General features: G+C 42.8%; 1 protein-coding gene across 1 annotated transcript; it reads left to right on the top strand.

Annotated features, from left to right (window-relative positions):
- The first annotated feature begins 58,528 nt into the window (after window positions 1-58,528).
- Window positions 58,529-126,762, top strand: Tmem260 (transmembrane protein 260). The gene is made up of 16 exons (XM_059273720.1): window positions 58,529-58,694; window positions 63,246-63,277; window positions 63,991-64,142; window positions 85,322-85,499; window positions 86,971-87,084; window positions 90,143-90,322; window positions 92,435-92,475; window positions 95,754-95,837; window positions 97,522-97,636; window positions 99,502-99,671; window positions 109,675-109,846; window positions 113,655-113,803; window positions 116,905-117,081; window positions 119,092-119,145; window positions 121,640-121,730; window positions 124,533-126,762. The coding sequence occupies exons 1-16, from the start codon at window positions 58,544-58,546 to the stop codon at window positions 124,785-124,787; spliced, it is 2,115 nt and encodes a 704-aa protein (XP_059129703.1). The 5' UTR covers window positions 58,529-58,543; the 3' UTR covers window positions 124,788-126,762.
- Window positions 126,763-144,179: the final 17,417 nt, after the last annotated feature.

The raw sequence follows: 144,179 nt of genomic DNA, 5'->3' as shown, positions 1-144,179 counted from the left end.
AAGGCCTGCCCCCCAGGGACGGACTTCCTCCAGCAAGGCTACACCTTCCCAAACAGCATCACCAACTGGAGACTAAATGCTCAAATAGCTAAGCCTAAAAAGAACATTTCTTTTTTGGAAAAAAAAAAAGGTTTTTTTTATACAATATATTTTAATCATGTTTTTCCCCTCTCCCAATTCCCAGGTTCTCTGCACTTTCCTACCCACCCAATTTTATGTTCTCTCTCTCTCTCTCTCTCTCTCTCTCTCTGAAAAAAAAGAGACAAAAACAAAATAATGAACAAAACCCCAAAGAAATACACACACAAACAGATACTCCACAAAAATGAGAATCAAAATAAACAAGCAAAAGACCAAAAGACAAAAAAAAATGCCCAAATCCAAATGAGAAAAAGTGTCTACAAAAATACCATTAAGTTCATTTTTATTGGTCAACTACACCTGGAGATGGAGCCTTCCCTGAAGTGTGGTTATTATACCCAGTGAGCTTTCATTGGAGAAAACTGATTTTTCCTTTGCCAGCAGCAATCAGTTGGAAATAGCATTTTGGTTAAGCAAGAGCCAGTGTCCACTACCTCCTCTTAGTGCTGGAACCTCCTCAGGCTTGAGCCTGTGTGTGCCTTGTGTGTGCTGCCCAGTCTCTCTGAGGTCATATGTATGTCAGTACTGTTGTGTCTGGAAGACAGCATTTCTTGGAGTCATCCACCATACTGGCTCACACCGCCTTTCTGCCTTCTCTTCTGTACAGATCCCTGAACCTTGAGAAGAGGGTTTGATGAAGACATCCAACGTAAGCTCTCAGCTACTGCTCCAGCACCCTGCCTGCCTGCCTGCTGCCATGCTTCCTTCTGTGATGGTCATGGACTTCACTACCCTCTGGAACTGCGAGCCCTAAATTAAATGCTTTCTTTTATAAGTTGTTTTGGTCATGGTATCTCTTCATAACAATAAAAAAGTAACTAAGATAAGGACTGGTTATTCCACCATTTCTCAGTCTCTGCACATTGTTCAGTTGTGGGTCTCTGTATTAGTTTCCATCTACTGGAAGAAAAAGCTTCTCTGGTAAATGCTGAATGAGGCACTGATATATGGGTACAGCGAGATAGCATTAAGAGATATTTTATTGCTATATTCCTCTAGCAGAATAATAGCATTAGGTTTTCTTCCTAGGCCCATGACCTGCCTAGTCTTAGAATCTTGGCCACTTTAGTAGTGTCAAGTATGGGTTCCATCTCACAGAGTGGCCCTTAAACACAATCAGAAAGCATTGGTGACTCCCGTAACATTTGTACCACTATTGCACCAGTACATCTTGCAGGCAATCACTGTTGTAGATCCCAGGGTTTGTAGCTGGGAGATATTGGTGATTATCTTTCTTCTCCAGCAGTGTTCAGAGTACCTTTCAGCACCTTGAGCGCAAGTCAGTGTGTTCAAGTGAAGCTTCTAACTAAGCACCAGCTTTACTTCTCCACGTTCAATGGCACATGTAAGCATTGTCTTCAGCAGTAGGTCCTTAACCTACAGGTTATGAAGAGCAATCCATAGCCTTGGCAATAATGGCCTGCGGCATTTTTTATTCAAACCATCATGTCCTGCTTCAGAAACATGGTGGAAGGAAAGAAATGATCCCTAAAAAGTTGTCCTCTAACCTCCATGTGGATACCAGCACACACACAAGCAAAAATAAATAAATAAATAAATAAATAAATAAATAAATAAATAAATAAATAAATAAATAAAACAAATGCAAATATTTTTTGAAAAGAGGAAGAAACATATGCTAGCATGGAGGCCATTATGTTAAGTGAAATAAGTCAGGCGTAGAGCAACCAATACGGTATGTTCTCACTTATAAGTAATATAGACAGGTTGATCTCTGAGATACAGAGAAGTGTGGCTGCCGTAGCTTGGGAAGCATGGAGGGAGAAGGGCTGATGAGCACAGATGGCAGCTGAGCAGAGGAATGCCTTCTTCTGCTCTGTAGTACAGTAGGATAGTGATGCTTGACAAAATATGCACAGTATATTCCAAAATAGATAGTGTGTGTGTGGGTGGGGGTGGTCTTGACCTCTTCTAGCCCTGGATAAATGAGAAATGTACCCACTGGTCCAAAGAAATGGACCCACTGGTTCTTCATGTGACCATAACACAGTATATATGTGTGCTGAAATATTAATTGTGCCCCATAAACATGCACAATTATTGTGTGTGTGCATACATGTGTATATGTGTGAAGTGTGACCATGAAAATAATTAAGGAAACATGACAGAGTGTTGCCTACATTGTGACTGGCTTACAATAACCTGAGCCTAGCCCATGCCCCCTTCCATCTGGAGAACATTTTGCCTGGGGGTGCAGGGCTGATAAGAGCCTGGCATTAGGACCAGGCCTCTTTATGCCATGATGTTTTAATTAAGTAATATGTAAGCTATGAAATGTGAGCTCACAAAGGCAGTGGCTGTTCCTAGGAAAATTTAGTCAGATACCTTAATCAGGTTTGAAAGTGATCCTTAAAGAGACACAGTAGAGGTACTAGGCATAAAGGACAGTTAGAGCCAGTGGAAGGGGGAAGAGAGCTTGGGGGTGGGAAGGGTATCGGGAAAATCAAACAAGGATTCTGAGCTCAGAGCACTTTACAGGCATGTTCAGATTTTCACTCCATCCCAAAGAAACTGAACTAGAAGTCATGGGTAGAGGTGGCTAGAAGCTTCTGGAACGTCATACTCAGCAACAAGGCCCTGGCGCACTGCCTAGAGGCACTGGGTGTAATAACCTTCATCTAGCTTTCAAGAGGAATAATTTTTCTGGTGGCACTAGCTTATCAGAGGGGCTACTCAGGTGCCACACTGAGAAGTACCCCTTGGGCCCACCTGCACCGGGTGAACTGGAGTCCAGAACTAGTGATGTTTTCCAGAGTGCCATATCGCCACTGTGACAACCCAGGAAAACGTAGTCACACACAAATGAGAAACCAAACATTTTAACCCTGCCAACTCTAAACCCACTTTGTCTGTTACTCTTGTAGTGTCTCCCGTGTTCCCATCCTAAAGCCATGTCCTTTGCCTTGTGGAGGAGTGGGCCAGCTTACTGCAGGGCTCCCCACTGAAGAAACACTCAAGCCCCGAATCATCTTTCTGAGGAAATATCAGCCGCTGATAGTTGTGTTGGATTTCTCTTGAGGAGCCCATGCTTGGGGGCTAGCTAGCTTCTGTTTTCTCCCAGCCTGAAGAAAAGGCTAAGTGCTTTTGAACAGTGCATCACTGATTGACACCTTGTCGTTGTAGGCGATGATAGTGTAGGATTATTTCCTTAGTGCTGATCCAGCTCATCATCCTGACAGCCCCTAATGTAGACACTGCATCGTGTTCCAGGCCCAGGAGACAAAGAGGTACAGAGTCTTGTTCTAAGTCTCAGTCTTTCGTGTATTTAACAGTGTGGTATACACCGGCTGGGGGTTGGGAGTCACTCACTACAAGAAACAATGCCACCTGGGTTGTAGAAGAAGGAGAGGGAAAAGGACGGGGCGAGGAGGAAGAAGAAGTAGAAAGAAGAGGAGGAGGAAACAATAAAGCAATCGGATAAATACCAGCACCGCTCTGTCGGACCTAAAGCTCAGCTCCGAACTTGTTTTCTGTCAAGCTGCTAGATAAGGAACAGATGCTCTCCCATTCACCAATACCAAGAAAGAAAATGATACAAATCATTTTTCATTTAGAAAGTTTAGACATCGTTGTAAATAAAATGTAGACTATAAGAGAATTGCCTTTTTTTTTTTTGCCTTCTGAGTGCTTGAATTTTTTTTTTATAATCTTAGGAAACATCTTTTTTTGCTGATAAAAGGAAATGTTCTTTAGAATGCAAAGGAGGTAGTTATATTAGTTACTTTTTTATTTTAAACATAATTTTATTGGTGTTTTGGGAATTTTACATCATGCACCCCAATCCCATCCATCTCCTAGTCCTCCCATATCCACCATTCACCCTTGTAACCTCCCTGCAAAAGAAAAATAAAAAAATAAAATTATAATTAAAAAATACAAATAAGAATATTAAAACAAACAAACAAGCAAAAAACTCCACTTCGCTCCTCTGTCTTTCCTGCCTATCCATCACCTCTTCACTCATCTTAGTGGCATTGGGAACTGTGGTATATGTGGTGATACTGTGTTCCCCAAAATATTGTGTACCTTAATAAACTTATCTGGGGTCAGAGAACAGAATAGCCACTAGATATAGAGGCCAGAAAATGGTGGCACACACGCCTTTAATTCTACCACTTGGGAGGCAGAGATCCATCTGGATCTCTGTGAGTTTAAAGCCACACTGGAAACATCCAGGCATGGTAGTGACTCATGCCTTTAATCCCAGGAAGTGATGGCAGGAGGCAGAAAGGTATTTAAGGCGTGACGACGAGGAACTAGAGTCTGGTTAAGCTTTTAGGCTTTTGAGCAGCAGTTCAGCTGAGAGCCATTTGGATGAGGACACAGAGGCTTCCAGTCTAAGGAAACAGGATCAGCTGAGGAATTGGTGAGGTGAGGTGGCTGTGGCTTGTTCTGCTTCTCTGACCTTTCAGTGTTCACCCCAATACCCAGCTCCAGTTTGTTTTTATTAATAAGACCATTTAAGATTCATGCTACAGGTATAACATGCAGTATACTCTTGTCCAAATAGCTTTACTTGCAAATGTTCACTGTGTAGTGTGCTGTTGGTCAGGTTCAAGGCCTCTGCCTTCTGGTACCCATCAATACTGGACCCTCACTGAAATTCCTCTTGGATATCCTGCTGTTGCCCTGAGTCACGGGGATCCTGCAGCTATGGCTCCACAGGACCAGTCCCTTTAAGCACTCCAGCAGGTCATAGAAGGGGTAGATGTTGGGGAGTGCCAATTCAAAGCCCTAGATGCGTGCCTGGGTAGTAGCTCAGTCTGGCCTGCTGGGACCACCCATCTCAGGTAAGGGGTGGTGCCCAATTTCCCAAGCATGGCAGGCCAGCTCTCTCTACGAGGGGCGGGGCCTGCAGGGGGTGAGGGTGGCTCTCCAGTAAGGAGGAGCCGGCTCTCTCTGGGCTAGTGAGGAGTAGGACCAGCTCAGCACAGCCCTCAACACATGGTTCTCATGGGCCCCTGTGGTAACACAGGCAGCAGACATCAACACAGACCCCAGCTGCATCAGGACCATAGACCCAGACATGGCCAGCAGCAGCAGTTTGGGCCTAATGGTCACCATGGCCCTGGATGGCAGTGCAGGTCTCTCAGATAGAAATGGCCCCACCAGTGGCGTGGTCCCCAGACTCCAGATGGTCCCAGGTGGTAGCCCAGACTGTGAAGTTGCATGGCTTTTGATGCTAACAGGAGCTATGGATATCAACACAGACCCTGGCTGTGGTAGGACCATGGATCCCTGATGTCACTGTGGCCCTAGGGGGCAGTGCAGGGTACCCTGATCTGTATGGCCCCAGCAACTGCACATACTTCAGATCCCAATCCCTGCGCCGCCCCCCATTCCAACCCCCCGCACATAACAGGAGCTACAGACATCAACACAGATTGTGGGTGTGACAGGGCCATGGGCTAAGACAGAGCCCTTGGCAGCAGCCTGGGCCCTGACATCATCATGGTCCCGGGTGACAAATGAGGCTTCCCACATCAGCCTATTTCTTACCACCCTCTCCTCTTCAGATCTGCCTCTCTCCACAAGACATGAACTATTTTTCCTCTCTCTCTGTCTCACCCCCGCATTATATTGGCTCACTATAATGGTGCCTGACTGCCAGTACCACAAGGCACTGGGCTGGCCCATGGTTTTTCTTCCCTACCGAGGGCAAGAGACCTAGACAGCGGTGTGAGTGTCCTTCATCTGCCGGGGCCTCAGTTACTTTTCTTAAATAGCTGTTATTAAATAACAGAAAGAAGCAGCTAGAGGTAGAAGAGACATATTTGGGCTCACAGTTTGAGGGAATATCAGAGTGCTTGATTATGAGCTGACTTCTTTCTTCCTTCTTTCCTTCCTCTTCCTCCCTTTCTTTCTCCCTCCATCCCTTCTTTTCCTATCCCCTCTTCTCTAAACCACCAAAATACGAAAGCGTCAGAGTTGAATGCACGACTCCCAACCCATGTAAATCTCGAAGCCCTGGTCCTTGAGTTGCTGGCACAGCAGGTGTGCTCTGGGTTGCAGGAGATCACCGTCTGCTGCAGTCTCTGCGACACGAGACATCACATCCTGGCATCGCTCGTGGCCTCTGTCCCCGCTGCACTCCCAGCCAAGGCTACTTTGGGTTTTCTGTTCTGTTGCACCTGCTACCCTCCCCTAAGCAGCTCCGCATTGAGTCCCGAAGGAGCCATCAATACCTAAGTCTTTTATTATTATCATTATTATTCTACTGCTTGAAAATGGTCAGCATAGGGTAACTTCGCTGAAAAGTTGAATGGAAAAGGTGAGCTAACGGCTCTCGGATGTATAATGGCTTTTACTCTTGGCTGAGGGAAAGAGCATTCTAAGCAATAATTTTAAATCCTTTTCTGTGAGTACCTGGAAGCAAATGAAAGAAGTGGGCAAAAACTGAGCTCAGTGGAAAGCGTTAAGCAATTATCATTGGAAATTATTTCAGCTTAAGTAGGAAGAATAATTTATTTTATAAAATCATATGAGGAAGATTCTGCATGGTCAGTTTGCTTTCCTGTGGCACAGTTGAAGAGGTAAGCAAAATGATAAATTCCACACATCTCAACTCCCTGAATAGAGTTGAAGGATGGACTACCTGAAGATGGGGACGAGTCATCACTCCATATAGATGGGCAAATGCAAATAAATTATTTTTAGTGACCCTAAAACCTAATGAAATGAAAACATCACATCTTGCATGGGCAATGACCCCCCCCTCCCACCACACAAGGAGCACTTTCCAACATTTGTAGAGGTCCCCTAGAGCATCGTGCTTAAGAACCTGAATCCTACAGTCAGACCCCAGGGTGAATTACTGCTGTTTCTTTCGGTTGTACATCCTTGAGGGAGTTAACAAGGCTCTCTGTGACTTATTTCCTCATCTGCAACATAGGACAGTGGGTGGACTGATATTGTGAGTGCTCCGAACAGCCCCTCACACATGGGGAACACAGGATAAGGCTGCCTTCTTTACTTGATGCTTGGCTGTATCTTTGAGACCATGAGATCTGGAGGAATGACATTCATCAGCTCCCCAGAGGCAACATTCCTTGCAATGGGGTGCTTCTTGTGGTAAATTGTGCACATTTATGCTGGGGGAGGCACTGATGGCTCATCTCACCTATCCTGCTTGCCATGTTCCTGCACATTGGTGGACTGGGGCCACACCTGCCTCTGGAACCCAGTCCTTGGACCAACCCTTGGCAAGGCACTTTTAACCTTGAGATGTCAGACTTTACTGCTCTAGGGACCATGGTGAGACACTGTGAGAAAAGCAAATAGGGACAGTCATGGAACAGCAGCAAACCCAAGGAATGCATTTCCTGGAATTTGGGGAAGAGGGGTCAGGAGACTTTATCCAGAAGGTGACATATTTCATTGGATGATGAAGAGATGGTGTAGTTCGCTACATAGACAAGAAGATAAAGGAGAAGTAACAAGGACAGTGTACTGCTGTGGGATGGTCTGTATGTCAAGTGTGTTGCTGATTGGTCAATAAATAAATCACTGATTGGCCATTGGCTAGGCAGGAAGTATAGGCTGGACAAGGAGGAGAATAAAGCTGGGAAGTGGAAGGCTGAGTCAGAGACACTGCCAGCCGCATCGATGACAAACAGCATGTGAAGATGCCTGTAAGCCACGAGCTACGTGGCAAGGTATAGATTTATAGAAATGGATTAATTTAAGCTGTAAGAACAGTTAGCAAGAAGCCTGCCATGGCCATACAGTTTGTAACCAATACAAGTCTCTGTGTTTACTTGGTTGGGTTTGAATGGCTGTGGGACTGGCAGGTGAGGGAGATTTGTCCTGACTGTGGGCCAGGCAGGAAAACTCTAGCTACAGTGTACAGCATGTCACTAGTTTGGGAGGATTAAGTCATGGTCTGTGGATTGCACTTTGGTTTGGAATTAGCCCTCAGTCAAGGCTATGGCTGCTCCTTACGATTCCTCCATGCTTAAGAAGACAGAGTATAAGCCTGAGGCATGGTGCCCAGGCTGGGCCAGCTCTGCTGACAGCCAGCCTGGGCAACACATGATTGGGCTATGCACTCGGGCTCCACCAATGCCGTCAAGGCAAGGGCAGGGGCTCTGTGTGACTCCCCCTTCTCTCTCCTCTCTGGGACAGTGTCTCAAGTTAAGATTCCCAGACAACGTGTATCCGAATCTTGTTGTGGACATGCCCATTGCCACACAGCTTCACTAACTCCGGAGTGCTGGGAGGAGTGTTAGAAATGTTGGTTTTTAATTAGAAATGTGTCTGGGATAGAAACACACTACGGAAAACGTATTCCCCAGGCAATTGTGATGCATATCCTGATAGTAGACTCAAGGGCATCTTATAGGTGCTTGATAAAACTTAATGAATGGAAGAACATGTGCATGCCTTTGGGGGGGACAATGACAGACAGGGCAGGACAGAGGAAAGGAGAGGTCTTGAAGCAGAACATGCGGCAGCTACAGCCACAGAAGAAGAGCAAATGTCCTGATGTAGGAAGGTGCCAGGTGGGGTAACGGGACCATTCTGAGTCACCTGTTTTCTTGACAGGCTCTGGGTGGGATCCATGGCTCAGTCCTCTTCTTCCTGTGTACCCTAACTTCCTTTCTCTATCTTTACCCACTATAGGGGAGCTTTTCTCTGATGGCTTCTACAGAGCACGGCCAGTCACATACTCATCTTTGTCATCCCAGTGAGCAAATAACACATCTGTGGGTAGATGTAGTTAGCTGCAGTCCAATTGCTAGTGCTCCTCCCAACTCCTTTAACAAAAAGAAAAATAAGAAAAAAATCTCTTTTCTTCAGAACCCTGAAGATCAGCAGGCAAAGGAATCATGACTCTCTCTCTCTCTCTTTCTCTGGTTGTTTTATTTTTTATTGATTGATTGATTGATTGATTGATTGATTGATTTTTCGGGACAGGGTTTCTCTGTAGCTTTGGAGCCTATCCTGGACTAGCTCTGTAGACCAGGCTGGCATTGAACTCACAGAGATCCACCTGCCTCTGCCTTCTGAATGCTGGGATTACAGGCATGCGCCACCACCGCCCAGCTGGTTGTTTTATTTTTTTAATTGACAAATAGTAACTGTATGGAGTGCAGTCTTGATGTTCTGATACAGCTGTATAGGGTGGTATGATCAAACTAGGCTAATTAACATATTTTTCATCCTCAAATACTTAGCATTCATTGTGATGTATTTATAATCTTTTTAAGAAATATTTTTTGAAATAATTCAACCATAATTTTAGTAGACACTAGTATGGACATATTATAGACTCAGGGTAATCATGTGATAGTCAAGCAGAATCCTTTCAAAGCCATGGGTCTCCAGCTTAGCTATGAGCTGGAACCACGCAGAGACCACTCTGAGGGAAGGAGCTCAGAACTGCCCCAGTTCTGCTCTCCATCCCCAAGTACCAGCATACTGGTCTGGGGCACAGCTGGGCATGGGACCCCTTGACAAGCTCAGGCTTGAGAAGACTGTTCTAGAGACAGCAACATCTGAGAAATCCTGGTGCCACTCTTCTCATCTGACAAATGAGTCCATGGGAGACTGGTTACAGGTAGCAAGGCATACCACCCCAGCCCTGAGTGGAATTAGAACGTGCCTCAACAAAATAACTGTGAAGACCCTGTTAAATCACTTACAGAAATGTCAGGAGACATTCAATGGTCTAAGCTATCATCCTTGGGCCAATTAAGTCATCTACAAAAGTGTGAGGGAACAGAGAAAGCTACTCTGGCTAGAGCAGCAGTTCTCAACCTGAGGATTGTGACCCCTATGGGGGTCAAACGACCCTTTCACAGGGGTCACCCAAGACCATCAAAAAACATAGATATTTACATTACAGTTCATAACAGTAGCAAAATTACAGTTATGAAGTAGCAACGAAAATAATTATGTGGTTGGGGTCACCACAACGTGAGGAATTGCGTTAAAGGGTCGCAGCGTTAGAAGGTTGAGAACCATTGGTCTAGAGCATAGACCAGTTATGTTATGTTCAGGAATAGAAATACAACCAATTGTGTCTCTATACAGTTGAGGATGACCTTGATGTCCGGCATCACCTACATCAGGGTTAAAAGTCAGAGGCCGACTCAGCCATTGTGCTCCTTAGCCTAGTTAGGGTTCTGGAGCACACACCCTTTTTTACAAAAAGAAGGCACCCAGTTACTCTCTACCACAGCCTCCCAAAACAGTGCCACAAGCTAGGGGACAAGTAATTCAAATATTAATATTTTGAGAGGGGGCATTTCATATTCAAACCATAACATTCCTTTAAGGACTTACAATCTAAGGGGAGAAACAGTGCATTTTCCCACATGAAACAATTACATGACAAACTATAGCTCAGAATAGCATACATAGCATAAACCATGTGCTCATATTTTAAGGTAGCCCTCTTGTAACATGCGACAATACCCACAAAGTCGTGCTTAGTAAAATAAGTATAAATTGTTGAAATGCACCTAAGCATGTAGTAACAATTAAAGAAATGTTCTTCATTTTCACCCATTAATCTATGGACTTAAAGATCATCTACCATAGAGCCTTTATGTTTTGTGCACATACATGCATTTGTGTGGGTGTTGGTACCTGTGTGGGTGTAGGTGTGCCTGTGACGGTCAAGGGACAGCTGCATTGTGAGTCCTCAGGCACTTTGCATTTTTTGTTTGAGACAGGGTCTAACTTTGGCCTGGAATGTCACCATGTAGACCAGGCTAGCTGGCCCACAAGCTTCCAAGTATCTACCTGTCTCAGCTCTTACATCACCATTGCTGGGACTACAGATATACGCCCCCATGCCCAGCTTTTTATACGGGTTCTAGGGGGGCCGGACTCAGGTATTCATGTTTGCAAGGCAAACATTTCCTTAACCAAGCCATCTCCCTGGCCTATGTTTTTGTTTGTTGAGACAGGGTTTCACTATGTAGCCCAGGCTAACCTCAAACTCAGACTGCTTCCTCAGCCTCTGTAAACATATACTATCAATTCTTGCAGCAGCTTCATCATAGAGTTAAAGAAACTGAGACCCAGACTGTCAAATGACTTGCCCAGAGTCACACAGCTAGTATAGGGCAGAGCTAATCATAAGAATGAACTGTATTTCTCCTCAGACTTCTCAGAAAGCCATCACTGAGACCCTTCAGTAGTTCAGGATGCCCTCTAAAATGACTGCCCCAGAGCAGCGGCCTGAGGTCATTTAAACGACAAACACAGCGTCCCCACCACACACACACCTAGGTTTAAAGCCCCACTCATCTGGTTTCCGTGGAAGAAGCTGCTAATGGCTCTGCCTTTTCCAGCTGAAGCCGAGAAGGAAAACATTTGCAGTCTGAGAAGTCCCTCCCACTGTTTGTAGATCAAACACAAACAGAAACTGTGGGAGGCTGGGCCATCTCTCACTGAGAGAATCAATATCGATGAAACAGACAAAATCCCCAAATCTCAAAATAACGAAAACAAAGATATCCAAGTCATAAAATCTGCTAGAATCACAAAGACAGCACAACTCCCATCTCAGCTGGCTCAAAGAAAGTGTCCATTAACAAGGGATTAACACAAGGGAAGTACACAACCAGTCAATGGGAAATGAAAACATTTCACACAGCCTGGTCCATTTGAGTCCGCCATAGGTGTAGAGATGGGGGTGTATTGAGATGATGGGGTTTTGACTACAGAAAGGGGTCTCAGAAACCACTGGCCATGTTTCAACTTAAAGGGACACACCGTGGGACTGAAAATTTGGGAATTTCAGCCAAGCAGATAAGAGAAAGTACTGACTAGTGGCCCCTTTTAATCTTGTCCTTGCGTTTTTTTTCAAGGAGGCCCTTTCAGGAAAAGACACGCAGGCTCACTACGGTAGCTTTTTAAGTGTGGAGTTTAGTCAAAATCCTCACATGGCAGAGCGAGCATTGCGGGTGCAGGAAGGGCAACAAACCCCACAAGAATGAGTTAAAAATAAAGTGGTGGAGTGCAGTTTTCCTAGGCTATCACAGAATACATAAAATAGCATTTTCCATGCCCCATAAGAAGACACTGTAGGGGGCTGAAGAATGGCCCAGCAGTTAAGAGTGTGTGCTACTCTTCCAGAAGACTCAGGTTTGGTTCCTAGCACCTCCATTGGGCAGCTTGCAACAGCCCAGAATTCCAGCTCCAGGGATCCAACACTCTTCTCTGGCCTCTACTCACATCCTCGCGCTGCGCCCCCCCCCCCCAACACATGTAGATACTCACATGCAGATACACGCAGAGATGAATAACTTAAAATAATTTTTTAAAAAAAGATATTGATGATGCAATGATCCAAATGCCGTATCCCTCCCAAATTTATGGAGCGCATCTGCCAGGGCATCAGTGTTAAAAATGCAGAGCCTTTTGGAAAGGGAATAAACCATGAGGGCTCTGTGCTGATACATCAGATTCATGTTCTTATAAAACACTTTGGGACCTGGGAGATGGTTCAGCAGGTAAAGACACTCGCTGCCAAGCCTGCCAATGTGAGTTTGATCTCTAGGTCCCATGTGATACAAGGAGAGAACCACCTCGCATTAAGTTGTCCTCTGACCTCTACGCATGCACCGTGGTGTGTACGGATCCCCCTCCCAATAAATAAATGTAAAAAGTATTTAAATAAACAAAGCACTCTGGATAGCCACCTCCCCTTCCCACGTCTTCTGCAATGTGGGGACAGAGAAGTTACCATCTCCATCTCAGAGGCAGAGTCTGAGTCCTCACTACGCCCCAAATCCCAGCCTCTAGAATGCTGAGAAATACATGTCTAAGACATGTTATCTGGCCTAAGGTATTTTAGAATAGTCTTGGAACAAATGGAAGTAGTGGACATTTTTTTTTTCATTTTAAAAATATCTGCTTAGATGAGATCAGAAGCAAATACCAGAATAAATATAGCAGCCCACTAAGTGGAAAAGACTATAATAATTATGATTTTCAATAACTGTGATTTTCTTAGTAGCCAATTAACCTATGGAGTTCAATTACATACATGCCATGTCTACGGTAAAAGTCAAATGTGCCTGTAAGGGTTAACACTTATAAAATGTAAAAATTCCATTTTCCAAAATTTATGTTGCCTAAAAGTTGTAACTATATACATTTGCTGAGTATATCTGTAATCAGATGCAAGGATTGCAAATGAAACCATTTATTTGCTAATCATTATCAACCCCAAGAAGGTTTTGAATTTTAAAGCTGGACCCATGGGCATAGCAACCTGGGGGATTGGACTGTGACTGGACCTGGAATCTCTCTCCCAGACCCACGTTACAAAGAACAGAAAGGAGCAGAATTAATCCTCACTTTTGTCAAATCCAAAAAACCATTTAGATGTTTGGAATAGAAAACAGTCGGCAATGGCTTACAGCTTTAGGGCCATATTTGTACATGGTACACAGGACACGTCACCAAATATCTCATATGCTTTGGGGCAGAATATTGAAGCTGAGACTATCCTCAAAAGTATGACCATCTGCAACAGTTTCCCATAATATGGGTTCTGTCACTGTCTTAGTTAGGGTTTCTATTAGTGGGAAGAGATAACCAGGACCATGGCAACTCATAAAGGAAAAACATTTAATTGGGATGGCTTACAGTTTCAGAGGTTTAGTCCATTATCATCATGGTGTGATTGGTGGCATGCAGGCAGACATGGTGATGGAGCAGGAGCTGGAGCTGAGAGTCCTTACATCTCGACTCACAGGCAACAGGACGTGATCTAAGACACTGGGTATGGCTTGAGCATCTATGAGACCTCAAAGCCTGCCTCCACAGTGTCACACTTCCTCCAACAAGACCACACCTGCTCCAACAAGGCCATGCTTCCTAATAGTGCCGCTCCCTATGGGGGCCATCTTCTTTCCAACCACCACAGACACCATCCTGGGAGAAAGTCATGCTTTAATGGCTGCCCTGGCCATCAAGGGTGCCCTGCATGAACTGTTGGCTTCAGAACTGCTGGTACCCACAGCCTCCATGACCACATAGGTACATATTCAGGCTTGCATACTTGCAGAGTCTACCTGATTTCTGACTGTCAAAATCTTCCTAAGTTCATGAACTACTAGCATCTCGCTTTTCCTAAGGAAAACACTTGATTTTAGTGCAGACACAAAGCTCATAAATCTGCAATTACAGGCAGAAGATTTGATACAAATGGGGAATATAAAACACACGAGTGAAAGCTAATGTAGAGGAAGAGCCAAGGACAATCTGGAGACAGTTTTCCTGTATCTAGCTGGAAGAAGTCTTCTCTTGAAAGGTCTTCAAGCCTTTTAAGATCACCACTTAGCAAAGCAGTAATAAGGCTCAGCCTCTCTGAGCAGAGACTGTTTTCATGTAGTGCCCCGAAGCCACTTGCCTGCGGCAGGTTGGTTGTAAGGTAGTGGATCTCAAAGGAGGCTCTCTGAGCTTCTCTATCGGGTGGGGTTTCAACACAGTGCCTAGACTCAACAAATCTTCCATGGCAACCATGTGACAGACACCAGGCATGTGTATGCCGGAGTCCTCAGGAGCTATGGGACACTTATGGCCTGAGCAAGGATTTTGGGATCAGAGCCACTAAAGTCCAGTCCCATAGTGGTAGATCCTGCTCCAGATGCTGTGATCAGAGGAAAATGCTGATTTGTGCCATTCCCTGCAAACAGGAAGTCATGAGACACACCCCAGCCAATGAGATGCCGAATTGAATTCTGGGAAATTTTGGATTAAGACTGGCAGCCTGTGCTGAGTGGCCCCTTTGCCCCACTGTCTCTCACTTCTTCCTCTTGAGCTGTGGCAGTCCATAGAAATGATGAATTCAAAGACAAGCCATCACATCACAAAGGGCAGAGTGGAAAGATACAAGGAGCCTGGGTTCCCGAGGTCTCTGATCCAGTACATCAAGCTCAGACCGCCTCTCCCAGGTCTTGTGGATTGAGCCCAACTTGCTGTATCATCAGTGGTCAAGTACTGTCGTTTTTACCTCCAAATGCATTTCTGAATGAGAAACCAGCGGTGGGTTTGCGTTTCATTTTGCTCATCCACAAAGCAGGTATCTAACCTCTACCAAGTCTCGGGCTTTGCTGTCAAGACCAGTTGGTGGAGACATGGGTCCTGGTCCAACATCTGGCTCTGAGTAACAGCATCCTTCCAGCTGTTGCCCAGAGCCAAGTATCTTTTTCTGTGGGAGACCTTGAAGGAAGGAGCAGAGCTTTCCCTGAGGAAACCACTGCTTGGGGAAGTTCTGTTTTATAAAGACCTTCACCTGTGTCCCTCTACTTTCCTGCAAGAAATCCCTGCTTTACTAACCTGCACTGGTTATTACTAACACTTGGAGAGAGCCTGTGCTCTGTTTTTGTGTAGCTAAATCCCTTGCCTGCATTTCATGCTGAGCATCAGCCATGCCAGCTTCTACTAGAGCATGTCAATAAACTCAGACATACAGTCCTTGGATACACGAGCTTTGTCCCCAGACAGTGGGTCCCACCATCTATGTTTTCATTCTTGGTTGTTGTTGTTTTCTGAGTACACAGAAGAATCAGAATCCTGATTAATTTTATGTGATGTACAATAGTCCTTCGATTCTGTGGACAACCCAATCAGTTGTTGTTCATTTTTTAAACCTATAATTAGCTTTAGTTGAAGTCTCCATATTTCGGTCAAGGGAAAGCAAAGAATATGGGCTGAAACACATATTCTGTGTAATGATTGAGAGCCTCCGCTACCACAAACAGCACACGATCTTAGAGTGCTGCCCCAGCTCAGGCCCTCTTCCTACTTGTCTCTAACTCAGCTCCACAAAGAGAAAGTGGCCTGTGCACACAATGGAGCTGTATTCAGCCATACGTGAATTGACTCCTAGCTGCTGCAAGTGGCACATACTTGTAATCCCAGCACTTGGGATAGGGAGTCAGGAGGGTCAGAAGTTGAAGGTCATCCACAGCTACATGGTGAGTTCAAGGCCACCTTGGGCTACCAGAGACCCTGGGGGTGGGGAGAAAGAAAGAAGAAAAATCTTGTCATTTACAGCATCCTAGATGAACCTGGAGGGTGTTGTGCTAAGTGAGGAATAAAGTGATAAATACCACTCCATGGTCTCATTCACACATGGAGACTAAATCCTAAAGGCAGTAATGCTTATCAGAGCCTGGTAAGGGAGGGGACAGAGAAGTTATCTAATGTGTAGAAAACTGCAGTTAGATGAAAGAACTAAGCCCTAGTGTTCTATAGCACCGAGAGTTAGTAATTTGTTACATACTTAAAATAACTGGAGGGGGGACTGGAGAGATGGCTCAGCAGTTCAGAACCCTTGCTGCTCTTGCAGAAGACTTGGGTTCAGTTCCCAAACATCCGTGCAACAGCTGTCTGTAACTCCAGTTCCCAGGGATCCAATACTCCTGATTTGACAGGTACCACACACAGAGTACACCTATGTACATGTACACACATGTGTAACATAAACAAATCTTAAAAAAAAAAACTAGAAGAGAGAATTTGTTCTTGACACAAATATGAAAGTATGCTAATTACCTTGGCTTACTCATTATGGATGCATACATTGCATACCACCCTGTCCCTCATAGACATGCACAATTATTACCAACTGTAAAAGAAACACAATCTAGGAGAGATCTAGGGCCACATTAATAACAGTGAAATTTCCTTCTCTAAACGTCTGTTAAGCAAATTTACTAGTAAATGAAAACAAAGTTTCAGTCAGCGGCAGCAGGAGGTAGGGGATTGTGGGGAGGTGTTGTGGGGGCTGTTGAGGCTCATCTCCCCAGACCCTTCTCTAGTTACTTTAAATATATAATAAATCACCAACCCACTTGCTATAGAACACTAAGGCTTCTTCCTCCCATCTAACTGTATTGAATAAGGATGCTGGCCACTGAGCCTGACAGCTGCTGTTCAGTCTTGAGACCCACAGGGTGAAAGGAGACGAGAACTTGCTCTCTGACCTCCCCACTCATGAGTCGTGTGTGTGTGTGTGTGTGTGTGTGTGTGTGTGTGTGTGTGTGCGTGTGTACAGTAAATAAATGATTTTTAAAGAATACACCTGTCAGGGGCCCATCTAAGCAGTGATAATCAGAATAAATGGCTAAAAATGTACCTCTTTGTGCAAGTAGATGCTTTTGTTGTTGGATTCTTACTACAAAGACTTCCATCAATTCTTCCTTTGTGTTTTGCCATTCCCAGGTTTTTGGAGGACGAAGGCCTATACCAGTGTCGTCCAACAGAAACAGAAGGTGAACTACAAATATGAATCTTACACATTACTTTAACTTTTCTTGCAGTGACTTTTAAAATATGCCTTTCTTTTGCTTTTTCTTGACAGGGTCTTATGTACCCAGCCTATCCTCAGACTCACTATGTAGGCAAGGATGAGTATGAACTTCTGATCCACCTGCCTTTACATTGTGAGTACTGGAATTGCAGGGGTACGCTGGCCACCACATCCAGTTATGCAGTGCTAGGGCTGGCTCCAGTCAGTGTTTTGTGCGTGGTAGACAAGCACTCTAAGAACTAAGCTGCATCCCCTGCACTAGCGACATTTTTTAAAATCTAAAAAGACAAAGGTAAAATTAAGTTCAGTAAGATATTTTTCTTATCCCCAAAATGTATCCAAAATATAGTCAACTTAAAAATTAATGAAATGCTTTTACATTCTCTTTTCATACTAAGTCCATAATTCTGCTTTACATTTAGTTGTTGTGATATTTTTGTACACTGTGAAGATGTGTCTTTTGCCAAGGTGCCTTCTGATTGGTTTAATAAAGAGCTGAATGGCCAGTAGCTAGGCAGGAGGTACAGGTGGGACTTCCAGGCACAGAGAGGACTCGGAGAAGCAGAGAGGCAGAGAAGAGAGCCAGACATGGAAGGAAACAGGAGATGTAAGATGAAAGAGAGTTAAAAGCCACATGGTAGAATGTAGATTAATTTTAAAAAATGGATTGATTTAAATTATAAGAGCTAGTGAGACAAACTTAAGCTATGACTGAGCTTTCATATTTAATAAGTATCTGTGTCATTATTTGGGAGCTAGCTGGCCGGACAGAGAAAGGCTCATTACAGTTAGTATTTACAACATATCTTGGTTCAGTATTTTGTACATTTCATGACATGTTCGATAACTACATGTGGTCGGGGGTGATACATTACACAACTTGCTTACAAGGCCTAACATGGAATTTCATGGTCAGCCTTGGCATGTGTGATGGTTAAAAGTGATGCATTTGTGTGTCAAATCGATGAGAGATGACTCATAATGTGTAATCTTCACTGTCAACTTGACTGGATTTGTGAGGGTGTTTCCAGAAAAGCCACAGCAGAAGAGCTACCCAGAACAGAGGTGGTATCATCTCCCGGGGTAGGGTCTTAGACTGAATGGGGGAATGGGATGGCGCAGAAAGTGAGCTGAGTGCCAGCATTTATCACTCTCCACTTCCTGACTGCAGACACAATGTGACCAACCACTTCCGATTCCTCCTTCCTCTAAGCCTTTCTCGCCATAGTGGACTGTTCCACAGAACCGTGAACCAAAATTAAACTCCCAATTCCGTGTAGGCTTTGTCGGGCATTTTTGTCACAGCAGTGAAAATATGTAATCAATAAAGCGGCTTTAGACTTCAGAAGCCCCCAAAGCCTGACTATGAGAACTCGGATCCGCGCCCCATCCAGCTAGCGCCCCCTACTGCCAGGCCCATCACTCTCCTCTCGAGTCTCACCTACTGCTGCCAGCCTGTGGGATAATTCAGCTACACCAACCATTCATTCCCTCCTGTGAGGATCAGAAGCCGTTTCACTCTCTTGCTCCGACAAAGTCAGCCTGCCATAGGTCACTTGGCCCAAGTGCCACTGTCATATAGTTCTGCATGACGGGCGATGTCCCCCGTCCCCAGTGTATACCTATGAGTCCGTGGTCAATCTCGTCCATGGAACGCCCTGAATGCTGTACGTATCCAGTCTTCCTCTAGGATGGGACTCCTTTCCCATCTGCAGGGTAAAAAGACAAACAAGACCCTAGTGTGGTCTATATTTGATTTTGAGTTTCCAAATCAAAGTTTCCAAAAGATCTGGAAAAATTTGGTCTCGTCTCTTGTTGTTCCTACATGTAACGCTGTTGGAGAGTCCGGCAGTAGCCCCGTCAGTGACTCATTTTCTTATTTTGTTGGGGTTCTTAGTCTTCCGCGATGTTTATTTTTTGGCACAGCTTTGTAGCTGACCGGTTCACTGGACGTTCTCGTTCATTTGGGGATGGTTTTAAAGTTACAGACCCCTGAGACGGCCAGAGACCTCTGTACCTCTCACCAAGTCTTACCAAGCACTGTGCCTTTGTCTCCGGAGAGGTGGCCAGCCACAGTCCCTTGAGATATGAGCATCTCAGACAAGACAGAGACAGGTTTCACTCATCCAAGATGCATCTTCACAAATCCAGGGACAAGATTAAAGAGGAACGTCCCCTCTCCCACCACCAAAAACATGGATCTTGAGAGTATTTATCTGAATCAATAATAAATAATTTCTTTAAAGATAGAGAAGTTAGGTTGTTAGCTAGTTAAGTGAGTGACTACTTAATTAAAAGCACTAAAGCAAACTTCTGCTTCCCGGGTACTCGTCTGCACATTCCTTAGGTGAAGCTCTTCGGTGAGGCCCCCAACCCCGCCGAGTTCATCTACGAGCCATGTAATCAACCCTTTAAGTCGGATGCACGAGCAGCCATAAGTCTGTACAAGCCAGAGGCAGCCCTGACTCCACAGCCACCCCAGCAGCTGGATTTGTGGGATCTGCTTAACAATGTAAGACACTACAAGGAAAGGTTTACAAAAACACAGTGAAATCCGAACTGGATTTAACTTCATGTAGTTCTGAGGCTGAGCTGTGTGGGAAGGGAGGGGGGGGAAAGAATCCCACTGTTGGTTAATGGCCTGTGTGAAAAGTGAGAACTAGAATAAAATGGCTGTAATGAACCTCTTGACTTGTTCACATAAAAGATGAAAATATTGGCCATAGTTTAACACAAAACATTTAATATAAAAATACAATTAATATAAAACTTTTCCAGGTGTGTTTGACCCCAGTACTCTAGAGGAAAAGGCAGAGTCTCTGAGTTAGAAGTCAGCTTGGTCTACAGAGCAAGCTCCAGGCCAGCCTAGTCTACGTAGTGAGACCCTGTCTCAGCAACAACAATAACAAAATATATCTTTACAGTTTATATGAAACAACCTTAGATATTAATTATTAGATACTAACCATTGGACAGGCATCATGCTAGTTGCTGGGTGTGGATAATTTGTCCGTGCTAATCTCAAGGTAAGGTTATAAGTATGAAAATGGTCATTTCTACCTCACAGAGAAAAACAGCAACTCCATGTGTAATTAGACCAAGATCAGCTCATTGCTTACTTTCACTCCAGCTGGAGCTAAACATGGAGGCCACATGGTTCTGTGTGTCTGTGTGTTGATTTTCTCACACCGTGGTACCTCACAGGATGAAAAAATCTGCATGGGAGACATCACTGTGTTCTGTTATCCTTAATATGGCCAGCTCTCCTTGGACCTAGCACTAATAGTAAATGATCAGTAAATGTTTATAGTTCCTAACAGTGGAGAAAGGCCAGAGGAAGGTAGGTCTAGAGTATTAATGCATTGCAAACTGAGCAAGAAAGGGAAGCAGAAAGAGAAACGTGACTATCCTTCATAATTCACAGTGATGCCACGTGCCACTCTGCGCCATTCTTGATGGCTACATTTAATGATACCCATACGTGATTTACATGGCCAGAAATAAAGTCAGCAGCAGCGACCATCATTTCGTGAGCCTGGCTGGACTCTTCATACCTGCTGGTTTCCATTAAATGCCGCTTAGAAAAATAATTGTATGACTGGACCCTGTTGGCATTAAACATCAATCATTGGTCTGCCTGATAAAATACATCGTTCAAGGTGTGCAGAGAGACAAGCAGCCTTTCCTTTCTTCTTCATCTTTTTTTTTCTTTCCTTCCAAGATACTTTAAGTGAAGACAGGAGAAGCTGATGGTCCCCACTGCAATTGGCAACCCGTGAGCAACCGCTCTGTGGGTGATGCCAAGCCATCCATGTCACAGAGACGTCAGTCACAGATTCTGGCTGCAAGGGGCGGCCCAGTTTAATCTCATTTTTGAATGAATTAATATTATTAGTTTTGACGAATTAATGGTATTAAACGTTTGAGGTTAGTATGAATTATGCCCACATCTACCTATTACTAAATTGCCTCATTTGTGGGTAAGAAAGCCTGTTGAATCAGTCCTGGGAAAGGCCACCAGCTCTTAAGTTTTCTAAAGTGTTGGGCTGATGTACCTGTGGACAAGGAATTTTTATATACAAATTGGGACTGAGGTCTACACTGAAAGTGACTATAATTTGGTGGCCAGACAGAGGAAACGCTCACTTTGTGGTGGTTTTAAACTGTGATCACAGTTTGATCCATCCAAGAATAGCTTTCTGGAAAGCCTGGAGTCTTGCACTCTTCTTTCTCCTTCCCAATACCTATTAGAGAGAGAGAGAATCCTGTACTTACATGTATGTTTTTCAATCGGAAGTCCCTTTTGCCTAAGTTCTATTATTAGAATCATGTGACAAAATTCATATCTGCAGTTCAAATTTTAGAGGAAATGATAGTCAAATGGGAATGGGTACAAGGATTTTTTTTCTGAATGATGCTTTGCATATTTAAAGCTGTGAACATATATAACAAATATATCTTATTCATATTGTTACTAGCTTTGTGCTTAACACTGGGGTAAGGGGTGAAAACTTCATCCTTCTCCTTGTATTTCATCAGCCAAAATTTGGTCCTTGATCATAGCAAAGGATATTGAATTATCTCACAAATTTGGGAGTAAGAGTCTTTTCTTAAAATTAGGGCACCTCAGTCTTATGACCAAACAAAATCTAAGTTGTTTAATCAGCTAATAGAGGTGCATCAATCATTCTGTGCCACAGTGTCTAAGTTCAAGTTCCATTTCCTTTGCTACAACAAAGTACCTGAGGCTGGGAACTTTATAAAGCAAAGAGGTTTATTTAGCTCACAGATCTGGAAGTTGATCATCTAAATGGCATGGTACTGGCTCTGCTGAGGACCTCATAGAGGATGGCTTCATGGAGGGAGCACAGGAGGGAAAATCATGGTGAGATGGTCAGACCAGCTGAGGAAGGACCACGCTCACTTCTTGGAGGGCTCACAGTAGCTCATGAGAATGTCTTCCAAGGTGAGAGCTCTCAGTGATCTAATGACTTACAACCAGGCCCCACTTCTTAAGGGTTCTACCACAGCTTACATCTTTGTATTGGGGACCAAGCTTCCACCATAATCTCTTGACAGACACACTCAAACTACATATAAACTGGAGCCGTGTCCAGTATAATTTCATTTCAGCACATAATCAGTATTTAGAAATTGCTGTGGTATTTGACCTTATCATTATTAAACCTCCATCTTAGTATGTGTTTTGTGCCTACAGAGTATCTCAATCTGAATGGCCATTACTAACCAGCCTCACTAACTTCTTCCCACTATTATGGCTCATCCTAGATGATTAATTTCGTATCATACTATTTTAAGATGTGTGATTTCTACTGCTTACAAAATTCCTGCTCAGTTGGCCTTTCTATTTGCCGAGGAGTCATGATTTGGTGTCTATTAAGAAAGGAAGGAGGCGTTTCCTGCCTTTGAGCCATCTATGGAGGGAGGGCCATGGTCAGAACCACAGAGCCTTTTCTGTCACATAGCATCCTCCTGCTATGCACCTCTTTTGTGGCTGTTGTTAGCTCCTTGTGTGCAGGGAATGGCTAAGGAGATGGCCCAGCTTCCACTTATAGAGGGGATTTTGACTGTGTACTCATGATAACTAGGGTTTTTATATCACAGAGGTTTGGATTGGAAGGGACTTCAGATGGGGGAGTGATGGTTGATTTTATGTGTCAACTTCACTGGGTCACAGGATACCCAGATACTTGGTCAAACATTATTCTGAGTGTTTCTGTGAGGAAGGTTTTAGATAGGATTAACATTTAAATAAGTAGACTGAGTGAAAAGCAGAGTCCCCTCCAGAATGCAGACGGTCCTCATCTAAACACCTGACTAGAACAAAAGGGCTTACCGTTCTGCAAAAGAGAGAATTCTTCTTTCCAGAGAGGATTATTTTAACTGTTAACTTGACACAATCTAAAGTCATCAATCAACTTGACAAGGGACTGTCTGGATCAAAGTGGCTGAAGGATATGTCTGCGAGAGATTATCTTGATTAACTGGTGTGAGAAAACCTGACCACTGTAAGAGAGACCATTCTCTGGGCTGGTGGTTCCCAGGCAGGATAAGTGTAGTGAAGGGACTGAGCACTAGTAAGCATGCATGCATTCATTCTCTCTCTGCCCTTGACTGCATGTGACCAGCTGCTTCCTATCGCCCTGCCCTTCAGGCTATGGTGGACATAACCTGAAATTAGGAGCTAGAACTACTCTTTTTCCCTTAAATTGTTTTTGCCAGAGTGTTTTCTCACACAACAGGAAATGAAACCAATACCCTGAGACATGCTTCTTCCTGCCTGTAGAGTTGAGTGGAAACATCAGCTCTTCCTGAGTTTGGAACACCTTCCCCCCCCCTTTTAAGGCTGAAGCCACAGCATCAGCTATCTGAGTCTCAAACTTGCCAGTACGCCTGCAGACTTTGGGACTTGCCAGCAAGACTTAATCTGTGGGGCCCACAGAGGCTCCCTGGTAAGGCCTTACTCAAGGTCCGAGAATCTGAGCTTGCTTTACCCAGCAGGGCTGCATAATAGTATGATTTGGCCAGGGGCATGGTTACCAGGTGTTTTGAAGGGTCTACACTTGGTACTTTATGTAGCTAGAGTTTTCCTGCCTGGCCCACAGTCAGGACAAATCTCTCTCACCTGCCAGTCCCACAGCCACTCAGAACCCGACCAAGTAAACACAGAGACTTATATTGGTTACAAACTGTATGGCCGTGGCAGGCTTCTTGCTAACTGTTCTTACAGCTTAAATTAATCCATTTCCATTAATCTATACCTTGCCACATGGCTCGTGGCTTACCGGCATCTTCACATGCTGTTTGTCATCGTGGCGGCTGGCAGTGTCTCTCTCACTCAGCCTTCCACTTCCCAGCTTTATTCTCCTCCTTGTCCAGCCTACACTTCCTGCCTAGCCAATGGCCAATCAGTGTTTTATTTATTGACTAATCAGCAACACATTTGCCATACAGACCATCCCACAGCAACTTTATACCTCGACCTTGAAAGGGGGAGGTCTTTTGTTCCTCCCCTTGCTGATGTATAAAATGCCCATCATGATTAAAGTTGAGGCCACTGGACCCTCCCAAAGCTATTCTGTGTTTCTGTCTTTCTCATCATTGTCTTGGTCTATATTTCTATCTAATGCTTCCTCATTCCTCTCTCCTTCCCCCAAGAACCCTTAGACCAGTTGGAGTTGGACTCTTACATTAATCCCAATCTATACACACATATCTTTACACACACATAACAGGTAGATAGATAGACAGATGGATGGAAAGATAGATAGATAGATGCTGTGGATATCGTTCTGTATAAATAAAATACTGATTGGCCAGTGACCAGGCAGGCAGTAGGCGGGACAAGGAGAGGAGAATTCTGGGAAGTGGAAGGCAGAGTGAGGGAGACACTGCCAGCCGCCACCATGACAAGCAGCATGTGAAGATGCCGGTAAGCCATGAGCCATTTATAAAAATGGATTAATTTAAGATATAAGAACAGTTAGCAAGAAGCCTGCCATGGACATACAGTTTGTAAATAATATAAGCATCTGTGTGTTTATTTTATAAGTGGGCTGTCGCATTGCCAGGGCTCAGCGGGACCCAGAGAGAAGCTCTCCAGCTACAAATGGCATCCAACGTGTTGGCAAGAGTTTCCACCTAAAACCTGAGTAAAAAGATTCTAAAACGGAGCTAAAAACAGTTCCTAGTTGTCTCTTTCAAGCTAGCGGCAACATGCATGTTTGAGCTACTATACTATCTACTATGGCAGGTTCCTGGCGTGTGCGCTTGACCTGCAGTATGGCGGGAATGAGGCCTCTGCAAGTAGCACATTAAACTACGTGGTGGATTTAGCCCTTGCTAGTACCAAAAAAAAAAAGAGGTTTCTGGGCTACACACTGCTTTGATAGAAGCATAGACCCACTATTTCTGAGAGTTGATGGCTCCCAGAGCTGGCGGAAAACGTACCACTGCCATGTTGGGAAGCTGAAGTGGGTGGAGCCAGCAGCCACAGCGCCAGCGCCATTTCAGTCTTGGAATGCTGCAGTTTAAAGCAATAGGCTCAAGGTAATATAAAAAATAAGCCACGTAAAGATGGCTACCACACAGAGAACCTGGATTATGTTCTTTTTGATATTCGTAACTGAAGAAAAACATTTGCTCGTAAAAGCTGTTGAGTTAAACCAATATGGATATTTTAAAGGTACCTTGACTTCAAAATTTGGGTGTAAGGATGTGTTGCTTTGGAAAGGAGGCTCTGCTTTTGTTTCCACAGAAAGCCAGAGGCTATGGATTTGTTCCAGATTAAGATACATCAGGTTTGACCAGCCAAGACCACCTGAAAGGCCTCCGATGACACCAAGGCCCAGATGATCCAACATCCAGAACCATTTCAAGGCAACTGGCTCAGACGATACACCCTCATGGACTACTCCATGATCCTAAAATTTTCTTTCTGTCCCCATGAGATACAGAACCCCCCTCCAGCAGGAAGTAGTAAGAGAAGCTACGCCCAAATTCCCAAATATACCAAGCTGGCTTTGGAGATGTGTAAAAGTTAAAACCTTCCTTTTTTAAAAAAATGAAAGAAAGAAAAGGGGAAGTGCTGTGGATATCATTCTGTATAAATAAAACACTTATTGGCCAGTGGCCAGGCAGGAAGTAGGCAGGACAAGGAGAGGAGAATTCTGGGAAGTGGAAGGCAGAGTGAGGGAGACACTGTCAGCTGCCGCCATGACAAGTAGCATGTGAAGATGCCAGTAAGACATGAGCCACGTGGCAAGGTATAGATTTATAGAAATGGATTAATTTAAGATGTAAGAACTAGATAGCTAGAAGCCTGAGCCATTAGGCCAAACAGTTTAAACAATATAAGTCTCTGTGTTTACTTGGTTGGGTCTGAGTGGCTGTGGGACTGGCAGGTGACAGAGATTTGTCCTGACTGTGGGCCAGGCAGGAAAACTCTAGTTATAGACAGATAGATAGATAGATAGATAGATAGATAGATAGATAGATAGATAGATAGATAGATATAGATGAGAGAAAGAGAGAGAGAGAGAAAGAGAGATAGAGAGAGATCTCAATAGGCAGCTAAAGCAGGGCTGCAGATAGTTGTGAATGTAGCTGGGGTCTTGACTCAATAGCAAGCTCTGACAAATACAGTATTAGTTACTTTTCTAAATACCTGATAAGAAGCAACTGGAGGCAGGGAGGTTATTTCCAACTCCACTTTGAGGAGGCACGAGATACCATGGTGCATCATGGTAGGGAAGTCTGGGGCAGGAGTTTGAGGCCCCTGACTACACTGCATCTGTAGTTCAAAAGCAGAGAAGGAGGAGTGTTTATGCTCAGCTCTCTTCCTCTCTTTTGTGCAGCCTAGAACCCCAGCCCACCACACATACTGGGATGGGGTTTCCCACCTCAACTAGCCCGATTGAGAAACTCCCTCATAGACATGTCCAGAGATCTGTCTCCTAAATGACTTTAGATACCATCAAGTGGACAAGATGAGCCATCACAGAGACTTTTCATCCAACTGTCCTCATGTCCCTAAGCATGAGCAGGACATTGGTTATAGGACAGTCCACCCTCCTGTCCTCGTGGATACCCAAGCCTTAGAAAGGTCATATCCCTTCCATACAGTGGTATAGAATTTGCATATAACCTATGTAACCAACCCATAAAATTTAATACTCACTATAATGTCAATGTTATATAAATGATCATTATGCCATATAGTTTAAAGATTAATGAAAAAAAGTCTGTACATGTTTCAGTAAAGACGCAGGGTTTTTTCCTTTGAATAGATTTAATCTGTTTGTTTGGATCTATGGAACCCTCGAATATGGAGAGCCATCTATATTCCTGGAAGTGACATGAATATGGAGTACGGAAGGTTTTGACTAGAGAGCCACCGATGCCATAGTTTGCTTTAGCAATAGTCCAGCAAAAACTGTTTGTCACAACGGATCTGAGACTGTAATTCCAGGCTCAGCTCTGGCACCAGCAACCCCTGTGAGCTGGCCTGCTTATTCTCAGAAGGAGAACAACAAGGTTTAGACCCTTTAGTTTTCTTACCAATGTAATGAGGACGCTGTGGGCAGGGTCTCTGAGGAATGGCTCTGTGCCCTGGGCACTGTCCCTAGTGTGGACTGCTCGAAGCGACTGTGTCTGAAGGGAGTCCTCCCTTTCACCATTGTCCACGGTTCCATGGGACGAAGTAGTGAAGGTGGACCTTCAGGGCTGGGGACGCAGCTCAGCGGCAGAGCATTTGCCTTGCATGTACAAAGCCCTAGTTTTAATCCCTAACTGTACCGTAACAACAACAGCAACAACAGCAAAAGTTGCATCTGAATAATATTCAGAAAAGGCAAAGGATGTGATTCCTCTCACTGCCTCCCAAAGTCTCAGCACAAGACTCAGGAGTGGATGCCCCAGGACCAATGTGAGACACTTCGGGCAAAGGAAGGCTCTGCTAGTGTGAATGTTTCCCTCAGCATAGCACACTCATTCATGTTTTCAATTGCTCTTGACATACTCCCCCCACCAAGCAGAGCTGCCATCACCTCTATATTTTGATGCATTTGCCCCATTAATGTGGAAGCCCCTTTGGGCTTTACTTAGATCTATCCCCCAGTTCCATCTAACTCAACCTGCCCCTTTCAGTATAATTCACCTCCGAATGTACCTTCTGAAGCAGCTGGACTCCAGCCTGCCTCTCTATTCCCTTGATCTGGGGCCTTGGGTGGAACCGCTCGGCCATCCCTAGGAATGAGCATTTCTTCATAATGCCGTCCCAATTCCAGAAACCAAAACCAAAACAAACAAACAAACAAAAAACCCTTTTCAGATAGCTCCTCCAAAAAACAGATTCCACAGTGAATACCACAGCAAATACAGGCAGCTGATCTGTGTGTGTGTGTGTGTGTGTGTGTGTGTGTGTGTGTCTCTGTCTCTCCCTCTGTGTCTCAAAACATCTTTTCCAACACTGCAATTCTTTTTTAAAAATTTGTTTTTATTTTTATTTCTGTGTACGAGTGTGAGTCTGTGCATGCATGCTTGCAGAGGCTGGAAGAGGGCGTTGGATCTCCTGGAGCTAGAGTTACAGGTGTGTAGGCCACCTGATGTGGGTGATAGGCACCGAACTCTGATCCTCTGGAAGAACAGCAAACACTCTTAAGTGCTGGGCCATCTCTCCCGCTCTCTAGTGATGCAATTCTTACACATCTTTTCCTGTCCTTCCCCAGAGACCCTGAGAGTTCTTTTTGTACCGATGTATTTTGTACCACTCCTACCAACTGCCAAGTAGTCTCTAATCTCCCACAGTAATTAGCCCTAACCAATGTTTAAGTGCTTAATTTTTTTCAAGTTCTGTTTGTTTTGCCCATGACACTAATTTATGGTTAGGTTATAGTGACGGCAACCACCATCATTTAAATTTCTAAGAAATGCGTAAGCTTCTAGGGACCTTATTTTGGGGAGGGGGAAAACCTTAAGGTGTTGTTTATTTTTTGTATTATTATTATTACTTTAAAATGGTCCCAGGATTCTTCTTTCTACGCTTTACTTCATTCTAGGGTCCTTAGGAATAAGCAGCAGTGAGCCTGTGTGCGTCAAACGGCCCTGAGCTATTCGTTAAGTTAATTATCACTTCTTTTGGTGCTGTGAATGCCTGTTCAGTGACACTGTCAGCAAGTGGAAGGAACCAAATTACTTTAATTATGGAGTAATTGCACAGAGTGATGGTAATTAAATCTTGATCAGTTTAAGTGAGTGAATTAATTGCTCTAACTTGGAATGCACACCACCACAAGAGGAGTTGTTTTGTCGTTTAATTAACACCATCCACTAAAGTCTTATCATATTGAAAATGTAGGCAATTAATGAGTCTGATATCACTCTCACCTTCACAGGAACCAGGGGAGGATGTACTGACAGAGGTGGTGTGCTCAGTACTCAGTACTCAGTACTCCCGCCACTTCTGTAGACGCGCTGCTTGTAATCTGTACTTCGCCTTGCGGAGAAATGTGCAAATAGAAATATTTCCATATATTAGCCTCTGGCCCCATCTCATTTCAATATCCCCGGATCTAGGCAACACATATATTTAATTTTTTTAATGTTTTAAATTCTACAGCTTCAGTTTTGTTGAGAATCTGAACATTGTTTACTTCCTTTGTATTTGGGAGAGGTTGGTGCCTGTACAGACACTCTAGGGCTTCATAAACCGTGATCAATTATCAGTCATTAGTTATTGAAATAGCTTTTCTATCTCTTTTTATTAGCCATTTTTCGTGTTGAGAAATATTTTGTGTTTTTAAAGCAAGTAAAATCCTTCCTGGACCTAGACCACCAGTGTTTGCCCTTTACTATGAAAACTTTTGAAAATTGTCAGTGCCCAAGTCCTGTGCAGAATTTAGAGGGGTGAGAAACAAGCATAGATACGTTTTCATACTCCTTAGGTGATTCTACTATATACCACAGGCTGAAGACAACTGATCTAGAAAGTTCCAATAAAGAAAAGGTGACCTTCACTGAGCTGAGCTGTTAATGTGTGTGCAATGGGGTTCACAGGCATCCCTTTAAGCATCAGTGGGGAGTAACGGCTGGTATAATTTTTAGATGGCATTTGCTAACTCAGCCTGATGTGGGTAATAAGCAAGCTTCTTCAGACCAGGCATCGCCAAATCCAGAACTGGAACTCATCTACAATTTCCACCCACAGATGTTGAACCTCTGCATAGGCTCCAGCCAGAGCTACTACAAGGCACAGGAGATTGAACCAAGACAACATGTAGGCTCTTAGAAGTTTTTACATATGACTTGACATGAAAGTTAGGTTTGGGATATTATGGCCAGGGGAAGTTCCCTCAAGCCAGTGATACTTGTCTGCTAAAGGGTATGTTCGGGTTATTGCGCACAGCATTGCTGTGTATGATTAGAGCACACATTGTGGAAGGTAGAAATACATTGAAGCAAATGGTCCAGCACCAGTGATAATCACTCCTAAGCTGGATAGATAAATGTATTCAGCGTATTGCTGGAAGAGTCCGCGAAGAGCAGGTATACAGAACAGTTCAGTGTCAGGGAGCTGGGAGGCAGGACCAGGGCTGTTGCTGGGTGGTCCTAGGGAGGTCTAAGTAAGCACAAATCCATTCTGGGTTAAATGCAAACAAGAACAGGGGTGATTTTACAATTGGAAGTTCAGTCATTGGATGGAGGGGCTGAGAGGATGAAGGGCAGGCTAGCTGGGCCAGGAGTAAAGTTTTTTGTTCTGTTTTAGTTAGAAAAGGGGGCTAGCCTCGTTATTTCTGTCTGCAGACCCTTTTGTCTTTGCTTGAACATGGTTCATAGTCAGGAAGGACTATCCCAAGTTAGCTGCCAACCACACTCTGCTTTCTCAAGGGACAGGCTCTTGACCACCACTTTAAGGAAGCAGGACTTAAATATTGAAGACTTTTAAGGAGTGGAATAACATAGTAAAGTTTCCATTTTGAAAAGCTCCTTGGGTGCCTGTGTGGAGGATAGTCTCGAATATGGCAAAAATGGATAGAGATGATTCTACAGGGGCAGAGGAGAGCTCCGGGCAGTGAGGATAGGGAGGAGTGAGACGGATGGGGTGAGAGGGTGTGATGGAGAAGACAGGAAGGACGGGGTGGACAAAGATGGTGGATGAGGAGGGACTAGAAAGGGTAGAGAGGATGGGGGAAATGGTGGGGGGGAAAGTGGGAGAGGAGAAAATGGGGGGAGAGAGTGGGAGGAAAAGGGGGAAAGAGGGTGGAGGGAGAGGGTGGGAGGAAAGGGTGGGGGACAGAGTAGGAAGGAGAGCATGTGGGACAGGATGGGAGGGAGAGGAAGAAACACACTTTTGAAGCGCATGGTCCATCTCCATCATTTAACTGGGGGAAACAGTTTGACATTACAGATTTTCTTTTTCCCAGAAAAGGAAAAATCCAATGTTTAAAGTTGCCCCCTGGACAAATATAACTCTCTCGGGGCATCTGAAGCACGAAGCCCTTCTGTTTCAGCTCCGGGGACACCCTTCAGTAGCCTTGTCTCACTTCAGATGGAAAGAGCTCGCAGTGTTCATGAGGTTATGGTTCAAAGTGGTCACCCTGGAACGGACCTCGCTGGCTCTTGATTCTCTGGAGAGAAGGGTTGCCTGCCGGCCCAGGTCTGTGAGTCACAGACAGCAAGGCCAGATGGTGGAAAGTGACAGGGAACCCTCCTGAAGCTCAGTTCTCTAAGGCTAACTCATCCCAGTCGGTCCAGAAGGAAGTGTAAGTGGGCAATGCTGAAACACGAAACTACCAGAGAGCAACAAAACCCTGGAAACCAGGAGGGAAATAAGAAACTCCCTTTGGTGTTAAGTAAGATGTTACAGTAACCGAGCACAAAAGATGGTTGATTGTCCAGTTTTTAAAAACTAAGGTGATAATCATATTCCTCTCTGGACTGCAGTGTGTGTGTGTATGTGTGTGTGTGCAGGGAGGGGGTGCATGTCTGTGTGTGCAGAAGCCACAGGAGGACATCAGGTGTCCTCCATCACTCTCTGTCTTATTCCCTGGGATAGGGTCTCTCAGTGAGGCTCACTGGCCAGCAAGCCTCAGCAATTCTTCTGCCTCCCCCTACTTGGATCCCCAAGGGCCAGCATTACAGGCACTTGTCACCCCGCTTGGCTTTTTATATGGATGCTGGATACGAACTCAGTGAGGCTTAGCACGTGCTTTTACCCTCTAAACCAGAGGTTCTCAACCTCTGGACTGTGAGCCCATTTGGAATCGAACGACCTTTTCACAGGGGTCGTATATCAGATATCCTGTGTATCAGATATTTACATTATGATTCATAACAGTACAAAATTACAGTTATAAGGTAGCAATGAAAATAATTTATGGCATGTAGGGGGGCACATCACAACATGAGGAACTGTATTAAAGGGTAGCAGCATTAGGAAGGCTCTAAGCCATCTATCCTGACTCCTGGACTTTTTTTTTTTTCCTTAATCCATGAAATGGTGATTCACTGCTATGAAAAACAGATGGATAGCAGAAACTCATGATAGAGGATGAGACGATAAACTGAGCAATGAAATCAGTGGCAGAAACTCCCATAGGTTTGCAGTTACTAATGATTACAAGGTTGACATTGTAATCCTCTGGGGTGGGGAGAAGACATGAAAAGGTCTGAACATCTCTTTCCTTTTAATCTCTTCTTGGGGGTGGGGATTGCCTCAAATAGCTTAATTTTAATCAGTGACAGGGCGGTTACGTAAGTGGCTTGAAGCAGAGTGCTTCTTAACGTTTGCCGCTGTTCCATTTCCCACAGATGCTCTGAGGAGCCCATGCACGGGTTTGATGCGTTTCGTAAGAATTCGGATGACTTGTTTACCTAGTACTTCTACAGGCCTACTCTTCAGATTACCGAAACCCTCAGAAAAATGAGGATTCTGTTAGTTCATGACCTTGTGTTTTAGTTGGGGGAAAGTGGCTTTGCAAGCCATAAAATGTGTTAATGTGGGGATAAAAATCTTTATCCTTCTACGTATACTCAGTCCAATCAACAGGAAGGATTAGGTCCTAAATAATCTGACATTAGTATTAAAACAAACATTTACAAACATGTGTGCCCATTACCGGCTATTATGTATGGGGCTTTAGTTCTTTATCCCCCAACCTTTTACTAGGAGGCGTCACTGTATGTGACACTAGGTAGGGAATGCTAATTAAGACTTAGGTCACTTTTTCATTTAGTAGCAGAGGAAAAACCTGATGGCCATTTGAGAAACGACAGGCAAACAGTGTGTCACACAAGAGGGGCCCTGAGGCCAGCTTTGCTTTGCCCTCTTTGCTTCTGAGTCCTGAGGTGCTGAAGGGCATCTGAGGTGAGTGCATCACGCATCTGTATACTGAGTTCCCAACTGAGCAAGATCATAGTTCCATGCCCAGCCAGTTGAAAGTGGCACAGCAAACAGCCGTAGCTGTCCTGTGGACTAGTTACTTCTGTCACTGCTCTAATCAGATACTGACAGACCCAACTTAAGGGTTTTGTTTTGTGTGCAGTTTGAAAGGCATGGTCCATCTTGCCGGGATAGTTATGGAGCTTCACTATGAAGTGGCTGGTCACATTGCCTCTGCAGTCAGGAGGCAGAGAGCTATGAATGTAGGTAGATTTCTTTGTTTTAACCAGTTGCTGACTCCGGCCCTTGAGATAGTACCTCTCACATTTGGGTGGCTCTTCCTAGCTAAATGAAACCTCATAGACACACCCAAAGGTGTGTTTCCATTATGACTCAAGATTACAGATTGAACTGGCAATCCAGATTAATTATCACACCTTGCTATGCCCCTGAGAACTTGTTCCAGGGTCCCCATTACCTGACCATCCATTACCACAGACGCACACAGCAAAATCCTTGGATGCTCAAATTTCTTCTATAAAATGACAAAGTATTTGCATATGATAGATGTGCATCACCCCATATACCTCAACTAAACCATCTCCAGCTTACTTATACATCATGCATGGTAGATGCCCTGTAAATGGTTATTTTGGATCACTAGAGAATATTGACAAGGAAAAACTCTGTGTGATTAGTATAGATGGAGATTTGTTTTTAATATTTTCAATTCCTAGTTGTTGATTGACTAAAGATGTGGGACTTGTGAATGCAGAGGGCAGACTGCAGATGATTTATTTCATTTTAATTACTTTTGAAAATAAGAATTTACTTATTAAAAACGTGTCTTTCATTTTTCATTCAGTTGAATACAGATTTTTTTTAAGTATCTGTTATTAACTCATTTTTTGAGCCTTTACATTAACATCTGCCGTTTGTTTTCATTCTAACAAAAACAGTCACCACACAGAAGTGTAGTCCCTGCACCTGCCCTCCTGAAGCTTGGAGTCTGCAGGACTCCTCACAGGTTAAATGGTGGTAGGTGAAAAACGCGACACTACCAGGGTTTAACCAGGGTTTAACCAGGGTTTAACCAGGGTTTAACCAGGGTATGTTGCCCAGGTGCCAAATGAATGGAATCACTTCCTCGAGTTCTTCTGGCAGGCGGGAAATCACCCCTAGATGGATGTAATCTGTTGAAGTTTTAACAGACCACAGGCATTAAGTCGGTTCATGAAAGATGAGTAAGGCCGGTGGTATGCTGGCAAAAAAACCCTGTTGGAATGGAGACATTGCTTAGTTGTTACTATTTGTCGATTTCCACGCATACCCCGACTGTGGCTGGTTTGAAACTAGAAAGCTAACGTCCTGAATTCAAAGCAGGAAAATTGCTCACAACTGATCTCCTCAGCTAGTGCATACTGTCCTGAAAATAGGTGACCAGGAGCCTGGCAAGCATAGAGGAGTCATCTGCTTCAACAAGAAAGGGCGATGTAATTTTCCGTTCTTCTAAGAAGTAAAGTTATCACTTGGCCTGTTAACCCTGCCTCCCCAGTTCCTAACTCAAGCATGGGTCCAATTATCAAGTGAATACCTTTGAACACTGGGGGCTTTTCCTGCTAACAGTGACGGTGTTGTCCTGGTGCCAACAATGCTTTGAGATGCTGCTCCCAGGGCCAGTCGAGGTCCAGGAGGAATGGTCTTACCTCAGCTTATTTCTCAGCATCTCTTATGAGCACATGTTTCCAAAGGTCAGGACTTGGATACACAGGCTGCAGTCCCAGAACTGATCACAGTTTATACAAGCGGAGTTAGACTGGGTAGAACTTGCCTGGTTTGCTTTCTTGGCTACGTGTTTCTAAGTGCTCCGTGGGGACACCAAGTCCAAATCTCATTGTCAAGGAAATGTTAAAACGGCTCTGGTGAGTCTGACTTTAATTCCGTGACTGCCAAAACAGTGGCTTTGGGATCAATGTAGAAGTGACTCCCATCATCGGCAGCGGCTTTAAACACATTTGCGTCTAATGAAATTAGCATGACTTGAGTGTTTCTAGCAACTGGCTAGGTGCAAATCCCTGTCTGAGGAGGGAGATGGGAGGTTGCTCACTGACTCACTCGATTCTTAAAGAATTAAATAGGTCTTGGTTGTTCTAACTTCCACTCTTGCATATTCTCCCCTCTTCTCTCGCCTCTGCCCTTCCCTGTTCCTCGGCATGAGCCTTGATCAGCAAACACCCCACAAGCTTACAGAAGCAGCCTTGAAAGAACAGTTGTGCCAATTGCTGAGAGGCAACTGTTGCAGCGACCTCAAGCACGAGGCATAAAGACCCCAAGCTATTTACTGCTGCTCCAGAGGTAAATTCTGCAGCAGCTGGAGACCAGTAGCCAACAGCCTAGACACCGACCGTCTTTTTTTTTGTGGAGGACCCTGATCCTGCTTCATCCAGGTCTTCAGATTCAGGGCCACCTCAGGAGAATAAAGACTTTAAACTCTACATGAATCATTTGGACTATTCTCTTTTACTTGGCACAACAAACATTCCTCATTGGATTCCCTAGCCAGGTGCTAATCCTCAAATGGTCAATGAAGAGAACAAAGGCTCCTACCCTCTGGAGTCCGTGCTCCATCCACCCACTAAACCAGGGACTGCCTGACTTTGTTTGGGACTGTAGGTTATATAAGGGACCACAAGAGGGAAGGCTGAAGGAGTCATTCTGGGGCTCTATCATTCTAGACTCATTCCCCAAAAGAGTGTGTGTGCCCATAGTCTTCTTTGTGACTTCCCATATTCATTCTAAATTGGAACAAGGATTCAACTTCTCAGAAGCATGCTTTCCAGAAAGGACTCCCAGAAAGCACAAGACTCTCAGCATTGTGATTGGAATATGAAGTGCTCCGCCCCCTCACCAAAGGTCATGTATTAAATGCTTGTCCTCCTGTCGGTGGTGGTATCTGAAAGGTGCGGAAAGCTTTGGGAAGACAGGCCTAGCTGGAAGAAGTAGGCCTCTGGGAGTTAAGTCCTTGGACGTATCTTGTTCCTGGCCTCTTCCTTGCCTGTCCCTGTGCTTCCTGTCTGCCATGAAGTGGAGAAGCCTCTGCCACAGGCTCCTGCCACCGTTATCCCCTGCCACACCACGAAGTGTGAAGCGACAGGAGCAAATCTTCATTGTCGTGACAGAGCAATGGGAGTTCAAGCACTTAGGACAAAAAGATGGCTGACCTGTCCGTGCACCTGTAAAGGGCTGAGCTCACACTGAAGCAGCAGTAGATCACAGTGCTAACAGGACAGTCTTGTGAGTTCTAGAGCTGTGCGTGGTGAGAATAAACAGTGCCCCACCTTTTGCCCGGTCACCTTCACTTTGCCAGTGCCCCAATGTGACCTTTGCCATGTTTCTCTCATGTAGGACCCTTGCGCCTTTCTTGAAGAAATTTTCTTAGATCTATGTCACGTGGAATGTCTTCTTAGACTTTTCTTTTTTTTCAAGACAGGGATTCTCTGTGTAGTCCTGGATATCTGGCTGTCCTAGAACTTGTTCTGTAGATCAGGCTAGCCTCCAGCTCAGAGATCCTCTTGCCTCTGCCTCCCAAGTGCTGGGATTAAAGGTATGTGGCACCGAGCCTTGCTTCAAGCTGTTTCTTATATGGTCTTTTATTGCCATTATACCCCATAGTTCTGAATTAGTCCTTATTTAAATGTCAAGCTATTTCTCACCTACCAAATGACAGTAATTACTCATCATTAGTAGTGAAAGATGACACCTGTAACAGATCACTGGCCCTTAAAGACCCAGCTCCCTTGTGGTTGGCAAGCACCTCAATGGTCCATGTAGGGCCCAGATTGAATTCCTTGAAGAGGCTCCTGTATCTAGCAATGTCTGATGATGCTGTGCAGCTGGTCCCCCTGAGTCCTCCCAGGGAGGATATGGAGAGTAAGCCGGGAAACATGGTCTGGAAGCCACATGTTAGGAATAAGGGGCAGAATAGTTCTAGTATAAAGTTGGGACTTATTCTTGGGTCAGTGGAAGGAAAGGGAAAGAGCGGACTTAGTGAGATGCTAGAGCTCCCAAGAGCACTGCCTGGGGTCTCAATGCCTTTGTACAGATCTCTGTGCTGCTCCTGCCACATGATCTGCAGACAACGACGTGAGCAGCAACAAGCAGTCCAACATGGAACCCAACCTGTAAGGGAGCAGCCAGAGAGGCTAGCGAGGGTAGCACCTGGCCAGGAGGACCACACACTGCAGGGGCCACCTACTGATCCCAAAGCCCGGCTACTGATCAAACATGCCTGGTAAGGTACACTGAGTTAATGGACTCTTTTATTTACTAGCCACTGTCCCTCGGCAGACTTTGGTTTAACAGATGCAATGTGATAGATCGAGCAAGGGGAGCCGCTAACCAGATTTGCTCAAGAATGCACAAGAAAGCCAGCTGCGCTGGGTGTTGGGGTCCACAGAGGTTTCCTAGTGAGATCTGAGCTGGCTTTACCCAGCAGGGCTGCATAAGGGGATGAACTGACCACGTGCGTGGTTACCAGGTGATTGGAGGGTCTGCACTTGGCTGTGCTAGGGGGAGGTCTTTTGCTCCAGCCTTTGGCATTTCTATAAAGAGCCCTTTAGCAGAGACAGAAGGGGCCGGGGGATTACAATCCAGGCTCCCCCGAGGTTACTCTGCGTTTCTTTTTTTTTTTTTTTTAATTTTTATTTTGCAATACAATTCAGTTCTACATATCAGCCACAGATTCCCTTGTTCTCCCCCCTCCCGCCCCCCTCACCTTCCCCCCAGCCCGCCCCCCATTCCCATCTCCTCCAGGGCAAAGCCTTCCCCACAGACTGAGATCAACCTGGTAGACTCAGTCCAGGTAGGTCCAGTCCCCTCCTCCCAGGCCGAGCCAAGGGACCCTGCATAGGCCCCAGGTTTCAAACAGCTGACTCATGCAATGAGCACAGGACCCGGTCCCACTGCCTGGATGCCTCCCAAACAGATCAGGCCAATCAACTGTCTCACCCACTCAGAGGGCCTTACTCTGCGTTTCTATCTGTCTCTCTCCTCTATATTTTTATCTAAATATTTCCCACTTCTCCCTGCTCTAGAGTACCCTGCGGGGCATAGTGGGAGCAGGTCCCCCACAGTAGGGGGATGAGCCCATGCCTGTAAAGCCAGCATTTGAGGAGCTGAGAGGGAAGGATTGATTGTAAGCTCCAGGCCAGTCTATGTTACAGTGCATGGCGCTACACCTCCTAAAAACAGAGAGAAAATAGAAAACCCATATGAGATACATCTCAGTAAGACCAAATATACTTGGGGTGAGTTCTTGGGGGCTCAACATCTATGACGTTTTCTAGAGTTTTTTTTTTTCATTGTGACTGTTTTATTTATGAAAGTTCATTTAATTTCACAGATTGGTGAAACCCTGAAAAAAAATGTGGATGAGAACAATAAAATAATCATACTGGATTATGGAGAATGGATGTGACTAAACATGAATCACAACTAAAACAAAAGGCCCACTCAAATACCTGGAAGTATGTGGCTGTGGTCTAGAGAGAAAGACTGGCCAGCACCAGCTGCTGGAGATTATTGTCCCCTCCAGGGTGAGAAGAGAGAAGACAAGCCTTGGGGATGCTGAAGACATGCTTCTTACCATCCTCCTGCATCCCTACTGCCCCTGTCTAATTAGCCACCAAAATAGATGTCCACTAATGGAAAGACATTACTGTGATTGCTCACTTAGTTACAGTTAGACGGGGCCTTCTCAACCTGAGCTGCAGGCCTGGGGCTTTCTAAGTGATGATCTTCGCTTGCCTTGCTCAGACATTCATTCGTGAGTCAAGGGTATGCCCTGGAGAAGACAGGGCTTTTTGAAAGTGCCCCAGGTCATTCCAGTGCACCACTAACGGCTAAGGTGAGAAGTCCTGGCTAGAGCAAACACAGATGAGAGTGAGCGCCCATCACTCACTGAGCTGCTACCATGCTTCACAGGGATGCTTCCTCCCTCCTGTGATACCAGGACTTGAACCTGGGACCTTGTGCATGCTGGAAAGTGCCCTGCCACTGGACTATATCAGCCTTTTTATTTCAGAACAGAGTCTGCTAATTCGCCCAGCCTGCCTTGAACTCACTCCATAGCCCAGGCAGGACTGCACCTTGCGATTCTCTTGTGTCAGCCCCTGATTGGCTAGAATTACAAGCTTACATCACCAGGCTTATCCTTTCTAATCCTTTAGATCCACTCCCAGGTAGGACTGTTCATTTTTTTAAGGCTGAATTAAGGTCACAGAGGGCCCTCCCACTGCGAATCCAGTCTTTCCTGCCACACCTGCTGCCTCTCCTGGGAGATGGCAGGGGACAGCACAGAGGGATACAGAGGCAGGAGGAGGCCAGGGATTGTATTCTCAAAATGAAACTGACCGTCAAGTCATGAACGAGGTTCTAGGACACGTTTTTCTGCCCAAACTGAATCGCTACCCTGGAAGCGAAGTCTCCCTTCTGGTACTTACACAGCCAACACCTCTGCAAAGAGTCTCCTGTTAGCACGGTTCTTGCCATGCTGTGCCAGGAGCGTAGGGACCCACCAAGGGAACACACTGTACGACGCTTGTCTCCAAGAAAATCTCTTCCTGAGCTGAGTAGCAGGTGTAACTGTGACGGGCAAATTGATGGAAAGACAATGAATTGCTCCAGTCCCTGTTTTGGCTGCACCCACACCACATGGGAGCTTGTTAGAAATGCAGAATCCCAGGCCCCACCCCTGAGCTGGAATCTGCATCTTCAGTGAACTCCCTCGGGATGAATTTGTACACTTCGGTTGAGAAGCCGAAGTCGCGAGCAGTTGCAGCAAGCCTCACATCCCCTTTTGTAGCTTTAGGAACAGCTGTTTTCTCCTTTCTTTTCCACGAGAGTTCCTGCCATGCACACCCTTTTTGCTTTGCACAGAGCCTGGTTGCAGCCTTCCCTGACTTCTTAAATCAGAGGAAACCCAGAGAAGCAGAGAGCTGGGATCCTGTTCATCACCGAGTCCCTTGAAAGGCTTCTTTCTATAGCCCCAGGTGACCTGGCGCAGCTGCTGGTATTTAGTTACGTTCTGCACCAGCAGTTCCAGCATTTGGGAAGTGAAATTCATTTTTTTTTTCTCATTGGATTATGAAAGCCCAGGGCAAAGGAGGCAAAGAAAGCAGCAGTCAGAGGAAATCAGAATTGGAAGCATCAGGTGGAGCGAGGAGGTCAGAACTGTTCTGTTTTCAGTTATGGCGTTGGATTTCAGCCTTGGCAGTCTTCTCCGTGAATGGGAACGGAACGGCAGAGTTGCTTTCATAAAGACGGGAACAAAGGTTTACAGTTCTAGAGAGCTCAACATCAGACTCACAAGTCCTTATATTGGGTTGCACCCCAAACAGAGGCTTTCTCTCTATTCAGAATAATTACTTTCAGAAACAGTCAATGAAGTCCTCTTGACCACGATCTTAAGACACATGTAATATGAACTTAATCGAACCATTTAATAAGGGAACCACAGTCCCATTTAACTTTACACCAGGGCGTGCTCTTTATTTTATTAATAAAGCCAAATGCTTTCTTGGGGTATAGATCTCCTTTGCAATAAACCTGTTCGGTTCCTTGTTTTAGTATTAATAATAAAGGCCCACCTTTGCCAATGAACATTGTCCAAAGGAAAAGCTACTCAAAAGGAGGAAGGAATTTGTACATAGAGGTGAACTCTTCGGAGTTTAAAGCGTGCGGGTGACCTTGAAGCAAATTGGGCTTATTCTTGCAAAATTATGCTACATAATGTTTGCATTTGGAGAAATTAATTATGATCCCAAGTCATAGGTTAGAAATATAATTAAACTGATTAGTGTCATAGGACAAAAATGAAAAGGCCCGTCACAGCTTCCCAACTCTCCCACCCCCAGAAAGGCTCTTAAGAGAACATTTAAAACACAAGCTTTTGTTCCCTCAAGCTCTGGAGCTTGGGTCAGGTGGACCCTGCAGTGTGGCTGAAATGTCTCAAAGAGTCACTCCCGAATGTGTCATTTGACCTGCTGTTCTTCCAAAGAGGTGTGAAAAATGTGTTTCTTGCTGAGATAACTTGAAATCAAATAAACATAATCTCTTTAATTTGTCCTAAATAGTTCTGTATTTTAAGTCTAAACACAATAGTACACAAAGCAGCTGGCTTAAGAGAGTCTCTTTTCTTTCTTAGGTGTGTAGTGGAGGTGTGCAGTGAATTTTCTTCTTCCAGTTTATGTGAGTTCGATTTTAAGAATAGAATTTACATTTAAAACGAAGGGCACATATCCCTTCAGTTTGGAGAGACACACACAAGATGACAATGTTGTTGCCTGGTTAAATGTTTGGATGTGATTTTCTAAGGGCGCTATCACTAAGCAAAAACAAACATTCTTATTTATAATTAACTATCACTCCACAGACCAGAGGAGACTTCAGCAAAGCTGGCAACAAATTGAACAGGATCTCCTTATGTAAAATTGGTTCTGGTCCATTGTTTTTATTTATCTAAAATAATGGTACTCACTCAAGTCTGTAATAACAGTCATGGCTGAAGGGAGTTTGCTTTCTGTATTACACCTCCTATCTGCTCCCTCTCCCTTCAAAGCATTTCCAAGGAGGAAAGCTGAATGGAGCTTGGATTTAAGAGGAAAAGCAGAAGAGGAGCTTTTCTGAAACATCACTACATAGGATGCCATTTTAGATTGTCGAAAGATATTTAATAATTCTATTTGTTTGCTCTTGGCATTGAACAAAGGGTAGGAGCGGATTTGCCTCATTCTTTAAGGACTGTGAGGCTTGGGGATCCTTATTCTGAGGTGGGGAGTTGTCTCGAGATGGTCTATTAGCACTCTTTTTTTTTTTTTAAACAAGCCCTCCTGACCTCTGCCCACCAGGAGTCTATCCTTGCTAGGACTCCCCAGCAGTGAAGGAGGGGTGCAGTTTGGGGGATACTGCTTTTCCTGGCCACCACTAGAGTATGCTGTAGTGCTGCAAGATCACAGGGTCTCTCTCACAGTGGGCAAGGTGAGTGGGTGAAATGCCTAGAAAAGAGTCCGTCCCTCTAATTACAGACGTGTCTTTTAATGATCTTGGTTAGACTGGATTATACACATTGATTGGTTATAGCAGAACTGAAAGGCTTTTGCCTCAGCAGTCACACGTGACAATATTATCAGCAACTTCATGTTTTGGTTATTGAATTAGCTTCACTTAGCTCTAGCAGGGTGGAAGGGGGTATTATTTCTCTCCGTCTACAAACTACAATTTCAGGCACCAAGTCTTTACTTTTATAATGGTTTTACACTCACAGGAGTGCCAGCATGTGGATGTAGAGTTACGTGGACAGAACTGGCTGCTTTGGAGAGTGAGGACTCTGCAAGGAAGACCGCAGCTACCATTTTTGTTGGCATCATCTTTTTGTCATTTTTTATCTCAACCACGCATTCCTTCTCAGTCTTTTGGTCCTTCTCAGCCACCATCTGAGGAGCTGAGATTTCCCAATGCCAACACATTGTTCAGAAGGAAAAAGTTTGGCTTAAGTATCTTCTGTCCTTGTCCCCAGTTCCTGGGAGGAGACCTTCACTGAATCTTCAGTGGTAACAGTATAGTCCTAGCATGCTCAGTGGACATGTTGGGGTAGCACTATGCTTAGCTACATGGTTCCAGAAGCATCTTCCCCTGCACTCTTCTTGGAGAACACAACATCAGCTTTCACCTTTCTCCTTCCAGGATTATACAGGTCAAGAAGCTTCCTCAAGCCCTATGGCCCCTCAGTTCCCCTTTTATCTCCAGGGATGTGTAGTCCTTTTAATCCTAGACCTTTGAAAGCTTCACATCCCTAAACATCTTTCTCCTCCAGAGTGCCAGTCATATCTGCTTTTATAGTATGTTCCCAAACATGGTTCTTGCATCTGGGATCATTTGTCTCTGTGGATGTCCAAGTCTTTCCACTCAGGGTTGAGTGATCACCGCCTCTGAGGCTCACATTCGCTTTCTCACCAGAAGGCTGCTCAGGTTCCACTTTCACAAAAGTGTGTCACTGGTTCTGCCTGGACAGTGGAGGTCTAGTTCAGAAGCCAGCTCTATGAGTTATTCTGACACAGATTAGCCCTGGACATCTCACAGAAGACACTCAGCTGGAGTGGCCAAGTGCGCTGGGTTTCCTTTGCCATTGATGGGTCTGATCCCCAAAGGTGTCTACCATGTGTGTTTTACTTGATTCTCTGCTATTCCCAGCAACCTTGAGTTTGATTTAGAAGATGCTGAGGCAGTTGTGGGGCATACCTGTAATCCCAGCAACTGGGAGGCAGAGGTAGGGGGACTCTGACATTGAAGCCAGTCTGGGCTACACAGTGATCACAGACAGTATACTCTGGTCAGCTGTGGGTGATAGTAGCCAATGCTCCTCAGTTGAAGGTTTCTCTTTTATAATGGAGCCTTAGAGAACTAGCCTAGGACATCTAAACCCCCTTGAATAATCTCCACCAGCCCTTTCAAAGGAACACCAAGTAAAAACAGAATGGAAATCAAAGTACACTTGTTAAGTAGGTAGGACTTTAAGCCAAATCATGAACTACCCTTGTGAGTCAAGACACAAGACACAAGTTCAGCATATGCTAATTGGTGAGTATAGCATGACAAATAAAAAGACAAGGACAGAGATCACATGACCATTTATTTCAATCAATATAGGAAAGCCTTTAACAAAGTTCAACATGTTTTCGTAGTAAAAGCCCTAGGGGGGGAAACTGAGACTAAAAGTGGCATTCCTCAACGTGATAAGACTGTACACAAAGAGCCTGGAGTCAACAACCCTCAGTACAATAAGGCCATACATGACGAGCCTAGAGTCAACATTATACTAATTGGAGAAAAGAGAGTATTTTCCCTAAAGTCTGGAAGGAGAGAAGCATCTTACCCTTACCACTATTGTTTAATATAGTGTTTGAAGCGTTAGCTATAGCAATAAAACAAGAGAAAGATTTAAAAGAGACATAAATAGGAAGAAATCAAATTATCCTTATTTTCAGACAACATGATCCTAAAGTGCTTCTCTTGTTTGTTTGCTTGGTTGGTTTTTTTGTTTTTGTTTTTGTTTTTTCGAGACTGGGTTTCTCTGTGTAGTTTTGGAGTCTGTCCTGGATCTCGCTCTGTAGACCAGGCTGGCCTTGAACTCACAGAGATCTGCCTGGCTCTGCCTCCCAAGTGCTGGGATTAAAGGTATGTACCACCACAGCCTGGCCTCCTAAATTGCTTCTTATCAAAGCACTTTTAGCAGTGTTGAAAGATGCAAGACCATTGCACAGGATCAATAACTTTCCTATATACCAATTATTAACTCACTTTGGGAGAATTCAAGGGAGAAAAATCCTATTCACAGTAACTTCTACCCCCAAAATACTTAGGTATAAATCTCACCAAGGAGGTAAAGTCTATATAATGAAAACTTTGAAATACTGAAGGAAAAAACTCCAGAAAACACTAGAAGATGGGAAGACCTCTCAGGCACAACTAATACTGTGAAAATGGCAAAATTACAGAAAAGTATCTCAAAGTTTCATGCGGTGACATTCCATAGATCTGGTAAAACATCCTAAAATTCATGTGGAAGAACAAAAGACCCTGAATAACCAAAGCAACTTCAACAGAAAGAACAGTGCTGGAGCTAGCATGATGCCTGATCTCAAATTATATCACTGAGCCATGGTGACAGAACCTCATGGTGACAGCATATGACAGACATGTAGATCAATGGAATAGAACAGAGGACTGAGAAATAAACCCGGCAGCCTTAGCCCACTAAGTCTGACACGGCAGTTAAACACACCGGAGGAAAGGCAGCCTATTTAACAATCAGTGCTGAGAAAACAGGTCTCCACATGCAGAAGAATGGAATGTAGTTCATAGCTCTCATCCTTCACAAAAACCCACTCAAGGTAGACCAAAGACCTTGAAAGCCCTGAAGAGTGGAAGCTTCTAGAGGAAAACACAGGTAAAAAAAAAAAATGCTTCAGTATATGGCATAAACAAAGACTTTCTGAAAAGACTCCAAAAGCACAAGGAAAAACTCTAAGAATTAACAAATGAGATTACAAGACATTAAGATTTCCTACATGGCAAAGGAAACCATCGCCAGAAGGAAGAGGCAGCCTGAAGAATAAGGAAAAAAAAACTTTGCCAATTACACATCAAATGGGGATTCCTATATAAGATATATAAAGAACTGTGAAATTTGCCGGGCGGTGGTGGCGCACGCCTTTAATCCCAGCACTCGGGAGGCAGAGCCAGGTGGATCTCTGTGAGTTCGAGGCCAGCCTGGTCTACAAAGTGAGTTCCAGGAAAGGCGCAAAGCTACACAGAGAAACCCTGTCTCAAAAAAAAAACCAAAAAAAAAAAAAAAAAAAAAAAAAAGAACTGTGAAATTTAAACACCAAGAAACAAAATCACCCAATCAATAAACGAGTTAAAGAACTGAATAAATAGATGGTTCTCAAAGAAGTTTGGGTAGCTGATAGACACAAAGAGGAGTTTACCATCCACAGGCAGCAGGGTAACATGAATTCACACTACTGTGAGGTCTATCACACCCCAGTGACAGGGCTGTCATTGAGAAAACAAAGGACAACAGATGCTGGCAAGGATGTGGAGGAAGAGGGGCCCTTATTCAGGGCTGGTGAGAAAGTAAACTTGTGCAGCCACTGTGGAAATCAGTGTGGAGCTTCCTCAGAAATGAGGAGAACTGCCATATAATCAGCTATACTGCACTCCTGGGTATGCATACAAAAGACTGGAGTCAATATGCCACAGAAATACTGACTTAAAGATGTGTGGGTGCCGGCTTGGATATACTGGTACATCCATGTGTATTGCTGCACTATTCATGTATACATGGATATACGTATTCTCTCTCTCTCTCTCTCTCTCTCTCTCTCTCTCTCTCTCTCTCTCTCTCTCTCTTTCTCTCTCTCTCTCTCTCTGTGTGTGTGTGTGTGTGTGTGTGTGTGTGTGTGTGTGTGTGTGTATCTTGGCCATGAATCTAGAACGGAGATTATTAGTGGAGAGGAAGAAATTTTAAGGAAAGTTGGGAAAAGGGAAGAGTAAGGTAATACATGTGACATGAAAACAGGAAACTATTTTGGAGGAGGAAGAAACTATCCAGGGGCGGCAGGGGGCATGAGGGAGGACAATGAGAGAGGGGATGTGTTGGAACAAAATGTAGCACGAATCTGGCCAACTTCTCAGCTGGTTTTGTTTCCTCAGACTGGAGGCCTCGGAGTCTTCATCCAGAATGAATCTCAGCTGAACTGTGCTGCTCCAAAGCCTGAAAGCTTAACCAGCCAAATGCTTAACCAGTCCAAATGCTTCTAGTTTCTGGTCCTCACGCCTTATATATCTTTCTGCTTTCTGCCTCACTCCCTGGGATTAAAGGCTTGCTTTCTGGGATTAAAGGCGTGATGAGTCACCATGCCTGTCTGTATCCTTGAACACATGGGTTTCTGCCTCTGGAATGCTAGGATTAAAGGCGTGTGCTACCACTGCCTATCCTTTATGTTTAATATTGTGGCTGTTCTCTGTCTCTGACCCCAGATAAGTTTATTAGCATGCACAGTATTTGGGGGAATATAATACCACAACAAAATATCATGACAGATGCATATCAAACCATCAGAAAGACCCATTAGTTAGAGTAGTATGAAAATTGATTTATAAAAAATAAATAACATGTGAAACAGGGTAAATCCTGGAATAATTATGCTAGATGAAAGCCGCACTTGAAAACAGTGATAAGGTAACAGTTCAGCCACGGAAGGCAGACGGTTGCACCTACCTGCAGTGTGAAGATACGGTGCATCTGGGGATGGGAAGAAAGGATCACCAAGGAACACAACCAAAATCAATAGTTGAGATGGTAAACTTTGTATGTATCTTGTCACCATTAGGAATAAAAACAGAGCCTTGAGATACGCCTTAGCTGCTAGCTGCTCTTGCAGAGGACCCTGGTTAGGTTCCCAGAAGCTTACAACTGTCTGTAACTCCAGTTCCGGGATCTCTGATGCCCTCTTCCCACCTTTGTGGACACCACAGCGTACATACATACATGCAGGCACTCTGCATCTTTAAATCTATCTTTAAAATAATATAAAAATGAAAGCAATCATTTAAAAGGTGAAAAAATGCAGCTGGTTGTGTACACTATCCCCAGATTTATCAGACGCTCTAGCCAGGAGCCTGTCTATAACTGAAAACTCAGACTATATCTCAAAACATAATTCAGAGAGATAAGACATGTAAAATAATGAAGAGAATGGAAGCAGGGAGAAGCCCTGAGAGCCTCCAGGAGAAAATGGAGGGTAACAGAGAAGTAGTCTGGGAAGGTGACGGATCGGCATCTTCTGAAACTGAAAGACGGGAGTTTTCAAACAAGAAACAAATGCCATGGAGGAAGAAACCTACGCATTGCAGAAAATTTTAAACAAAGAAAAAATAATCCTAAAAGGTTCAAGAGGGAAAATGCAAATAATTTAAAGGAATGGTACATTACGTGATAACAGATTTCTTATCAGCAGAGAGAAACAGAGGTTCCCAGGCAGAAAACGGTGAATCCAGAAAATAATTTTTAATGTATTTATTTACTGGTTGTTTGAAACAGGGTAGCTCAGGCTGGCCTCAAGCTCATTGAGTTGCCAAGGGTAACCCTGAACTCCTAATCTCCTGCCTCTACCTCCCAAATGCTGGGACTACAAGGTGTGCCCCAGCACACCAGGACCGAATCTAAAAAGTTGTATCCAGACAAATCATTGTTCAGAATCAGAGTGAGGAAGATTCAAGTTCAGACATCCATAGATTCAGAAATGACTAACTGCTCTATATAAAAGGGTCTTTCGGGGGAAAAAATAAGCTACTTAGGAGGAAATAACCGTTTAAAGTCCCAAAAGGGGGGCGAGGCATTTGGTCATCTCAGATAGTCTGAAAAAAAAAAAAACCAGCATTTTTAAATGAGTGTCATAACACATTAATCCAGGTTCCTGACCTCTCTACCACGCAAGTCAGCTCTGCCTACATTACCCCGGTGGCTACTCCCAACCACCTTCCCTACCTCCAGCTCTTCTTCTCCACTCTACAAAGTAAACATTTAAAATGTGGCTCGCAGCCCTTGGAAACTGTCCCAGTGTCAAGATAAAGGCTATGGGATCCAGCACAGCAAGATGAGACATAGTTGAGTTGTAACTTTGCTGTTACATGTGTTTTCCTTCCCCCAATTCAAAAAGGTAACTAGGTTCTTGTTATTATTACACTTAACCTTTAAACAATTCTTTAAATCGCATGTATGTGTATGGGGTGGGGACTACGGCCACCTGTGTGCAGGTACCAACAGAGGCCAGAAGAGGGCGTCAAGTCTGCTGGAACTGGAGTCCCAGGTAGGTAGTCATGAGGGTGCAGGGAACTTGGGTCCCCTGCAAAAGCAGTACATGATCTTAATCAAGGAGGCATCCCTCCAGCCACTTCACTGTATCTTGAGTTCAAATTTATGTGGGTGGCACTATTCTCTTGTCATGTTTCAGATAAGCAATAAGACGACTGGAGAATTTAACCATCCTGTCCAAGAGCTGGGGTGCTTAGAGTGCTTGGCTAGCATGTGAGGCCTTGGCTTCCATCCCTGGTCCCTCCAACATGAAAAAAAAAAAAAAAAAAAAAAGGAAAGGACAAAGAAATGTGTTCAAGATCACAAAGATAATGAGCAGAAACAGAATTTGAACACGGGTCATTCTTTGAACTACTATAAAAATGTGAGTATTTTACAAGTTCTACAGTTACCTTCCAAACTCGTACACTCACATGACTCTGACATTTCTTTTGTCATTTGTCATCTCTCTAGGCTTTAGATGTGTGTTAGGTGCTGTCTTCCTTAGGGTGAGAGGCTCAGATACAACCTTCCCCGAAAACAGCAAGGTCGGATGTGCTTTCCACATCCTTTCAGCCATCAGGTAACTGTTGAGAACTTACATTCTGGATCCACAGCCCTGGTATTCAACATGCATTTTCCATATGATAGGTCATTTTGTCATCTTCTTACAGACTTTTTAAATGTCTCTCAATGTGACCTCGAATAACAGGTTCTTGAAATACCATATTTTAACAATCTAATTAATTATTCAAGAATAAATTCGCTGATGTTTTGCAAAAGCAGTGCCTTACTGTATATCACAAGACTCTTTCTTCTCTGATAGCCAGACAAACCATGCTAATGCACGTGGTAACATCCAATAGGCTGGGATCTAGATGGACAACAGGAGGAGGGAGCCAGCCAGCATGCACGGTTGCTTCTTCCTAAGGGGGCGCAACTATTGCTGCTGTCATCACCTGTGGACACTGGACCCCAGCTGCGTCAGCCCCTCAATCCAGACTCACAGCCACGGCTCTTTAGGAAGCTTCCAGTTCTTTAGCTTTGGACTGGGGCTGCATCATTGTTCTTCTGTTATGGGGTTTACAGTTTCTTCAGCTGAGCAGATAGCCACACAAGTAAGCCAATATAAGTTGGGCCAGGTAGGTAGATTGCTCTGTGGGTGAAGGTACTAGCTGCCCATGCCTGACAATCCAAGTTCGACCCCTGGAACCCATGTAAAAAGCCAGAGGTGGTAGTGTACCTGTAATCCCAACACTCCTATGGCAAGACAGAGGCAGAGACAGGAGAATGACCAAGAAGCTTTCGGGCTAGCTAGCGTGGAGTGTGCAGAAGAGCAACGGGAATGAGAGAGATGTTCAGCAAGGGAAGAAGGTGAGAACCAAAGTCTCAAAAGTTGTGTTTTGACCTCCACATAAGCACCAGGGCACACACAGCCACATACAAACGTGAAATGAGTAAATAACTTTAAACTTTCTTATAATCCCTTTTATAATCCTCTTATGTGATTATGCATGCATACATGTAAGCGTGTGTGTCCCTGTGCCTGCACCCACTCGTGCCTGCACCCACTCGTGCCCACACACCTTATTGGTTCTGTTCCTAAAAAGGACCTTGGCCAACACAGTAGGCAGGCATTCCAGAATCTTTATTCTTGTCTACTTTTCTCAGAATGTACCCTATCATCAACAGATGGATTCATAAAAGCATTTATAAATGGTTTAAAGAATAATTTCAGGGCTGATGAGACACTCTGCAGATGGAAGTGCTTGCTGCCAAGGCTGCTGATCCGAGTTTGGTCCCTAGAACCCACGTGTCGAAGGTGAGAACCAACACTGTCCAGGTGTCCTCTGACTTCCACACGTATGCTGTGGTTCCTGCATTACCCCCATAAACACACACAAATAAATACATGTATGTAAAAATTTCAAAGGATGTACCCATATAGCTGTAGCCTAAGTCAAGAACACACACTGGCAGTGTCCTAAGGCCCGCATGGACCCTCTCCATCACAGCTCCACTGTCCTGTCTGAAGCAACTATGGCTCTCTCACCATCTAGGGTCGTTATTTTCTTGTGTTCTCTACAGTTTTAATCAACCATGGAGAGGGCTGGAGAGACAGCCGGTTCAGCAGTTAATGCATTTAGACATGAGTTTGGTTCCCAGCACTCATTTTGGGTTGCTCATAACTGCCTGTAACCTAAGCTCCAGGGGATCCACACCTCTGGCTTCTGTGTGCACCTGCACTCATGTGAACATAATCACACAACACACACACAATTAAAATGAACAAAAATACACTCTTTAAACAATACAGATGTATGTCTGGATCATTACCTTTTAGTGTTTTGAAAACTAGAATCATTCTATGTTTTTTATAACTTTTTCCCTTTGCAGAATATTTTGTTTCTTATAGTTATCTGTAATACTCCACTAGTTTGGCTTGTGGGTTTTTCTGTTGTATACCATTGCACTGTGTATTCTATATAAGAATGTATATAAGACTAGCGGTTTGGGGTTGTTCCTGTTCGGTATCTATGAGCAGCAATGCTATAGATATTTGTGTCTGTCTCCTGTCTTCTCTAGCTAGAAGCCTCACCTGTCATGTCTAGACTGTAGGTTTTGTGCAGCTTCATCTCTGTCAGAAAAAAAAAAGTCTGTTTTCTCAAGTGCTTGCAACAATTCACATCTCTAGTATCTATTGTTCCTACACTTACCAACATTATATCTTTTCAGACTTTGATTTTTGCAAACCCAGCAGGTACACAGTATGCCACTGTCGTTTTTAATTTGCATTTCTCTGATCACCATTTTTGTATGCTCACTGACAGTTCTAGATAAAATTACATTATTGTCTTGACAGATTTTGATAAGCATAGTTAAGTTGATCTCTTAAACGTTATACCAGTTTTCTTTATTTCTTATACTTTACAGATACTTTAAATATCTCTGAGAATTAGAAAGGTGAAAACTAGGCTTTATTTTTCCAATTCTTTGTTTGAATTTTAAATATTTTTCTTAAGGCAATTGACAGGGATGCTTGTGTCTCTTGAGTTATTCTATTGTAGAAGGTTTATGCAAGAATATTCCAGATCTCTAATTTCCAATCTAAAGCTTTTAATACAAAGTATCGCCATGTTAGGGAGATAAAGACATATCTTACTTTGTATCAGTTGGGGTTGGGAATGATCAGACTGGATTTTTTATTGAATTTCAGTGCGTTAACATCTGCAAAACTGCTCTTTAAAAAAAAAAAGAAATGTGTGTGTGTGTGTGTTTGTGTGTGTGTGTGTGTGTGTGTGTGTGTGAGAGAGAGAGAGAGAGAGAGAGAGAGAGAGAGAGAGAGAGAGAGAGAGAGAGAGAGAGAGAGAGAGATCATATGCGCATGCATTCCTTGTGTGGTACACGTATGGAGGTCAGAGGACAGCATTTGTAAGTCATTTTCTCCCTCTGTTTGTTTGTTTGTTTGTTTTTCCAGAGAAGGTCTTGGTTGTTTCTTGCTGCTGTGCTGTGTACTCCAGGGAAAGTGGTCCCCTGCCTCTGTCTCCACCTTTATGTAGAAGTGCTCGGGCTCCGGATGCGATTCACCACATCACTGTACCTGCTTGTGCAGTGGGCTTGTGGGTGTGAACGCCTGCTGTCCGGCTTGTGTGACAAACATCTTTACCTGCTGAGAGCCATCTCTCTAGCCCCTGCAAAGCGACTCCTTAATGCTTGGAGAGAATGAAAGGAAGGGAAGCGACTTCTGCTTCCAGACAGGAGACAAGCATGCCATTTCCTTGGTTCCTCTTGCTGGGTACAAGTAAATGCCTGACACTGAAATGTGAGATGGACAAAATGCACAGAGAGCGGACAGCTTTGCGCTCGGAAGAATGACACAGTAGTGAGATCCTGGGGAGGTTTTTGGTTTGTTTTTTGCCTTATTTTCCCCCAGACTGGTGGCTAGAGGGGTTGGCAACCCACAGATGCCAGTAGGCACAGATAAAAGCAAGCAAACAACCAATGAACCAATCAAAGGCTACTCTTTAATCAATGGACCAAGGAAGTGAAGGAAATAAAAAAGACACATTTAGAAAACTTCTCCACTGTAACCTAAAAGCACAGTGAAAGCTAGGACAAGAGCTGAGTGAGGAGTCAGTTTAGACCTTTGCCATCTCCAAGGACCCCAATATAACCAACAGAATGGTACCAAAGAGGGATGAGGAAGGAGCCAGTCGTGTTCTCCTTAGGTAATAAATGAGGCCCTTATTTTCCATGGCATCATTGAAGACCATTTCCTAGACGTCTGTCCCCACACAGCAGTGATGGAGTGCCTCTCTCCCTCCCTGATGGATAGAGTCAGAGAAGCCTAGAGAACCATCCCATAGAAAAAGAGGCCCCCTCCTCTTGTGCCTCACTCACACTGTGTTGCCAGTGGATGTCACAAGAAAACAGGAGGGGGCCATTTTTACCCCTCCCAGCTAGAGATGGAGCAGCAGAAGCCGAAGGGGCCATGGGAGGCCCAACAGGAATAAGTAGCAGAAACCCCCTTGTGTTTTCATAGTTTATGTAAGTACCAAGGGAAAAGTCTTTCCCTGGGGATTTGAGTCAGTTCATATGACCTGTTTGGCTTTCAAGACACTCGGGGTCACATTTGGGACACCAAAGAAGCTTAGTGCTATGTACAAGTTAAACACCCGAAAGTCCAAATTCTGAAATGCTCTAAAACCAGAAAACATTGTATGCCAACAAGATGCTCAAAAATGTTTGGATTTTGGCTGCTGGGAATAGTGGAGAATGTTTTTAATCTCAGAGTTCAGGATGCTGAGGCAAGAGGGTTACAGGTTTGAGGTCAAGTTAGGCTACATAGATTCTGTTTAAAAAAAAAAAGTCTTTGGATTTTAGAGCATTTTTAGATTTTTATATTAGGGATACGCAACTAATGGAGTCTATATAAATATTCTAAAAAGTGGGGAAAAAAACCTCTGAAATATTAAATACTTCCGATCTTAAGCAATTTTTTTTGCAGGCTTTAAAATAAAATATTTTCTTTTTAAGTATGTGTATGTCTTTGCCTGTGTGTGGGTATGTGTAGGTGAATGCAGATGCCCATGCAGGCCAGGGAGGAGTTCCTGCCCCCCACCCCACCCCTGGGAGCTGGAGTTACAGGCAGTTGTGAGCTGCCTGATGTGGGTGCTGGGAACTCATCACAGGTCCTCTACAAGCGTGGCAAGTACATGCTGGGAGCTAACTAGCAAGCCCTTATAATTCAATTTGATGACCTGTGCATATCTGACCCTTGGATGGTCAAGGGTTCAGTTTCAGTAGAGTGGTAGATATGGAAACCAGGTACCAGTGGGTTAAAAAATAGAAGATTGAAAATAGAATACATTTGTAAGAAGCCACCTCTCCAGAATCCCTGGCCTTAAGCATTTTAAATAAAGGATAGTTACTTGGAAGTGACTTTCCCTCAGCCTGATGCTGTTTCTAACTCACATGTCCCATGACCTCAGTGGTGTTATTGGATATGACAGCTTGGCTCTAGCTATGACCCCCACATTTAGGTTGAACAGCAGGCTTCCACTTAACCCTGGGTCCAGCCTGCATTCTCCGATGGCCTTTCCTATGGGTTCCACACCTGCTTAGTCAGCTCCTACAGTCACATCAGACAATGATTTGGAAAAAATAAATAAATAAAACACCTCACAATATACATGTCCTAGTAACGCCGCTCCTTTGTTCTATCCTGTGATTTGCATGTTTTTCTCTTTTGTAGTTTTTATTGTAGTGGTCTCCAACTACCGTGGGATGAAGTAGAGCATGAACAATAATGTCCTTCCATATCTTGTGGTCTACCCCAGAATCAAGCCCAGCTGTCATGTGTAAGCTAGAGTGCTATCTAAGAGCTCTGGCTGTCCTGGAACTTGTTTTGTAGACCAGGTTGGCCTCGAACTCACAGAGATCTGCCTGCCTCTGCCTCCCACGCTCTGGGATTAAAGGCGTGTGCCACCATAGCTCGGCTTGAAAGTGCTCTGTTGTCCCTTCCTCCCCTCCTAACTTCAACCCTTTTCTGTTTTCCCTGACTTCATCCCTAACAGCCCCCCTTTTCCAGATACTCCTTTAAACTACAAGACAAAACAAAATGAACCTCTCCTGACACTTCAGTGAATTTCCATGCTTCTTCCTTTCTCTTTAAACTTCTTACAAATGTATTCTATTTTCAATCTTCTACTTTTTAACCCACTGGTACCTGGTTTCCATATCTACAACTCTACTGAAACTGAACCCTTGACCATCCAAGGGTCAGATATGCACAGGTCATCAAATTGAATTATAAGGGCTTCCTAGTTAGCTCCCAGCATGTACTCTCCCTTTACTCAGTATAAGAGAATCCTGAGTGTAGCGGTTTGAATGAGAATGGTCTTCATAGGCTCAAATATTTGCATACTTGGTCCCCAGTTCAGGAACTGCTGAAGGATTAGGGGGGTGTGTCCTTGCTGGAGGAGGTATGTCCTTGTCCAAAGAGGTGTGTCACTGGGCGTGGGCTTTTGCCAGGTCCCGTGTCTCACTCTCTTTGCCTGTCTGCTGTGGATGAGGATTTAATGCTCTCAGCCACTGGTCCAGCACCTGCGTTCCTGCAACCACGCTCCCCCACCATGGTGATAATGGACAACCCTTCTGGAACTGCAAGCAAGCCCCTAAATAAATGTTTTCTTTTATAAACGCTGCTGTGGTCACGGCGTCTCTTCACAGCAGTAGCACAAAAAACCAACAAAACCCCAAACCAGCCAACAAACAAACAAAAAAACCCAAGGTGGACAGCCATAGTGGAAGACATTGACCTCTAGTCTCCACATGCACAGACATGGACACACACACACACACACACACACACACACACACACACACACAGAGAGAGAGAGAGAGAGAGAGAGAGAGAGAGAGAGAGAGAGAGAGAGAGAGAGACAGACAGAGACAGAGACAGAGACAGAGACAGAGACAGATCTGGACAAGCTGCCTGTTGAAAGGTATATTTCCCAGCATCTTTTGCTTCTAGGAAAGGCATGCTACTCACTCAATCGAGGTGAAAGAAATATAGAAGACTCATGCAATGCCATTTCCAGAACACTCTTTTGGAGGAGTGAAGGATGGGATGATAGAGCTCGCTCAGTGGTTAGAAGCTTTTTTGTAGGGGACTTTTGTAGAGTTCCTGGCACTCATCTGTTGGCTCACAACTACCTCTAATTCCAGATCCAGGGGAATCTCAGGCCTTCTTCTGAACTCCATGGGCACTAGACATGTATGTGGGGCACATACATACACACAAGCAAAAACACTCATACACATAAAATATTAACTGCTGAAACAACAATTGACTCATGCTCTTTTCTTCCTGCCCTTTTTTCTTTATTTTCTGCAGCTTTTGGAGATCCTTCACTCTCTTCTACTGCTCTCAGTTTGTCATTCCCTACATTAATACATAGGTTAGCATTCATATATATATATACATATATATGTATGTATATACATATGTATATATATATAATTGTATTCTCCTCACACTATCCCTTTGTCACATCATTCCTATCATTCTTATATGAGCAAAATTCACATTTATAGTCCTAGCATTGATCTCTGCCACCCAAACACAGGAGAATAATCATTCCCTTTTGAAACAATATGTCATTTTATAAAAGCAAAAAGATAAAATGGATAAAGGAGAAAGAAGTGTGTCCTTGGATCTGAATTATTCATTGACATGCTCTTTCAGAAAAGAAGCAGAAGTCTTTCTGAAGCTCAAAGCTCCAATATCCACTGCCTCACACCTTCCACTGGACAGTAATCAGGATGATTATTAGTTGGGTCCTGGGCTTCAAGGGCTTTCACAGGCTGCCGTGAAGGTCTCCGTGAGTTGTACTTACTGTGAGGCTAACATCAGGGAAAGATCCACTTTTTAACTCCTTCCTATGGAATTAGCTGCATTCAGTTCTTTGAAGTTTACCAAGAGCCTCAGTTTCTCCCTGGCTGATGGCTGGAGGGGCCTCATTCTTTCACCGGTAGACCTTTCCAAAGAGCAGTTCACAATGCAGTAGTTGGCTTTGTTGGAAAGAACAAGATGAGAAGTATTGGAGTGAGAGCAGGCTAAACACAGTCTTTCATGATCTAATCTCAAAAGAGGATGACCATCGCTTTCTGTTATTCTGTTGACAGGGTTCTTAAGGTGCCACCCTGTACCTACGCAAGCAGCCAGTACTAGGATACAGGGATGCTGAGAGCCATTTTCCAAGCAGCATGTCCCAGATAGTGGCTTAAATGAGATGTCCCCACAGCCTCAGCATTTGGAGACATGGTCTCCAGTTGGTGGTGCTTTCAGAGGAGGTTTAGAAAAGGAGGCCTTGGAGGAGGGCTTGGAAAGTTCAAAGTCTCACGCCACTTTGAGTTTGCTCTGTTTCCTGCTTGGAATTGAAACTTAAATTGCCGTATGCTGTACTTAATATGCAGAGCCAGGGATCCAGAAATGAGCCCTCTGTTTCCTGCTCTGGCCTCCATGCTGCTTGCTTGTTGCCATGCCGACCTGCCATGACAAACTCATCCCTCTTGAGCTGTAACTCCAAATAAACTGTTTCTTCTATAGGTTTCCTTGGCCACAGTGTTTTCTCACAGCAATAGGAAAGCACATCACCCAACTCCAGTGTTCCAGGAGCTTGGGTGGCAGAGCATTCTATAAACACCAGGAAAAGACTAAGACAGGTGGGCACAGTTACTGCCAATCAGTTCTACAGCTGGGACACTTTGTCCTTGTCAGAGTGGATGTAGCACATATGAGAACGTTGTTCATTTTTCCTGTCTTTTGAAATACATTCTATGGAGGTTGCCCCCTCCCTTCCCAGTCTGAATAATTGCTATACTAAAGCAAACTGTAAGCTTAAAATGTTTACTAAGGGCTGGGAAGACAGCTCAGTGGCAGCGTGTGAGGCTCTAGGTTCAATTCCCAGCAGTGTGCTGCGAGGTTGTCCAGTAGCTCCCGTCTCTTTTTGCATTTCATTTGCATTATTTACGTGATGTCTCCATTTCATTTCCCACTTTCAGAGCAAGTCTCCACCAAAACATTCCTCTTTATTTAAGAAAGAGACACTTTTATCGCGAAGAATTTTTTTCTTAGGGCCCAGAACTCAAGCATTCCAACTTACCTTCCACGTTCTCATGTTATAAGAAAACAAGACAAACTAGTACATTTTAATATCTTAAGATTAGTGAACTAATAGTTATCACATGGATTTACGCTAATTTTAGTGAGGCGAATCGTTATACATAGCCGTGATCAATGTGTTCCAATGAAAAATATAACAGCAACTAGGTAGTTCTTGGACAACTAAAGGGTTTTTTGTGCAGTTCCACTCCAGGCCGTAGGGGGCAGAGCGGCGCTTTCTGGCTCGCCATTTTCGTCTCCGCTTCCTTCTCTGTTGGAACCAACCAAGTCAGAGCGGGAGGGGGGGACAGTACTGCATAGGGTCAGTAGGCCTGTCGCAGGCTTGCTGTAGTCAGGAATTATGCACCCTTGTGATTCATTACTTCAAAACACACTGAGGCAAGCACACTGCCCCGCGTGGTGTCTCCAAGAGAACTCCTAGGCCGTGCGGGGGCGCACCCACCATTTCCTCCTCCCCCGCCGGACGGGCGAAGGTGTGGTCCGCTCCGCCTTGCTAGACCGGAAGCCGCCGCAGGCTGCGCGCGCCTCTCGGCCGGGCAGGTCCGTGCCGCGGCGAGTGTGCGCTGTCGGCGGGGCTGGCGCGCGTCCGGGCCCATGGGTCTCCATGGCGACGGCGGCGGGGGCCCGGCAGCCCGAGCGGGGCCGTGGCATTCCGGGGGCCTCCGCGGCAGCGTGGCCGTGTTCGCCGCCGTGGCTGCCGTGTTCACCCTCACGCTGCCCCGCTCGCTGCCGGGGGGAGACTCGGGTAAAGTACTCGCAGGCCGCCCTCCTCCCAGGCCCCCTGTCCCCGGGTGCGGCTCCCGCGCCCGCGTCCCATCGCCGGAGCTCAGCGCAGGGGTCCTGAGTTCCAGAACTAGTCCTCCTTCCGTTTCTGGATCTCTGGCCTCTGTGTTCTCGAAGCTGTCCAGCTTCGGTGGCTTTCGGCTGATGAAATTTAACCACCTGTCCGCTTACCCCTCATCAGTTTTACTTTCCCTACCGTTTTGGTCCATAAATATCACCCATCGAGCCCTTAGAGTGGTACAGGCGAAAAGATTGGCAGTAGTGAACAAAATAGCTAGAGCGTTCTGGTGTGCTTAAACACGACACAACAAGTCACTAAGTTACGTTTTAAGTGGTGGTAGATTACGGAGGCACTAAGAGAAATGTGGTTGGGAATGGGAGTCGTTCAGAAGATCAGGAAGGGCTTCGCAGGCAGTGATAATAGTTAGAACCTGAGTATTAAGAGGGAAACTCTTAAAAGGGGGGTGGGGTGTGGGAGGTGGTGCAGCTTAAAGCACTCTGTGGGAAAAGAAAAGCATGTCTCACCTAGATGAAGACGGGGGCATAATTGTTACATATTTGAATCCAGAAACAAATTTCCTGGTGTGTTTTACAGCCAGATCAAGTGACTAATAATACCTCAAAATAACCAGCAGTGTTTCAGAATGGTGCTGTAACAACATAATGAACCTATTTCCTGAAGAATCCATGAGCTGTTTGTCATTTCACTACCTGATAAATTCACCCGGATTTGGTGGCTGAAGCAGGGAACGTTTGTCATCGCCCGGTCTGTGGATCAGTAGCTCTCGGTGCAGTTTAGCTGGGTCACTGAGGTGTGGGCTGGAGTTGCAGACCTCTCAGCCCTATTTGGGGAGCATCTACTTCAAACTCAGTGTAGTTCTCTGCTGTGTGACTCTTTCCAGAGATAGCTGACTCCTGTCAAAAGAAAGAGATAGAGCATTCTGTGTGACATTCTGTCTGTCACTTTTGAAACCTAATCCTGGAAGTGATATGCCACTGCCCTGTTTTATTCGAGGGAGTCAGGAAATCTAGACCAGTTCAAAGGGGAGAGGATTACACGCCAAGACAGCCAGGAGATGGGGATTACCAGGACTGGCGTCAGGATTGCCTGACAGGTGAAGAATCCTTGATGCTCCATTTTCAGGTCATCTCCTCTTTCCGGATCCCCTGAGCAGTTCCTGGGGGTGATGTTTGGGGATGGAGTTACCCACTTTCCAAGATTAATATTAAATAATGAAGTAGTTTTGGGGTGGCAAGAGGTTTGATATTGGAGAGTGTTATTTAGAGGTTAGGTAGCTCTGTACCCGTTAAAAGATGTCTACAATTTATGATTGGTAGAGCCACAAATGTGGGGTTAGAAGCATAATAACACTGCATTTACTATATCCCACTCATTGTCCTAAGTGCCTTTTATGGATTTTTGCCCTTCCAGCTGCCCTAAGAGGTAGGTGCTATTCTCTTCTTTTGCAGATGAGTAAAATAAGGCTAACTAGAGTCACAGCGAGTGAGGGACACCCAAAAAGAACTTAAGCAGATTGACTTTAGAACACTCTTCTTAATGCCTACTCAAAAGAATTTGGGGACATTATTAAATTCTCCATCACCCATAGTGATAGTCTTTTTAAACTGTTGCTTTCCTTCTTCTCTGGTACTGTATTTCATGTGTTACCAAAAGAATAAAATTGTGTATTCATCTGAATTACCAGACTTCTTACATGTTCTGATTTGTTTGGTTGGTTGCTTGCTTGCTTCTGATATTTTATGATCATTTTTGGGAATCATCAAGAGCTATTTTCAACTACATGCCAATGTGGAAATTTTGTTTAAGCTTACCTTTGATCATGTTGTTTTTGTGTTGAATGTACTTGAATGTTTATGAAATAATGTATTCTGTCAATAAACAGAACACATCTCAAAACCAAATAAAGCATTAGTCGAAAGTTTTACTCAAAAGATCTACCACATTGTGTGGCATTGCCTTTTTTTTTTTTTCCACTACTAGACATGCGTATTCGTTCATGGACAGTTCTCACGATCCTTAGAGAAAGAATTCACTTATTGGTGGATTAATATATGTTAAATGTGGTGACTTTAATGGACGGTACATGGGTGTGTGTTCATTTGAAACAACTACAGGCAGCTCTTCTGGGCTTGCTCCGAGTTTGTATCTGGGACAACCAAGTTGTGTGTGTCAAACCTGAATCTACTTCAGAATTGCCCAGCAAGTTTGAGTGCCAATGTCAGAAGACCTTCAGGAAGTTTTGTTCTGATACAAGTAGCCCTTCAATGTAGCTGAGAAAACCCCGCTGACGGGCTGGGAGAAAGCAAGAACTCGGGAGGCACTGAGTTTAGTGTTTCCTTTTGTCTTCCTCTTTCACATTCCCTTTAAGAGCATTCCCTTTGCTCTTGACCATGGAGACATTAGAGATTTTGAACAGCGGCATATTTTTCTTTAGATTGAACGTTGCCAAAAATTGATAGGATTTTGTCAAATTCCAGATTTGTCTTTATAGCAACAGAATTACAGGGGTAAAAATACAGCTTATTTATTTTGGCAAAAAGCAGTTAGAGGGATGGTATTAAAGTGTGGTTTGAATACAGTCTGAATGGAAGAGATGGTGACCTTGAAAGCTGGAACTTATGGTATACTTTGTCCCACAAATAAAAGCAAAAATAGATCAAAACTGAGCTAAATCATGGAGTAAAGTTGTAAGATCCTGTTTTGGAGTAGTTACATAGGAAATAGTTACATGCATTTTTTTAGGGTATAAACAAATTCTCTAAAAGAGGTGTTCAAGATATGAAAAATACTTCAGATTCTGAGATGTCAATATCAGTAATTGACCTAAGTAAGCATTATGTTAACTGGTTGTCCTTCAGGGGCTTCTGTGAATTAGTCACTCACTGGAGGAAAGTTTCTAAGTGGTAAGGATGACAATGTGATATGTCTTCACCACCCTCTGCAGAGGACTGGTGGTTGATTCTTTGTGGGTGGCCAGAGAGGGAACGGGTGGTGTTTTCTTGGCAGGATTCTGAAATGACTCCGATGATGTTCTCAGACTTAGTGAGAGAGAGAAATGAAAACAACCAGCTAGAATAGAATCCTGTATTGGAAAGTGCTGAATAGTTGGAGGCATGCTCTGTGGAGGAGAGGAAATGATTAACTGATAGAGGATGCTGGGCCTGCCTGTGTAAGGAAAGGTGTTATTCCCAAGTGGCAATTGAACTGGGCCTTGGCAGATTTGGGGAAGAAAGGTGGAGTATTCCAGGGTGAGAAGATGAGTGATGGAGCTTTGAAAACAGGCCACCCCAGTGGAAGGCTGGTGTTCAGATTTGGGGCACATAGGTAGTGTGGGAACAAGGCTGCCAAGGGACCTTGAAGCCATTAGACCTGACTGGAGAAGCCCTTATTCTTGCTAAGCTATCTGAATTTAGTTAGTAACAATAGCCATTGAAAAATTATAGACTAGGGATAGGCTCCAGCTTCTTGATTTTATATAAATTGGGGAAGGGTGTTGCAGTCAAGAATAGTTTCAGAACATTAAAGTAGGTTAGTTAAGTCTTGCTATAGTCCAGGCCAGGGAAGGTGGAGGTAGTTACTTTTGTAACTAGGACAGTAGGGAGTTGATACCTGTCGAGGACCAGAACATGGACACTAGTGCCTTTCCTAATAAGCAGAAGTGACCACAAGTCACTGTTCCAGACTGTCTCACAGTGCTGCTGTGTCGAGCCACGAGTTAGACGTGCTCTAGTTACAGGAACAGACATTGGATTACTTCCTGTGCTGTAAACTTAGAAAGAATCACTAGCACTGAGGAGCTATGGGTAAAGAATAGAGTGATGTAGTGAGTGCTGTAAAAAGACATATTCTGGGAGAGCTTACCAAAACAATGCAGATTGTTTAAAGATACGTAACTTAATGTAGACAAGGTATCCAAAGGCCAGCATTTGGGTAGCATGGCACCTTTGACAATGTCCAAACCTCAAACCTCTGCTCATTTTTTATGTCAGACAGCTGCATCTTTTTTGTTGTAGGAGGGGCAGTCTCACTAGGTTTCCTAGGCTGGCCTTGGACTTACGGTAATCCTCCTGCCTCTGCCTCCCAAGTACTAAGATAACAGGCCCAAACTATTGCCACCCCTCTTTACAATTGCACCTTTATAAGTCATGCTACGTTCTTGAGAGAACACAGCATATCACATTCATGCTCTGTTAGTGTGTTTATATATTTGCAAGTAAATACAGCTTTCAGGAAAGAAAAACTATTTTTTCAAATGAGAATTCACTTGTATTTCCACTGACCAGTTACTTAAAACTATGGGAGATAGTTTGTTAATAAGACCTAAGGGAGAAAGTACTCTTAGACTATTTCATGCTGTTAAATCTCCCCAGATTTACAGTTTTATCCAGTCAAATTAATGCAAAACCCCAATGCAAGCATCCGGATTTTGAAAACTTTGGAGGAGTGTCATTCTGTAATAGTAATTATTGGTTTTACATTATTTTTTCACAGGGGAACTGATCACAGCCGCACATGAGCTTGGGGTAAGTATTAGTTTTATTGTTTAATCAATGCTCTCATTAGCAGTTTTAGGAATTAAGAAAGTTTAATTAAGCATGGAATAAAGTAGATTAATTTATTTTCAAGCCCTAGTTTTTAGTAACTTATAAGTACAGTACATGACAATTTACTTTAAGTTTTAAATCCAATTAACTGAAATTATAAAGCAAAGCCTTTACTATATATACAGTAGCTGGCTTATTATCATCCCAAATTTTGTATAAGCTGTGGAGAATAAATCGGGTTAACAATTTTAATAAGTTTATTATTTAATAAACTTTATTATAGTGTGTGATCCCTTTAGTCAAGACCTTACGACTGTCAGCATGGTGGTAATCCGGTAGCAGTGTGGTCTTTCAACTCTTACCAAGACGATGTTTCAGGACCTGCCTGCTTTCAGTAACCTTTGAAATGACCCGAATGTACTGTAAACCTAGAGCACAAACTGCTTAAGGACTGACAGTGGACTATGTCACCCTGTCTGTAGGTGACGTCCCATATGATAGACACAGCAGATCCACTAGAGAAAATAGCCATATTGACACAGAAGATTACAGTAGGAAGCTGCTATTCAGACAGTTAGTCATCAAGGCACAGTCCTCATGCTTGCCTGAGAAAAGGGCTTCTTGTCAGTGAAAGCCAGTGAGACACATCTTCCCAGATGAGCGCGTCTGACCGTTGCCTCTTTTTCCCGTAGGTTGCCCACCCTCCCGGCTACCCTTTGTTCACACTGGTGGCTGGCCTGGCCATCACACTCCTTCCGTTTGGTCCCGTTGCCTACCGAGTCAATCTTCTCTGTGGCTTGTTTGGAGCGGTTGCTGCTTCCCTCCTTTTCTTCACCGTTTACAGGTAGAGTGGTTGATCAGTTAACTCTGAGAATCTTTTGTTGCTGAAGTGGCTTCCCTGAGTCACATGATCTCACTTTCTTAGGGGAATTTCATAGCCCCTCATATGCTCACACAGTTGCTCTGCTTTGTACAGTGGGATGAAGGTGTCACCCGTCCGTTATCACAGTTCTCTGGTCAGGCAGGACTAATGAGGACTGTCATTTTACAAAGATGAGGGTGGGCTGACTGAGCGACACAAAGCTTGTCTTTTGTAGATGGTAAATTCACTTAATTACTCACCATGCTGCAGATGGGCAGCTGCCTCTCAGGCTGGGCCTGAGAGCTGATTCTATTATAAATATGAGCATACTGCGTGCTTGTGGAAAGGAGGCCGTCACATTTGGGGTGTGGTTTGAGAGCTGATTATATTATAAATATGAACATAACCTGTCACATTTGGGGTGTGATTTGAGAGCTGATTATATTATAAATATGAACATAACCTGTCACATTTGGGGTGTGGTTTGAGAGCTGATTATATTATAAATATGAACATAACTGTATGCTTGTGGAAACCAGGCTGTCACGTTTGGAGTGTGGTTTTAGTGAGGATTCACATTGTCCCACTGTAGCCCTAGGCAAGGGAGACACAATAGACCCCACTGACCTCAGGGATCGAGGTGTTCGTAGTTGAAAGCTACTGTGCTTTTAATAGATTGGCCACTAGTTTAGGACGTTAGTGACTTCTTTGCCTCTGATGTTTCTGTCTCCATTCTTAACTTAGTCTAAACCTGTTTCCTAAGAGGATGACACCAAAAAATACAAGTTGGACTTTGTGGACAAATGGGAAAAAACAAAGTCCTGCATCCAAAAACTCTTGTAAGCTTTTCTTAAGTTAAAAAAAAAAAAAGAATGTAAATATAGTATAATTTAAGTAGATTCAATTTCCAATGTTAATATTGCCAACTAGCATTTTTAATGTAATAGTCATAGTATTGCCCTTTAAATTCCACGTTTCTTTTGCGTTACTTATAGAAGTGAAAAAGCTAACATAATAACTCTAAAGTTTACTTTTAAACCTATTTGCAGAAAGGATTCAGAATCAACTATTATAGTTTTGACAGTTTACTAAATTTTATCCATATCACTTGATGTATTTCTATATAATCTTATATATTTTCATTGATAGTCCTCTAATAGTCAGTGTTTAAAATAAGGTCCTTGCCTGGGTTGCTTAGTGTTATGGATATTTTTTTCTAAAAAGTTGGAAAAGGTTCTTTCTTCTGGATCTTCTGACTAAGCTCCTGCCAGTTTCCATTAAGAGAAAAATTGATTTTTTATTTTTAAATATCTAGGTTGAAATTTGGAACTTAACATGTTCAATATTAAAAACATGAGTTATTAATTTTCACAAGAAACTTTAAGATAGACACTTATGAATTGTGTGTCTGAGTGTGTGTGTGTATGTGCGTGTGTGCGCGCATGTGCACACACGTGTGCTCTGAAGAAAGTAAGGCAATTGGTACTCGATAACTTTTCATATTTCTCACATATTGTTGATGGCATTCCACAGAGAGTTACTATTTTTAAAAATCATACAAAAACTTCTTCCAAGTCCAAATAGTTTTAGACAATAATTTTCCTTTAGTTGTCCAGTTTAAAAATAGATTTTATTGCTTATTGTGTTTGATTATATGAGTTTAAGATGAGCATGTGACTCCTTGATTTAATATACACCACTGTGGATGAATCATTACACTTGCTGACATTTTGAATCAGAGCTCTAATACTACTAAAATGGCTATGTGAGTGGTTTGCTAATACAGTACTTCAGAAAAGTTGTTTTTTTTCCCTGAAAAGGAAGCTAACAACACTATTGCTCACATGCACTTTAATATGAAAATATTTCATTATTTTGAATACAAATAACTGACAAGGTACACGTCCTTTGGGAATAACCCAGTTCAAGTGGCAAATCTGTTTTGTCAAACAATAGACATCCTTCAGAAAGGAGAAGCCATCTCTATGGTAATAGGACTAACAGTAGCCTATTGATTGAGTGGAAGAAGACATTATACAATGTCAGCTGGCTTGTTACAATTTCATTTGTTGTATGACCTGAACTTGACCTCTGGAACCTTTCTTCTGTGGATGTAAACCCAGCAGCAGGAGAGGTTTTGTGCAGCCTTACAGCGGTGGCTTTCTTCAGCCCTGGCATACAGTGAATATATTCTGTTCCAGGTTGCCTCCTTGCTCAGAATTTGTTTAGGAGACATTTCAGTGCTTTGTTCATTTACAGACCAAACCATCTTTCCGTTTCGTTGATGACTGTTGAAGGGCTTTGGTCCAGGAAGCAGTTTGTTTCTTTCTTTCTCCCATCACTTAAGAGTGCATTACTGTACATGTAGGGTTAGAGCTGACTGGTGTGCAGTAAATTAATTCTTTTTCAGGTAATTGTTCACATAGCTTTCACTATATTTAGCTCTTGGGGTGGACATAAAGACCTTCTGTACCTTTTAAACAAAGATTGTGTTTCAAAAGCAAATTTCTGTTTAAATGTGTTGATGTAAAAAGCTCCATTTTTTTCCCCAGTAAACATGACTTAGATTGAAAGAACAATTTGTTCGTTGTTTCCAATTACTATGTAATTTTTGCTTTTCTTGTATCCTTCTCTTGCTTTTAAAAGCCATAAGATGTCATTAACACTGCATTTTTTGTCAGTCTTTCTTAATGGTTGGCAGGAACTCAGTTTTATTTGATTTGCTCTAATGTGGAAAGCATAGGAGTAAAATAGCACACGGAAAGCAGTGTGTGTCATTGTAGCTCATTGAACTAAAGTGGTAAGAGTGTGGTAAGAGTGTGGCTCTTCTGAAATAGGGTTCCCTTTGGGGCATTTGAAAGCCGGCATCTTGTTAGAGGAATTTAATCTTTCATTTCTATGATATACACAATTCAGCCCTATATCTTTATATTAAGGCTATGTGATTAAGTTAGTGTTTTAAAAGAACAATGATTCTTTTAGGTCACTGAAGTAAATCATTTTTAAATTTGATAATATGTAATTTAAAGTATTCTATTTATAATTCATAGATGCTATATATAAAATTTTAAAAAGTTACAGGTAATTTAAATCATAAATATGAATGCCATCTAATTTTGCTTACTATTTAAATTTCAAAGTTATTTTTCCAGGAAACATCAAACTAGATCCTATTGTAGTGAATCAGGAAGAATGCTAAGTCACAATCAAACATCTACGTCAAACACATTTCCTATGTGCTGCTAGCACTAACAGAGGAAAATGTCCTGACAGAGTCGTATTAAAATGCTGTCCCTCAGGAAGGCTTAACTGTTTACAGTCTCTGGTGAGGGCACATCTTAGAGCATTTGTGTGAGGAGGTACAAGGTAAGAAATACATTCTCAACAGCCTTGAAGTCAGCAAATGAGGATGAGGATGAGGATTTCCAACTGTTAGTGGCCAAATGGAACCACAGAAAAATCTGTGCCAGGTGAAATGAAAGTAAAATGCTTCTAGTTTTTATTTAAAAAAAAAAAAAATCACTTTAAAGAAAGATAAACCATCCACTAACTAAGTAGATTTTCAGGGATTCCTAAAGTCTCTGTTCTGGAAATTTATAAAAACAGTAAGACCATTAGCACTGTATGATAAGAAACCAGATCTCTCAGTGTCAAATATGTTATGTAGACTCTGTGTGTATCAATAATCAGTGGTATGTTGGAACTACAAAGAAATTGCCATCAATTGCAGCAATAATAATTGAATATCTTCTGACAGGTTATTTTGTGTCCATGTTTTATGCATGGAATTTTGTCATTTTTTTTATATTATGTGTTTCTAAACATCAATTCACTGCTAAAATTAATTTGATTATAGTTTTGGAAAGTGCTCGATTCTGAGCAGTGTGTCTGCTATTCTTACAGCTTCCATTAAGATTCCACTCAATAAAGAATAGAAAATTAAAATGCCATACCTTGGAGAATGCGGAATCTCCTGCTTAAGGGACATTTGGATTTTCCAGCTCAAAAGAGTGTTTTAGATTATTGCCATAGAGAATAATGTGAAGCGCTTCCTAATTTCCGAAGTAACTATGCCTAAGTAACAAATCGTCACCAAGCTTTCATACTTGGAGAAGAATGGGAGGTACCAGAGCATTCAGTCCCATTCAGGGGAATATCTGTCTTGATCCCTGGTTAATTGATCATATATTTTTCTCATACTTGTATTAAAATTGCATTGACTCAGGCTGGTTAAGCATATTAAGAGCCTAGTTCATTTGCATTTTCTTCTAAGTTGAGGGACATATTAGGCTCAAATAGCAGTGCTTCATTTTGAAGGGAGAAAAGCAGGGCAAAACTCTTTTAAGACTGTAGAGTCTTTTCTGACAGCTAGTCAGAGTTAGAATTAGTTCAAGGAGATGTTAATAATGCACTGCCTGGCCTAATCCCTTTGATATCACCAGGTACCCTCCTGTTCATGGGTTAATTGCTTTAAAAGCGAAGGCAATATTCTGAGCGGTGGGCCGCTTCACCTTTTCACAGCTGTTACCATTGAGTGACAACTAAATCCCATGTGTAAGATGAGGAAGAGCTCAATCTCCAATTGGGAGAAAATTTATGTAAACCGCAATCCCTTCAGAATGTGCGGAAGTCATAGACTTTCTTGATTTACTCTGCTTTTCCCAGAAAGCTCTATTGTTCACTTTCCTAAGTCCCATCAACCCTTTGTAGCAGAATATCACAGCGGCAGCAGATAGCTTGAAATATATAAATGCTATCATAGCTCTGATTAATAGCAGTGCTTATGAGTCAAGCCTGATAACAGTGCGGCTCTCCACTCAATTTCAGATACTGCTAATGGAATCTGTCTTCTCCAATTGTAATATGAGAAGGCCTAATTTGCCATGGAGCTTGGAGCTGTCACCAGTAGGGGATTGTGGGGTCAGATGGGAGCTGCCAGGTTTTTGCCCTGCAGCTTGTATCTCCCACTTTGAATAGAGCAGCCCCCTGCCTGCCAGTTAGCTGATAGGCCGCCGTGGGGCTTATGCCACTATGTACAATAGGAAAGGGCTACATAGGCTGACTTTATAATTGTGAAGCTAGCTCATATTTCCACAGCTACTGTGCTGCATAATTTCTAATAAGTGGTTTTAACAAATGTCAGATTATGAAAAGTTTCCTCAATTACAAAAACTTATAAAACATTTAAATTGCTAAATCTGTTTCCTGCCGAGATTCTTGCCACTGGAACTAGTCATCAGTTATTACTGCTTGGCTAATAAATGTACATAGTTCTTAAAATTATAAATAAAATGATAACTTCTAACTCACACAGACTTGCAGCTTTTCAAACTCATAAAGATGGATGACGACCTTAACGAATTGAATATAAAATGCACTTCACAACTTTGGGTAATTCAGCTACTTCATATTCAGTTTTTTGTTTTTCATGTTTGGTGGTGGTGCTGTAGCTTAGTACCCTCATTTTGTTGATTTTAATTATTTGGATGTTTTGTGTTTACTTTCTACACTTGTAAAGTCTTTTTTGTTTGTTTGTTTGTTTTTGGTTTTTTGAGACAGGGTTTCTCTGTGTAGCTTTGCGCCTTTCCTGGAACTCACTTGGTAGCCCAGGCTGGCCTCGAACTCACAGAGATCCGCCTGGCTCTGCCTCCCGAGTGCTGGGGTTAAAGGTGTGCGCCACCACCGCCTGGCTTACACTTGTAAAGTCTTAACGGTGTGGAAATGAGGCCACATCTTCTACGTTTTCAGTTAAAATGACCTTGGGCCGGGCGGTGGTGGCGCACGCCTTTAATCCCAGCACTTGGGAGGCAGAGCCAGGCGGATCTCTGTGAGTTCGAGGCCAGCTTGGGCTACCAAGTGAGTTCCAGGAAAGGCGCAAAGCTACACAGAGAAACCCTGTCTCGAAAAACCAAAAAAAAAAAAAAAAGGACCTTGGGTGTCGAGTTAGATACCTAAGATAGGTGCCTTGGCCTGTGCCTTTGACAGTGATGGGCTGGAACAGACTTGGAGCCAGTTTCCTTCCTGCTCCTGAATGCCAAGTACACTGTCGAGACTGAGCAGCAAGCTGATTTCAAGGTCTTACACGTTTGTACATACCGCAAACAAAACCAGCTGTGATTTAACTGGGCCACTGTTTGGAACGAGGCGGCCCCTCAGCAGGTGCTGGCCTCTCTTTGTGCAAGTTAGTGGACATAGTAGAACAGTGGGAACATGAAAGCCTAGCAAAGCTCTTTCTTCTAGATAATTCAGGTATGAGATAGTGAAGTACAAAAAAAAGATTATTTCAGATTTTATTTTAGAGCTTTGTTGTATAGCTTTATTTTAGTTAATTGTTTCTGAAAAACAAAACATTTTGTGGGGGTTGAGGAGGCATGCACATGCCTCAGCGCACCTATGGAGGTCCAAGAACAGCTTGAGGGAATTGGTTCTCTCCCTTCGCCACACAGGTCCTGAGGCTCAAACCCAGGTTTTCAGGCTTGGTCACAAGTCCCTTTACCTGCTGAACCCTCTTGCTGGCCTGTAAATCTCAATTCTCATGGAAATTGATTGGTTACATTTATTTATGGAAGCGGTTCATAACCTTATTCCTTCCATTTAGTTTAGTTTTTCCTTTTCGAAGGCTTTAGAAATCCCTCTATTTTATACAGTTTTAAATCATGAGAAGATGTGGCAGTTTTCCTTTCAGAGCGTCTGTAGTTAGCGCAGGCCGAAACGATAGTCTAGACCAACTCTCGTGAAGAGAAAGTAACCTTCGTTTGGTGTTCTCAGGAGTGACAACACAATTATAGAATGTGGAAGAAGGACTTACTTGCACATTCATTAAACATGGGGGGATTATAACTCTTGAGGCCCAGTGGTGCTGGCTAAAGAGCTACAACTTGATATACCATGTCATCAGTTACTGGTTTTTGTTCATGAGGTCTGAACTTGGAAATGAGAAGGCTTAGCTCCCCCCATCAGACTCCTGAGTAGAACTTGACACGTTAGATGCCCCGAGCATATTTGCTGCAAGAATGTTGAGTGACACCAAAAGAACGAAGTGTAACAGTACTAGGTGTTTGGTTGCCAGAATCGTAGTTTGACCATTCTTGTAGCCTGGAGAGATGAAAAACGTGATGTTGATTATGTGAACGAGCCGGAGAGATAAGAAATGGAAGGATGAGAATGGTTCATGTGCAGTTGATGGTATCCGGCTTTAGCATATTTCCTTCCTCTAATCCATTGTGCCTTCTTAGTTATCAGTAAGGAGTGACACTAATAGTAATTTAGTTACCACTAATGTCCATCTGCTGCTGCATGGCCTGTCTGCTTCCAGTTGGACTTACTTCAAGTAGGAGAGCTCAGTATAGGTGAAAGCTAGTATACTCCCCCAGTGGGGTTCTTTGTATGCAAGTAACACTGAAGTCAAACACATTCATGAATTTTATGAGGCACATCGAATGTGTGTTTGGAATGAATTTCCGGTTTCTGTTATTTGCCTTCTGATTGAGGGTTAGACAAATATGTGACAATACATGAAAATCCATGTAGTGGAAAGAAAAATGCACATTATCATTGGTAGCAAACCTGTGTCAGTGGTATAAATTAGAACCTCCTGATTTATCCATCATGTCAGCAGATGAATACTTTTCTATCAGTCTCATGGACCAAAGGAAGGCAGTTATGTTTTAACCAAAGACTTGACGCTTACACTTATTAGGACGGACTTTCTTAGCACCATTACAGTCGCTGTACCTCAGTGGAGCATTTCTGCCATTTGCATTACTCAGTGAAACTGAAAAGACTTGAGCATCCTTCTCATATTGTCTTTGCATGTCTGTCTGTGCTGTACTGTACCACTGTGTTCTCCTGAAATGTGAACCACATGATTTTTAGTAATAACCTAAGCCAAAAAAAAAAAATCAAGATTCACATATTACAAATATATCACATATTTATAAAAATAAAACAAACTGAGCCTGACAGTGCAGGCCTATAATCTGCTACTCAGGAGGATAGGGTAGGAATACAGTAAGTCCAAGACTTGTCTGGGATATAAAGTAAGTTCAAGGCCTGTCTGGGAACTTAAAGAGACCTCATTCCGAAAATAAAAACTTACAGAGGCCTGGGTATGTAGCTCAGTATATGCAAGACCTTGAGTTCAATCCCCAGTAAAGACACACACACACACACACACAAACACACACACACACACACAGAGAGAGAGAGAGAGAGAGAGAGACAGAGACAGAGACAGAGACAGAGACAGAGAGAGATACAGAGATACACACGCATGCAGTAAATAAAGCAATGGTTCACATTACACAGGCTGGCTGCCTGTGTAACTTAGTGGTGGTTCACTTGTTTACTGTGTCTATAACCCTGTGTTCAACCCCTAGTACTATAAGAATAAAACAAAATGTACTTCCATGACTTGAATCCAATATGTTAAATCATCTTTATCTTTGTTTTTCTTTAGTTAGTGTGAGATCTTAGAATTAAGTGTACCTCTTCAGCAGTATAAAAACTTGGTTTTGGTTATTGCTATTTGGCTACCCTTTACAACATAGTGGTTGTATTTAAATGATCACAGCAGTGGTGTTCACAGTGTGTAACTTCAACATAGCTCATAAGGTTTACCTTTCTGTAAGTCAGAGTAAATTCTAAGAATGTATAGTTCATTAGAAGCAATACTTTCTTTGACTTCACATTATTAAAAAAAAACTGAATTAAGAATGGGAAACAGGCTGGGCAGTGGTAGTGCACGCCTTTAATCCCAGCACTTGGGCAGCAGAGCCAGGCGGATCTCTGTGAGTTCGAGGCCAGCCTGGGCTACCGAGTGAGTTCCAGGAAAGGCGCCAAAGCTACACAGAGAAACCCTGTCTCGGAAAAAAAAAAAAAAAAAAAAAAATGGGAAACAGTTTTTTTCATACTATAGTTAACTCATCAGAAAATGTTCTTAAGTTAAAATGGAAAATAGTGTCTGTAGACTGTTTAAATATTTTAGCTCGTTTACAACCTCACTTTAACGCCCGTCCCTCCTGTTTACAATTAGTGGGATCAAGTATCATAAATCATTCACACATTTTTGTATGTCTTAATTTTTACTAAATTTTAATTTTAAGATTCTACCAAGATTATTAACTGTTTGCTTTTTGGAAAGATTACTTATACAGATTTGTTCAAGAAAATAAAAGAAATTTTGAGATAGGATTCATGGATTGCCAAGTGCAAACACAATGGAGCTTTTGAGTGTGTGTGTGTGTGTGTGTGTGTGTGTGTGTGTGTGTGTGTGTGTGTGATTATAATGTGTTTGGGTGCTTTTCCTGCATGTATGTCTGTGTACCACATGCATGCAGTACCTGTGGAGGCCAGAAGAGAGTGTTGGGTGACCTGGAACTGGGAGTTAAAGTTGTTAGCTCCCAGATGGGTGCTGAGAATCAAACTTATGTCCTTTGGAAGAACAGCCAGTGCTCTTTAGCTACTGAGCCATCTCTCCAGCCCCACAGTGGGGCTTTTGGTTAAGTAATTTTTATTATTTTTTTCAATCATCATACTTTGTCTATGGATTGGTGACAATTGTTTTGTCTTTATCTAGGAAAATAGTCCTAGTTTATGTGCTATATAGACCTTATGGATAGTACATGACAGCTTGTTTTATGGGCTTAGATCAATAATTTCATTTAAAAGTCATTCAAATATTAATATCAGATTAGACATCCTCTCTCCTTTCTTTTTTGCTTTGTTTTTTTGAGAGAAGGTCTTCTTGTTATGTAGCTCAGACAGACTTTGAACTCACTTTTCTCCTGCCTCCCAAGTGCTAGAATTACAAAAGTACACCATTGTGCCCAGTTTCCGCCCATTTATATTTGAAAGGAAGACTCCTTAGCAAGACATTAGGACTGTTAATTCATTAAGCAGTTATTATATATAGAAACATTTATTAATGATATTTTATTCTACTTACATAACAACTCAACTGAAAAAAATTATATGTTATAGCTTTGTAGGGCAGAGGGCATATATAGAGTGTGTTCTGATTCAAGTTTCTTTCTGAAAGAGATTTCAGCTAACTCACCTAATTACTCACAAGACACTTCCTCATTGTGAGCAGTGACAATTACAGGGCTCAATAATCAAGCAGGACAGTGAATTCATTGGAGACTTGAGGGATTCCATAGACTCCTAGAAAGCCCTTTCACACTCAGAAGCAGATTCTCAGTCACTTTCCTTGTAAAGCACATTTAACAGCACACCCGCTTTCAGAAAGTTGTACTATTAAGAGTTTTGTGGCATCACCTAGAAAACCCTTCTGCACACTTAATATTCTTCAATCTCTACTGTGCTGGGCCTTTTTGATGTGGAGTGTTCACTGATATTTGATTCAGTAAAACAGACAATGGAAAAACTGTTGAACTTTGTCCAAACATTGGGAAAATGTAAGGAACTTTTTCCCACATCTGTATGTGAAAAACAGTGTAACTGTGACCTTCTGTATTTATTATTCCCTTGGAAGTAAAGAGTAAATTAAGTAATGTGAAAGCCAAAGTTCTCTTACATAAATTATTTCAGTAGTCTTTCCAAAAGAATAAAGATTAAAGTACAGAATGATGAAATGAGTGAGTATTCCTTAGTTTCTAGAAAATGGATCTATATGTACATCATATTAATTTTTAAAAATTAATGTAACAAAAAATGAATCCTTTAATTTTCCACTTGTTGCCAAGATATCATTTTTATAGTTGTAGAAGACAAATGCATCGTTCTTTTTAAGTTTTTAGAATTATTTTATTTTACATGTATGAGTGTTTTGCCTGAACGTATGTATGTGTACCACATGCATGCCTGGTTCCTACCAAGTTCCCACAAATAGGGCATTGGATCCCCAGGAACTGGATTCAGAGTGGTTGTGAGCCTCCTTGTGGGTTCTGGGAACTGAACCCAGGTCCTCAGCAAGATCAACAAATGCTCTTAGCTACTGAGCTGTCTCTCCAGCCCCCAAGGGCATGATTCCTAAAAGAACAAAATTTACCCCAAACCTAAAATACCTCTTGTGTGCATGCATGTGTGCATGCGTAAGGATGTCCTGGTGTACTTTACATGTGGAAGTCAGAAGACAACTTGAGGGACTTAGTTCTCTTTCTACCGTTTAGGCTACAGGAATCAAACTTAGCTCATCAGTCTTGGTGCCAAGCTTAACCACTGAGCCATCTCACCAGACCAAGACTTCTTTCTAAATAATGGAATAATTACAAGCTTGATTTGAAAGATATTTTGATGGGAGTATAGCTCAATGGTAGAGAATTTGCCTAGCATATGCAGAGTCCTGGGTTCAATCCCCAATAGTAAGAGAAGGAAAAAAAAGAATGAAAGAAAAATTGCTGGACTTACGTTGAGGTAATTAGAACCATTGCTCTTTGGAGCCCATTGGAAGTTTAATATTGTGTATTAAATATAAAATACACAAACATTTATCTTCAAAAAATTAAGTAGCTTTTCTCCAAACATATACTTACTAGAGATGTATGCGATGTATTATGTTGACATGATTATCTAATGTTATCAGTAGTACAACATTTCTTTGGCTTTGTAATACATTGTATAGAGGATTCTAAGTTAGCCAACTCTGGTTTTCTTTCTTTCTTTTTTTTTTTTTTTTTTTAAAGATTTATTTATTTATTATGTATACAGTATTCTGCCTGCATGTGTCCCTGCAGGCCAGAAGAGGGCACCAGATCTCATTACAGGTGGTTGTGAGCCACCATGTGGTTGCTGGGAATTGAACTCAGGACCTCTGGAAGAGCAGTCAGTGCTCTTAACCGCTGAGCCATCTCTCCAGCCCCCAACTCTGGTTTTCTTATCTTTTGATTGTTTACAGTAAAAGTTTATATTCCTAAGAATCATTTATTTTTAGAAGTATTAAAAACTCTGTACTTAATATATTTTAATTATTGACCTCCTGGAGGAAGGGCAGCTACCCTACACTAGTCTCAGTAAGAGTACTTTAGGAAAACGTAAAAAATAAATAAAATATAGCCAAGTGAAGGCCAGCTGTGCTTCAGAGAAAGAGACACTGAAGAAACCCAGACTTGGGGAAACAGTCTGTCTTATGATTTGACTCTAAAATGCTGCCTAGTTGTTCATGTGGTGAAGGCCAGCTGATGGACTTTAATTATTTTTAATTAATTTGCTGTTTGATAATTTCCTCCATTTATGTAATGTATTTTGCTCCTATCCATGCTCCTGCATCACCTTCTCTTATGTCCTTCCCTCCCCGCTCCAAACCCTTTCTTTCCCACTAGTCCTGATGGAAAGACTCTGACATCATCTGTGCCTTATTCCATTGATGGATTCATCGTTGGATGGCATTATCTGTAGCTGATGGGAACCAGGTGAGCCCTGGTAGGAGGAAGTAGGTCACTAGACACACGCCTTTGGAGGGTCTGTCTCCTTCTGGCCTCTTCTGGTCTTGCTGCTCCCTGGCTACCACGATAGCAGCACCTTTCCATTTCCATGTCCGTCTGCAGGATGTCCTGTTTCAGCTTAGCCAGAAACAGTGGGAAGTGGGGCGGGCAGGGGAAGGGAGCAGAAAGAAGGAAGAGAAGAGAAGGAAGAGGGAAAGAAGGAAGAAGATGCGTATAGATTGACACCAAATCATTATAGCGTTCAACTATGGTCATGAACTTATATTATGGTTGTGATGGAAGAGGAGCCATTTAAGGGTTAGGTGCCAGCAGATGCACGTTGAATTTGTTCTGAACCCTTCTCTCAGGTGGTGATGGTGGGGTGGTTTAAGTTCAGGATGATTACTAACAGCTGGAATAGGGCTGTAATGGTATAGATGGAGGGAGATAAGTTTAATAGTGATGGCGGGGGTGTGGCTAAAGAGATTACTCAGCAGTTAAGAGTGCTTGCTGCTCTTGCAGATGGCCCAGGTTCACTTCTCATACATGGCAGCTCACAGCTGTCAGTAACTCTAGTTCCAGGCATCTGACGTCCTCTTCTGGCCTCCATGGGTACTATATGTACTTGGTTACATATATGCATGGCAAACATCATACATGCAAAATAAAAATAAATAGTTTGAAAGTGGTTAGGACATAAAATTGGCAAGTTGTGAAATGTTCGTGAAGGAGAGAGGAAGAGGAAACATTGACCCTCATTTATCTTACACAACTAAAGTAAATAATGACAGTCTTGAAGATAGACAATGAAATAGCAGGAGTTGTGGTTGGCAGAGAGGATGAAAGATTCATTTTGTTTAGGTTGGCATTGACTGACTGCAACATCGGATTTGGGGCAACACAGCAGTCAGTTGGTTGTACAGGGATGAAATATGGTAGGGTATTTTTTCCAGTCCATAGTTGTTAGTTGAAATCAAGGTAGCAAACAAAACCAGTCCAACTATATAAAGTGAGAAGAGGAATCACCTAAGTAGCCGGACAGCAGCGGTGCACACGTTTAATCGCAGCACTTGGGAGGCAGATCCAGGCGGATCTCTGTGAGTTTGAGACCAATCTGGTCTACAGAGCAAGATCCAGGATAGGCACTAAAACTACACAAACCCTGTCTCAAAACAGCAACAAAAACAGAAAACAAAAAAACCCACAAGAAATCACCTAGGCATGAAGAGAATGGAATTATGGCAAATATCAGTGTTGAGTTCATGGGAAAACTAGAAACACTGAGATAAAACACCAAGGGAGGATCCAAAACTATACAAGGGAGCAGAGCAGTGTGGGATCCCAGAAATCAGCCTGACAGAGTGTGCCTGGAAGGGTTATTGTAGCAACGACAGCACTGGAGAGGTCCAGAAAGCTAATGCCGTTGGGGTTGTGGGTGGGAGCCGTTTGCAGTGATGTACTGAGTGTGGAAGAAGAACAGGCGGGTGTGCGAGTGGGAGACCACTGCTGAGCCCAGTCGTGGCCCTGCAGTGACTCCTGAATGCATCCGGAGGTCAGCGTGCTTTTCAGGGGCTTCTCTCTGTTGTCCTGGGGTGAGATGAAGCACTTCAGGAAGTGTAATGAGCCGGCTGCCCTGCAGAAGCAGTGAAGGAGTCCATCTCCGAAGCCTGGGGAGAGCCCTGTCCTTCACTTGACTGGCTGGCCAGCAGAGCTCTGACTCCACTTGCCTCGTGCTGGAGAAAGCCCATCTCTTTCACAGGCACGTGAACCTTGGCTTTCAGGACAAATGTTAATGTTAATGAAATCTTAGAAATGTGAGAATTCCTTGTTAGACTCTTTTCTATCCTGGATGCCTTCAGCAAGAACCCAGTTTTTAATAACTGGCCTACCCCGCCCGCCTGGCCTCTGACAATCAGATAGCTTCTTTTGCAGCAGGACTGTGCTTCCTAGCATACTTTAGCTTTCAGTTGGCCCGTTTCTCTCATGCCCCCCAGCCCTCAGCCCTTTGCTCTCGTGACTGCCTTTACCTCCTCCCCTCACCAAACAGGTTTCCATCTCCTCCCGTCTCTACTTGAACTCTGTCCTTGTCCATCTGCTCTTCCTTTCCAGTGCTCCTACTCCATAGGCACAGGCTCAGTAGTCTCCAAACTCAGCTGCTGTTCACCTCGTCACTGTGGACAAAGCCTGTGTTCAGCTGGGAATGGAGCTTCCCAACACTGAGAGTGTATATGTGTGAGCAGGGGGTGGGGGGGAGTCCTGTATGTATCACTCCTGAGTGCTGACATTTCTCACAGCAGGTATGTCAAATTACCCCCTTTTCTCAATCTACCGTTTCATGCATGCTGCAAAATTATGCAGTCAGTAATGCTGATTCTGAATCTTAGCATTAAAAACAGTGTTAAAGTATGTGCATTTTAGGGGAAATTCAGAATTTGATTCATAAAATGTTATTGAAATCAAAGAAATGCATATAATATGGTTCAGCTTACATAGATTATTTTATGAAAAATGAAATTAATAGTCAATGATAAGTCCTCCAAAATGGTTACTATTCTACGCTTTTCCCCTTTGATTTTTTTTTTGAGATGTGGCCTTGCTGTGCAGCTCCAGCTGGTCTGGAACTAATATAGAGCCCAGCTGGCCTCTTAAGTTGTGACTCTCTTGCCTCTGCTTCCTGAGTGCTGGGATTACAGGCCTGTTCCATCATGTGTGGCATATTCTGTGTTAGAATATGTATAGAAATAATTAAAGAGACTTTAAAAGCTAGATGTGGTTGTATACATAATCCCAGCACTTAGGAATCTGAGGCAGGAAAGTCACAGATTCAAAGGCCAACGTGAGCTACATGACAGCCTATTTCGAAAAGAAAAAGAGAATCCAATAGTTTATGGCTATACATATGACTTCCTGCCCTTCAACGTGCACTTCCTGTCTCTGCTTTCCACAGTTTTCTCACAGTTGCACGGAAAACAGTGGCAATTGTTAAAAAAAAAGGGGTGGGGGTGGGGGTGGGGGAGGCATGTCTTGTTGAGATTCTTGGTTGTAAGCAATTGACTGACTGTATTTAGTAGAAAAGAAATGTATTCTTAAAAAGTCAGGGTCAGACAAGATGAAGCATACCTTCAATCTTAGCACTTGGAAGGCAGAGGCAAGTGGATCTCTGTGAGTTCAAGGCCAGCTTGGTACACACAGAGAAAGTTTTGGGCCAGGGCTCTATAGTAAAACCCTGTCTAAAACAATGGAAGAAGCCGGGCGGTGGTGGCGCACGCCTTTAATCCCAGCACTTGGGAGGCAGAGCCAGGCGGATCTCTGTGAGTTCGAGGCCAGCCTGGGCTACCAAGTGAGTTCCAGGAAAAGGCGCAAAGCTACACAGAGAAACCCTGTCTCGAAAAAACAAAAACAAAAACAAAACAAAACAAACAAACAAAAAAAACAATGGAAGAAGCTGAGAAGAACTCTACAGTTTGGTGTAAAAAGGCAAATAACCCAGTGTTAAGAGTTGCGACAGGGCCAATAAGACGGCACAGAGTAGAAGTATGCACATGGTAGACAAGCACAGAACAGGATGCATGACATCATTAGTCCTTGGAGATATACAAATCAAAACCTCACTACTTCACAGTATCTAGACTGGCTAGAATTACAAAATGAATGAGAAAGCTGAGCATCATGGCACACACCTTTAATCCCAGCATTAAGGAGGCAGAGGCAGGTGATCTCTGAGATCAGGCCAGCCTGGTCTACAGAGCAAGTTCCAGGACAGCCAGAGCTGCACAGAGAAACCCTGTCTCAAAACAACAGAAGTTGGATGATAGGCGTTCACACTCTGCTGCTGAGAAACAGGCTAACTCAAGGCCCGTAGCCCTTCCGTTTTCAGCGACTTCAGAGCTACAGCCCCAATCCACTAGGATGAGTTCTGAGCAAGGTCCTTGGATGCTAAAGATGAAGATTATAGATCTGATTTCTGTCACTGTTTTTATAGCAAGTACTTACTTGTTGGTATATAACTTTACCCAATAGTTTCATACATTATTTCTCTAACACCGAGGAAAATTCAGAATAAGAGTATACAGTTCATTGTAAAACCACTCTGGTCTGAGGTTGGGAGTACTCAGATTTTGCTGGCATGTGGTTAATCTTGAATAAAAGCTAATATTCCCAACCATGCCTAAGTCTTAAGGTGACTAGATACATTTTCTTAATGAAGTCAATCATTTTACTTTGTTCAGTATTTTAATCTTATGAAATATTTGAAAAAGCAGCTAGCACAGTGTACAATTCTAATATTGATGTCAGCAGTTCCAGTATGTTGGACATCTCCTTGACCATAACAGCATAGGTTTAAAATGATTGAACATTAGGGAATCTTTGGCTTTCTTCCTGAGGGTCTGCTGATATCAATACTTTCTTTTTTATTCTATTTAATTATGCATCTAGTGGTTTTCAACTTTGACAAACTTTCCTTTAAGAAAAAGTAGACTGAAACCTGTCAACAGAGATTTGGAATATGTTTAGTCTTTCTTAATAGTATGGGTTTTTTTTATGTAATGTGGAAACAAACACAATTCTATTAACTATCAAAACTTCATTCTAGTTCATTCCTCATTCCAGAAGGTACACATTTAATCAAAGTACAGTTTGTCATTAGTTCAGAATTAATTATTTAGTACTAAACCCAAACACCCGTCTTTGAATCCACACCATAACAGCATTAGGCTGCTCTGCTATGATGTTAACCCTGGTCCAGCCATCAGTTACCACAAGACTTTAGAAAATAACCTAACCTGTGGGCCCCAATTTCTCTGTGTGAAAAGGGAAATTATAGAACTTTAAGCACATTGTATTTATGGCACAAAATGATGGACTTCATAGTGACAGTTGCCCACAGGTAGAGTGTCTATTTTGGTCTTATTGACCCTTCCTCATTGCGCTCTTCTGCTCCCCACCCAGCTTTCATGTAGTCCCCCTCTAGTGCCAACTCTTTTTTTTTTTTTAAATAAGTAATTTGTTTTTTCGAGATGGGGTTTCTCTTTGTAGCCCTGGCTGTCCTGGAATTTGCTTTGTAGACTAGACTGGTCTTGAACTCAGAGATCTGCTTGCTTTTGCCTCCTGAGTGCTGGGATTAAAATACTGGGCATGTGTACCATCGTGCCCAGCTGTCTTTTATTTTTTAAGTCTAAAATTCTATGTAAAAAAAAAAAATGTGCTATTTATATTTATGGGCTTGACTTATTTTTGTATAACATAGTGACCTTAGTGCCAACATTTTTTCTGCAAGAACATGATTTCATTCTTGTTTATGTTTGATAAATACTCATTGTGTACATAAGCCATATTTTCATCACTCATATAGTGATAGTTATAGGCCCACTCCATAGCTTAGGTGTTGTGCAGGGGTCTCAGACTTGGACTTCTGTGCTAGTTCTAGTTTGAGGTTTTGAGGAATGTCTGTACATTTTCTATAATGACTACAAATTTACATTCATATTTACATATAGAGACCCTCCTTCATCCTCCAGTGTCTGTTGTTATTATAGTGTATAGAGACCCTCCTCCTTCATCTTCCAGTGTCTGTTGTTGTTATTATAATATATAGAGACCCTCCTCCTTCATCCTCCAGTGTCTGTTGTTGTTATTATAATATATAGAGACCCTCCTCATTCATCCTCCAGTGTCTGTTGTTATTATAGTATATAGAGACCCTCCTCCTTCATCCTCCAGTGTCTGTTGTTATTGTAGTATATAGAGACCCTCCTCCTTCATCCTCCAGTGTCTGTTGTTATTATAGTATATAGAGACCTTCCTCCTTCATCCTCCAGTGTCTGTTGTTGTTATTATAGTATATAGAGACCTTCCTCCTTCATCTTCCAGTGTCTGTTGTTGTTATAGTATATAGAGGACCCTCCTCCTTCATCCTCCAGTGTCTGTTGTTCTTTTTATTATAGGCACAACGACCAGGTGAGATGAAATCTCAATTTAATCTTGATCTATACTTTGCAACTGGCAAAAAATGGTGAACTTTTTCATAATTTATTGACATTTGTACTTCTTCATTTAGGGATCTTTCATTCATTTGCCCACTTATTGATTGGTATCTAGAATATACAAAGAACTTTTAAGAAATGAATTTGTTTCACACTCATTCTATTCTTTGAATCTGTCATTTCTCTCAGGATGCTAATTTATATCTTAAGTCAAGGAAGGATGCTATGTCTTATGACAACTTTCCAAAATTGAATTGATAGATGATACTAAGTTCCATTAAAATGCTAGAAATAAAGCCAGCTGTAGTGATGCACATCTATAATCCCAGCAGTCAGGAGATGGAGGCAGGAGGATTTTAGTGAGTTTGAGATTAGCCTGGGCTACATTGTGAGACCCTGTTTCAAAAAACAAAACCCAGAAATACTTTTAAGGCTAATTCACTCTCTCCTTGTTTCCTGTGTGTGCTTGGACCGGGGTGCTTCTAATATCAATGCAGACAGTTAGAGATAGAGGTAGTCAGAGATGGACCAGAAACCTGAGAACTGAAGAGAAGTTTGGGGAAAGAGAGGATATGAATGTAGAGGAAGGAGATGGAGGACATTGTATTTACAGGTATAACATGAGCCCCAATGTGTGCTGGGAATGGAATGTCACGTTAGGGAGTTTTGAGGCACACCTAAGTCAGCAGAGATCATAATGCTGGTGTTAGCCAAAGGCTAGGATCCAGTTTATTGGAAGAATGGATACAGGCTGGTTCGTTTCTGACAACATACAGACAACGAAGAGTTTGGAAGTTGGGTTCTGGTAGTCATGAAGGGTATGTTTCTAAGGAAATTTAATATAATAAGTTGCAGAATAGATTGGAAAACAGACGACAAGCTAGGGAAGTATTAAATGATTGGGTCTGAAACAGTAGAAATTCAATCCAAAAGTAGAGAACAGATAGGAAACTCGTTGAAAAGGAAGAAGTAACTTTGTGTGTTGAATCAGGACCTCTGCGAACGTGAGAAACTCTAAACAACATGGGAAGTTCTCTCTCTCTCTCTTTTAAATTTTTTTTCGAAAAAGGGTTTCTCTGTGTAGCTCTGGCTGTCCTGGAACTCACTCTGTAGACCAGGCTGGCCTTGAACTCACAGAGATCCACTTGTCTCTGCCTCCTGAGTACTGGGATTAAAGTGCCTGATGGAATTCTGATTTTTATAAGAGAAAGAACAGAAATCAATCACAAATAGAAATTAGAAAATAAGTTTGATGAGAGTAGATTTTATTTCTTATTTTTGGTTCTATGTGTCAAATTTGGGGCTTTGTGCAGACTAAGAATGTGTTCTATCACTGAACTAAATCCCAGGCCCCTATGATATTGACATTTTTAAAAAGATTGATTTATTATTTATGTTTTATGTATATGAATGTTTTGCCTGCATGTGTGTTAGTACACCATGTACATGCAGTGCCTGAGGAGGCCAGAAGAGGGCATTGTGTACCCTGCATCTGATCCCTTGGAACTGGAGTTGAGATGGTTGTGAGCAGCCATGTGAATGCTGGGAACTGAACTCAGGTCCTCTGGAAGAACAGTAAGCACTCTTAACCACTGAGCCATCTTTCCAGCTCCAATGGCGAAAATTTTATTTAGCTATTTTTCTAAAGTGGTTCATTAAAATTACTTCATTTTTTTAAATATATTTTTTCAAGACAGGGTTTCTCTATGTAGCCTAGGCTGTCTTGGAATTTACTCTGTAGACCAGGCTGGCCTTGAACTCAGAGATCCACCTGTCTCTGCCTCCTTGAGTGCTGGGATTAAAGGCTTGTGCCACTTCATAATTTTTGTATAAAACAAGATATCTGAAAACTAATGGCTTAGAGGAATTGCTACCATGTAATTGTTAGGCCTAGTAATGGTTACTGGATTTCCTAGTACAATTGAAATACTCAGTAATGGTTAATGGATTACCTAATATTGTTGAAAAACTCAATTACTGGATTTCCAAAACTCCTGAAATATTCAGTAGTTGTTTTAATCTTTGTAGTTGTAGATTTCTAGCAATGTGGGAATTGTTCTGGCCTGATATGCTCTGGTGTGTTGGGTCATATTACTGATCACAAGTCATATCCCTGAGTTAGGATGCAGAGTGTCCATGGAGTCGCTGCGTGGCTCTTGTTGGCATTTAGCGAGCAGTGTCCAAGTGTATCATTTCATTCCTTATGTTTCTTGAAATTGACATTCCCGTTTACCTCTTGAGAAAAATAGAATTTATCTTCAACTCTGTCTAAAGCACAAAACAGTTCGAAATTAAGAACATAGCTGTGTAAGATCTTAAGACCATCAAGTACTTTGACCAAGACCTCCTTGGTCTCACACTGGGAGGTAAGGTAGAAGGCCCCAGGATCTAACATCCATGAGATATGCGAATTGAAGGTTCCCAGATAGGTGTCTTGCCATTTCATTAGCTTCACAGTTAAGTGCATTTCAGTTTCAGCTATGCTGTCTGTCTTTGTAGATGTTCAGGAAAATGGCAGGTTTATCTGTAGCTATCTCTTCAGGTTTTCTGACCTGGGTCCAGTCCTAGAGTTTGATCTGAGAACTAAACCTCGTTCTGTCTATAGGCTTGTCGATTTGGTAACATGTGGGCCTCCTAACTAAAATCTATTGGAATTATATGAAGACTGTGTTGGTTATAGTTGTTGGGAGAGGGCTGGGTAATTGTCATAATTTCTGCTGGTAGAGTTTCTGAAAGAAAAATCAAGTCAGCTCCTTTTGTTGGGAAAGAGATTTCATGTTATCTGTGTTTGCAGGCTTTCTGGCTCACATGCTGGAGGAATCCTTGCTGCGGGGGTGTTTTCATTTTCTCGCCTAACATGGCAGTGGTCCATTGCAGCCGAGGTTTTTAGCTTAAACAATCTGTTTGTGGGGCTGCTCATGGCGCTTACTGTGCGTTTTGAGGAGGCGGCAGCCGCAAAGGAAAGATCAAAGGTAAGCTATTTTGATCAAAGTGAAATCAGTTTTGTTTCAATTTTTAGACAGAAATGTATTTCTTTTTAACTTTGGTTTAGACGCATTTATCTATTCTGATCCCTATAGGCTGGTCTGGGCAGGTGGGGAGACTGACCTCGGTCCTTTGTTAGGAGTGGAGGCATGGTGGCTCTCAAGCATGTCTCGTCCCCCTCTGGAGTTCAGAAGGTTTGGGAGAATGGGAATTAGGACATTTTTAGTGCGTCCTGAAAGAGGGATGGGATTGGTTCATACATGTACAGTGTGTGTGTGTGTGTGTGTGTGTGTGTGTGTGTGTGTGTAGTAGGTCAAGCTGTGAGTGAACTTCCTTAAGATATATACTATGGTAGTACATTGATTTCTCACTAATCACAGGGAAGATCACAGTTGTAAATTATTTTTAGGCAGAAGAAGAGCATTAAATGTAAAAACCCAAGTTGTTCAAGTTGTTCAGAGGAGGTCACTGCCACAGTCATCTCAAGTGTGAAAGAGCCTTGTCTTCTAAGCTCTTAGCCTCTACGCCTCGGAGGGGTTACATCTTCCTAGTCCAGGCCGCCTTGTTGTTTGAGTTCAGAAACCAAAGAGACCATGGTTTATTTGTGGTTCCCATAAATCTCCAATGCTATTAGAGTGTTTTTTTTTTTAAACGGCCTTCTTTTCTGGTTATGTCAAAGAAAAGAAAAAAAAAAAAACCATGATATATACGTGTCGTGTCCTTGTTAAGGGACATAAGCAGACTTTCTTGGATTCAGTCATATAGGGACCATGGTAGCAGACTGAACTCCAAATATAAAGAAAAGTAGAAATTTCTAACCAAGGAGCCAGCAGGAAAACAGTGAAAGATTACTGCCTGGACACATAAGGATAAAGGGGGATTTGGGCCAAACCAAATGCGCGAGATTCTTGGGAGGGAGCAGGCCCTTGATGAGATGTGGAGCTGTGATGGGATGTGTAGGTGTGGAGCTCAGTATATGCAGAGCGGGTGGACAATGGAGAAGAGATTGAAGGAGCCTGACTGCAGTGTGGTCAAGGAGAGAACCAGTTATGAAACAACCACATGTTCAGTAACAACTAAAAGCCCCCTAAGAGATAACCAGAGTTCTAAATAAAATTGTATTTAATTAGTAGGGGAAAAGTAAAGCAGAATTGCTGAACTTCAATGACAGATTTCAGTTAGGAATTATACAGTACCCCATCGTTGTAAGGGGCTTCCCAGGAGTCAGTTTGAAGACAGTCTTAAGGTCAAACTGTAGGGTTTTATGAGAATGGGGAAAAATTACCCAGAACTACTGCTGATAAACATTAGTGACTATTAATGTGGCTGTTTGCATCTTAGGACTTGGTGTTAATCGGGCCTGGCATGCCAAACCTTCATAGGTGCATTGGGGGCTTTTTACTGGTATGTTTAGCGTTTTAGGGGAAGTTTTGATTAGTGCTTCTTTTTGCTTTCCAGATAGCAGTCATTGGTGCTTTCTGCTGTGGCCTTAGCTTGTGTAATCAGCACACAATAGTACTCTATGTTTTATGCATAATACCCTGGATTCTCTTCCGGCTTCTGAAAGAAAAGGTAGGGTTTTTTTAATTATAAAAATTAAAATTCATACTATTTCTTATAGGTTCAATTCAGCATTTGTGTTATCTGAAAAAAATAGGGCTTTAATGTTTCTTGAGTTTTATGTAAAGCATAAATGACCTGAGGCTTTAATGATATTGACTTTAAAAAGAGGATTTACAGAATTATGCAATATTGATTGTGGTGGCATCTGGCCGACTTCATAATTTTCCTCGTGATTCTTGACAGTACCTCAGTGGGAAGAGGCAGAAGGGACTGAGAGCCGCAATATCAAGTCTCCTAAATGTTTTTCTTGCATGTCCTAAGATTCAAGGCAGTCAAGCACCACTGCTTTATTCCTTCATTCAAGTGCTGAGTGTTGTCTGTGCTCCCTCCAGGTGCTGGAGACTATCCCAACAGACACATCACTGTTGATGTGAACTCCGTGAAGTTAGAAATGATAGTCCTGTTTCCTCAGAATCCATAGAATTCCTCCTACTTGAAAACTGCTCACTTCCCTTTTATCTTTCTCTGGGAGAAAACAGTAATGTTAATTAAAATGACAGAGAAAAGCAATACAGAATTTTCTTTGTTAGACACTGGGAGAGTCAGGTAGGAAAAGGCAGAAGCGAGTGAGTTAGTCATGAACTGTGGGAGATAAATGTCCTTAATTCTGTCTAAGTTCTTCAGAGCTGTAGCTTCTTTGTAAAGCAGTACTGGGTGGTCACTTTATTTATTGGTTCTTTGTTAACAAACTCAGTGATATTTATTTCTCATTATTTGTTAATTATGCTCAACTACAATTGGAATTATACTAGAAAACAACATAAAGCATATAATAAAATTATTAGGAAATAAGAAAATAATTATACTAAAGCTTTAAATAATTGTATTTACTATGCTTTATCACGTCTTGGTAACAAAGCAAAAAAAAGGGTAATGTGGAGATTATAAAATTCTTATTATGTGATTATAAAAAAGAAACAATAGTTGACAAAGAACAACTTTTTCTTAGAATTTAGTTCAGTGACGTCAATCATATAAGTCCTTACATGGGGGACATTAAACAGCTTAACCAGCAGCTTGTTTTTAGATTGTTATTTACTGATGTTTGGTTCTTTGACCTAAGGTCTCTGTGCTTAAAAGTGGTTTAATAGAGTATGCAGAAAGTTCTTTATGTAAGTCTTGGATGATAGATGAGAACATAACTAGATGGGATGGTGCATGCTTGTAATCCCAACATTCAGGAGTCTGAGCGGAAGGTTGGAGAGTCTGAGGCCAGTCTAAGCTACACAGAGAGTTTGAAGACAGCCAGGTTTATATCCCAAAATATATGAATTTAAGACCAAGAGTTAACATTAAAAAGTCTAATTCACCAAAGGCTTTTGTATGGGATATAAAACTGAGGTAGCACACATGCTTTTCCTGACTCAGTGGGTACCTGGATGGGGTAGACAGGCAGCCCAGCCTGTTCTAGTTTCCGACTTCTGACCTCAGCAGAGTCAGGTTTATTTTATGGAAAGCACCTGCTGGTTGATTTGAAGACAAGCCATATAATTTGTGTAAAATGTTCAGGACTCAAGAGTTAATACTATAGAGCCTGGGCTAAGGACTATTGCTCTGTCCTGGAGTAGGTTACAGACAAGTGCTCGGATTTGGGCAAATGTGACTCTTCAATGTAGCTCTTTCATTTCCATTAAATAGGGAACATGGACAGTAATTGTGTGTGTGTGTGTGTGTGTGTGTGTGTGTGTGTGTGTGTGTGTTTCTATATGTATACGTAGGCATATGTATATATGTGTATTTATATTGAAACTCAATTCTACCACCAAGCCATTCTATGTTTGCAGGGGCAAAATTCCTGTCAGGTGACCACAGCATCCAGCTAGGACAGGAAAGCTCTGCCCCATCCATCTGGAACAGTCCTCATGGAATTGTCCCTGCTTACTTCTTATACAAAAGGAGAACAATATAGTAACTGTTTCTTTCCATCCAAATTCAACTTTATTATGTGCAGTACCTCCAAAACTGTAAGCGCCGACTTCCCTAGACCCACTTTTAAGAACAGCAGCTGCCTGTTGTCAGATTAGATAGTTCTGCATGCTTTCATGCCATCACTTTTATGCATATTGTTTCTGCTGTAGAAATCACAAATGAGATCAGTGCTTAAGAAAACACTTCATTTTCAATTAAGAATGTTTGTTTGAAAATGCAAAGAGAAGTCGGCTGCTTGTTCTACTTCTGCCGAATGAGTCCTGGCTCTTATATTCATTCTCACAGATAAATTTCTCATTTTCGTCAGGGAAAAAGTTGGCAGTTGCCAGTTATAATGTTTGTAAGAGATCCCTTTTCCCAGTTATTAGAGCAAACAAGGCTTGGCTATTTCTAGAATGCCAGAATTCACATTGTTGGGACTTAGTCTTTGTAATTATTCTCATATTGTTTTGTTTTAGACACGTACAGGTAAGGAATTCCTCCAGGGAGAGCATATGAAACAACATATGTTTGTTGCACATAACAGCAAATTCCTTTTGTATTCCATTAAACATAGAGGAGAGAAATGTGGATGCACCTGGGGGTCTATAAAAGATAGCTTTGTTTACGCCAAACACTTCCATGAAATGTCCAAAGCTCTTGGAAAGAATTACATCATCACTGTGTAATTGTAAGGAAATATACAGTTAAAGCCACTTATGATGGTGATGAAGTGAATTAGCATTAAAATAGTATTAGGGGCCAAATAACATGCAGTCACTTCCAAGTGGGTCATCTCAGCAGTGCAATGCTGCATGTCGTGACATGGTTTAAATGTAAAAGATGCAGCACATTTGATGCTTATATGTCTTTGCTAATATTTGCTCCACTCAGGTTTTGCCATGAAAAGGAATCCAGGCTGATGCAATTTTCTAGTAATCCTCAGTAATCAGAAGGTTTAGCATAGTATCTGTGGTGACTTAATATAAATTGAGAGATCAGCTTTAAGCAAACACATTTGACGTTTCCCTTTATGTGTTTCTGAAGTTCCAGGGATGGGCTAGAATAAACATGTCCGCCACTGTGTGCTTCTGTGCAGGAACTCGCCTTCAGCTCTCTGTTGAAGCTGACTCTGGCCTTCTCTGCCGGCCTGCTGCCCTATGTCTACCTGCCTGTGTCATCCTATCTCAATCACGCCCGCTGGACCTGGGGAGACCAGACGACACTTCGAGGTTTCCTGACACATTTTCTCCGGGAAGAATATGGAACATTCAGCCTGGTAAACTCATATTTAAAGTCCTGCCAAGGACATATGTGGCACAGCTTGGACCTTGACTGAAAGAGCAGCAGATAGGACTGTCATTTAGTTACTTGTGGAGCAGATTAGTCCCTTGGAGTGTGGCTCATCACATGGGCTGTTTACTGTGACAATAGTAGCCCCGCCACACACACACACACACACACACACACACACACACACACACACACACTTTTTGTTCGTTTAGTTTTTTAAATTTATGAGTCAGTGTCTTAGCATAGGCTTGCTTCCAACTTATGATCTCCATGCCTCCACTTCCTGGGTGCAGAAGTTATAAATGTGTACCCACATTCGACTTAACATTTCCTTTTCATTTATTTATAATTCAATTTTTAAAACTTGGGGGGTTTTATGTGCGTGGATGTTTTGCCTTAATGTATATCTGTCTGCCATGTGTGGTTACTGCCCTTGGAGACCAGAAGAGGATGTTGGATCTCCTGGGACCAGAGTTGCAGGCAGTTGTGAACCAACATGTGGGTGCTGGGAGTCAACCTGGGTCCTCTCTTAAGCACTGAGCCATTTTCTCCAGCCCCGAGATTTCTTTTACTTGATGAATAGTATTTATGTTACTGCTTAGTGTTAAATGGAAAAAGCTGTCTATAAAGCTTCAGAAAAGGTAAGTTTACTAAATTAGAGGTGTGTACTTAAAAAATTCAACAGGCTTGCTTTCCCTGAGGCATGGTAGGGAAAAATTAAATGTAATTACAGTAAAGGATAAAAGAAAGGAAAAATAGAAGATAATATTATTTTAATGTAGACAGTGGTATTAGGGTTTTCTCTGATGGCTTGTATTCTATGTTTTGCTTAAGAAAATAAATTTCAGAAGAATCTGTAGTGGTACCATTGACAAACTTCAAACCCCTCAAAAACTGACATTATTGTTCAAGGCTACCTGCAAAAGGAGTGGAGCTTTCTGAAAGGGGGAAGAGAGGCCAGGCAAGATGGCACACAAGGTCACAAGTTCTGGGCCAGCTGTCAGTAGTGAGACTTCTGAATGAATAAAGAAACAAACACATAATGAAGTGGGGAATAGTTAGGGAAGGAGGGGCCTTCAAGGGTCTGTGGGGTTCCCGATGGTATTGATGAGGTTTTGTTTCTTTGTCGCTTTTTCGTTTGTCTACTTTTAAAGACAGGGTCCCTGTGTAGCCCAGGCTGGCCTAGACCTTCCAGTTCTGGGTTAAAAGCCTGTGCTCTCGTAACCAGCTAGGTTTTGTTTCCCTGATGGTTAATTTGAAGATTTCTTTCTTTATCCTTCAAGTATGCATTATGTGTGTATACATATATAATATATCTAGGAAATATTTCATTATAAAAGAGATTAATAAAAGTAATTGTTAATTACTATTTGATGTAGAGAGTTTAATTCTTAAAATTTATACTCTTGTTTACTTAATATTGGTTTAATCTATAAAATGTAGATTGAAGCTAGCAAGATGAGGGTGCTTGCTGCCAACCCTGTCGATCTGAGTTCTTCCCTAGAACCAACCCATGTGGGGAGAAAGATAATTGACCCCCGTAGGGTTGTCCCCTGACCTGCACATGCAGGCCATTGTGTCATGTGTGGGCACGCATGCATGATAAATACATGCAAAAAAGATTTTTGTTTTTTAGAGGCAGACGCTTCATTTGAATTCAGGTCTTCTGGTTGCTCCAAGTTGGCTTTTTAAAAAGTGTGGGTTGAGGGTACTTTCAGATGTAAGATTAGTATCATCCACACAGTGTTGAGAAATGTGAGCTATCAGATTATACTGAACTCTCACTGAAGCCCTGAGAACCTAGAAAGGCTGCAACAGACATGCAAGAGAGTGTGATTTCTCTGTGTGCCAGTCACTCCTTCCGGAACAGTTGAACTGATTTTTAACCGGTTATTCTAAAAGTTTCCTAGTGGGGACCCAAGTTTAATTTTCTCTGGTTCTGAAATGTAGCAAAGCTTCAAAGCCTGAGTAAGGAAAAATGTTGGGTTGTATATTTAAAATATGAAGCTCTTAAGTCAAGAACATTTAAAATGCAGTCGTCTAACAAAGAAAGCCTCAGCAGTTTACTGCTTGTGCAAGTGAACTTTCCTGTTTTTAGGCCAAGTCTGAAATAGGATCCAGTGTGTCTACAATACTGCTGTGAGTATGATTTTACAATTATATCAAATGAATTTTCTATTACCTATTTCAAATGATTTGGGGAGATTTTTTTTTTTAGTTCCCTTCTTTATTAAGACATATGGTTGAGAAGTAGTTTTCACCTCCACAATTAATAGCTGCATATGCACACTGTATTGCCAAGTGCTTTAGCTTTTCACTAAGAGAGCTCAAGGCAAGCAGTAAACACAGCAGTGTGTGAGGCCAGCAGGGGACTGGCTGGGCCGGAAACCACATATTTCACCTGGGTGCAAAATTGCCCATAGGGTGTCCTTCTGAAAGTGACTTGTTCTTCCCTCTTTTTCCTCTTATCTTTCTCTTAGGGATGTTGTAGAATGTTGCATTCATCACGATGTGAACAATTTCTTTTTGTTATTTTGGGTTGAATTCTGCTCATTTAATCCTTCAGAGCTGGGTATATATAGTCTCTTATGACTTCCTTTTGGTTGTCATAAGCTGTGTTTTTGACTTTCGTATTTTAACATCCAACCTTATTAGAGCCAGCTTAAGCAAATATATGTCATACGTATTAACCAATAGTTTTCTTTGAAGAATGGATTAATGTTTGCTTTAAAACCTCCAGAGATTAAAGCACTTGAAAACTATCCATGTCAACTTTAAAAATTATCTGTACCAATTATAATTCTTCAAATATAAACTTTTAGAATAAAAGTAAGTTTTTATAATATTAAAGTGATCTTCTTTTAATTTCTAGTTTGGAACCATCTAGACTGTGTAAAAGAAAGATCCACCTATCTACATCTGTATCTGTCTGTCTGTCTGTCATCCATCTCTTAACCATCTATCCCTCTATCTTAGACAAGGCCTAGCTTTGTCGCCCAAGCTAGCCTGCAACAACCAATCCTCCTGCCTCAGCTAGAATTACATACCTGTGTCCCCCATGGTCAGTCATTCCCAACAGATCCCTCTCTACCTTTTAGAGTTAGGGTGTTAGTGTGTAACCCAAGCAGGCCCTTGAATTCACAATCTTCCTGTCTTAGCCTCCAAATTGCTTGTGTAGCACTATGCTTGATATTCTTCCTTTGTTTTTAAACTTTTTCCCTCTTCCAAAATAGGATACATAATCATAGAAGTTTTTGAAATACAAATAAGCAAAAATAAGAAAGTTAAAATGGCCTTTCATTTCAACATACAGGGATAACCACTGTTACTTATATGTTAATATTTTATACATATTTTTGTATTCTTTTATAATTTGTTTTTTAAACGGATTCATAAGCTACACTTTTGTTAGTCAGTTTTCAGTTTACAGCAGATCTTGAAAATATTTCTCTGCCATTGTTACTTTTCTCACAACTGATTTACAATATTTCCTTGAGTGTTTGACCCAGACTTTTACATCACTTCCTTCTTTTCTGTTATGGAGAAGGTGGAGAAGGTGGATAAGGTGGAGAAGGTAGAGAAGGTGGAGAAGGAGGAGAAGGTGGAGAAGGTAGAGAAGGTGGAGAAGATAGAGAAGGTGGAGAAGATAGAGAAAGTGGAGAACATAGAGAGGGTGGAGAAGATAGAGAAGGTAGAGAAGATGGAGAAGGTGGAGAAGATAGAGAAGATGGAGAAGATAGAGAAGGTGGAGAAGATAGAGAAAGTGGAGAACATAGAGAGGGTGGAGAAGATAGAGAAGGTAGAGAAGATGGAGAAGGTGGAGAAGATAGAGAAGATGGAGAAGATAGAGAAGGTGGAGAAGATGGAGAAGGTACAGAACATAGAGAGAGTGGAGAACATAGAGAAGGTGGAGAAGATGGAGAAGGTGGAGAACATAGAGAGGGTGGAGAAGGTGGAGAAAGTGAGAAAGTGGAGAAGGTGAGACAGTGGAGAAAGCTGACTTCCTCTTTAGACAGACAACTAATCAGTGGCTCTGAGCTTTCCCTACCTTCTGCTTCTTCCCAAGTAGAAAGACTTGCTATTTGCTCTTTTCTGACTTCCCAGGATTACTGCTGTATTTTACCTCAAGTCCCACATGAACTCTGAAGAATTCTCAACCATGTATCAGCTTGTATGAGTTGCATGTAAATGTCGTCTCTTGGTGACTTCCATTAAATAAGAGCATTAGGTATTGGGTGCAGAATAAAGACTGCACAGGAAATGAGTCCACACCATGAACCATCATCATGCAAGCTGGAGACACAACCCTCACACTCTGAGGGAAGAATTCCTGGATTTAAGTTGTTTTGGGTAGATGGGTTGTTGAGAAAGGAGATGTATAATTTACTTACAAGAAAGGCCTTCAAAATGATGGAACATAATCAGCTACCCTTTTCCAGTCAAGCAAATTAAATTCTTTCCCCATGCATATCGCTAAATTGCAATCCTGTACAGGGAAATTACTGAATCTAACCTTAGGCAGTGGACATCTTTTAGAGTTTACATTTAAGCAACAGATCTCTAAGAATTAATTTTGAGACTGACTTCATTTCTTTTGAAGAAACGGACCTCATACCAGAATCAATTTTTCAAGTGTATTTGTAAATGAGTGAGGGTAGCTTCTCATAGTAGATGTGTCTCCATTAGTAAAGTACTCATTGTATGGCTTCCATAATCGTGGCATGACATTTTCTCCAGGAAAATTGCCAGTAGGGAGAATGAAGTTTCCTTAGTTTGTAGACATATTTCTTCTTACAGAAATTAAATAGTGTGGCAGTTTTAGAACTGAGATAGCACTTGAAGTGCTCATTAGTTAATGGAAGAATTTAACACAATTATACACAATATGATGAACACATTTCTCTGAGACTGCCTAAATGTTTTCCAAAACAAATAGTGTAGAAAACAAGAAGCTGCTTAGGGAAGAAGATAACTCAGAAAGAATGGTAAAACCCTTCTCTTGGCCTTTTTTCTCCTTCAGAACTGGACCTTCAGAAAACAGTTTAGATTAATTTTTATTTCAGTCATACCAGTGACTATGTCTGTACTAGCAACAAAAACTGTCTAAAGTTCCCGTCAAAATAACTTCTCATCTAAGCCACTAGGAAACTCTTACGCTGTATACTAATGTCAACCCTAAATTATATGTACTGAAAACCAAATACTACAATCAGAAAATGTCTTAGAATTGACTGACTTTTTCAATGGTATTTCTCACCCCCTTTCAAAATTTGAAAGAAGAAAAAATAATTTTAAAATATAACCACAGTCCTTAGAGCAGTTCAATGTATAATTGAATGTTTTATTGGTAAAATATTTTGTTTGAAATTTCCTGAACTTTTATGCCAACAATAAAATATTTGGTTTTTGTTTTTCAGTTCACAAATAATAAATATGAAGACTGAACTTTCATTTAACATCCAAGCTCTTGCAGTTTGGGCAAATGTATGTTTAGCTAGAAAGTGAGTAATGTTCCCTTTGTTGCTGTGTTTCCCATGTTCTTGTGTTGAATCTGTGTTTTATATGTTGTAGAGTGCTGCCAACATTGTCTTGTATTTAGGATAACTCCTAATCATTTCTGTCTTAGTCAGAGTTTCTATTGCTGTGAAGAGACACCATGACTATGACAATTCTTATGAAGGGGAACATTTAATTAGGGTTGCTTACAGTTTCAGAGATTTCGTCTATTATCATCATGGTGGGACATGGTGGCGTGCAGGCAGACATGGTGCTGGAGAAGGAGCTGAGAGTTCTACATCTTGATCTGCAGGCAGCAGGAATCTGTGCCCACACTGGGCGTAGCTTGAGCATAGGAAACCTCAAGGCCTGCCCCCAGTGTGACACACCTACTCCAACAAAGCCAACCTCCTAATAGTGCCACTCCCTTTGGGAGCCATTTTCTTTCAACCACCACAATTTCTGTTAAGGCAAATTTCTACTGTTTCTTGATGTCCTATTTTATCTTATGATTACAAATAAGTGACTTGAAACATGGGCTATTTGATTGTCTCAAACCTTAGATTTGATCTTTTACTCTGCCCATAGCTAATTATATATAGCTTGCAACTATATAATTCCTCCAATAATTAGAAGAAGAAGAAGAAGAAGAAGAAGAAGAAGAAGAAGAAGAAGAAGAAGAAGAAGAAGAAGAAGAAGAAGAAGAAGAAGAAGGAAGACTGTTTGTCAGGTGCAGGACTGTAAGCCCAACAGAACCTGGGGCAGAACCACCAGAAGTTTGAGGGCAGATTATATCATCAAACTGTTTATTTTCATTTGTTTACTTTCTGTTCTGTTGGATGTATTTGTTTGTAAATACACATATATCTGTAGTTCTATTTGCCTAACAATTAACATTATAAAATAATGTTAGCAACATTTTCCCATTCTAAAAAAAGAAAAAACCTTATTGTTTAAATGTCTACATAATGTCTTCCATCATGTTGTCATGGAAAAAATAATTTATGTATCATGTGTGGTGCTGAGGACTGAACCCAGCGTCTTGTACATGCACAGCAAGTGTTCCACCACTGGGCTGAGCTGTAGCTGAAGATGTACTGGGAAATTAAATGTTCTCCTGTTTGAGGGCCATTAAATTGCTCCCACTTTTCCACTATTATAAGTGGTACTAAAGCATTCAAGGATTAATATTTATTTGCGTTTCTGGTTATTGCTTGAAGATGTATGTATGTCTGCATGCCAGATTGCTGAGTCAGTGATTGTATATTAAGGGGATCGGTAGAAATTACTAAATTACCCTTTCTCAAGGGTTGCACTAGTTTACTTTGTCATGTCACTGCTGAATTCTTACTTTGACAAATTTGCCGTTTTAAACCTTAATTTTTAAGCATGAAACTGCGTTTTTATTTTGCCTATGCTTGATGACTTCTCCGAGTTGACAGGATTGCTAGTGTGTGTTTCTGTGAGTTCCTCTCTGCTGCTGCACCATTGCAAGTTAACTTGGCTGCAGTATGTAATTGTGTTTGCTATCATCCTGCCGTCAACTACTCACAGAGATGCAGAAAAGTTTGCTCTTCCTTCTTAAAAATAGAAAGTGTTAAAGCTGCAGATACTGCCCGATACTCTAAAGCTATGTATGTTATTGATATTTACCCACAGGTAATTTTGGACACATCTCTGTTTTTGTAGGGACAGACGGCAGTCTTCATTAGTGTGGCTTTTCACTGGAATGCTTTGCATTTACTCCTTATTCTTTGCTTGGAGAGCAAATTTAGATATTTCAAAACCACTTTTCATGGGTGTGGTAAGTTTTACTTTGATAGATCTTTTAAACAGTAAGTTTGTGAAGATTGTGCAGATTTGCCCTTCATGAATTTTGTGAAAGGATAAACTAGTTAAAAAATAGTGCTGGAGAGATGGCTCAGTGGTTAAGAGCACCGACTGCTCTTCCAGAGGTCCTGAGTTCAATTCCCAGCAACCACATGGTGGTTCATAACCACTTGTAATGAGATCTGGTGCCCTCTTCTGGCCTGCAGGGACACATGCAGGCAGAGTACTGTACAAATAAATAAATAAATAAATAAATAAATAAATAAATAAATAAATAGTAAAAATATAAAATACACACACACACACACACACACACACACACACACACACACACATAACCCCAGCTCTGGGGAGGATGAGTCAGGAGGATCAGGAGATCAAGGCCAGTGTTTGAATCATAGTGAGTTCGAGTTAAGTAGGGAGGAAGGAAGTTCCTACCGTGTCCTCTTAGGTCACCTTTCATAAGCCTGTGCAGATAACCTTGATCCTTGTGTTGCCATCTCTGGGACTGAGATAAGGATTTTTATTTGTATTTTGTTTTGTGTGAGATAGTCTTTCTATAGTGCATGGCCCAGTCTTTCTATAGTGCATGGTTCTCAGCCTTCCTAATGCTGTGACCCTTTAATACAGTTCCTCATGGTGTAGTGACCCCCAACCATGAAATTACTTCATGGCAGCCGGGCAGCGGTGGTGCACGCCTTTAATCCCAGCACTCAGGAGGCAGAGCCAGGCAGAGCTCTGTGAGTTTGAGGCCAGCCTGCTCTACAGAGTGAGATCTAGAACAGGCACCAAAACTACATGGAGAAACTTTATCTCTAAAAAAAATAAAACAAAACAAAACAAAATTATTTCATGGCTACTTCATAATTGTAATTTTGCTATTATTATGAATTGTAATGTAAATATCTGATATGCAAAATAACTGATATGTGACCCCTGTGAAAGGGTCATTTGAACCCCAAGGGTCACAATCCACAGGTTGAGAACTGCTGCTGTAGTGAATTCAGTATCTTCCTGCCTCAGTTTCCTGAGTTCTAGCGTGACAGTCAGGAGCCACCATCCCTCCTTTTAGTTCTCACACTAGAAACCAGAGATGAAAGTCACCCCTTTTTGAAAGCTGATCCCACATGGTCTTTTGTGTGTATGTTCATGAAACCTAATAAATGATGCTCTGCTTGGCCCTCTAAGCTTTGAAGCAAGTGGGAGCGAAGATAAGCTACTCTAAGATGGTGGGTGAGCACCGTTGTTACCGAGGATGCTGTGGCTGGGGAATGTAACTTCTTCCCGTGAGCAAGGAGCTCCGTCTGCTGTCTTCCAAAACAGGCAGGCCTAGTTTGCTCACCATTTGGCCCTACCAACTGGAGCCTCCAGGAGAGTCCACTGTGGACCCATACTTCTTGTGGGTGGCTCCCTTGCAATAGAACAGAGAGGAAAAGAGAAAGTTGTGTTGGCCCAGTGGAAGCTGCCAGTTCTGTTATCAGATTAGTCCCCTTGTCCTACAAAAAGGCATCAGGGAGGTGTGGGGGAAAGGATGTGTAGTAGAGTAAAGCCCAAACATTTCTTTATCTTTTTCACCTACATATTGCTGGAGCAGAGATGAAGCCTGCAGTTCTGAGGTGAATGTGTAGGCACATGCCAAATTAGGAAGGAGGAAGAATGGAAAATTGGAAAATAAATTGACCTAGAACTGAGCTAGAGAAGTGAATTAACAAGGCCTAACTAACGATAATAGGTGTGAGCAGCTACGTGTAAGTGATAAATGTTTCTTAAAATATGTAAGTTCTGATTGATGACATAAACCTGTCAGCTGGACATACTCTCTGCATGTTTCCTTCCCAGGTGGAGCGGTTCTGGATGCAGAGCAATGCAGTGGTAGCGGTTCTCGCTGGCCTTGGTCTGGCCACACTTGTGTCTGAGACTAACCGAGTGCTGAGCTGTAAAGGGATTCGGTATCTGGAGTGGCTGTCAGCAGCACTTTTTGTAGCTTATCAAATATACTCAAATTACAGGTAACGACATAGGGTTATTTTCCTGAAAAGCAGTACTTAACACTAGAGACATTTGGCCATGTATGTTCTAGCACTATTTTGTTTTGTCTGCTGCTTCCTGAGATGAGTGGGAACAGCTGAGTGTGGTGTCTGGGTTGTAAACTCTGACATTTGTTATGCTTCTGGTCGGGGTATTGTGGGAGGCCATCACAATGAGTGGAAGCCGCACATGTAGACCTTGGATTTTCCTCTAAAGAACTCAAGAAATACAGTGAAGAATCTAGATATATATAAAATTTCATAATTCAAATACCCTTAGATGGAAAATGAAAAGATTTGAGGTTTTTATATATCCTTCATGCTTCAACATTTTCATCTTTTGAGTAATTCTAGCCATTTTCTGATTAACGTGTTGTAGAGAGTATTCATTATTTTAAAGTTAAATTCTAAAAGTTAACTATCATAGACTATAAGTATTATAGGTTTTTCTCAAAATTTTTAAATAGCCTTACAATGAAAACCTGGGAGTGAACAAGGGTTTCAAGTGTTCAGTGACAGTTGATGGATTTTTCTAGCAGGACCATGTTCCAGAAGCAGAAGAGCGAGCCCTTTCAATGATTTGTTAGAGTGATTTTGACCAGTATAATTTTAAAACATTACATTCTCTTTTGCAACTTAACTTTTTAAAATTAATACTTGCAGGGCCAGGGAGATGGCTCAGCAGTTAAAAGCACTGGCTGCCCTTCCAGAGGACCTGGGTTCAATTCCCAGCACTCACATGGTAGCTCATAACTGTAACTCCAGTTCCAGGTGATCCAACACCCTCACACAGACATGCATGCAGGCAAAACACCAATGCACACAAAATAAAAATAAATAAATTAAAAGAAATTAATTCTTGCTGGGCGTGGTGGCACATGCTTTTAATACCAGCGCTTGGGAGGCAGAAGCAGGCAGATCTCTGTGAGTTCAAGGACAGCCTGTTCTGCATAGGGAGTTCCAGGATAGCCAGAGCGACATAGTTAAGACTCTGTCTCTAAATAAATAAATTAATAAATACATAAATTCTGTAGGTCAGCATACCAGAAGTGGGCTTCGTTCAGCATGGTCACACTAGGCCCCATCACACTATCTCATGTTCCCTGCCCCACTGCTTCTCCCCCATCTGGGTGCTCCTCCCTCTGTTATCCTCTTTATTTTTACCTTCCTTAAGACCCACCCCATTGACCCCATTTCTAGTTGTGTGACTTACAAACACTTGCCCACATAGACATCCGTACATTCTTGCATACATACACATGTATACATATGCATGTACACATATGTACATACATATACATATACATATGTACATACATGCACACACATAATTTTAAATCTCAGATTCACTTATGAGAGAAAACTAGAGTTTTCTCTAGTATTTGGTTATCATAATAATTTACAGTTGCATCCATCCTCTTGAAAATGTCATGATTTGATTTTTATTGCTGTAGATAACATGTCTGTTGTGATCATATAGAGTCCTTTAGGTAAATGCTGAAGAGCGATACAGCTGAGTAACATAGGAATTCTGTTTTCAGTTCTTAGGACCTGCCACACTTCCTTCCGTTATGGCTTCACAAGCTGGCTTTTGAAGCAGTGGAAAGGACCCTCTTTCCTTGCATCCTTGCCATTTGTTGTCTGTTTTCTTCGTGACAGTAGTTCTGACTGGAGTGAGATGGGATGTCTAAGCAGTTTTCATCTGCATTTCCCTTGTGGTTAAAGATGTTAGACCCTTTTTTAAGGATTTGTATTTCTTCTTTTGAACACTGTGTATTCAATTTATTCATCCACTTATTGATTACAATTCTTGTATCTCTCATGTATTAATCCCCAGTCCAATGTGTAGTTGGTGAAGATTAGTTTTCAGTTCTGACGATTGTTTTCTTGACTGTACAGAGCTTCTTAATTTCATGTAACTCCACTCATCACCTCTTGGGATTGCTTCCTGTGCTAATGGATCCTGTTCAGAAAATCCTTGCCTGTGCCTATATTGTGAAGTCTGAAGTCCTACATAAAGGGCTTTGACACATCTTGAATTTTGTGTGTGTGTGTAGGAGAAGTACGGATCTAGTTTCGTTCTTCTCATATGGAGGTCTGGCTTTTCCAGCATCATTTGTTAAGCAAGCTATCTTTTTTCAAATTGGTTTCTGACAGTTTTGTCAAAATTTGGTGACTGTAACAATGTGGATTTATTTTTGGATCTTCTTTCTGTCCTACTGGTCTACCTGTCTGTTTTTGTTCCAGTACCATGTTTTGTTTTGTTTTGACTGTGGCTCAGTGATATAGTATGAGACCAGTATTGTGATGGGATCAACACTGTTCTTTCTGCCTGGGATTGCTTTAGTTATTTTCAGGGTCCTTGTGCTTCTCTGTGGATTTTAGTGCTTTTATCTGTGTTGTGAAAAAAGACATTGGAGTTTTGATAGGGACTATGCAGAATCAAGTAGTTGTTTTAGATACTATAGCCATTTTCACTATATTAATTCTGCCTAATCGTGAACATAGGAGATCTTCCCATCTTTTAGTAGCTCCTTAAAGTTCATCGGTGTCTTAAATTTTTTACTGTAGAGTCTCTTACTTTCTTGATTAGGTTTGTTCCTAGACAGTTTTTTAAAAGATTGTGAATGAGAATTTTTTTCACTGATTTCTTTCTCAGCAAGTTCATTATTGGCATAAAGAAAACTGGTAGTGTTTATATTCTGATTTTGTATCCTGATACTTGGCTGAAAGTGTTTATCAGGCTTAAGTTTTCTGGTAGAATTAAGGTTTTTTAAATAAAGCATCATGTTGTCTGCAATAGGAATAAATTGACTTCTTTCTTCCTATTTGTATGCCTTTTATTTGTTACTGTTATCTTATTGGTCTAGCTAAGACTTCAAGAATTACATTGAATAAGACTGGAGAGGAGAGAGTGGGTGCCCTTGTCTTGAAGGTTTTAGAGTATAATATTCCCTATGGGTTTGTCATATGTAGCCTTTATTATGTTGAGGTATGCTCCTTCTATTCTTAATGACTTCATGGCTTTTATTATGGAGGAATGTTGAACATTGATGAAGACTTTTTAATGCATCAGTTAAGATGCACAATACATCTTAAGATCATTATTAAGGTGATCATATAATTTCTGTCCTTGTATTTATGTACTAAATTATACTTACTGATTTGTGTATGTTGAAACAGTCTTACATCTCTGCGGTTAAAAAAAAACTCGGTCATGGTACATGATTTTCTTAATGTGTTCTTGAGTTCAATTTCTAAGAATTTAAAAGATTTATAATTTTATTTTAAATTTTGTATATGTGGGGGGATATATGCATGTGAGTGCAAATACCCACAGATACCAGAGACATTGGATCACCCTGGAGCTAGAGCTATAGGGGTTTGTGAGCCACCATTGTGGGTCCTCTGGAAGAGCAGTATGTGTTCTTTACTAAGCCAGTTTCAAAAACAATTATTGGGATTTTGGCATCCTTGATCACCAGAGAAATTTCTCTACAGTTTTTTTTTTTTTTTCTGTGTCTTTATCTGGTTTTAGTTTGGTAGCACTTGCTGCCTTTCTGTCTTATAGAACAGTTTAAGGAACATTGGTTGTTAAAGATTTGGTAGAATTCCCCCAATGAATTCATATGGACAGGACTTTTCTGGATAGTAGAATTTTTATTACCATTTTAATCTTTATTTTTATGGATCTGTTTAAGTTTATATACTCTTGATTTAATTTTAGTAGGTCATATGTGCCTAAGAATTTGATCTATTTTTTCTAGATTTTTTTAATTTTTTAAAATAAGTTTTCAAAGTGCTCCATGACAATTCTCTGGATCTAACTGGGATCTGTGGTAATCTTCCTCTGATTACATTAATTCCAGCCGGTCAGTCCCCACCTCTTGATAGGTTTGGCTGGGGCTTAGTTTTTATATAAAGATTCTGATAATTGTGCTTTCATTTTTATTTGATTTTAGGAACTCTTTCATTTCTACCCTGATTTCTTAAATGACCTACTGTTCATTAAAGAATGTAATGTTCAGTCTCCATGTATTTGTGGCTTCTGTAGTTTTTCTTGTATTGATTTCTAGTTTTATTATACTGTGATCTGGTAGATATAAGAGGGGTTTGTTATTTTGTATTTGGTAAGTCTTGATTTATGGTCTAGATTGTGACCTATTTTGGAGAAGATTTGATGAGTTGCTGAGATTAATATGTATTCTGTTTTGTTGCAGTATATCTGTTAAGTCCATTTGGCCTGTGATGTAGTTTACGTGTGACATTTCTTGTTCAGTTTCACTTTGGATGACCTATCTAGCAGAGGGATACTGAAGTCACCTACTGTCATTAGCTCCGGACTTTTATGTCCATCAATGCTTGTTTTTGAAATTGGGACTCCTCCAACACTTGATGCCTGTATTTACAGTTGTTTCAATTCGCTTGATGAATTGCTCTCTGTTAATCATCAGTAGCCGTTTTTATCTCTTCGGAGTAATTTGGGTTTGAAGTCCACTTTACTGAACATCAGGATAGCTATGCTGGCTTTTTTTCTTTTTCTTTTTTTGCTTCCATTTACTTCTGTCTGTGGGTGTCTTTCCCAGTGTGTCTGTGTTCTGTCACAGTGTATAGTGCCCTTTAAGTATCTTCTACTGCACCTGTGTGGCGGCCGTGAACTACATTACTTGGTGCTTGCTTCGACATGTCTTTATTTCTTCACCAGTCTTATTTATTTGTTCATTTGTTTTGAAGCAGGGTTTCTCTGTATATCCCTGGCTGTCCTAGAACTCACTTTACAGGACCAGGCTGGCCTTGAACTCAGAGATCCGCCTGCCTCTGCCTCCCCAGTGTTAGGATTAAAGGCGTGCGCTGCCATCAATTTGAAAGGCGTCTTTGGTGCACAGAGCAGTTTCGCTTGGGCAGTCTCTTACTTTAGGAACTTGAAAGCTATCATCCCATGCTTTTCTGCCTTTGAGTTGTTGATGAACGAGCTGATGTTGTTCTGACGGCTCTACCTTTACGGTCGAGTTGCGTGTTTCCTTTACAGCTGTTTTTCACTGCTGCTCTGCTTCAAGTTTTGACATCTTGACTTTGATATGTTTTTAAGAGGTTCTTCTTTGGTCGTGTGTGTGTGTTCTTGATGCTTCTTGTGTTGGGATGTCCATTTCTTTCACTGGATGTAGGAAATGTTCTGCTATAATTTTATCCAATAGGTTTTCTGTGTCTTTAGTGTTTATTTCATCTCCTTCTTCTGTCCTGTGAGTTCTTAGATTTGGCCTCTTGATTGTATCCCAGAGTTTGTGGACATTCTGGTCATGTTTGTTTACATTTTTTCCTTATTGATATTTGAATGCCATATTTCACTAACTTGGACTTCTACCTCCAATAGTACTTCTTGGACTTGGACCAATCTGCGGGCGATGTTTTCCAGCACGCTTTTCTTTGATTCACTGAGTTTTGCTCTTCTAACCTTTCTACTTGTTTTCTTTCCCTGCCTGCCAAGTCTCAGTTTTCTTGCTGGGTTTTCCTTCCATGTTGCTCATTTTCTTGTCCTTTTTGCTTCCTTTTTTCCTCCGGGTTGCTCACTTTCCTCTCGAGGTTTGTATTAAATTCTTCTGCTTGTTGGTGTCCTCTTCTAGATCATCGATGTTACCAGAAAACCTTTGAAATCTTTGCCTGGCACGTCACCTCTCTCAGTGTCTGTGAGTTCACTGGTGGAGGAATTAGGATCTTTTGGGGGGTCATACTGTTTTGACGTTCATGTTTTTTGCATTTCTCCAAAGAATTTCATTAGCTACTGGTTTGGGTATCTCTTCTGGATTCCGGCGAGGATCTTATTGAGAAGCCTGCTCTTGAAGACTCAATCCTCAGGACCACTTAATGAGGAAGCAACAGACTGCCATAGCAGTAAAATCAAATCATGCAGAACATATAAATCCATGTAAAACCTCTGAGTCCGCTGCAGCGTCGCCAGTGACCACAGACCTGAACATATACATACATGTAATACTGCTGAGTCCGCTGCAGCGTCGCCAGTGACCACAGACCTGAACATATACATACATGTAAAACCGCTGAGTCCGCTGCAGCGTCACCAGTGATCACAGACCTGAATAGGACAAAACTATGGAAAATGGACAGTAAAGTAAAAAATTATTTAGAGTAAGTGTGGAAATAGTAAAGGAAGGAAATCAGGAAGAGACAAAAGAGTGGGGGCAAGACTGAACAAAGAGCGCAGGAAGGGGAGTGGAGAAGGCAGTATGGGGGAGCAGAGAAGGAAGAGACAGCCGCAGAGATTCCTCAGTGCTGAGGAGGCTCGGACAGGAATTAGACAGGTGTGAGAACGGATAAAAATAAAGACACAAGAGAATGGTTTGGTTTGGTTTTGAGACACAGTTTCTTTGAGTAGCCCTGGCTGTCCTGGAACTGGCTCTATAGACCAGGCTGGCCTCAAACTCACAGAGATCCACCTGCTTCTGCCTCCCGAGTGCTGGGATTAAAGGCGTGTGCCACCACTGCCAGCTAAGAATGTTTTAAAAGCTAGTAATGTAAACAGAGTGAGAGAGAGATAAAGGAGATAAAAAACCCAACTAAGAAAGAGAAAATATATTGCCCCCAGTGAAAAAATATGTAAACAAAATTATATGAATGTTTAGAAGGAGATAAAAACATTGTTCATTTCTTTAAAGAGATTTTAGTTACATTTTATTTATTTTGAATTGGGAGGTGGTACGCACATGCCACAGCGTAAGGGTGGAGGTTAGAGGACAGCTTGAAGGAGTTGGTTCTCTGCTTCCATCATATCTTAGGGCACCAGGGGTCAGACTCAGGTCATCAGGCTTGGTAGCAAGTCCTTTACCCTCATAGCCATCTTGCCAGCCCATTAAAAATATTTGAAAATTCTTAAACTACAGTAAGAATCCAGCTAAATGTGTAGGAAAAGAGAAAAGAACCATGTGAGAGTGGAGCCTAAGGTGTGTTACAACAGCTTCTTTGGGGGTCCTTGAGAGTTGGAGACTTCTACTTATGCATAGGGCAGGGGCCATTTGAACTTGTAGGCTTCCGTGTTTGCTTATTTATGCTGTGGAGGAGTCTGTATTGAACAAGTGTCCAGTGTCCACCAGAGCTGTCCTCCCAGCAGCCATCTTCCTTCTTTGTGCATTAGGGCCCTCTGCTGGCCACACTTGACATTGCATTCTGTCCCTCCCCCTGAGACTCCCTGGATGATGCTCCATGGATCTCGACAATGTGGGAAGCAGCCACAGTACTGGCATGGACACAGGCAGAGGGCCTGCCTTCCCTCCTTTCACAGTCTTCTGAGTTTGGGGCTCCCTGCTGGAGGGGTACAGCTGTGGGTATCGTGTACACCCTGGAACCTGGGAGTTCTCAGGCTCTACAGCAATGAGCAAAGATAGGGGACTCCAGATCTTCACCTCCCTGATCACCCCAGACTCGGAACTATCAAACTCCAGGGTAATTCTGTTGATGGGTTCCACCCCTGACACAACATGCCCCCTCCTCCCTCCCTCCCTCCCTCCCTCCCTTCCCCACCATTTCCCAGCCTGCGCCCTAGCCTCCTGCCACTCCCTCTTCCCTTCCAGTGTCTGTCTGTCCCTCCTTTTCTCCACGGCTACCTCTCGCCTTCTCTCACCCACAAGCTGTGGCAGGTCACATTAAGTCTCCTGACCTGTGGATGTTTCGTGACCTCCAGTTTACAGGGTAGCTCAGATTTTTAAGGTTGGATTCTCTGTCACAGTGCCCAGCCAGTGCCCTTTGAGTCATACAGTATGACAAAATGAGATTTTTCTTCTCCGCTGATCAGTTTGCTGGGAGAATTACTGTCTTACCAAAACCCCACACCTGGATTTGAGGCTCATGGGGGTTGTGGGCCTTCCTGCGGCAGGCTGCCCAGGTTGTGCTGGCTTACCTTTGGAAGTGCCTTGTGAGCCTCATCCCATCAGGGCGCTGAGTGGCCAGAACCATTCTGCTAGCTTTTGTGTGCTGCATATCTTTGCTTCTGCCCTTTGCCAGGACTTTCTTTGAAGGCTTCCAAAGCTCTTTCTCTGTTTCTGTCTTTGGGATAAAGTCTGGTTTTTGTTTTGTTTTGTTGTTTTATTCTGAATCTCCCCTTCAGCACCCTTCACAGAGGTAGCAGCCTCCAGTGTGCCATCTTATGCAATACGACGTTATGACCTCCCTTTAAATACTAAGTCTCTTTTTAATCCCAGGCTGAAGGCTGCATAAGGAAGCCTTCATCACCATTCCTTGTGAGATGGACTACACATCCCATCAGTGGTCCCAAGGAGAAATCTCTAAGTCCCATATGTTCCAACCTTGTGCAACCCAGTCTCAGTCTTGCATGTCCATCTTCTCCTGGTCTTTGAGGGATGTCCAGCTTCAGCAACAGTGATGTATACAGACTGGGCAGTTTGTCTGTTTTTCTTTTATTTGCCCCCAGAGAATGAAATAAATAGCAACTTTGCTGATGACAGATGTGAGCTATGACTAGCAAAGTAGAGGATCTTCCTGGTAGGAAACTGTAGCACGAATCTTAAAAGGGCTTATTGATAAAAGCAAACCAGGTATTGGGGTGAACACTGGAAGATCAGAGAAGCAGAACAAGCCACAGCTTCCTCACCTCGCCAATTCCTCAGCTGATCCTGTTTCCTCAGACTGGATGCCTCTCAGCTGAACTGTGCTGCTCATATACCTTTCTGCTTTCTGCCATCACTCCCTGGGATTAAAGGCTCACTTTTTGGGATTAAAGGCGTGAGTCACCGTGTCTGGCTGTTTCCGGTTTGGCCTTGAACTCACAGAGATCCAGACGGATCTCTGCCTTCAGAATGCTAGGATTAAAGGTGTGTGTGCCACCATTTTCTGGCCTCTGGCTGTTCTGTTCTCTGACCCCAGATAAGTTTATTAGGGTGCACAATATTTTGGGGAACACAATATCACCACAGGAAACAGTCACTGCTGTATGGATTGCAAGGACAGGGGCAGTGCTCTGGTCTAGAAGAGGTCTGCCTTGTGATATGAACCTAGTGGTTCAACTTAGCACCTCCTCAGCCCAGACAGTGGATGGCTAGAAAGACAGGAATCACAGAGAATGACATCGCTTGTTTTTGATTTTGTTATGCTTTGGTGCTTTTTCCTCTCACAGCCTTTTCTTCTTTTGTAGACTGTTCTCTGAACTCATTCACCTTTTCTTTGGCATTAGAAAGGCCACTTCTTTCTTGAGAAGAGGTGCACTGCAGTAGCTACCATTGGTAGATACCAGCTGAGGGGCTGCGGGCAGCTCAGCAAATGCAGTCCCTCCCTTCTCAGTGTTCCTGACCCCCAGGGAAAGGGCACCTCAGGAAGCTTGAAGGTGGAGGAAGGTGGGGGAAGCCTCAGTGCTGCACGTGCCCTAGTCACACAGGTGCATGTCAACTCCTGTCGGAAAGAGCAGATTTCCGCCTGTATTTCTGACTATTCCTTTGGAGGAGATGGAATTAAGATGAAATTACCTTCATTCTGCATGGTGCGAAACTACTTTGGTAACTGACATTGGAGTACTCGGGTGAAGAATCATGCATGAGACAGACTGTTTGCTTTTCCCGGACTTGTTTATAAACTGGCAGAAGGAATGCAGTGCGCCTTTCTTTCTCCTTTAGTTCACTCAGCACCTCTGACAAAGCCGAGATGATGCCAGAGAGGAGGCAGAGGCAGGCAGGTCTCTGAGCTTGAGGTCAGCCTGGTCTACAAATCCAGTTACAGAACAGCCAGGGCTACCCAGAGAAACCCTGTCTCAAAAAACACAGTAAAATAAATGAACAAAAAGCCGAGGGGATGACTGTTCTCCAGTGGTGTGCCCTCTCTAAGAGCGGCTGGTGGGATGCTCTGAAGCACTAAGTGTGGACGCCTGGGGAAGGGAGGGAAAGGCGAGCACAGAGAAGAAGCCAGGCCTGTTCAAGCTGTGCAAATGTGCTGCTGTTTTAATTTGCTGAAAAATCTTTTTATTTAGCATTTGTGACCAAAGAACCAATAATGTGATCGATCAGTTTGCACGAAATCTTCTGGACTCCATGCCTCGTGATGCAATCATCTTACTCAGGGGAGATTTGCCAGGGAATTCTCTCCGCTACTTGCATTACTGTGAGGGGCTGAGGCCAGATGTTTCCCTAGTGGATCAAGAAGTAAGTATAAGAAAAATATCCTCAGCAATATAGCAACCCTTAAACACATTCATGGTGGCGTATGCTGGTGACTTGAGTCCAAGATTTTGAAACGAGTCTGAGCAAATAGTATGATCCATTCACATAAACAGATAGATAAGCATTATTCTTTTAAAATATGATTGGGTAAACTTTTCATAATCATTCTTTTTGTGGTTTTTTATGGGAAGAGTAAATCATTTTTTGCTTTTCACAGGGTCTCACAGTATAGAACAGGTGGCCTGGAATTCTCTGTACTCCTTCCTTGGCCTCACGAGTGCTGGGATTATCAGTGGGCACCACCAGCTGTAATCATTCTTAGAATATCGGATATACCACAGTCCTGTTTATTTGGGATTAATTCATAACTTTTTTCTTCCTCATTTAAGCTGTTTTATCAATATGCTTCATCTTAGAGTCAAGAAATAGACTACATTTTTTATGTTTAGCCATTTCACCAAGGGGCTGACATTGCACACTGGCCTAACTATGAAAATTAAATTAATTGAATATAAAAAAATGTGGGCAAGTAAACATTTACATTGGAGATTATTAATTATAACGCTGCTATAGAATTTTCATAGAAACTATTGATCCTATGACAGAAATGTGTTAGGAGGAGCCTTGTAAGAACTGGGATGTCTGAGCAGAATAGGTGGTGGTTCACTTTTTAGGACCACTACTGGCTGCTCTTCCAAGGGATCCAGCCTGGATTCCCAAGACCTGTCTGTACAGCTCACAACCATCTATAACTCCAGGTCCATAGAATCCAATACCTGCTTCTGGTTTTTATGGGTACCAGACATGTACATGGTACAGGCATACATGCAGGCGAAATACACATACACATAAAATTAAGTTTAAAAAAAGAAGGTAATTACTTTTTTTAAAAAAAGTGCTATTAAAACAGTTTTCCTGGACTGGGAGTGTAGCTGAGTTGGTAGAGAGCTTGCCTAGCTCACACAGATACCCTGAGCACCACATTATTGGAAGTGTACACCTGTAATCCCAGCACTTAGGAGGAAAAGCTGGAAGATCGGAAGTTAAAGGTCATCCTTAGCTACTCAGAGAGGTCAGGGCCAGCCTCATGTACACAAGACTATGTCTCAAAAGAAACATACAAATTACAAAACAAAGTAAATTTCTGAAACTGAAAAACTATACTTAATTATAAGATTTATTATCTTAATCATGATGCCAAAAAGAGAGCAAATCTAGTTTTTGAGTAGTCCTTAGGGAAGAGAGAAACCCTGGATGGTGAAGGAGTAATGTGACTTGTCCAGCTGAGCAAGCCATCTGGCTCTTTTAGTAAATGATGGGAACCTCAAGAAAATAGGTTTGCAGTTGCCTGGTGTGGGGATTTCGCACATTGTGCATATGAGCAGTTTGCTCAGGTGTGAGCTATACAGACAGGCAGACTTGAGCGTCAGTTCCACTTCTGAGAACTAGGTCTGTGTTGATAACTTGGCTCTGTGAGAAAACACTGACTAAAACCAAGTTGGGAGAGGAAAGGATTTGTTTGGCTTACAGGTTATAGTCCATCAGAGCAAGGGAAGCCAGGACACAGCCTCAAGGCAGGAGCTCAAGCAGAGATCACTAGGAGCACAGCTTACTGGCTTGCTCTCCATGGCTTGCTCATTGCCTGCTTCTACCACTCAGGACCACCTGCCCAGGACTGGTACCACCCATAGTGGGTTGGGCCTTCCCACATCAATCATTAATCAAGGAGATGCAGCACAGATGTGTTCACAGGCCAACCTGATGATGGAAGCAATTCTCCTTTGCGAGTCCCTCCCAGGTGACTCTAGTTTGTGTCCAGTTGTCAAAAATTAACCAGCACAGACACCTAGTTTCAACCTCACACCCTTAAACAAAGCAGGATGCTTCTTGCCCTGCTGGCATAGTTCTCAGTTGAGAGTAACACATTTTTCAGAGCTTCCAAAGACTTCATAATGCCCACTCCTAAAACACTCACTAGCAAAGGGGAGTCACTAGGCCTGAGCACATTGCTGCCTGAGAGAGTTGATTGTAATAAAGAGTGTGTTTGTAAAAAAAAAAAAAAAAAAAAAAAAAAGACGACAGTAGCTGTTGCTGGGCCAACAATGGTACCTGATAGAATTATAGTAAGGCTATCATAAGAATTAACTGAGAAATATTAAGTTCATAGCATATTACTCTATTGATGTGAATGTCCCAAGTATTGAAACTATTGGGTAATAAAATATTTGAGTTGTATAATATATGCATTTAAAATTAATTTGTCATTTGTTAATTGAATGGCTTATACAAGGTAAGTAAGATATGAGCACAATTGCCTAGATGATCATATTCAAGATGTAAATAGGAGTCTTTTCTATGAAATACAGAATTAAGTATGTAATTAAGAAAAGTGATTTTTTTTATTATTATTTTAATGAAAAGACATGTGAATCTAGTTGTGGTGACACATACCTGTAATCTCAGTCAGTTCTCAGGAGCCACCAGCAGGAGGATCAAGAGTGTAGTTGGAAGGTTTCTCTAGTCCTGCAGCCACTTACAAAATAATCACTCAGAGGCTTAATATTATTTACAAACTGTATGGCCTATGTCAGGCCTCTAGCTAGCTCTTACATCTTAAATTGACCCATTTCTATTAATCTATGTTTTGCCACATGTTCCGTGGCTTACTGGTCTGCTGGCATGTTGTTCCTTGGGCTGCAGGCTGGCATCTCCCCAGACTCCGCCTTTCTCTTTCCTGTCTCTCTCCTTGGATTTCCTGCCTGCCTCTAAGCTGCCTTGCCATAGGCTAAAGCAGGTTATTTATTAACCAATGGGAACAACATATATTCACAGCATACAGAAAGACATCCCCCAGCAGAAGAGTTTGAAGCCATCTGAGCAATGATGGCACATACCTTTAATCCCAGCATTTGGGAGGCAGAGACAGAAGATCTCTGTGAGTTCAAGGCCAGCCTGATCTACAAAGTGAATTCTAAACCAGCCAGAGTGACATAGTAAGACCGTCTCAACAAAAAGAAACAAAACAAAAATTTGAAGCTAGCCTATGTCACCAGTGAGATTATCTTTGTAATTAAAGACACTGCCTCAAAAATCAAAACAAAGTAAAAAATGTTTAAGAATATGTGATTAATTGGGGACTACTAATAAATTCAGATTATTTAGCCAAAAAGGTTTTCAGCTTTGAGGCCTAGGTTATTATATAATTGAGCTTCTCAAGGGCGGAGATTATATCTTATTCATCATAAGTGAGCAACACTAAGAAGATAAGAATGTAGTAATGATACATTTGTGTATTTTGTCTAGGTTATTTGGTCTGTCCATCAAAGACATTTCAACTACAACTAAAATAATTGGAGCACCGTTGTGTGCTATGCAGTGTGCTAGGTGCACAGAGATGAAAAGATACAGTACCTTCCCTCTGGGAGCTCAGGCTAGTGAGGAGTAGGCCTAGAACTATACCAGAGGTAGGTACAGAGGCTGGGGAGGGGGAGGGCTCCCGAGGGCTGTGTCTTTGCTGGTTCTGAGAATTGAGTTCCATTCGCTTAAGACTGGGGATCATCATCCGGGAGTTGGCACATGCATGGAGTTGAAGTAGAGTCAGGGTAGTGGTCATCTCTTCAGACATGAAACCTGAGAATTAAGTCATTCTTAAGGCACAGCAGTGCCACATTCCTCAGTTTGCCAGAAAGTATTTTTCCCAATTATTTAATTAGAACCTGTCCTTGGCTGTCGGTGGACCTGAAACTTTGCACATGAGCTGAGATGTGGCTCCCTGTGATCTTTCTGACAGATGATGACTTATGAGTGGTATTTACCCAAGATGGCAAGGCACCTACCAGGAGTGCACTTTCCTGGGGACCGGTGGAACCCTGTGGAAGGAGTCTTACCTAGTGGGATGGTCACATTCAATCTTCATCACTTCCTTGAAATGAATAAACAGTAAGCATTCTTTTCATATTACAGCTTTTCTAAAATTGTTTCTGAAGCAGCTGTGCCTCATCCAAATGACCAATTTTCTACCTATTTCCCCGTCACCGGTGAGATTATCTTTGTAATTAAATTGAATATCTGTGCATAAATGAGGCCAGGCAGAAATAAATGTTATTGTTCTGGGTAAAAGAAAAATAAAGACAGATTAGCAAGAACAGCAAATAAGATCTTAGCACAATTCTGAGAAATTGGAGATGTGCCTGCCTACTTGAAATCATTGCAGGTGGATCGCAAGCAATTACGGTTACCTCCTGATCAGCACTGTGGCCCCCTTTTAAGTGTAAAGCATTTTTTTCCAGGAATAATCACTGTATAAAAATAGCTTAGGCATTTTTATAAAGGATAAAACATTTTTATAAATAAGAACAACACCTACAGTTTATGCTAGCTGAGGATAAAATAAGAGAATTGTGAATTCTGTACTTGAGAACATGAAATGATTTGCAGTTAAGGTCAAGAACAAGTGAGTCCTCAGTAGTGAGTCCTGAGCATTGCTTCTGTCTGAGATGCTTGGGACTGTCCCCAGCTTGAAAAAGAGGCATTGATTTCATGGTTTGTTTTTTTGGGTTTTTTTTTTTTTTCTTGTGAAGAGGACTTAAAAAATTTTTTTTTTTTATAAATTCCAATGTCAACCTATTCATTGGTAGGGAAACAAAATGCAGTTTTTCAGTGTGCTGCTGAGCCTTTCCTCAGTGGCTCGTGAGTGATCGAAAGGGAATGGGTACAAATGTGCTGTGAGAAGAGCATTCAATTATGATATTCCGAAGTAAGACACAACAAGCCAATAGCATCCCCAAACTGGCATTTTTTGTGAGTTTCATTTAATTCTGCTTCAAAAATTTCCAAATATTTGCTCTGTTATAGCTTGTGTTAGGTCCTGGCAATAAAAAGAGACGTGAGGATCAGGTCCAAATCCCAGTGGACCATGGTCTAGCTGGCCGTTTAAAGTGATGTGAATATAACCAGCCAGAGTGTGGGAAGTTCTTCACTAGCAAGTGGGAAACATGCCGTAAGTGCCTACTGAGTAGATTTTTTGACTACCTAAGCTAAGCATCCTGGGAACATAGACAAGAAGCCATTAATTTTGCCTGTGGGTGTTCACTCAGCATTTGTTAAGAAATGAAAGTTGGGATTGGAGAGAGAGCTCAGCAGTGAAGAGGACTTACCTGCTGCTCTTCTAGAGGACCTAGAAGACCTAGTTCAGTTTCCCATTCCCAGTTTACAGTAGCTTCCAATAACTCCAGGTCCAAGGGATCCAAGCCCTCTTCTGGCTCACAGGCCCCCTTACACACAGGAGCATACACACACAATATACACATAGAAAGAAAAGAAATGACAGTCTAACGTGACCCGAGAACAATATTGTAGGAATGTCACAACTCCCTGGGAATGAGACACTACAGAAAAGCTGTCAAGGGTACCGTGGTCCTGCTGTTGTCGTTTTGATAACTGGCTTTGAACTCTGGTTGTTTTTAGCAAAGTTACTTATTTACATACACTGTACATGTAACCACACATATGGTATATTTTGTAGAGAGGATAATCCAGCTTCTTTTACCTCACATATCATAAACGTTTTCTGTGTAGTCAGTCTCATAAACTCACAAGATGAAATTCACAGATAATAGATTCGGTTTCAAAACAGAATTTTGTTGTAGGTAAGTGCTTGAGAGAGAAAGCAAGCAGAGGTCCTGTGTACAAGAGCAGTCTCAGGCAAGGGCTGTCCCTGGGTGTCCTGCTCTAAGGGCTGCTAAAGCTTTGTCATGTGGAGGCATTGGGTGGGGAGAGCTGGTCAGTCCAGTTGTCCTACCCACAGGTGTTCGTGCACTTCTCCATCCTGGGGTCTGAACTGGAGTGTGGGCACACCTAAGGGATCTGATTCCTCACGGCATCCAGGCAGCTGTGTTCGTTAGGTTGCTATGTAAAAGGAGAGAGATTAAAACAAACAGAAACACACACCAGGGCCCTTAAACGTTTTTGGTATTCTTGTCCTCTGGCCAGGATAGAAGTGCCAGTAAAACCAAGGATGTTTCTGGCTTCTGTTTTGGAGTCCCCATCTCTGGCCAGTTTTTCGCTTTTCACATCACTAGCCAGGGGAACTGGTTGTGTCCTCCTCATCAGGGCCCTCAGATGGCCGCTGTGGGGTTCCTCCCAGAGCCTGGCTGAGTGCCCTGGGAGCACTGCATCTTCCCAAGAGTGACTGTGTCACTGGAGGCTGAGCTTCCTTCACCAGCCTAGGACCAGGCAGATGAGAAGACACAGGGAGCTAAATAACTTCCCAAATCATGGAGTAGTAAGTGTGAAGGGAAAATATGAAGTCTAAGCTGACAAATTGTCTTCTTTCAAAGTTATCCAAGTCATTTACTTTCCAGTAACTTCTAATACTCTGCTCTGTTTCCCCTTTCTACTAAACAACCTCAAATAGGAAGAGAACCACTGTTAAAGCCATTTCTGTTTCTAACTTTTGTAGGCTCTAAGGTTCCTAACACTTATTCAAATCTGATTAATTTAATTCCAGCCAGTATTTATTATGTGTTAACCTCATGCTGTGCGGCATTCAAAGTTAATGCGGGGACAGAGGGCCTATCCTCAGGATGTTCTAGGCTTCTCAGGGAGACTTACAAATGCAAATAATAAGCATAGAAATGACAAAAGAGATAATAAAGCACAATGGACGTGTGGGGAATGGGGAGACTTAGAATTCTACCTGTAAAATAAGAAGGGATCGCAAAGAAAGCGTTTTGTTTACATGTGACACAATGCCATGCCAGTGTTCCTGGTGATAAGGTCCCCGTTTTAGAATGAGAGGCAGGAAGATTTTTCTCACCGGTTTCTGTTTGTTGCTTCCTGCAGTTTTCTGTTTTGTCTTGTTTTACAGTAAATAAATTTCTTGCACTATACCTGGGAAAGATTTAAATAAACCAACATGCTCACAAATGGCATGTTCGCAAATGGCGTATAAATAACTAAGGCTTATGGAGGCCAAAATGACCTTCTGTGAACTAAAGAAATGTGACATTTTGAATTGTATGCTTTTCTGTTTTGGGTAGAAGAGAAACATTTGTTTGCATAGGAATTCATGAAGGTGACCCAACTTGGAAAATGAACTATTCACTTTGGCCATGGGGATCTTGTGACAAGTTGGTTCCTTCAAGGACTGTGTTCAACCCCGAAGAGTGGATTAAACGCACACGAAGTCTTTATAACTGGACTGAAGAATACGGAAGGTATGAGCAGCAGGTGTGTTTTTAGGCAAATACCAGTTGTGTGTGTCTAAAAGCAAAAATGGCTACATTTTGAGATACCTTGTCTGTTGTTTTGGGGTTTTGAGACAAGTTCTTACTATTCAGGCTGGCCTCAAACTCAGGTTCCTCCTGCATCAGCCTTCCTAGTGCTGGGGTCACAGGCCTGTCCCCTGCCTCAGCCTCCAGTGCTGGGGTCACAGGCCTGCCCCACCACACTTGGCTCTTGAGATGCCTTTTAATTTTTTGTTGAGTTTTTTTATATCATTTTCTGCCCACAAAAGATCATCAAACATCAACAGAAAGAGATGGTTTCTTTCTTCTCCTGTCTAGGAGATCAGAGGGAAGGAGACTTTGGGGGAGTGGGTTCCCTAAGAGTTCGGTATGTGGTAACCTCTGCTTTCAGGCCATGACACTGTAGTTTGCTCTGAGTGGAGGCACTTGTGAGCTGTGGGTAAGCTCTAGGAAGCACTCTGTTGCCCAGGATGATTCCTTAGGTGTGAACTTGCTATGTTCCTTCTGCAAGAATGCAGACACAGTTTAGCATGTAGCTGAGTGATACAGCACTTTCCTAGCGTGCGGCTGGAGTGGGGAATTCAATCCCCAGCACAAAAACAAAAGACAAGTCGACAAGTTCTGTAAGGCAGGCGGAGCTGGAGAACCTTTTTCTGTGGCTCTCATCAACCTTGTTAACATTGCTTAGGATATTGTTAACTCTTCTTGAGCATCTCTGCATAAAGTTTACCTTACCTATGGAAAATAAGTCCATCGAGACAGATTGCCCCGTTATCTGTTTTTTTAATTCTGAGTTATTGAGCTGGAGAAATGACTCATGGGTTAAGAGTCTGTACCACTCTGGCAGAAGACCCAACTCGGTTCCCAGCACCCACGAACGGTGGCTTCATAACGACCTGTAACTCCAGCTCCAGGGGATCCAACATTCTCTTCCGGCTTCCACAGCCATCTGCGCTCACGTACAACACACCCCACACACAGTTAAATAAAAATATTTTTAAATTAATGGATTGTTTCACATCAGATAGCCTAGTGTTTATAATTTAGGCACAAGAGGAAAAATCATATTAACAAGTGCTATGAAAGTTTTTTGAGACAGTATGAGCTAACAGCACATTGTTATATGATTCATAAGAAAAGTTTAAAAAAAAAATGGTCTGCTGGATATGGTAGTGCATGCCTCAGATACTCGCACTCAGGAGGCTTAAGTCAGAAGGATTGTGAGTTTAAGACCATCCTGATAGACATGGTGAAAATTACATTTTCTTCAGAGAGCTGATGAAAAATACATGTACATATTGTTCCTTAGCTCCATTCTATTTAAACAGATACATAATTAGAAATTTTAATTATAAATTTATCTTAATTTTTATTATAAATTTTTAATTATAAAATTCTGGGCAGGGCGGTGGTGATGCACACCTTTAATCCCAGCACTCGGGAGGCAGAGGCAGGCGGATCTCTGTGAGTTCAAGGCCAGCCTGGGCTACCAAGTGAGTTCCAGGAAAGGTGCAAAGGGAGCAAAGATACGTAGAGAAACCTTGTCTTGAAAAAACAAACAAACAAACAAACAAACAAACAAATAAATAAATAAATAAATAAATAAATAAATAAATAAATAAATTCTGGCTAGCAGTTGTTTGTCCAGAATTCTTCAAGCAGCCCATAGCCCAGCAGGATTTAGTGAAGCTTCTCTTCACATGTGCTCTTGGCTGTGTCCTAGTGTGACCTGTGCCTCACTGTGTCCCCTCATAGGCTCGGGGACGGCTGCCCAACGCCTGTGCCTCTTCCCTCTGTTCTCTGCTCTCTTGAGGTCCGATTAAGAGTTAGTAAATGCACCTACTTAAATGCAAAACTTTCTGGTGTACTCACTATCAATACGTCAAGGGCCAGCCTGTTTCAGTGGCCTTAGAAGATCATAAAACAGACATTGGGCATCATAATGTAATGTGGCTGATACTGTTTCTCTTGTAATTACAGATTTGATCCATCTTCTTGGGAATCGGTGGCTAATGAGGAGATGTGGCAAGCAAGGTGACTGATCTGCCACATTTTAGCATTTGTCAGCTGTTTTTAACATAGCAAAGAAATAGCCCATGGCACTTTTCATTCTGGGAATATAGACAAGTGGAAATAAAAATGACTTAAGGGCAGCTGTCTTGTTCAGGACATTGTATTGTTATGTGTGCATAATCTCATCTCATCTTCATAACCCGTGAGGCTCTGTTATCTCCATTTTATAGAAGAGTGAGGTAGATGGATTTCTGAGGGCACTTAATGACAGTGACGGAATCCGAAGCTCAATATAGCCCTAAGGCACTCCTCACTCCATACTTCTGCTCCGGCCAAGCCAGTGGAAGGAGGAGAGACTGGGCGGAAGTGAGCCTTAAAGCCCTGTCTCTATGTGCCATGCCAGTCTGTTGTTAAAGCATCAGTTAACACTTACCAGAGGCCAGGCCCTGTGCCTGGCCAGAAGCTACACATGAGTACAACCCAGTTCCTGCCCTCACAGGGCACAGCCTGTTGCGGGAGACTTTGTGAAGATATTATCCCTTACTGTGAGGGATGCTATAGCTTCCTGTTGTTCAGAGAGAGGGGCCAGACTGCTCCATATGGATCACTTCTTAGTGAAACGACTGCTTCTCTTGGTCCCTGTCATTATTTTTAAATAATCAACCAATGGGGGCTGCAAGATGGCTGGCTGAGCAGGTAAAGGCACTTGTCAAGCCTGGTGACCTGAGCTTTATCCTTGGAATCCACAGGTTGGAAAGAGAACTGACTTCTATCAATTGTCCTCTGATCAGCACATTAGAGATAGGACATGCAGGTTCACACAGACAAAAGATAAATCAATGTCAAAAATTCAAATCAACTCACACTAGTAAACTTTGGTCAAAACATCAGTACAAAAGTCCTAAGCAATACAGAAAGGTGTCCCTCATGCCTAGGGAGTTCATCCTTCTGCAAAAATACACTGATGCCCAGTCTATTCCAGAGATTACGTTCTGACAATTGAGTTATGGTATAGAGCATTTACATATGTTTAAAGATTTATTAAGAATTATATGGGGCTGGAGAGATGGCTCAATGGTTTAGAGCACTTACTGCTCTTCCAGAGGACCTGGGTTCAATTCCCAGCACCTACATGGCTGTTCATGTCTGTCTGTAACTCCAGTTTCAAGGGCCCTGACATCATCACCCAGACATACATGCAGGCAAAACACCAATACACATAAAATTTTAAACTAAATAAATTAAAAAAAAAAAATTACAAAGAAACACAGCTGTCAGGCAGTGGTGGTGCATGCCTTTAATCCCAGCACTTGGGAGGCAGAGGCACTTGGATCTCTTTGAGTTCAAGGCCAACCTGGTCTATAAAGAGTTAGTTCCAGGACAGCTAGAACTGTTACACAGAGAAACACTGTCTCAGGGAAAAAAAGGAAAAGAAATACAGTTCCTTGGGCCAGCAAAACGACTCAGGAGGTAAAAGTGTATCAATGTGAGTTTGATCCTCACTACTTATGTGGAAGAAAGAGAAAACTGATTGCTGCACGTTGTCCTTTGACCTCTATATTTACAGTGTAGCACCTAGAGCCCTGTGCCCTACCACCACATGCACACAAAATAAATAAAATGTTTTTTAAATAGAGAAATATAACTCCACTATAATCATTACAAAATAGCTGTTTGTGCCAGCATGTTTTTGAAGAAGTTAAAAAATGGCCTAAAGCTGCCAGTCTAGTTCCAGGGACAAACACCTGCTTTAAAAACCGGATCAAAGCTCCACTGCACAATTGTTCATTGTGATTGACTGTGGGAAAGCTGGGAGACAGTCACATAAAAGAAGAAAGCAGGTCATTATTTAGGCAGGTATTGATTTAATTAGTGTGCTGTACACAATTTGGATGTTTGTGTGCTCAAAGAATCCAGACCCTTTTGAGCCTGGGCACATGACCCAAGCTGCTGGGATGGGCACCTTCAGGGATGCGCTGACAAACCCAGGTCTCCCTGTCCCTGACTACTCTTCCATACAGTGGGGCACATCTGTAGGGACCATATAGTGATGATAGGACCCTTTTCCCCAAAAGCGTCAGTGGTGAGTGTGAGCACTGTGCCTTGGGAGGCTTTGGTGGTGAGTGTGAGCACTGTGCCTTGGGAGGCTTTGGTGTTGAGTGTGAGCACTGTGCCTTGGGGGGCTTTGGTGTTGAGTGTGAGCACTGTGCCTTGGGGGGCTTTGGTGTTGAGTGTGAGCACTGTGCCTTGGGGGGCTTGGTGTTGAGTGTGAGCACTGTGCCTTGGGGGGCTTGGTGTTGAGTGTGAGCACTCTGCCTTGGGGGGCTTTGTTGGTGAGTGTGAGTGCTGTGCCTTGGGGGGCTTTGGTGGTGAGTATGAGTACTGTGCCTCGGAGGGCCTTGGATTGCTGTTGGTTCAGAGTAAATTTCCATGCACACAGGAGAATGAAGAATGCACAAAAAAGGAGTTTGTGCTGTGGTATGATTCTAACGTGAGTTCTTCCTCCAACCCTCAGGATGAAAACACCGTTCTTCATCTTTAACTTGGCAGAGACTGCCACGGTGCCTCCAGACGTGAAAGCACAGCTCTACACTCATGCATATAAAGTATGTTTCAGTTTTGCTGAAGGGCATCTACTGGGAGGTGGAAGTGACTGGAGTGGAGACAGGGTGTACAACAGAAGTTTTTTTCTCTGCTCTCCAGCTGATCTGGAGCATTATAAAGTAGCACAGATGGGAAAAAAAACTCAATTTCAATTGTATCATAAGCAGTGTTTAAGGTAAAGGGTCATGGTAATCAAAATAACATCCCCATCCCACAGTGCCTGTACCACTGTCTTCTGTGGCAAAAGGCACTCTGTTGATATGGTTGAGTTAAAGGACGTGAGATCAAGCTTATCCTGGATTAGCCAACTGGGTCCAATATGATCCTAGGGGCCTTATGAAAGACACACGAGAGAGAGAGAGAGAGAGATTTGGGAATGGTATCCACTGGCCATGGAGATGGAGAAAGGGCTGTTACAGGTACAGACGATTCTGGAAGCTAGAAAGGGAAGGAACAAATTGTGCAGAGTGCAGGAGTACAGTGCGGCTGATGTCTCGGCTTCTTCGACAGTGAGCCTGTCTTGCTTTTAGCCAGTGTCTGTGGTTCTTCGTTGCAGCACCGAGAGGAAACTGACATAATGGCTTTACTAAAACTGTCATGTCACCCTCAGTGCAAAATCCTGCCTGCTCGTGAAATGATCGCCATGGCTGGTAGAGGAGTCCTGAGGACAGAGAAAGGCCACAGAAAGAGTCTGTCTCCTGACTAGCCTTAGGAAGCCCAACACCTTCCGAAGGCAAAGCTACACTCTCCTCAGGAAAGGCACACACACTGAGAGGCTTTTGGTGCACTGTTTTGACAAGGCTCTGGTTTCCTGTGACTTTTAACACAGGCCTCTGCTAACACTACAGACTTAGCCAGTTGGCCGTGGAAACAAATATCCTGGTAAGGGCCTGTGCACACAGAGCTCAGGCCCTTCCTATGTGAGCAGCCAAGTTCCCTTCTCTCTGGACTGCTGTGGTTCTCCTCAGCCAACACATTTGCTTGCTGCTGACTTAAAGCAGCATAGTGTCCAATTGGCGTGACTTATTTGCTGCTTAATTTTGAACATTAGCTCACTTTTATTCATTCTTCACTCACAGCATTTATTGAACACCTGCTCAATACTGCATATTATGTTAGATATGGTCTTGTCTCTGCTGTCACAAAGGTGGCAGGTTGCAGCAAGGATGTTGAGGATGAGCCACTCCACAGTCCCAGATCAGTCTTATATGTGCTGACAGTCGTGCAATGCATAGGACCCAGAGATCTGAGCCTGAGTGCTGGGAAGAGGTGCCATGCTGGAATACCAGGATGAGCCAGCCAGATAGATGGTAGAAAGGGACGGGAGGGAGGCTGGTCCAAAAGGAGGTAGCCCCAGGAGCAAAGGCAGAGTCCTCCAGGGCACCCCACTCAAGGGCAGTGAGGGAGTCGATTTTTGAAGGCAGCATGTAGAGTTCTGTCTGGCAGCTAAGAGGGTCAGAGTCTAAGCTCACTCCAACGTAAATGTCAGCTGGGAGTCACCAATGTGAAGGGAAACTGTTCTGAGAAGAAGTTGAAGACAGATGGGGTTTTTAAATCTCCAAGGGACAGTCACAGGCTGTAGAGTTCTTGACAAGGACGCTGTTTTAGTGGGCATTCATTTGGCTGCTTTGGAGGAGATGGGAAAAGATCATTAACTGGTCTCTGTCCACTACATGATATTGTGAACACAGCCCTACTTCAAAAGCACTGTCTGGTCTGTCTTCAGTCGGCAGGGACACTACTAGTTACCCAGTGCTTAACGGGACGGTGAAATTCCTAAAGAAGGAAGCATCACGTCCGTTGTGCAGACTAGTCTCCACTTACCTGTTTATTTGTTAATGTTGATGCATTCCTTCTGGAAAATTCATTATCGAAATTCTGGACTGCTGGTAGATGGCTCAGCAGATAAAGACATTTGCTAACAAACCTGAGGACCTGATTTGATCCCCAGAACCTACGTGGTGGAAGGAGAGAACCAACTGCCAGAAGTTGTCCTCTGAATGCCACACGTGCACTATGATGCACGCGCATGTGCGCGCGCACACACACACACACACACACTAAACACTAAATAAATAAATAAATAAATAAATAAATAGATGATAAATAAATAGATGTTTTGATTCTACTTGCATCCAATTAACACTGTCTCTGCAGTTGGGAAATCAAAATTCTGAGTTTCTGTGGACAGTGTTTTGGCTATGGCGATGGTAAATTGTAGGGTGTTGTGAAGATTTTCAGCATCGCCCTTTTAGGGGCTCTCTTGATTCTGCTGTGCCAGTACACTTGATAACAATGGAATTGTTGGGATTGGATTGTTGCTAACACTACTGTTGTTCCATGTAGAGAAAAATCCACGTTAATAATGTGAAACAGAAGTTTAATTCTGCCAAGTTCTTTTTCTACACTGTCTATTAAAGATAGATTTTTTTTTTCCAGCAGCTAAATTTAGAGGTTTAGCCGCTCGGCCTGTTGAGTAAATAGCTTTCCTCCAGTTAGAACTAAATCCTTTCCCAGAACATCTTTCTGGAGAAAGAGCACTTTGTCCTGACACAGTGTGTCTTGGGATCCTGCAGCATCCAAAGCCCCAGAAGCAGTTTTAGACGAAGCACATCCGCCTCCCGCTACTGTAGTAATTACGTAGCATCCCTGTATTTTCTGCATGGCCTGGCAATGATTAGATTTTTACTGTAGGCTGCTTGGATTTTTTTTCCTTGTGTCATTAATTTCTCTCTGTTTTCTGGTTTTGAAACAAGAAAATCTGTCAGGATAACAATGGACTCCCAACACTTGCTGTCTTCCAGCTTTACAAGGAGATAGTGTACTTGCGTGAGGAACACCCGGTGAATTGGCATAAGAACTATGCCATCGCCTGTGAGCGGATGCTGCGCCTTCCCAGGACAGATGCAGACCCTGAAGTCCTGCTGTCTGAAACCATCAGACATTTTCGTCTCTACACTCGGAAAGCACGGACTGATCCACAGCGAGCAGACATCAGAGCTGCTCTCAAGCACCTCAAAAGAGAACTACAAAGTCTAAGAAATACAAAAAAGGTCTGAGCCAGCAAGTGCAGGCAGTCCTGCTCATGTTCTGCTTCCAGAGTTGCCAAAGTCCACAAGTTTTTTCTTTAAGTAAAGAAGATGTATCAAAAAAGTAGAAATCTCAGCTATCTCCTAGATATAAGTAACATGTACAGCAGAAACATGTTAATGGCTAAAATGTATGCCTTATGCAAAGTTATGTTTATCTCATGTTGCCAAATTATCATTTCCATGAGAAGTGTTCAGAAACATCTGCAGTTTTCATATAGTGACTGTAAGTTCTAGATGAGAAGGAACTGTCTCCACAGACCTATAATGTTTCAACCTGAGTCTTTTGAAGGCTGTGATTATTGGGATCCATTTAAAAAGATATTCTTAAAATACTCATTCCAGACCAAAGGCGTTTTCCAATTCCTGAAAGTGAGATGGTCTCTAAAAACAATTCTTGTTATACCTCGTTAGAATTCCTTTTTTCTTTAGTTAACTGTAGTTGTTAGAGCCTGAAACTTTATCCTTTATACCGAGTATGTGGGTTTTTTTTTAAAGTTTTGAGTTTTAGCATCCTTATTCTGCAGTCACTGAAAAGGAAAGCTAATTTCATGTTTGCTTATTTCAATTGCAGAAACAGGCAAATTAAAAGGCATTTAACATGTCCTTAATTAATTTCATATTTATGTTTCACTTCTATTTGGATTCACAGTTCTAGACCCCATAATTAGTAGGGTAGCTAGCTGCCCGGATGCACAAAGGGGCGTGGGCAAGAGGGGGGGTGGGGAGGTTGTTGAGTAAATTCATTTCTGCTACAGGCATCTTTTATACATCTTACTAAAGGGAACATGGTAAGAAATGCAAATAATAATAGTTCTTTATTTATTATGACAGTTAATTAATAGCAACCTGTTTTAATGAATAAAGTCACTCAGAGTCCTTCAGCACTTCCTAAGTAAAGGCCAGAATCTGTAGGGATTCTTTTCCCTGATTGTATAGCTCCTAGACTCCAAGCACTATATAGGCCCCTGTATAGAAATGCTCACTAATGAAGAGGGAGGGCTAGAAGCTTGTCTGCATTCAAAGATCACTGGTGAGTCATTCAGCAAGAAAAGGCCCCTGACCAGGAATAGTCACAGTTCCGTGGCATTGTACTGGAAAAGGGTCTGATCAAAGGTCTCCCGTGGAGCTTGCATGGTTCCCTTTCATACTACGACCATAATTAAAACCACTAATTCTCTTTTAAAATGCTGCAGGATGCCATGTAGGCATCTGTCTGGAGTGTCCTTTGTGATGTCATAAGCTGTGAAGGGCCAGTGCCGAGGGCTTTTGAGTGAAATGCCAGTCACGAAGGTGCTTCAAGACAAGGGTGCCTCTGAAAGCCTGACAGGGCCTTGACTGCACAATTCGAGCTGAATTTGCCCCTTGTCAGCTGCCAGTAAATAAATCTCAAAGGGGAAAAGCTGGAGTTTCATTACCTGATCCATGGGGCTTTGTTGGTTTTGGCATCGCACAGGGAAGCTCTTGCTCCTCCATTCTCTGGGTTTGAAGATGTCCATTGGAGCCTGCAGTGCCTGGACAGGGTTCAGAGCGGACCCTTTTGAAGAGTGTCAATAGTTGTAACAGTTCAGCTGTTAGGAAGACAAATACATGGAGGAGCTCATTAATCCGCTTTTGGCTCTCGGTGCCTTTTGCCCTTTTATCACAGCCTTATTAGGCTCCTGCTCATCTTGAACCAGAAAAAACTGAATTGAAGTTGTCGAGTACTAATTGGCAAAGACTTTTAATCATGGGCCAAGAACTTTCACTGACTTGAAAGTAACTTCTCCACAGGGAAGAGCCAGAAACCTGGTTCACCTTAAAACAAAAACCTGTTGGAGCTCAGTGTGGTGTGAAAATTGAAGGAAGCGTCGATAAATTGTCTCAGTCTACCCGTTCCAAAGAAATTATGTAAGATTATGATTTTCACTTGTCTGGGGGAGAGGAAAATAAAGTTCAAACATTTCTTAAGAAAGTCTTTATTGGTTCAGAAAAAAATGGCTTGAGTATGTGTGGTGACAGAGTTTGCTTCTGAACATCCGGCTGCATGTGTGACTGTTCATCTGGGAGTCTACATATCCATGCAGTATTTTCCGACCCTTATTGAAAGGAACATTTTCTGTTAGTTGCCTTCTGAATGGCAAGCATGGCCTCTGTAAGAACACCTGCCTTTTGAACGTGTGTCGTCAGCATAGAGGCACGTCAGCTTCTGAGTGTGCTCTGCAGGTGGCCTGGGTGGTTTGGTATCTGTGCAACAGTGACTTTAGGCCACTGTTCTTTGACAAAGCAACAGTATGTAGTCTGTGGCACATAAAGTCACAACTATTCACATTTCTTAAAACCATTGGGAAATGAAAAAACTAGCAAGTGGAGCTCAGATTTAAGGTCGATTAGCCAGGTTGGCCTTCGTTCCCTCGACAGCTGCTTCCGAGGATCCTGTCTGCTGGGTGAAGCTGGTTGCTTTTCCTTGCTTCTCTTCCTTTTCCTTGGCTAGAGGCTAACACCATCAAATTAGATACAGGGCTCCGTTAGTCCAACCCGAGGACTGAGGAGGGCGTGAAGGAGATGACTTCTCATGCAGGATTTGGCCAGCGTCCCCCTCACAGTGTCCCTGGAGTGCTGTGGGTTGGCAGATGGACAGGAACCCCACAACGCCGCTTCTGCCTGGTGTTTAGCCTGAGGAGCAAGTGGGAGCCGCCAGAGCTATCTGTCTGTCTCCACACACTGCAGTGCCCTGCTGCCTGGGCCCTGAGGTCAGCCACACCAGAGGGCACGCGACGAAGGCATAGTGGCCTCCATGTTCGCTAGCAAAGCACCAAGCATGTCCACTTCCCACCCTTCTCTGGGGTGGGAAGCATGCACAGTTCCTGGTGCTTTACTTCCTCTTGTTTTTTAAAAGGACCTTTCAAATATACATAGTGTTCTGTTACTCAGTGTGTAGCCAAAACAAAATTCATTACTAATGTACTGTTTTGAAAGCGGACAATCGAATTTGTAAATGTTACTTCGCTCATATGCTTGGTGTTTTCTGATGATGAAGCTATGATGTTTAGCCATTAAGAGATTTAATTAAAGCCAGTTTGGGGAGGTCAGGTTATTATACTCTGCTGATAACTCGATGTCATCAGATCAGGATATGAAGAGTAGATTTTTAAATTTACATATTAAAAGTTAAACATTATGACTCCTTAATCATACTTCCCATTAATATCCATCAGCAGTTAAAATGAGTACTTTTAATATTCAGAAAAAATTTCAATTTCAAAGGTTAAAAAAATGAATCCTATTACAGCAAATCCTTTTGTTTTATTTCTGATATAATTTTACAGATGCACTATCATAGGGTAATAAGATTCTGAACTACTCAAGTGCTGTGGCTAGGTAAAGAAAATAATTCCAGATAGACCCCTAAGAGCGTCACACTCTTTTCATTTACCCTCATATTTTGTTGTGGATGCGAAACCATTCTTAAGCTCAAACGCCAAACAAGTGATGTTTCCAAGGATGCTGGGAACATTAAAAGCCAAGATCTTGGCACAGCACCGCAGAGCAAACAAGAAGTGGAGGCTTAGCCGCGCTCATGCTCGATGAAGACGTCATTGTCAGGACTCCGAAGGCCTGTTTGATCTGGATCAGCATGGATGGTGGCTTGCAAAGCTCAAGGAGTGGTACAGTGTGATACCTGGGATATGGGAAAGCAGACGAGCCTGGATGTGTCTTGAAAGGGTTGTGTTGTTTTGTTTCAGCAAGAAAGAAATAACTCTTCACCAACGCAACATGTGTTAGAAGGATTAGCTCATGCTGTTAAAAAATAAATGCTGGTTGGTTGGAGGGAAGGGCAGATAGAGGTCCTCAATCCAATGTGAAGCCAACAAGCAATTTGCTAGCTCTTTTTTTTTTGCAAAACCAGTGTTATAGGTGAAGATGAATTTTCAGTCATAAAGATATTTTGAAGATATTTAATTGTCAGTTGCTGAGATTGCCTCCTTTCATGAGAAAAAGAACTGCATGTCAATCCGAGCTGCACTCCTCCTCAATGCTCAGCTTACAGCATCCAAACATACCTAACTCTTCTGTCCATGTGCTGTGACAGGAGTATATGAAGTAAATCTTCAATTCAGATGTAACAAAAATACAGAGAACTAAGCCAAAGCCAAGAGCCCATCCTCTCATAACTGAGTTGTTTAGAATTGTTATGTCTGCTGTATGTCTTGTTAGAAGAGAAAAATACAATAGATCAAAACATAATACAGCCCAGCTCCCTCCACTTAGCCCCAGCCCTAGAATCAAGTCTTTATGTTGGTATATGTTACATATTATAAACTAGTAATACACATTATAAATTTTGTCCTTTTTATCAAAGTCAACGTCTATTTGGAAGTGTTGCCTTAAAAGGATTATTTTGTAAGGAAATCTGTTAAAATGGAAATTTAAAATTTCCTTCAACTAAATATTCCCTTACATGGCTGAACTACTAGAAGTTGTCTTAATACCTGTAGATGTTGCTCATCTGTGAAAGTCTATGCTAAAAACTAAAGAGGTCACGTTTGGAAAATCAGACCACTTCTCAACCCTGTTGAATTGCCCACTACCTAGAACTTAGGATACTTCCTGGAAGTATCATGAAAGACAAGAATATCCCACAATCCTAGTATACTGTCTTGAGCCCCAAATCTGCAAGAGTGGAAACAATGGAGATTTTGAGAACATAAATCATGTTATCATGTCTTCCCTCAAGATCAGCTTTGAAAGTAGAAAGGAAACAATGCAAGATTGTTGTATTAATAATAACATTTTTAAACATAATTCTTTATTGATCTTTTGGGAATTTCACATTGTGCACCCCAATCTTGCTCATGTCCCAGTCCGTCTATATCCATCCCTCACCCAGCATCCTCCCAGAAAGAACCCCCCCCAAAAATTACAAACAACCACCTAGTTCCTCCATCTTTGCTGCTTCTCCAACACCTCTTCATTGATCCTAGTGGAATTTGGAGCTGTGGTGTGTCATGTAGTAAACGTTTTGTCCAATCAGTCCCACCAGTACACAAGACCAAGCACCCTTTGTAGATGCTCTGGCAACAGGTACAAAAGTGCCTTTTAAGGAATTTCTTATCAAGTGGAAAAGGATTCACTCATCGAAAAGCTCAGGTTCTTTTGGTAGAAGAGTTAAATCAAGCAGGTAGAAGGAAGTTGAAAAAAAACAAAAACAAAAAGGATGGATGGATGGATGGATGGATGGATGGATGGATGGATGGATGGATGGATGGGAGTCTAGAGAGATGGCTCTAAAGTTAAGAGCACTTGCTGTTAAAGGACCTTGGTTCAGTTCCCAGCACCCACTTGGCAAGTTGAACAATCTATAATTCCAGTTCCTGGGATCTGATGCCTTCTGACATCCCACACCAGGGATGTACATGGTGCACTGACATGCGTGCAGACAAAACACTCATACACATAAAAATAAATCTTGGAAAAATAGAAGAACAGAAAAGCAAGGGTCAGTATAAAGTAGTGTGACTCCTTACGGAGAGGGTTGTACCTGGTGGTGGCTCTTATCCAGCTTGCTGTGTTTTAAGTCATAGCATATTCATTTTCTATGACTGGTTTTAACACCACTTTTTAATCTTTCAGCAATCAGAACATGAACCACTAACCTGTGCACATAGCTGCCTTGGTGGGGGATAGTCTCTTGCTGTGCAGGGCTGTGCCTGGCTGGAGCAGCTGTCACCCTGTAGATCGTAAAGTTCACTTCAGTAAGAACTGACCAGCTGTTTTCTATGAAATAGAGGGAAAATAGAAGAAAGCATCTGAGCTAACATGAGGGAGGAGAATTTCATAAAACTCAGTTCACTTTGTGTACATGCAAATGGAATGTATAACATCATACTAAATGTAGATATAATGTTCACATCTAAATGTGTAGATTGGGCAATAGAGAATTTGCCTCTTGCAGAGCATGATGGTACCCATCTGTAATCCCAGCACTCAGGAGACCAGAAGTAGAAGACTCATGAGTTTGAGGCTAGCCTGGACTACATAGCAAAGACACTGCCTTAAAAAGAAGAGTAGAGTCTATTTCTTATTAAAGGTCATGGTAAAGATAAATACATTTCAAAGATACTGGCTTTGGAAAACTTCAGGCCAGGATGACTTGTGAGGGATCACTGAATACAGACTACCACAGTTTATCCATCACCTAAGCCAGGAGTGGTACTTCACACCTGTAATCCCAGCACTAGGGAGGAGGCAGGAGGATCACCAAGAGTTGGAGAATAGGCTGGGCTATGTAGTTCCAGGCCATCCTGCACTAGAGTGAGACAACAAAGTTCCATGTTGGCGAGAATGTTATTTCCAAATTTGGCTGAGTTTTACATATGATTTGTAATAGTGTGTGTGTGTGTGTGTGTGTGTGTGTGTGTGTGTATAATAGTAATATAGATAATAGTAAAGACTATTGTAACAGTAATCTTGGTGACATTAGCCATCTGTTGAGTTGCCTCAGTGGGCACTTTATTTTATTGACTCAGAATTGGAAGTAATTTGGCCTTTCATCTTCAGGAGGAAAGTCAATTTGGTGCCTCCCATGAAATTCAGACCTGTCCTCTGTAACCATGCCATCTGTACTGTGTGCTTCCTGCATATTTGAGAAAGACATAAAGCTAGCCTACTTCACAGGGCTAGCATCGAGTAGCACAGTATTTCCCTTCTCGCTTGTTCTCTCATGAGCAAACCAGCGCTTGCTTTAAAGAGCCCAGCTCTGTTGAATGTTGTGAGCTAATCTGTACCAAGAAAAGGTATGGACTTGTATAAGCATAAAACCAAACTGGAGTTTTATTTCATACCAGTCTCCATAGACCACATAATAATAGTGCTGATGTAGTTGAGATGAATCCCGTGACTTGCCTGCAATTTTGATGGAGACTGTATTCTTTTTAATAGTGCACTTGGTTTGAGAAAATACCTCCATAAACACCTTTGTCTCAGCCTTAAAGCTTCCATAGCCAGGTGCTCTTTCCTGCAGGCAGCCCCTGTGATGTCTTAGGCCAGGTGAAGATTTGAGCTCATGCTGACTACTGCTTGAAGAAGCACACGAAATGGCATGTACCTGATGTGTTCATGGTGCCTCCATTGGAGCCAAGAACAGAAAGCTAACCCTCCCCAGCTCCCCTGTTCACAGCCCCAGGGGGTGAACTGTTCTAGGCCTTTTCTGGGACTGTTCTAGAAGCAGCTGGAGCTAGACTCCCAGGTCTCCACTTGAGAGCAGGTTATTCAAGCTCTGTGTGTTTTAATTCTCTTCTTTGTGGGATGGGACTGTGAGTGATCGATCAGTGGGTTATGCAATTCTGTGCATATAGGTTTTGACTGCTTTTTTGGCTATTAGTTAAAATGGTTATTTGCTTTATGTCCCTTAGTAACATAGGTCTTCAGAACCTCCTTGTGGCCAGGCATGATGGCGAGTTGGAGGTCAACCTGGACTATAGAGCAAAACCCCATCTTAATAAAAGAATAGAAAAGAAAAGGGGGGATAAAGGCCTCTAAGTACTTTACTTCTCATACGTTTAAAAATGTACCCACAAAATACACACTTGGAAATTTGTACATGGCGGGGGCTGCCTGCTCATGTGTATGCAGGTACACATGTATGTATGTGTGGAAACTAGAGGTCAGCCTCAAGTGTTGATGCTCCAGATCTGTCCATCTCAGCTATTTGAAACAAGTACTGTCCCTGGGACCTGGGTCTGTCAATAAAGCTAGGCTGGCTGGCCTGCTCCCCAGGGATCTGCTTGTCTCTGTCCCTCCAGTGGTAGGGATTACATGTGGGTAGTGTACCCAATGTTTTACATGAATACTGAGGATCAAATCAGGTCACCCCAACTCTATGTGGAAATTGTTAATGATTCAGTTTAAAGTGCAATAAGCTCTATAAATATCTGGGCAGTGGTGGCGCATGCCTTTAATCCCAGCACTCGAGGGCTGAGTCAGGTGGATCTCTGTGAGTTTGAGGCCAGCTTGGTCTACAGAGTGAGATCTAGGACAGGCACAAAAACTACATGGAGAAACCCTGTCTCGAAAAACCAAAAAAAAAAACAAAAAACAAAAAAACCAAAAAACCAAAACTATAAATAATGTTGTTGAGATTATATAGATAATTGGCAATCTTGAAAGAGTAACCAAAAATCACTGAGCAAATAAAGAAACCAGTCTCAATGAGACATGTCTCAGTGTTGCATGTGTGTGAAGATAAACACACACACAGGAGGGGGGTGGGGAGGTTAGAATGCGTGTGTGTGTGTGTGTGTGTGTGTGTGTGTGTGTGTGTGTAAAAACCACGTTTCTGATTTATTCCACATGGTCCCATTCCCATGACCACCCTTCCCCTATATTTGTTTTCCAAAACTATGGGCTCCCAGAAGGAAATGTCACATGATCACCCTCTATTCCTCTTCCCAATCTCAGAATTTGCCATCTATGTATTTGATACTATTCGGCTCCCTCCAAATGATACAGATTCTGTGGGGCTAAGGGACTTCCCAAAGAACGATCCTTCCCATCGCAGCCCCTCCACATTGTGCAGGGTTCACCCAGGGCAGGAAGCTCAAAGTCCCGTGGACATGGCCCTTGTTGGGTTCTCACATCCAGCCTGAGGTGAGGGTCATAGAGTTCTGAATAGGGAAGAGTAGTGTGCTCACAAATCTGTTTGAAAGTGAACACTCCATTCAGCACTCATTTTTTAAATATTTCTTTAATAAGCATTTTTTTGGAGCTCCTACAATGAGCCAGGCCTGGGTAGTGGCTGTCAGAGAGGCACCAGGCAGATGCGGACCCTAGCCCCTATGACGGGAATTGAAACACTTTTAAAGAGGTGGAGGGAAAAAAAAGACAAAATGTGAGTCTAGCTGGGTGGTGGTGGTACACACCTTCAATCTCAGCACTTGAGAGGCAGAGGCAGGTGGATCTCAGTGAGTTTGAGGCCAGCCTGGTCTACAAAATGAGTTCCAGGCCAGGCAGGACTGTTACACAGAGAAATCCTGTCTTGAAAAAAATAAAAATTAAAAAAAAAAAAGTGAGTCTAAAAAGTGCCTAAGGATCCCATTACCACTACCAATTCTTACCCGAGCAAGGAAATGCGATGTGCTTTCTAATTGCTGGGAACACTGATTGAGAGATGGTTTCCACTTGCCCTCAACACACATTCACTAGTTTCCACCCACTGACATGTCTGCATCTCATCCTCGGGTTATCTAGAGCCCCGATGAATCCACAAAGGGCTACACTAGACTCAAAAGGGGTCATTGGTCAGCAAGTTCCTTTCGGTGTATGCTACCGCACACACCCACGGCCTCAATGCCATGCCCTCCTTCGCTGCTTCTTGGCCTTCTGCTGGTCGTCATGCCAGCTGATCTTCACAAAACCAATGTTGTCTCCCCACAGCAAAGAAATGTTCCCGCTTCTCCATTTGCCATGATCATGACAGAGAAAGGAGATAAAGAGGGACAGGTGCGTCACTGGCCCAGGGTCATACTTAGCACTCCTTATAACAACTGACCGGGTTCCTAAAGGGCCCCTGCTCTCAGGTGGCCTTGGCACATGTCCCTGCTCAGCCCTGCTGTAAGCAGACCCTGATTCCACAGAGCACCAACAAAGAACTGTTGCTGCTGTTGTATTCTTGTTCCAGATGTCTACTCATTGGTTGTGAGAAAACAGCTCACAAACAGGACACGGTCAACAAAATACTTGACAAGCACTATCCAGATGTGCTGACGTCATGAAAGATGAGAAGAGACAGGGAAAGGTGTCACAGAGCTCAGAAGACTAGAGAGACCCGGCAGCAAAATGCACACAGGTGAGATTAAAGCTGTTGGTGGGGACAACAGCCTTGTGCCGGGGTGCGCTCTGTGTAGTTGTGCGAGGCACTCCATTGCGTGAAGCTGGGCAAAGAGGAGATGGGCGCCTCCTGAGTAATTGTGACATTTGCTGTAATTCTACAGCCTTTCCAAATGAAAAGGATTTCAAAGAAGCTTCCAAACAAAGCAGTCATTTCGCCCTGACTGTCATTCTTTGTCAACTGCTTTGGGGCCTTGGGCAGACAATAGAGAGGACAGTGGTCTTTACTACTTGGGTGCACCAATGATCAAAGAGATAAGATTCTTAAGGATAAAAGCCATAGCCTGCTACCAGCCAGGCCATTAGGGTAGGTGGCCTGCATTGGCCCTGGGCCCAAGCTCCCTCCCAGTGGCCATCCAGATACCCTGGGTGACGAGGGAACATCTCGAGAAAGCCTGAAGCTCTGTGTCCAGAGCTTGGGGAGGCTCAGAGGAAGCCTCTGGGGTTAAATTCCCCTCAAAGCCAGCAGGCTCATACCCAGCTGGAAGCCGGCAGGATCCACTCTCAGATTAGTCCCTGGGTTCTGGATTCTTCTTCAGGGAGTTGGAGGCGAAGCACCCTTAATATCCTAATTCTTTAAAAAGATGATGCAGACTTTTGTAACTTCATTAGCATTTGCAGATAAAAATACATTTTAAGTGACATTATGCTAAGTAATTATTCTTACAAGATGTGGAATTAAATACATTTTCCTCAGCATGAAATTATTCCTGCCACGTACTGAGTTGGGCAACAGCTTAAAAAGAATTTGGACAGGGGGGTTGCCATGAAGGGAAGAAGCAATCTATATTCTTGAAGGGGTGGGGGAGCCAACCCAAAATATTCCACCAAAGGTGAAGTCTTTGTAGCGAAATCATTTTTGGCTAGATGGAATATTAAACCTGCTACTATAAATTTCACGCCTTGCATTCCTAAAGCAGACGTGGAGAAATCATGCCAAAAATTAATCAGAAATAATGCAGCTGGCCTTGCATATTCTTTCCAGTAGGGGGCACAGCAGATAAGACCGTGTGCGCTGGAGACTTCCCGAAGCTGATAATAAGGCGTGTTTGTAATTGCCTCTGTAAAGATATGGAGCCACATGCTTGGATGCTTATTTACATTTTGGGATGTGGTTGAGAATAGATGCTTTCGATTTAGAACTGTGTTTCTGTCTCTAAGTACATGGGAGACTTTCATCTGTCGTGAGCATTGTATTTACCAATGCGTGATGTTCAATTGCTGGATTTAATTGTTACAGTACAGTGAATTATTCTATTATTGCTTACTGTTTTTTATCTGGAGGAAAATTCAAACTTTCCAGGCTTTAGGGCAGGATAAAATGGCTCTGAGCGTGTCAGTGTCTCAAGAGCACATTATTTTCTTATTGGATTGCATTAACTTTACAGATGAAAATTTGAAGGAGAATTAGAAGGCTTAGAGAAAGGAAATTTGGAGAAGAAAAGAATCATGTCTTCAGATTTCTGGAGGGGCTAGCTGGCAAGTCATTCTGAGGGCTGCTGGTACTAATTCCTGTAGGAAGAGACATAGCCAACCCGAAGAAATGATCACAGACAGGCACAGAAAGAAGGGCGTCAATCTCAGAGAACAAGGGAGTTGTTGCCTGCCGACACACCGGTTATCCAGGGCTTACCTGCCTCCCTCTTACAACTGGCACCAATTTTTCTCTTGTTTAAAGACTTAGTTGGGCTTTAAAATTATTTACTTATTTATTATTGTATGTATGTGTTGGGGGCATGTACATAGAGGTCAAAGGACAACTTGGTGACATCCGTTCTTTCCTTCTGCCTTTTGGTGGGCTCCGGGGATCCGATTCGGGTTGCCAGACTCACACGGCGGCGACAAGTGCCTTTACCGGCTGAGGCGGGTGTCTACGTGCACTCCTGGCTCCTAACTTCCCACAACCTGGGAGGGGTTTTTGGCAGTTCCACTTAGTTTGAAATACAAACATAGTCTCCTGCCTCAGACGCACAGAGCCACCCCTGAAGGGACAGCTACATGACATATATAAACAAACATTCATCCGTAAGTGCTCTAATTGACTGCAAGGGAAAGCCAAAGGGAAACAGAACGTAATAAAAACCTAACAGGCAAAAACCCAAGACAAAAGTTCAGGCCTCCTCCTGCCAGGAACTGACTGTTTCCTGAGTATCTGGTGGCGGGCAAGGGGCAGCCATAGGCTATCCCATCCACGCTGCCTGATCAAAACTCTTGCAGGCATCAGCCTGATGGGCCTGGAGTCCTGGCTGTCAACACCCACAACCCCACGAGCCCCTTCCCACCCACTAGAGCTCTGCTGTACATCATTCGATGCCACCTCAAGATCTGGGATCAGAGATTCATGGGTGGGGAACTGCCACAGAGCAGGCTTCCAGGCAAGGGAGAAGCACCTGTCAAAGGGTGGCCAGGGTCCCACTTGTCCCTCTACACCAGCAGTTCTCAACATGTAGGTCGTGACCCTCTTTGGAGCCACATAGTCGATATTTGCATCATGGTTTTTAACAGTAGCAAAATTACAGTTATGAAGTAGCAACAAAAATAATTTATGGTTGGAAGTTACCACAACACGAGAAACTGTATTAAAAGGTCACAGCATTAGGAAGGTTGAGAACCACCACTCTTGATGCTCAGACTCAAGCATCTTACTGGTCTTTCTCAGCTCACACACACACACACACACACACACACACACACACACACACACACACACACACACGGCAGGGCATGGGCGGGGGCGACAGACAGACAGACGTTACAGAGAACTGCAGTCTGGGCCAGCAAAGGAATGACATGTCTGTTCCCAGACGCAGTTCTGTTTTCCTGCACCCTCCTAACTGTGAGGATTTCTTTTCCCTTGTGCTTATTGAGAGAGTCAGTCTCCCTTCTAGGGATGTATACCACCGCACATCTCTTAGCCTTGCCCCTTGGAAACTTGACTTTGCTGCTGTAGAGTGTCTTCCCTCATCCGCTCCAGGGTGTGCTGGATGGGGGAAGGGAGGAGTAGAAGTGAAGAAGAAAGAGCTGAGGAAAGAGGCTGCTGGTCGACAAGACGGTAGTGTCAGGAGAACCCAGCCTGCAAGATTCTAAGTATAGGCCTGAGGCTGAGCTCAGAGCATCATGAGATGAGAGCTCCCAGAGCACCAATGCCCATTTGCCTCAGAATCTTGCCGTTGTTACTGACACATAAAGTCGCATGTGCTCCCCCAAAATCTCAACAGTCCCATTTTGTCTCCCAAAAGCCCCATTTGCCAGGAAAGAATCTGAATGGTGCTTCTCTTCATAGGTAGCTGCTTTTCTTATCTTAATCATTTCTGTCAGAAGGTGTATTTGATACTGCAGGTGACCCCCCGCTCCATGGCATATATGTAAGGGTTTCCTTGTGAAAGACAGACCTGACCCCAGCTAGTTTGGTAAAAAAGATGTATTCATTAAAGAGGCATCAGTGACTGTCGGAACTATCAGGAGCTGACTCGGCTCTAGGGGACCAGACCATCTGGAATCGCAGTTTCCTACAGCCAGGGAGTCCCATGACACAATGGGAGCTCCTGCTCCAGAGCCTGACGCCACTGCCACTCCCAGGAAGCCACCACAGTCGGCCAGTCCTTGCAAACAACTCCATGCAGAATCAGCTCAGTAGCAGACAGGTGCACACCCACAAAACCAAGGACCTGCCTCATCCTTCACCACACGGACAGTGACTGATCAGCATAGGTGTTGTGTGACGCAACTTTTTCTGGGCAGACAACACACAGGATTTCTCACCCCAGATAGAGATCCCACAGTAGACCAAAGTACAGATACCACCAAAGTCAACTTGGTGAACCAATGAGTTTTATTGGGGTTACTTACAGAAATGACTCAAAAGCAGCTGCGTTACCAAGGCCCATCCCAGCCTGGGTGACAGCTCACAGAAGCTGGAAAACTTGGAGCGCACTGCACAGCCTGAAGACAGGCCAACGGGTGAGAGCATCCTTTCCAAGTGACTCCGATCTGAATCTCTTCCAGGCAGCTCAACTTGTCTGAGTCTCCACTGAAGCCTAGCTCTTCTGAAAGTGACTCTCAGCAGCTTTTGTTTACTCTGGGAGGGAGTGGCCTAGTGAATCTGGTCAGTTTCAGGGACTTCCTGAGCTTTTTTTAGTTTCTTACCTTCCTTCTTTGTGTGTGTGTGTGTGTGTGTGTGTGTGTGTGTGTGTGTGTGTGTGTGTGTGTAGTTTTTCCAGACAGGGTTTCTCTGTATAACTGATCTGGCTGTCCTGGAACTCACTCTATAGATCAGGCTGGCCTCAAACTCACAGAGATCCACCCGCTTCTGCCTCCTGAGTCCGGGGATCAAAGGTGCACCAGCACTGCCCGGTTTCCCTTCCTTAAGTAGCTTCTTTGCAGGATGGAATGTATTCCATCTCAGAGGAAACTTATATAACAAGGAGACTCAATCTCTCCACCTGTGCTTCCCTGCAAGAACAACATGCAGGTGTGTGCCACCGCTGTTACCCCGAGATCCCACAGGATGGATCTGAGTGACTGAGTTCTACAGACACCCAAAGCCTCACCACGGGAATATTTGGGAAGCACAGTTTTAATTTTTCACCCTCTACAGGCACAGGCGGCATCTGGAAGGTGGTTGGATTAAATGATCTTTAAACATTTGCAGAAATGAAAACACACTTTTTGAAAAGGAGTATTTCTAAACAGTGTACAAGAATGAGCAGTTCCTTTAGAAGTGGAAACAAATGTGCATTTAGAAACAAATTAGTGAATTTGAGCAAGGTGACACACACCGATAATGTTATCATTCCCATTGTACTCAGGAGGCAGAGGTAGGAAAATCAGGAATTCAAGGCCAGCCTGGGCCACATGAGACCCTGACTAAATAAATAAATAAATAAATAAATAAATAAATAAATAGGAAGGGAGGAAAGAGGGAGGGAGAAAGGAAAGCAAGGGTGATGGGAACTCCCTATTTCCTTTATGTAAGTGCTGGAGGATCAAGCAAAGGGTACTATGTAAGTCTGATTTTGTGAGTCCAGAGTACATTCACCAGTACATTGATAGAAGAGAGAGACAGAGACAGAGACAGAGATAGAGAGACAGGGAGACAGAGAGATAGAGCGCTCGAAAGGTAGTCAACCAAGCTCCTTCTGTTTTTTTACCATGGCTTAAGGAACCATCCTCTGACACCTGTGTGTGAGTGTACATCTGTCCTCAGGATACTGCAGACCTGGAGTAAAGTCATGCTACAAGAAGAGAGCAGGCCGGGCGGTGGTGGAGCACGCCTTTAATCCCAGCACTCGGGAGGCAGAGGCAGGCGGATCTCTGTGAGTTCAAGGCCAGCCTGGACTACAGAGTGAGTTCCAGGAAAGGCGCAAAGCTACACAGAGAAACCCTGTCTCGAAAAACCAAAAAAGAAGAAGAAGAGAGAAGAAGAAGAAGAGAGAAGAAGAAGAGAGAAGAAGAAGAAGAAGAAGAAGAAGAAGAAGAAGAAGAAGAAGAAGAAGAAGAGAGCAGCTTAAAATAACTCCAGGCACTTCTGGGACCCAGGAGACTGCAGGAACCACACTGCTTCAAGACTTGCAGAGGCTGGAGGTCAACAAGAAAGGCCTTGGTTGTGATAGGACAGCAGGAACCACAGACTGCAGAAGGAACAGGAAGTGCACAGAGGCAGAAATACACATCGAGGCAGACATTCTGACATCCACAGAGAGCCACCATGTGAGGCCTGCAGAGGAAGAGACCGACATCAGCTGGGTCAGGCACCATCTCACTGTGCCCAAGGGAAGCAGGTCAGATGTCCCAAAGTTTTAAGATCCTCATGATTTTCACCATGGGCATTGGTCATTTAATCTTATCATTTCTCACTTATTTTTAAGGATTTGCCTCATGTCAGGTCTTATGAAATACAAGGCAGGGGTAGTGGCATATGCTGCAATCTCTAGCCCTTGGGACATAGAGACGAGAGAATCAGAGGTCAGAGGTCAGCGTCAGCTACATATCCTGGGATACAGCTCTGGGATAGCCTGGGCTAAAGAAGACCTTGTCCAAAAACACAAGCAAAAAGAAAACAAACAAACAACAACAACAACAAAAACCAGAAAAGAAACCATAACCTGCGGCTCTGCAGGCGTGAGACAGTTAAAAAAGCAATTACAAGCCGGAGGTGGTGGTGGTGCACGCCTTTGATTGCAGCACTTGAGAGGCAGAGGTGGGTAGATCTCTGTGAGTTCAAAGCCAGCCTGTTCCAAATATGGAGGTCTAGACCAGCCAGAGATAGAGAATGAGACCCTGTCTCCACAGAAGAAGGAGGAAGAGGCAGAGGAGGAGCACGAGGAAGCAGCAGCAATTATGGACCAGCCAGCCTAGTGTTGACTCTGGAGGATGAGGTAAGAGAAGTTAGAAGTCCGTCCGAGTGACATCCTAAGACCCATAAGAAAACATAAACCAGCCCAAAGGGATGATTGCTTGTGAGGAAGGAGGGTCAAAGGCAGATGAGCAGCGGCAGACAAAATTTACCTCTTGCTTGGGCGTCTGTGAGTAGACTGGGTCAGGCTGATCCCAGTGAGACGCAGCTGGGGCTGGCTGCGGACTTGCTCAGGGTCTCACTCTTCCCCGGTCAACAGAGAGAGCGTCCTTCCCATCTCAACAAAAAGTCTGCAGGTAAAGACCAACTCTGCCAGCGGCGCGTCTCCAGCCTCTGCCGACGTTCCACGGGCAAAGCATGCCTCTCCGGCCAACTCAAATTCAAGAGTAAGCAAGAAAAACGCCCCGGGAGGCTGTGCCATTCTGTGCTATGAACCCGGCAGTCGGAGAACTAACTGTGACCCTGCCACCCAGCTTAGGACTATATTGTAACCGTTGGCAGGGATGAGGATGTTCTAAAGAGACACGTGTATCCCTCCCTGTAACTATCAGACTATTGAAACAGTGGTCCCTAAGAAATTGGAATTTCCCCCCGGAAATCATGTGCAAAAGAAGAAGGCTGGAGCCAGCCAGAGGGAGAGCTGGTCTCCTGGGAAGAGGCTTTACACAGCTGACAGCTGCCAAGACCACCTTGGAAAAGATTGGGGATGAGATAGTGATGGGAGGGGCTACATCTGACCAGGACGGATGGCTTAACTATGAGAACCCCTGGACTCCGCTCAATCTAAACTTCCTGTCAGGAACCGGAAGAAGGGCTTGGGCAAGGGAGAGGGGAGTCACTGGATCTCTGTCCATCTATCTAGTGTGGCCACTTGAAAAAATACCCGCCTGTTCCCTTGGGGGCTAGGGAGATGGTCTATTTTTTTTTTTTTTTTTCCTCTAGATCTATTTATCTATTATGTATACAGCATGTTTGCCTGCAGGCCAGAAGAGGGCACCAGATCTCATTACAGATGGTTGTGAGCCACCATGTGGTTGCTGGGAATTGAACTCAAGACCTCTGGAAGAGCAGTCAGTGCTTTTAACTGCTGAGCCATCTCTCTAGCCCCGAGATGGTCTATTGATTAAGAGTACTAGCTGTTCTTCCAGAGGACCTGAGTTCAATTCCCGGCACTCACATGGCAACTCACAACAGGCCCAGGGATCTAATGACCTCTTATGGCCTCTTCAGACACTACACATATGTGATACACAGACATATGTGGAGAGAAAAACTCATACACATAAAACAATAAAATACATTTTTTAAATCTATCCTTTTTCTGCTTCTTTGCTTATTACTTTTTTCCCTTTAATTCGCTTATTGAAGGTGAGTGGCTGAACCAGGCTAATTAGGATTGTCAGAGCTAAGGCTCTACCCCTACTAACTCTGGTAACAATATTACTACCATTTTTCTTAGGTCCTCATCTAAGCTGTGTATAGTACAATTTCTGTAGCTCCCTTCCCCACCACTCACCAACCCTGCTATGGAAGCGTGAGACTCACCTTGGTATTTAACTCTTGACCTGGGTAGGGGGTAGGAGAAGAGAGGATGCAGCTTTCTGCCTCTTTCCAAAGTGCCTGCAGTCTCCATCACAGCAGTCTGTGTTAGCCTGGCAGGGAGAGCCCACCTGTTCCCTTTGGAGTAACCGGTCTACTTATAGGCTTGCATGGGTGACCATCCCCACCCCAGCACATCTCCACATTACTGTGTGTTCTGGATATTTGAGAAGCTACAGAGCAGAGGGGACCTCAGTAGTGTGACACTGATTCTCTGCTGCATTTCTTCCTTTCACAGTTTAGAGTGGGGGCAGGGTACCCATGACTCAGAAGACGGGCCCGCTTTGCCTTTCTTCTCCTGATGGTGTGCTTGCTGGCCAGACCTCGCAGACATATCTCTGTGAGGCCAACCTGCTCTACAAAGTGGGTTCCAGGACAACCAGGGCTACACAGAGAAACCCTTTCTCGAAGGACCACAAAAAGAAAAAGAAAAAAATCAGCTGGCTGCATGCATTAGTCTGTTTCTCTGTTTCTGTGGCTGAATTCCGTCCTGTTGGCAGTTGTCTGTGTTACACCATGCTGTTTGATTATTACAGAGTTTTATGTGAGTCTTGGAGTTCGGTAGCGTCAGGTTTCTGTTCTTCTTTAGGGGTGTTGGCTATTCTATAGTGTTCTGCATTTCCATATAAACTTCCTTTCTTTTTTCTTTTTTTTTTTTTTTTTTTTGAGACAGGATTTCTCTGTGTAACAGTCCTGGCTGTCCTGGAACTTACTCTGTAGACCAGACTGGCTTTGAGTTCATAGAGATCCTCCTGCCTTGGCCTCCCAAGTGCAGGGCTTAAAGGCATGAGCCACCACTGTCCAGCTTCTCTTTTTTCTTAATGAGCTTTACAATTCTTTAAATATTGTGTGTGTGTGTGTGTGTGTGTGTGTGTACGTACATGGGGACAGTGTTCATGGGACACAGATACATGTGGAGCTCAAAGGACAACTTGTGAAAGTCTGTTCTTTCCTTTCACTATGTGAGTTCTTAAGATTGGACTCAGGTTGCTAATCTTGGTGGTAAATGCATTTACCAGTGAGTCATCTCACTGCCCCCCCCCATAAAATTTCTAATCCATTTGTTGATACCCACAAAATAATTTGCTGTGATTTTAATTGGGTTGGATTATTTTGAATCCAGAAAGAATGAATGAACATCTTGGTACTGAGGCTGGGATGACCATGGGATGCTGCCTATCCATAACCATGGGATGCTTCCTATCCATAACAATGAGATGCTGCCTATCCATAACCATAGGATGCTGCCTATCCACAAGATGGGATGCTTCCTATCTATATCCATGGGATGCTGCCTATCCATAACCATGGGATGCTGCCTATCTATAACCATGGGATGCTTCCTATCCATAACCAAGGGATGCTGCCTATCCACAAGATGGGGTGCTGCCTATCCATGAGCATGGAATGCTTCCTACCCATGAGCATGAGATGCTTTCTACCCATGAATATTAAATGCTTCTTATTCATGAGTATGAGATGCTTCCTATCCATGAGTATTAGATGCTTCCTATCCATGAGTATGAGATACTTTATATCCA

This window comes from Peromyscus eremicus, chromosome 9 (genome assembly GCF_949786415.1).
Source record: "Peromyscus eremicus chromosome 9, PerEre_H2_v1, whole genome shotgun sequence".
In the NCBI taxonomy this organism is placed as follows: Eukaryota; Metazoa; Chordata; class Mammalia; order Rodentia; family Cricetidae; genus Peromyscus; species Peromyscus eremicus.
Note: the sequence above shows the minus strand (reverse complement) of the source record. Positions and strands in the feature narration are given on the sequence as shown.

Bases quoted from the DNA above. Each gene is read 5' to 3' on its own strand.
- Tmem260 (XM_059273720.1), top strand. From the start codon at position 58,544: ATGGGTCTCCATGGCGACGGCGGCGGGGGCCCGGCAGCCCGAGCGGGG. The intron at 87,085-90,142 runs GTAGGGTTTTTT...GCTTCTGTGCAG, and splicing joins TCCGGCTTCTGAAAGAAAAG to GAACTCGCCTTCAGCTCTCT. The intron at 92,476-95,753 runs GTGAGTATGATT...TTTGTTTTTCAG, and splicing joins AGTGTGTCTACAATACTGCT to TTCACAAATAATAAATATGA.